At 42.4% G+C, this 126,313-nt stretch overlaps 16 protein-coding genes across 25 annotated transcripts in view; 7 read left to right on the top strand and 9 right to left on the bottom strand.

Annotated features, from left to right (window-relative positions):
- Positions 1-8,243: 8,243 nt before the first annotated feature.
- On the bottom strand, positions 8,244-13,817 carry LOC115661291 (GDT1-like protein 4). Of its 2 annotated transcripts, XM_056306309.1 has the most exons (13): positions 13,640-13,817; positions 13,471-13,539; positions 12,556-12,615; positions 12,413-12,460; positions 11,421-11,509; positions 11,240-11,276; positions 11,108-11,158; positions 10,503-10,571; positions 10,368-10,416; positions 10,220-10,277; positions 9,088-9,160; positions 8,913-9,000; positions 8,244-8,726 (listed from the first exon to the last, which is right to left on the bottom strand). In XM_056306309.1, the coding sequence occupies exons 1-12, from the start codon at positions 13,655-13,657 to the stop codon at positions 8,929-8,931; spliced, it is 693 nt and encodes a 230-aa protein (XP_056162284.1). In that variant the 5' UTR covers positions 13,658-13,817; the 3' UTR covers positions 8,244-8,726; positions 8,913-8,928. The 2 variants fall into 2 exon arrangements, with proteins under 2 accessions (XP_056162284.1, XP_056162282.1); XM_056306307.1 differs by lacking the exon at positions 8,244-8,726 and having other exon boundaries at positions 8,741-9,000.
- A 5,132-nt stretch (positions 13,818-18,949) lies between these two features.
- On the top strand, positions 18,950-23,373 carry LOC115677579 (transcription factor TGA2.3). Its single transcript, XM_030604248.2, has 11 exons — positions 18,950-19,448; positions 19,591-19,697; positions 19,847-19,923; positions 20,034-20,261; positions 20,491-20,568; positions 20,672-20,731; positions 21,379-21,456; positions 21,558-21,621; positions 22,305-22,576; positions 22,674-22,919; positions 23,074-23,373. Exons 1-11 carry the CDS (start codon positions 19,384-19,386, stop codon positions 23,245-23,247), a joined length of 1,449 nt encoding a protein of 482 aa, XP_030460108.1. The 5' UTR covers positions 18,950-19,383; the 3' UTR covers positions 23,248-23,373.
- Positions 23,374-23,521: 148 nt separating this feature from the next.
- Positions 23,522-24,325, bottom strand: LOC130136138 (uncharacterized). The gene is made up of 2 exons (XM_056306221.1): positions 23,812-24,325; positions 23,522-23,669 (listed from the first exon to the last, which is right to left on the bottom strand). The coding sequence occupies exons 1-2, from the start codon at positions 24,167-24,169 to the stop codon at positions 23,614-23,616; spliced, it is 414 nt and encodes a 137-aa protein (XP_056162196.1). The 5' UTR covers positions 24,170-24,325; the 3' UTR covers positions 23,522-23,613.
- Positions 24,326-28,232: 3,907 nt separating this feature from the next.
- Positions 28,233-29,195, bottom strand: LOC115669935 (uncharacterized). The gene is made up of 2 exons (XM_030591121.2): positions 28,790-29,195; positions 28,233-28,642 (listed from the first exon to the last, which is right to left on the bottom strand). The coding sequence occupies exons 1-2, from the start codon at positions 29,148-29,150 to the stop codon at positions 28,485-28,487; spliced, it is 519 nt and encodes a 172-aa protein (XP_030446981.1). The 5' UTR covers positions 29,151-29,195; the 3' UTR covers positions 28,233-28,484.
- A 5,467-nt stretch (positions 29,196-34,662) lies between these two features.
- LOC115670297 (cell number regulator 1-like) lies at positions 34,663-35,864 on the top strand. The gene is made up of 3 exons (XM_030591541.2): positions 34,663-35,233; positions 35,508-35,579; positions 35,680-35,864. The coding sequence occupies exons 1-3, from the start codon at positions 34,681-34,683 to the stop codon at positions 35,862-35,864; spliced, it is 810 nt and encodes a 269-aa protein (XP_030447401.1). The 5' UTR covers positions 34,663-34,680.
- Positions 35,865-38,582: 2,718 nt separating this feature from the next.
- LOC115670314 (cell number regulator 2) lies at positions 38,583-39,634 on the top strand. Its single transcript, XM_030591564.2, has 3 exons — positions 38,583-38,667; positions 38,967-39,179; positions 39,417-39,634. Exons 1-3 carry the CDS (start codon positions 38,583-38,585, stop codon positions 39,491-39,493), a joined length of 375 nt encoding a protein of 124 aa, XP_030447424.2. The 3' UTR covers positions 39,494-39,634.
- A 6,809-nt stretch (positions 39,635-46,443) lies between these two features.
- Positions 46,444-49,626, bottom strand: LOC115669911 (uncharacterized). Of its 4 annotated transcripts, none has more exons than XM_056308982.1 (6): positions 49,121-49,626; positions 48,928-49,021; positions 48,197-48,234; positions 47,947-48,082; positions 47,463-47,674; positions 46,444-46,698 (listed from the first exon to the last, which is right to left on the bottom strand). In XM_056308982.1, the coding sequence occupies exons 1-6, from the start codon at positions 49,499-49,501 to the stop codon at positions 46,675-46,677; spliced, it is 885 nt and encodes a 294-aa protein (XP_056164957.1). In that variant the 5' UTR covers positions 49,502-49,626; the 3' UTR covers positions 46,444-46,674. The 4 variants fall into 4 exon arrangements, with proteins under 4 accessions (XP_056164957.1, XP_056164958.1, XP_056164956.1 ...); XM_056308983.1 differs by having other exon boundaries at positions 46,444-46,655; XM_056308981.1 differs by having other exon boundaries at positions 46,444-46,583.
- A 1,549-nt stretch (positions 49,627-51,175) lies between these two features.
- Positions 51,176-53,227, top strand: LOC115669918 (homologous-pairing protein 2 homolog). 4 transcript variants are annotated; one of them, XM_030591107.2, is made up of 6 exons: positions 51,176-51,265; positions 51,530-51,555; positions 52,033-52,300; positions 52,487-52,557; positions 52,651-52,839; positions 52,924-53,227. In XM_030591107.2, the coding sequence occupies exons 1-6, from the start codon at positions 51,238-51,240 to the stop codon at positions 53,020-53,022; spliced, it is 681 nt and encodes a 226-aa protein (XP_030446967.1). In that variant the 5' UTR covers positions 51,176-51,237; the 3' UTR covers positions 53,023-53,227. The 4 variants fall into 4 exon arrangements, with proteins under 4 accessions (XP_030446967.1, XP_056161560.1, XP_056161550.1 ...); XM_056305585.1 differs by having other exon boundaries at positions 52,484-52,557; XM_056305575.1 differs by lacking the exons at positions 51,176-51,265; positions 51,530-51,555 and having other exon boundaries at positions 51,569-52,300; positions 52,484-52,557.
- Positions 53,228-54,833: 1,606 nt separating this feature from the next.
- On the bottom strand, positions 54,834-57,535 carry LOC115669903 (uncharacterized). The gene is made up of 5 exons (XM_030591074.2): positions 57,185-57,535; positions 56,967-57,070; positions 56,676-56,847; positions 55,906-56,028; positions 54,834-55,811 (listed from the first exon to the last, which is right to left on the bottom strand). Exons 1-5 carry the CDS (start codon positions 57,368-57,370, stop codon positions 55,080-55,082), a joined length of 1,317 nt encoding a protein of 438 aa, XP_030446934.1. The 5' UTR covers positions 57,371-57,535; the 3' UTR covers positions 54,834-55,079.
- A 1,992-nt stretch (positions 57,536-59,527) lies between these two features.
- LOC115672642 (uncharacterized) lies at positions 59,528-61,807 on the bottom strand. Its single transcript, XM_030594514.2, has 3 exons — positions 61,322-61,807; positions 61,101-61,182; positions 59,528-59,797 (listed from the first exon to the last, which is right to left on the bottom strand). The coding sequence occupies exons 1-3, from the start codon at positions 61,457-61,459 to the stop codon at positions 59,616-59,618; spliced, it is 402 nt and encodes a 133-aa protein (XP_030450374.1). The 5' UTR covers positions 61,460-61,807; the 3' UTR covers positions 59,528-59,615.
- Positions 61,808-66,644: 4,837 nt separating this feature from the next.
- On the top strand, positions 66,645-72,195 carry LOC115675863 (dihydrolipoyllysine-residue acetyltransferase component 4 of pyruvate dehydrogenase complex, chloroplastic). 2 transcript variants are annotated; one of them, XM_056308324.1, is made up of 8 exons: positions 66,645-67,445; positions 67,619-67,926; positions 68,155-68,346; positions 68,470-68,557; positions 68,684-68,754; positions 68,857-68,940; positions 70,787-70,895; positions 71,853-72,195. In XM_056308324.1, the coding sequence occupies exons 1-7, from the start codon at positions 66,806-66,808 to the stop codon at positions 70,889-70,891; spliced, it is 1,488 nt and encodes a 495-aa protein (XP_056164299.1). In that variant the 5' UTR covers positions 66,645-66,805; the 3' UTR covers positions 70,892-70,895; positions 71,853-72,195. The 2 variants fall into 2 exon arrangements, with proteins under 2 accessions (XP_056164299.1, XP_030454545.1); XM_030598685.2 differs by lacking the exon at positions 71,853-72,195 and having other exon boundaries at positions 70,787-71,195.
- Positions 71,686-75,421, bottom strand: LOC115675946 (ACD11 homolog protein-like). The gene is made up of 4 exons (XM_056308326.1): positions 74,885-75,421; positions 73,960-74,132; positions 72,887-73,032; positions 71,686-72,163 (listed from the first exon to the last, which is right to left on the bottom strand). Exons 1-4 carry the CDS (start codon positions 75,164-75,166, stop codon positions 72,057-72,059), a joined length of 708 nt encoding a protein of 235 aa, XP_056164301.1. The 5' UTR covers positions 75,167-75,421; the 3' UTR covers positions 71,686-72,056.
- A 1,099-nt stretch (positions 75,422-76,520) lies between these two features.
- On the bottom strand, positions 76,521-81,876 carry LOC115675777 (protein NRT1/ PTR FAMILY 3.1-like). 2 transcript variants are annotated; one of them, XM_030598578.2, is made up of 4 exons: positions 81,714-81,876; positions 81,396-81,613; positions 79,279-79,838; positions 76,521-77,634 (listed from the first exon to the last, which is right to left on the bottom strand). In XM_030598578.2, the coding sequence occupies exons 1-4, from the start codon at positions 81,781-81,783 to the stop codon at positions 76,746-76,748; spliced, it is 1,737 nt and encodes a 578-aa protein (XP_030454438.1). In that variant the 5' UTR covers positions 81,784-81,876; the 3' UTR covers positions 76,521-76,745. The 2 variants fall into 2 exon arrangements, with proteins under 2 accessions (XP_030454438.1, XP_056163009.1); XM_056307034.1 differs by having other exon boundaries at positions 81,690-81,837.
- A 21,328-nt stretch (positions 81,877-103,204) lies between these two features.
- LOC115670324 (protein NEGATIVE REGULATOR OF RESISTANCE-like) lies at positions 103,205-103,552 on the bottom strand. Its single transcript, XM_030591575.1, has one exon. The coding sequence runs from the start codon at positions 103,550-103,552 to the stop codon at positions 103,205-103,207; it is 348 nt and encodes a 115-aa protein (XP_030447435.1).
- A 7,005-nt stretch (positions 103,553-110,557) lies between these two features.
- Positions 110,558-115,746, top strand: LOC115678469 (alpha-xylosidase 1). Its single transcript, XM_030601897.2, has 3 exons — positions 110,558-110,918; positions 111,053-111,738; positions 113,681-115,746. The coding sequence occupies exons 1-3, from the start codon at positions 110,677-110,679 to the stop codon at positions 115,546-115,548; spliced, it is 2,796 nt and encodes a 931-aa protein (XP_030457757.1). The 5' UTR covers positions 110,558-110,676; the 3' UTR covers positions 115,549-115,746.
- A 9,258-nt stretch (positions 115,747-125,004) lies between these two features.
- LOC115671583 (ethylene-responsive transcription factor ERF119-like) overlaps positions 125,005-126,313 on the top strand; it is a 2,108-nt gene continuing 799 nt past the window's right edge. Inside the window, exons 1-2 of the mRNA XM_056308608.1 lie at positions 125,005-125,371; positions 125,507-126,313. The exon at positions 125,507-126,313 is cut by the window's right edge and continues 799 nt beyond it. Of these exons, the coding sequence (XP_056164583.1) occupies positions 125,737-126,313 (577 nt within the window). The 5' untranslated portion in view covers positions 125,005-125,371; positions 125,507-125,736. The remainder of the gene's footprint in view (positions 125,372-125,506) is intronic.

Below are 126,313 nucleotides of genomic sequence, written 5' to 3'. Positions count from 1 at the left end.
AAGGAAAATATTTTCCCACGGAAAACGTTTTCCGCCCCCCGAACATCGGAAAATCGGGAAAATATTTTCCGGGAGAATATTTTCCGCCAAACGAACGGAGACGTTGAATGGAACAAACAAAGAGAAATTTCGTGTCGCAGAAATAGATAAATAGATAAATCTTGATTCGAAACGAAAAAATAAATAAAATAAAATCTCGTTTAGATGATTTCATGTAAGAGCTAGTCATTTAAAGATTGTATATGGCCAAATACATGGCATTTGATGAGAGAGAAAACTAATGTTAATTGTTAACAAGGTGAACCTCTTAGAAGATGGTATTACGGAAATTTAATTTATTTTTGGTAATTTCTTCTGTGTAATTAAGCTTAAAATTGAATCATGTTTTTATTTAAAGGCTAATTTTATCTTTTTTACAGAGATGCAGAACTTATCTAATCCAATTGGTCAAGACTTGAACATTTAATGTTGTGCTAAAGTATGATCAGAGTCTGAATTTACTATTAACATCGAAGTACGAAGAAATTTCATTTAAATTTTTCTAAGTTTTTTTTTTTTATTTGGGATTCTAAGTTAGATATTTCCGGAGAAATAAAGTACGAAGAGAATCTGAATTTCGGATGTCAGTTCCTAACGCTATCAAACCTAGTGATAAGTCCCATATTTAAATTTATAGTTGCTATGTAATATCAACACTTAATTTCGGTGTCACACCTAAATAATAATGATGATGATAATAACGATACTGTCGTCCTCAAAAATTAATCCACATTTATTCGCTATTGAATTCAAAGCTCGTTTTTCTACCGACTCGGATTAAACATTTCAGTCGGATGGTGCGTTTCGTTTCGTTCGTCGCGATCCGATGAGTGTGTAACGCATGATTTATTGTCTAGTTATCAAGTTTCTTTTAAAACGATCGTATAGTTAATTAATGAAAGAAAGTGGAAAAATTTTAACGCGTTTAACCAAACGATAGAAAATGGAAGGGAACCTTCCTCTCATACTTTTCTTCCGAAGAAGAGTGTCGAGAAAGTTATTGATAGGTCCACCATCTCCACCTGCAACAATCAATGCCTTATCGAATAATCTTGAGCCCCCGTGGGAACTTACAATTCAAGATATATATATTTGTTGATCGCAATTCATATCTTGAAACGTATACCTATCTCTATGCGAATCTCGAGAAATTGCCATCGACTTGTAAATGAAAATGTGATTTAATGTTGAAATATTCTAATAAAGGATTTATAAATATTTAAATTCGGGATCTTTTTTTCTGATATTATATAAATTTCATTGGAGTCAGGCCGGGATCTTATAAAGGTCTAAACTTTTTGGTGAACTCGTGATCAGATAAAAATCATATGGAATGGTAGGACAAGAAAGTAATACGTGGGTTGCGTGGAGATCACTTCTTTCCTCATCCTACACCATGAAAAGTTGTGCCCTATCTACTCCCACCTTCATGAAAAGAAATCCTCTTACCATGGCCTTTGCATAATAAGCTCAAAGCGTCTAAATTCCTTCTCAATAAAGTAGTGAAAATCTCTCAATTCGACTTTCGCTTTAGAACTTAGTCTCACCCAATCTCGCTTTCCGCCGTAGAGGTATTGGGACGTGGTTTATATTCCCTCACGACAGGATGGCATGACCGGGGGCGCCCTGACGGGAGTCGTGGCGGTAATGCCGCCGAGCCGCGCAGGAGTCGCGGCGGTAATGCTGCCACTATCTTGAGTTTATATAATCTCTTTTATCTTGTAATTAAGAGATGTAACATAGAGGTGCGAGGTGCTAATTACAGTGGAATCATCTGCTGGGCGCAATTCTAATTTAAGGGTGCATCAAGATAAAATTATTGTATTTCGATTTCTTTTATCTCACTTTTAATCTGCATTTCCTTATTATTGTGCACCGAATCCTAACAAGCGAATGCTGTAATTTCTGCGCCTCCTATGAATCGAGAAATTCACTTTGCAAACTAGCACCCCCAACTGCAGCTATTGTCGAGATTATCAAGTTCTAAGGGGGGGTGCATATTGCGAATCGAACCTTTTCCTAACATGATATGATACGAAACAAAAGAGTTTCGTGCTCTCAAGAGCAAAGGGCGGCAACATGCACGAGATTTTCTTTTAGCCGCGATTTTCTTCGTTAACTAAATGCAACAATGGACAAAACATAACAGATGATTACGTTTCAACAAATCAACAAAACTCACAATCACTCGAATCGCAAATAATGAAGACATCACGACACCCGGTATCATCAAGTTCAAGCTCCATCGTGGCTTAGATTAACCGCACCATATATATCAAGAAGAGTAGCCGCGCTTAGTTTCAATCGAGCGGGAATACAGGACGCGCGGCCTTACACAATGGTGCCGAGGGCGTTCGATTCGAACACAACATAAACGTTCGTTGCCGGTTTAGGTGCGAATCGAAAACCATTTCGTTCGGACCGCACCGGCGAAACGAGGGGGAGAAAAAAAAATCAATATTCAAAGTTCTTGGAAGGATGACCTGATCATATCGCCCCCCATGAATCGAGAAACGCCCGAGCCTATCATATGCCGGCGAAATTAGCTGGGAAGTTACTTTCGGCATGGGCAATACACTCCTGTCCAAAATCACAGCGTCATCGCGCATCGTATTTTTCTCTCTCTCTTTTTTTTCTTTATAATAATCAAACGAGCTTCGCATGCCGGTGCCAAATACGGAAATCATAGCGTCATCGCGCACCGTCCTTTCCTCTCTTTCTTATATAAATAAACGAGCTTCGCATGCCGGCGCCGCTAAATATAAAACGTGGCCATCGTCTCTTGGCGGCGTAGAATCTGAGTGAACCTCCCCGTCCAAAAAAAAAGAAGAAAAAGCTACCTAAGTAGCCTTATTAAGGTAAGGGGCGAGATAAAAATAACACTCCAATTGAGAAGATGTGTTTGTGCCTGTATTTCACAGCGGTCAAGCTTCGGCATTATCTGTTACCGAGGCAAAGGTCATGTGAGGGATAGAACCGATTTGATCAAACACATGTTATCGATACCATCCATTTCTCAAAGGTCGGATTGGAAAATGGGTTTTTGCCTTGTCAGAGTTTTCATTCCATTATTTACCACAACAATCGGTCAAAGGACGATTCCAACAGCATTCCAGAAAACTTTTGGAGGGAGGTCCAATTCCGCGCTCTTCTAATTGCTTAGAAGGGTTCAAAAACTCCTTTACATCTAGGGCTCATCGAAGCCCTATAAGTTCTGTAAATTTAGGAACAGGGCTATCAAATGGTCCCCGGGGACCCACCCCCCGCACGAATTTATGTACATGTATTGTTTTTGTGAGGGGGGGGGATGCTGTCGACAAGTGCTGGAATTTGAGGTACCATCCGGATGCTTCGTCTTGGATTTTCTTCGGAGGGGATGCGAATCGGGCGGGGACAAGAACAGGTTCCGATCGTGCCACTTCCATCCAAACGCCAAAATTTCGAATTTGAGAGAGAGAGAGAGAGAGAGAGAGAGAGAGAGAGAGAGAGAGAGCGAGCTTATGCTTTATGCCGGAGGGAATATTCCGGATAATGATGCAATGAATTAAACGAGGAGAAAAAGTTCAGCGCGCCTATAAAATAAAAGGAGGGGCTTCCGCCGTTGTCGCGTGGTTCCATCTCTCGTTTTCGATGCGACGGGGATAGTTGAATCGCGCGGTTCATCTGGACAGGGTTAAACTTTGAAGCCCGGAGTGATTCCCCGGAATCCCCGTGGACCGGGTTTAAGTCCCGGCGACGCGAGGATGTCGCGAGCGCGCGCGCCGCAGGAGCCCGACGATACCTTTAGACCAGCTACTGTCCGTGGTTTCTTTTTGCCGAAAGAAGCGTACTTATGGACCACCAATCAATCAGTCAATCAATCATCGACTCTGATACACGGAAGCTTAGTATCTTCACCAAGAGGGAGCCCAAAGAGTTATGAGCCAATTAGGATATAGCAACTGCTCGACACCATATCAATTTCTCGAGCACAGCTCACCACACGTATCCTAAACAGAGGAGCACCGCCTTCGAATCAATTTGGAAGGGATCGATTTCCATCCGGGGCCCCGCCGAGAGACCAAGTCTAAGGAGGGCAGCGACGCGTCGCTGTATGAATAATGATTCGAGCGCCGATATCGCTATCATCATTATTGCGGTCGAATTGATCATTCGCCGTTCTAACGCGGGTTCGATGCGGATTGGCGGCTCGAGACGCGGGGAGCGATCGTTTCGAAATAGGACGGAGATAAGACTTAAGACATTGAATTTCCTCCTTCTTTTTCCGCCCCCACCTTGGAAGAAGACATTTCATCGGTTCTTTTTATTTTTTTTTCCTTCTTTATTTTTGGCAAACCTTAGTGGATTTATTTAAGCCCGAAGAAGATAGGGCATTGGATCCACGGGATGAGGGACGCTGACGTTAGGGGTACCGGGGGGAACAAATCAATTTCCTTATAAAACAAAAAAAGTTAAATTAAATTAAATCCGAGAGATGAGATTGATTAGGTGGCCCTTGGGCGAATCTATGGGCCGAGTTGATTGCCCTTGGCTGTCCCCAAGGGACCACGCGCGGCGAAACGGTGCATTATAAAAAATAAATAAATAAAAAAAAAAACGAGAGGGACATAAAGGGACTTCTCGGTCTATCCGGGGGGCAAAAGCGTCAATTCGGAAGGGGGATCCTCGGAATATTCGGGTGAATCGCACGAAATTTCACCTTAATAATTGCTTCTTTCTCTTTTTTTTTTTTATAAAATTAGAGGGATCTCTGTCTGTCGCGACTTTTGGTCAAATCCTTAAAGGAAGTCCCTTATTTAAGGAGCAATAGCGTGAACCATGCTCCCCCTCTCCCTCGCTTTCTCTCTCTCTCTCTCTATCATTATTTTGTTATGGTGACGTCTAACTAAAATTGACTGCAATTGGTGAAAGTCAGTATCCGAAAACAAAAAAAAAATATTTAATCGAATTTTTGAATGTTGCCACGATATTTATTTATATATATTCATTTGTGTGTATGCATTTTTCTTTTTGAAAAAGGAAATTTCCTTTTCTCCTCTTCTTATTTGGATGGAATTTTTGGGGGGGGCAATCAGATTACGGGAAAAAAAAAGAAAAAAAAGTTGACCCCCTTTTGAAAAGTCAGCCATCTTTCCCTCCCTTTTATTTTTTATAGCAACGAAAATACGACTATTGCATGGCTCGAGAGTCGGGAGAGAGAGAGAGAGAGAGAGTGGCTGCTTGGGCCAATAGAAGAGCCACGAGGCCTTGGATTGTGGAGGAAACTTCAATTCTTGAATATTCAAGAAAAGAAAATAATTAATCCCGCTTTGAGTATGGCCCGTGTACCGAGGTGTGATTCATACTCCCCATCGATAGGGAGGCACGAGGACCCCGTTTCTCGGTAAGCGGGCGGGAGTTCGGGAGAGCGCCCCGGCGGGGGTCGCGGGAACCGCGCTCCCGAGCCGACAGAGGGCGGGAGTTCGGGAGAGCGCCCCGGCGGGGGTCGCAGGAACAGCGCTCCCGAGCCGGCAGAGGGCTTTTATAGTTTGGGCTCGTATTTTATTGATAATTTCGATTTGGGGCCACGAATAGATATCGTGTCAGTTATATATAATCCGTTTCTCTTGTAATTGAGAGTTATAATTAAGAGGTGAGAGAGGTACTGATTATAGTGACATTCTCTGCTGGATGTAATTATAGTTTAAATGTGTTGATTTTTCGCTCTCTTTTACTCTCTATTTCGTTATGTTTGTGCGCCTAATCCTAATACCATGATCAATCTATCTAGCTTTCGATGCAGCACGCATCATGTAGTTTTCTTCACTTGCTAAGCGAGCGAGTTTATTCTACGTAAGAGTCCCTTCGGCGAGAGAAACTCCAAAACTTCGAAGGAAAGCTAGCAAAAGAGTGTTGGATGAGTAGACCCCTTGATGCATAAAAGCTAGCAAAAGAGTGTCGGACGAGCAACGCTTGCGTGCTTTTTGGCTCCTTCATCAACCTATAGCAACCCTAGAAACCAGAAGAGTTTAAAAAGAAGAAGAAAAATGTACGCTTTAGGCTCCGTTTGATTCGCGAAAAATATAACATCTGTGAAAAATGTTTTTTAGGAAGTGGAAAATGATAATATTTTCTGGTGTTTGGCTTAATCTTGAAAATGAACTAAAAAATATTTTCTGTTATTTAGTATGGAAAATATTGTTTAATTTTCTTAAATAGATATACATTATTCAGGCGTTAGTAACTTGCGCATGGACAACCGGAGAACCGAGTATGGGCACTGAAGTCATGGGTCCGGCCTCGATAGACCCCGACTAGGGCACCGGAGATTGGGGCACGGGCACCTAGGTCCTAGGCCCGACCTAGATGGACCAGAGCATAGCCTGTGTAGACCTGGGCGCGGGTGTGTAGGATCCGAACTTGGGTACCAAGATCCCACGCTTAGCCTTTATGGACCCGGGCCTAGATGCCAAGGCATCGGGCACGGGCATCGAGACCGGCTTCAATGGACCAAAGCGTGGGCTCAGTTTCGATGGACCCGGGCACAAGCACCGGGGTCACAAGCCTGGCCTCGATGGACCTCGGTCTGGGCGCCAGAGACCTGGATCTGGACGTCGGGAACTAGCGTTAGGGTTTTCGTGCCCAAGGGTAGAATTTCGAGTCAAGCGTCGATACCTACTAATATTATGGAAAATGATTTCCAATTTTTTTTTTAGAGAGGAAATCATTTTTCTAAATTTAAGCATAGGCTTTTCATTGACTAGGAAAACATGTTCTGTTGACTCATTTCCCTAAGCGAACCGAAGGCCGAAAAAATGAGGAAAATATTTTCAGCGAAGCAAACGGAGCCTAAATGCTTGAAAATGTACTCGACCACTTGTTACCAAAAGCAGCTTCCGGATTCAGATCCTGAAGTTATTATAATAATTGGCATGGCAAAGTGAAGGATCATTCGAGTCTAAGGGATCAACACGGTGCAGGCCACGTTCGGGTGTTTTAATGGGTAGCATGGAGAGATAATGCATTGGGCTTTAGTTTTTTATTGGACAATTGCGCTTTGCTTTCCTGAGATTTGTCTCTTACATCGGCTTAATCGCCGGAAGACTGAAACCTGTTCTTGTCACTTTGCCACATATTTCCACAAGGCCTCTCAATTTGCCCGAAATCGTACATTGTTGTTGGTGCATTTTTCGCGCATGATTGACGAATGAACGCATCATAACTATCCAAAGACATTGTTTATGCTAATCTCCGTCTGCCCTCCTTCTATTCATTTTGGTCGTGAGTCATCATGACTAGAGAGAGAGAGAGAGAGAGAGAGAGAGAGAGAGAGAGAGAGAGAGAGAGAGGCCTCTACCGCCAAGGAAACGGTCACTCACTTATCCTTTCTTAAAGGTCCCCGGGTGCTGCCGTGCAGGAGCATTCAAGGAAGCTTGAAGCACGGCCTAACAATAAAGCCCGCCCCTCTTTGTCCGGGGAAAATAGATGTTTCACCTATGAAGTCGGTGTTTATGTCCGCGCAAACAATGTTGAATTGCCCCTCTTCCGAGAGGCAATCCCCGACATAGAAGGTTCGAGCATATTCCTTAACAGTTCCTTCACACGCGATCAAGCATCACACGTTTGGAAACTGGAAAAATGATACTATAAAGAAGTTGAAGCGACAATCGAGAAGCACTAGCATGATACTAGGCAAAACAAGGCAGAATTACAAGAAGAGTATGATGTGATAAATCCGGTCTTACGGGGCATGCCACAATATAGCATCCCTTTATTTCTCCAATGCATGCTTTAGCTGGACCATTTTACTAAAGATTGGTTCACATTCATGGCAAATTTTATTAGGTGTGAAGCCAGGGTCGTGCCACATGGTATATGTTCATCTGTGTATATATAAAGCAAATAGAACGCAGGCAAATAAGCCGCTTGCGTTGGCCTGCCATATAGTGAGATATCGTGCTCGTTACTATTGCTTAGCAAAACCTGCTATTGGTTGCATCGTGATCATTCTAGGTTAGCATGTGGAAATATCGTCTCGGAAATGAATTGACAATGGTGAAATCCAATTACTAGCATGCGGTAGTCCAAAAGCTTTCAGCTGAGATATGAAGTTCACTAGTCATAAAGTGGACACGTGAATGAGTGCATCAGCTTTTCCTGGGAACACTTGTGCTCTCAGACTCACCTTCTCACTAAGCAAATCCAAGAACTAGGACATTCACAAATAGTATCAAGTGAATAGATTTGTTAAGAACTAAATCTGCAGTCCAAGCATAATAACTGTATAAACAGTCTAGCATTCTTAGGTATGCTGTGTACTTGTACGGTACATATGTGAGAGAGAGAGAGAGAGGACATAGGATCCTCTTCACAAATGGATCATCTATGTAGGTTAATTACAACAGAAGAACCAATTTATTCATGCACAGGAGGACTATATGATGTTTACTTGTACTGCACATATGGGTGTGAGAAAGGGAGGACGCACTATCCTCTTCACAAATGGATCGTCTATGTAGGTTACAACAAAAGAACCAATTTATTCATGCACAAGAGGACCACAGGTTAAGCCAAGCCTTGCCTTTATCGGTAGCCTTCTGCATGAATTTTCGTGAATAAAAACAATGTTGTTTTCTCGCTGTGAGTAATCAAGCCTCAAAAGGGACATTCATAACTATATCAAGGTCCCAGAGCCATCATGGTCTGATCTGCAAGCAACATGTAAGACAGAGTTGAGTTCATACATGTAAGAAGGAGCCTTATGTACAACAGCACATTGTTCCAAATCACATGACGAGTTGTCCTGATCCTCGTTAAAAAAACTATTTACGGCATGCTTGAGTCAAGTGGTAGTTGGAATTTTACAGGTAGATTTATAAAAGATAACAGCTTACCACTGGGAGGCATGCATCACGGTTCCACAGAAGAAAGGAAAGACTGAATCCCAAAAATGATGAACAGAACTCCACCCGAGAGGGCAACCTGAAGAAAAGAAAGATAAATGTTGGAGTCACACATTTGTCCATAGAAGTGAAGATACATATGCAGACAAGACTCGGCACTTCTTACAAATTTTTCAGATATCTGAGCTGCTAAGCTTTTCCCTCCAACAACAGCTACAGTAGTGCATAATGCTTGTCCACTGAGAAACGACAACACGATGCCATTCACAAATTACAGTTAACTGATGTATGGAAATAACTTATTATCTCTTGCAAAAAGAAAGGCTGAATGGAATATGAATGGGGGAAACATATGATGAGCAAGCCATACAAATACTGCCTTGATACAAGGATGCGCGTTTAGTGGGGAACACGAGTTTTGACATGGAGTACGGCAGAGGATATGTGACATAAGAGCAAATGGAAGCCAATAAAAGTTCTTGAATACTGGAACCAGAACTCCTTAGAGAAGTCTGGCACCATGTTAACAGGCCCATTTTCATTTCTACTCCAATGCCCCAACATGCATCTGAGAAATGACCTAGCTCCACTAGAATCTTAGAACACAAGTACAATGACATGACATGGCCCATCCATTTTCCCCGCGCATTGATCTGGAAAATAAAGAACAGCAGCTCCTTACTCCAAAGCTCTATAAAGAATCTCAAACTGGTCCAACTTCACGCAGCGTACAATCTTTCTGAAAAACATACTAAATTTCCAATTCTCCATGATCATAGTGCTTTCTTCCAAAAATCATCCCATCACAGTTAAAACAGAAGATTTTTACAAACAAAAGTCTAAAGGAAAGGCTGGCCTGGCAGTGCTTAAGTGTAGACAAGCATGATGGGCCATTGAGAAATAGTTGGACCACACTTATATGCATAAAAACTCCATCAAAAAGTAACCCCTTAGCAAACAAAAACATATTAATGTCAGCCCAACTTATGTGCCCAAAAACTCCACCAAATATAATCCTCCACCAAATATGTCACATATTAATGTCACAGATCGCATGACTGCGATTCAGGAGGTTATGACATTTGTTGCTAGGCCATACTAGTACCTAAGCAATCTATTCACTGACTTTCTTTAAAATGTTTGCGTGTGGTCTGGGAAGATAGGAGGAGGGGTGAGGGGGTGTGTGTGGAACCTATGGCTGCTAGATATACAAGAAAAGCACAAAGCCTGCCCAATAGTCAATAAAGTACAGGCAATTCCCCTGATGTAATAGCTAGATAGATAAAGATGAATCTTACAGTATTCCACCAAGAACGACACCAAATGGATTCTCATCTGCAGCCAAACCAATGGTTGCTAGCTGAAAAGGAATTTTATCAACACAATCACCGAAATGTCCATTTGATCAGGGAATAAGATAAATTATCAGCTTCCTCAGGGAGACACTTGCCTGGCTCTTGTCACCCCATTCACCAAAGAATGTGAGAGAAAAAGCCTGCAGCAAGGGAAGGAACTACTTCATCAGGAAAAGGTTCAACTTTTTTAAACTTTACATGCACTGTAGTTGGAAAAGTCAAAAACCTTCAAAAATATTGGAGAGAAGAACTGTGAGAGAAATGGTCTTCTCTGCTTCTTCACTGCATCATCAACCTGGGAAAGTGGGAATCCTCAGTATACTCGAAGGATTTATGGGTGGAACAAGTACTACTATGCGGTAGAAACAATGGAATTGTATCGCTACAGTGAAAGGATGAAATCATATGCAAATTAATTCCCAAATGACTTCATTTTGTACAGACAAGGAAACGCTAGCAGTTTCTTGGTCAAACACAGTTTCTGCTGCTGGGGTGGTTGCTGCTTGGGTTTGATTATAATTGTCCAAAGTAATGAAGACCTTGGTTGGTGTCTTTGTTTTTTCTTTCCCCGTCCTGTTGTTTTAGAAAAAAAGCAATCCTGGAGTTGTTCAGGGCATAGAAGTACCCATCCACATCAGTGAGCAAAGATGACTTCTTTTCTTCCCTTTGCCTTGCATATGGAGGCATTGTCAATGGATTCTTACAGTTTGATGGAGTTGTCGGCATTGTTCACATATTAACATTGAAAAGGTCATGGAACCAATGAATAGTCACCTAGTTTGAGTTAAGCAAGTTACGACTTCAATCTAATAAGGCAATTTTGTTGATCACCTTGTCACTCTCCTTATTTGCTCCTGCATTGGCCTTCTTTATGTCAGCATCCTAAGAAACGTACAAGGTGAAGTCAAAAGGGACTGATTGAACTTTTAAGTATGGGCAAACTTATATTAGTGTTAAACTAACCAGTTCCGCTTCAACTTCATCCAATTCTTCAGCGTCTCTGTTGAATGAAACAGAAATTACGTTCAGCATTAAAAGCTACTTGATCAAACTACTCCTTTCCTTATAAAGAATGGCAGCCATATAGGTTTCAGCAACACATGAAATATCAAAAAGTAAAAAAGGAAAGAAAAGAGATGTATACCCTCCATCATGGAATCCCTCCCACAGAGACCAGAAGCCAAACCCAAAGAACAACAACGTTGTAACATGATGTGCCCACTTCCGAGAAATCTGCAAGGTAAAGGCTGCATGATCACAGCATGCTCCATTCAAAGAAGATAAGCAGAACCAAACGAGACTGTCTCTTGAAACATCTATGGCAGTGAATGAACAGGAGAACCTATAGGATACAAGTAGTTGACCCAACAAATTGATCCAAGCTCATAAGCTCCATGGAATGATGTGGAAAAAAATTAAGAAGATAATCATACAATCAAGATAATCAGAAGAAGTGTAGACTACTTTGTTACTTTGTCTTGCTAGCTTCCCTCTACTCTTGACTGTTAGCTATTTAAGGGTCTTGACAGAGCCAAAGACCACAAAACTTACATCCAGTGCCATGGAGCCCATAACACTCTGAATCAGAAAATGCTGAAAGAGAAAATGTGGATTTAAACCTTAAAAGACCTGTAGCTTAGATTGTAAGAGTGATCTTGGACACAACTGGCTTGGCCCCTGTCTGACCCAGGTGCCTCATCAAATAGAACAGAAGCTAGACTATATGGATAATCAAATTTGAGGTAATAGTCTGATGCACTCTAAAATATTCTGTGTTGGATTTCACAACAGAACCTAACACACGAGATGATGCAAAGTGCTTGGGTGTAAATGGTTAGAAAGGAGTCAAGGAGCTCGATTTTTTCACATTTAATTAAGATAAAGAGATGCAAGAAAGATTGGATAAATGCAGAATCAAAAGAAAAACAGCTTGAATACTACAATACAAGTCATTTAGGCATTACAACTGTATTCCTGCACAATATCCAAGTCTTCAGTAAAATATTTACTCATTTAAGCAAGATTCCGGTCTCTCGAAAGGTCAGAAGTCCGAATGATCACTACATTCACTTAGAAGACAGTATGATAACCTTTGAAGAGAATATAGAAAGAAGAACGAGCAAATGAAGTTCATACCAAATTGGGAGCAGCCCAACCAACGAGAACAGATAGAACAGTCATTACCTACACATCAATGAAAACCCCAGCACTTATCAATCAAAGATTGCCAAAAAGAGTGTGCAAAACTACATATGCAACAGGTAATAAAAAACACTTACGATCAAAGCCGCCAAACAACCTGACAAAACAAGTCTTCTCGGATGGCGCATTGCCAAGATCTAGGAATGCACATATGAAGCATTTTAGAATGGACGGATGCATCTATATAATCCAATGTACTTCAAGATTCACTAGGAAGATAGAAAGTTCGACGCATTTCTAATACACCAATGATATAGAGAAAAGAACACTCAAGGACAGAGAATTTCCATTTTCCATTGTTGACATGGGTAAGGGGGAAAAAGGATTTACCAGAAGATAAAGATAACGTCGAAATTTATTACAAAAAATTACACGAAGCACCCAGTTGCCAGGAGGTGGCAGCCACTGCCAATGCCAGGCCCCTAGGTTCACCCCTACTGCTCTCGGGAATCACACCTTCGTAGGTGGAGGCAATTCTAAATTCTCGACACAAACCATGCCATGGAGAAATTGGCACCAGAGTCTTTCCTGACATATTCATCACATAAATTCAATTCGCCATTTTGAGAGCCTAGCAAGCCCTCCACGTCTTTAGCTCTAAGCACCTCTGTCGGGGTTATGGACATGTGGTAGGAAAGAGCACTTTGTGGAGTTAAGATTTGAGTTGACATCATATTTTGCCAAAGCTAAAACTATTGGAGCTTTTTATGTTTGAGGAACAATAAGCATTGCAACCAGCGAACACAGTGCTCCATTTAAATTCGTAAAGTTGTAGGAATCGAGTCCTTTCCAATAATTTCTCTTAACACAAACAAGCAGACACCAAGCTAAGAGTCAACCCCCTCCTTCACATGAGCAGGCGAATCGTTACCGCCTCTCAAATCAATCTCATTCCGCCTACACAGACTCCCCACAGACCCCACGACTCGAGAAAAACAAGAGCGAGCAAACAGTCAACAGAAGAGAAGCGAAGCACGACGACGGGGACTCACCGCGGCAACGAAAAACGTCTTGTCCCCGATCTCAGAGAGCACCGTCATGGCGAGGGACTTGGAGAACCCCTGAACGCGCAACGCACGAAACACGATCCAGCTCGTCAGCCACGGCCAAGCCAAACGCGATCAGAGAACCGAAGGATGCGAGCGGAACGAACGGGATTACCTGCAAGATGGAGCTCATCTTCGCGGAGCTCCGGAGCGAAAGAAGCGGCGAGCGACGGGGAGGAGAAGACGACGGAGAAGAAATGCGAGATGGGTCGTCGTCGGGTCCGGGTCACGCCGAGGATGAGAAGAGTCGCATCACTGCATGTCTTCTTCTTCGGCGCCACGGAAGTACCAGCTGAGCTATATGACTTGTGAACCGGGACAAGAATCGGGAGAAATTTGTTTTTGAAGTTGCCTGCCCGCACAGCACGACGTCGTTTTACGTCCGAGTCCGACGATCACGTGTTAGATTTTTAGGAACTCTTTTTCTGTTCTTTAAAAAGCTTTACTCTTTCCTTTATATGAGGAAATCGATTTAACTGGGCGATACATCGATATCAGCCTGTCATAACATATCATCATTAATAAATAAAATTGATTTTGGAACAAGCCAATGAGTACTTGGTTTTTTCCCTTTTTTGTTTTTTCTCACTAGACTTCGTAATTACGAAGAGGGGAAATAGCACAAACTGTCCATGAACTTTAACCTAATGTGTAATATGATCCCTAAACTTTTAATTTGTTCAACGTAATCACTGAACTTCAATCCAATGTATAATGTGGTCCCTGAACTTTTAATTTGTTCAATGTCATCCCTAAACTTTTGTTACATGTTCAATGTGGTCCCTGAATTATATGAACATGTTTAATGTAGTCCTTTAATTAGTTCAAGTTCAGGGACTACATTGAATATTTTCATATAATCTAAGGAATGCATTGAACATATGTCAAAAGTCCAATGACCGTATTGAATAAATTAAAAATTCAGAGACCGCATTGAATATTAGGCTAAATTTCAGTGATTATACTGAATAAATTAAAAGTTAAATGCACATTAGGTCAAAATTTATGAATTATTTGTGTTATTATTCCTTACGAGAAAGAAAAGGAAAGGAAAGAATCGATATGAGATGAAAGAATTGCCCCCAAAATTAATGTCATGGATGTAACTTGTCGTGGGCTAAGAACTCGGGCGATTGCTTGTCGGGAACGATTGGGAACGCAGAAGATAAAGGGTGCACGCAAAAGACGTTTGTTGTCCTTTTTCTAGCAACTTCGAATAAACTTCATTTAAATTGGGACGTCCGATCACGTAAGCGAATAAAAGAATCTCGGTGCGTCGCCACCGTAATTTATTTCAAGCTCACGTCATTGGAGAGAAAAATAAAATAATAAAACAAATATCTCTTCAGGACATAGTCAAAGCTCGATTGCATCATCATCATTATTGGTGTGACTTGGTAATCTACAGTTTCGAGGGGCGGAGACGGCGACGTATTTAATGGACGAGTATAATGTTCTTTCCTTAGGTGTTTCGACGTTTGTTATCCCAAATATTCAAACATTTGAGATTAGGAGTGGCAGTCCCAAGATTCAAACGTGGGAAGCTCTGGATGGGTGAGCGGTAGGTCTCTACAGGTTCCACCTGGATCCGGCCCGTTGGAATAGATTTCTCATTTTTTGAAATCTAGAATCTACCATGCATATTTTAGAACCTGAAACCTACCTTGTCACGGGTTCTAGTATCAGTTTCAGAGTCTCCCAAGGTTCCACTTTTATTATTTGCAGTTAAACATCACCTTTTATGACAACCATTTGCCGCTACAATCCACCGACTACAACTGATAGTTAAACACTCAACAAATATAAAACATTAACAAAGTAAAAGTCTCGATCATAATATGGAAATTCAGATAAGTGGTTCTAGATTATACACTCGTTATCGGACACTATGAAATATTGCAAGATTACGCAAAGACATAGACTAAGAAAAACACAAAAACTCATTCCAGGTTCCACCTACTTAAAACCTAGAATCTACCTGTCGAAATAAGTTTCCCAATTTTTAGAACCTGAAATCTATCCTTCATACCTAGGAACTTGGAACCGGACAGGTTCCCATCGGTCCGGTTCTCAGGTACCTGTCCAGTTCCAGGTTCTATCCTGAAACCATATTTACCCCTAAAGCCTTGTACCGAGAAATAGGGTTATCATAGTTGAAGATTGGAAGCCGGTACCCCACATATATACATTTTATCCAAGACTGATTTTCGTCTCACGGAAAACCCAGACTGATATCCGAGCCTTGATCTACTCTCCGTCGGCATCTAATGTCTCGTTACGTGTTAAACACGCGCGGCAAACGATTGAAAGACGAATTTGATGAGGAGAATGACAAGTGCGACGTGGAAGATCCACGCGTGTTGACATGTGTTGATTCGATGAGGGCATTGGACAGAATATTAATATTGAGGGTAGATTTGGGCTGTGAATACCGATTTGAGATTTTTTGTGAGGTGAAAATTTGATTAGGGTCAATGTATCATGGGATACCAGTTTTGGATCTTTAAAGGTACTATTCTAAAAATATCATGCTCGAGAAAAGAACGGTTTGCCTGCGAATTGCCATTTCCGATAACGCAAATAATAGCCAAAATCGATTCAAGCTCAACATCGAATAAATTAAGTCTGGTCTATGTTGAGTTAAGCATCTAAGCCTTTTCTTTTATCATTGATTTGAGTTTGGAAAATCGCAAACAAAGATGCAAGTAACTCGTTATTGCAATACTTATATCGTAATTTTAATGCAATTATTTAGAGAAAGGAAAATGACACAAATGATCCACGAACTTTAGCTCAATATGCAATATCGTTCATGTACTTTTAACTTGTTCAATGTTGTCCATTAACTTTTGATACATATTCAATTTAGCCCACGAACTAGATGAAAATTTCCAATGTTGTCCATACCTTAGATATTTTCATATAATTTAGGGACAAGATTGAACATTTATTAAAAGTTCAGGGACCACATTGAACATGCTAAAAGTTAAGGGATGACATTGTACATAAGGTTAAAGTTTAAGAATTACGCTGAACAAGTTAGAAATTCAAGGATGATATTACATATTGGATAAAATTTTAGGAACCATTTGTGTTATTATCGATATAAAGAACTGTTTTTTTTAATTTCAAATAAGGGTATGAAGTATCCTCATTTTTTTTAAATAAGAGCTTCAAATAGATATTGTTTTAAAGATGCGCTTGCAGCGCCATCATTTTCTCAAATAAGAATTTGTAGTGGTTGTGTCAGTTTCAAAAAATGGCTCGACTTTCCGAATGGTCAAGGCCATTTTCGTCCTTTACAGTTTGAATTTTTTTTTCTTTGTTACCTTTTCTGGTTTTTTCTTTCTTCCCCGCCGGCCGCTGGCAAGGCAATCCTCACCCTGGGCGAGGCCGCCCTCGAAAGCCACGGGAAAGAAAAAAAAAGAAACGAGAAAAAAGTAAAAAGTAATTTAAAAATAAAATTATCTCGGGACGAAAATGCCCGCGATCGGTCGGGATATTTAGCTGGTCGACGACCTGCGAGGTCAGACCCTTATTTGAAATAGCCATAATCGTTTCAGATTTTCGTTTGACATAAAAGTTCATTTCATGCTGTTATTTAAGAAAATGAAGACGGTTGATATCTTTATTCAGGATTTTCTCTCTTTTTTTTTCCCGAGAACAGTTGTTAGGGGCGGGTTTGGAATGACTTTTGGGATATTGGGGGGGGGGGGGGGTGACATAAATGTCGGGAGACAGTCCCTGCGATCCGATGAAGGCCCTCACCTCAGCGTCGCTGCATAATGAAGAGGTTTCGTTCAAGCAATGCCTTGGCCTTTATTAACGACCCACCCCAGCGTAATAAATAACGACCACATCGAGATCGTACTGTTCTTGTTTTCTTTTGTCTCGTTTGCTATCCCGTACTTATTACCAAGTCTCCCTCTGAGATCTCTCTCTCTCTCTCTCTCTCTCTCTGAGATCGCATCCCATCACCATCCCATCATCCTTTTCCTCTGACATTTAGCTCGGACCTGGAGACTTACGTGCACTGTACACTAACTATTCCTGGAGAGGGAGAGGGAGAGGGAGAGGGATGGGGGAATCAAAAGGGAGAGCATCGCTAGGCTCTATAGAGAGAGAGGGAGACTGGAGAGACGGAAACAAACAAAAGAATCAAACCCAGCACAGAGAGAGAATCAGGGCGATCAGAGGAGGAGGTCCTCTGCGTCTTGGGTTTTGGTCTCTCTCTGTGTTTTTTTTTTTTTTTCCTTCCTCGCTCTCCTCTTGCGGGTGCGTGGCCTGGCCAAACTCGTGAAAACTGTAAAAGAAAGAGAAGAAATTTCTAACGTACTTACTGCAAGATCAATGCAATGAAGCTGAAAGATGCTTGCGGCAGTAATGCGACTTTATGATTCATCGACATGTTTATGTGTTGGCACTTGGCAGGTGTCCTTCTAGTTCTTGCTTTCGATGATCCAAGAAAGATTTGACTTTCGAAGTAGAAAGTAAAAATTTACATAGTAAGAAGTAAACGTCCGAAAATTGAAAGATATTTCCTCGACGGTCGCTGGGGTTAGTGGGGTTTAACTTCGAAACTAACGTCACTGAAATGACTTCCATCACCGATTTCAATTCCTCGCGCTTACAACATGTGAATAAATTTTGTGTTTGACCCCTGGACGCTAGTTTTGGCCTGCATAATTACCTAATCTATGAGGTTGGATCAGGTGACTTCCTCGTCGTACAAGAAAATGTAGTAGTAAGTTATAATTTCTTTACAATTCGATGCACTTTGAATAGGGTCCGCTCGATTTTTTCAATGATCTGCTCACGTGTGCCTGAGTTCGCGAACCCAATTTGGCCTCCACATGACCCTAAAGTAGCCGGCACTTTGCTGGAAAATTAGCCTAATTCGAGTTAAAGTGCATCACTTATTCAAAACATGGCACAAGTGGCGATTATAATTAAAGCTTAGGGATCTGATGATAGAATCGACTAAAGCGTGATGACTAATGAATGAGTTTTACCCCAGATAATGCCTTCTCATGCAGTTACTCAAAAAAGTCTTCTAGATCGCTCGTTCGCGTGTTGCTTTCAGCAGAACAGAAGACACTAAGGTGATTACTGCAGTTTTCCTTCGCCTTCCTCGCCTTTAATAACTGGGAAATAGAATCTTGTTTGACTGGTGGCGACCGGTGGCGAGTTGACACGCGTGTGGAATAAAGTTTGGTCACTGAAAGTTTCACTTTTTTTAGCTCATGTGGGCTTAATTTAAATCGCGAATTGACCACCATTCTCCACCACTGGGCTCCATTATTATCTGAAACTTTAGCTTGCATTAGCCTTTGGAATAAGGCTGGTGGTATTCCAATGGACTTCTATTCGCGGATGGTGCATGGCCAAATCATATCATCATATATACCTCAAGGAGAACTTTTCCTTCCATCATCATGCAAATGGGAGGAAGGAGGGAGAGGGAAGAGAGGCGAGGGAGGTTCAATGGGGAAGCACTAGGATAAAAAAGGAAAAAGGGAGAAATTTTTTAGGGGTGCGCATCGGGAAACGGAAATCCCGAGTCAGAAAGCAATAATAAAGGGGGCCTGGCCTCGTAAATTTTTTAAGTGTTATTCAAGAAACGAAGCCGTACTGATGCGCGATCCTGTTGTTAAAGATACAGCCAGAAGATTTCGTTTTTTCTGCTTCTTGGGCTCCTCTGATTCTGTTCTTTCTCTGCTTTCTTTCTTCTCGAACATGATTTCGTGATTTCACCCCATACCCGTTTTCTCTCTCTGTCCCTGCTCGTGTCTCTGTTGTTAGAGCGCGAGAGAGAGAGAGAGAGAGAGAGAGAGAGTGACACTGTAGAGCGAAAGAAACATGCAGAGCTTCAAAGCAGCTCCAACGAACACCGACATATATTGCCAAGCTTCCTTCTTTCTCAGGTTCTGCCATCTCCCTTCGTCTCTCTCTTCTTTTTCGGCTGAATTCGAGCGATGGTCGCTTTTCGAAGGTTTTGGGTTTTGGGAGGTGATACGTTAGTGAATGCAAGTGTGTCTCTCTGTTTTTTTTCGAGGGATGAAACAGAGGTGACGATGTGATGAGCCGGAACCAGACCCGGTTCGCGGATTTCGGCGAGCTCCAACAGTCCGTTGCTGCATTTCATCATGAAGATACTGTTGATTTAAGCCCAAGTATTCTCTCTCTCTCTCTCTCTCTGTTTTTGGGAAATTCATATGTTCGTTGAGGGTTTCTTTTTAAAATGCAGTAGCTTGGCCTTTTGGTCTCTTTCTTGGCTGGCTTTCTGTTGCTCTAACCGATTCCTAATATTAAATACACGTAGGTTCTGCCTTCAGCCTTAAACCGAACAACAGCATCGCTTTTGTTGCAAACAATCTGAGCTATGGAGGCTTGAACACGGTGCCTCCTAAACTCCACCCACCTCTTCTCTCTCTCTCTCTCTGTGATATGCAACTTTTAGGCATTGTGAAGAAGAACGAGCTCTGAGCTTGTTGTGATTTTTTGCACAGTGCATGAGCTCTTCGGGAGTAGTGACAGTGTCTTCAGGAGGAGGAGGAGGAGGAGGAGGAGGAGGGTGTGTGGAAATGGGTGAGATTTATGAGAAAGGAGGAGGAAACGGTGGGTCATTAGGGAATGTGCAGGGAATTGAGAACTGGGCTGACTCGGGCATGGCAGCTCCAGACAACAGCCAACAGACTGATACATCTACAGATGTTGACACTGATGACAAACGCCATGTAAACAATGTTTCTCCGCTTATTCTCTTGCAAGTTTTGCTATCTTATGATCCTTTCTTTTTGTCTGTTTTTCAAGTTATGACGGCAGATGGGTGTAGTTTTGGCTTATCCCCTGATCAACTTGGGTACACGAAATGTATCAATTTTCATGGGGAGTTGTAAACATATTAAAGCGGAAGAGGTTTCAATGTTCTTGAGATAATGCTTGTCTGCATATTTATGTGTGCAGTTGTATAGGGTTCAGCGAGGAGCGCTCGTGGCTGTTGACTCTGCGGATCAACCTAAAATGAGAATGAGTGATGTTAAGGTGGTCTCCGTTTTGTATGTTTTCACTGTGTTCTGGTTGCTAGAGCGGGTGCTATGTGTGGATTTAGAGTGTTAGTAAACCTCTCGTGCCTCTTTTGCTTCAGACGCTCCGCAGACTGGCCCAAAATAGAGAAGCTGCGAGGAAGAGTCGACTTAGAAAGAAGGTACTTTCATGGTTCTTTTATATTCGTGTCGTGATCGTGTCTCCATCAGCTCTCTATCTTCCAAATTGGAAGAGCAAAGTGTCAAGCAAATGATGGATAACTTAGATTTCAGTGGAATCTTTTTTGGTCGCAATTTTTCAGTGGAATTTGAATGGCCTTGCTGTGAGGGAGGGGAGGTTTTATTCACTACGTGTCCTTTTTTTTTTTTTTTTGGTCGAACCACTGTGTGTCCTTGTGCTTTCATCTTTTGGAAGCTTTGTTTATATAAAAACCACCAAGTGATTTTTGGCACCTACAAGCTTCTCCATCTTAGCATTTTTTCTTATCTGTAAAACCAATGTCTACTTTATTCGAAGGCTGATAATCTGTATAGTTTCAATATTCTATTATTCAATGTTTAAAAATTTCAATTTTTATAAGTATTCTGAACTTGGGTAGATGGTAGAATAGCTGCCGAGGTGTCAGCTCAAGTCAGAATTCTGAATGATCTGGGCATCTCTCTCTCAAAGAGGATTTCTAAGAACAGTATCACAACTTGATCTGTTTGTCGAGCTTTCGAATTTTAGGAATATGCATATAATTCATCTGATAGGGAACGTATTGGAAGTTTGGTACTAGGATTAATTTTGCCTTTTGATTTCTTGTAGGCATATGTTCTGCAACTGGAAAATAGTAGGCTCAGGCTTATGCAACTGGAACAGGAGCTTCAACGAGCCCGCCAGCAGGTGAGATGAGTTTCAATATTTGCACGTGAAAAGTTTATTCATTCTCAGCTTGTGAAGTTCAAGAACTCATTTTCTTTTTTCGGATTTTGTTTTCCATGCAGGGTATGTTAGTTGCTTCTGGAATTCCTGGGGATCTCAGTCATAACATGGCTGCCACTGGCAATGGTGAGGATGACAAGCAAAGGTTTTAGTCCCTTGTTTTTTGAGTTTCTTTCCCAGGGTTTAAGCTGCTGCGGTCCATCTATTTGGTGCAGTTCATGTCTGTCTCCACATGCACTTCTCTTTTCAGATCAGCGTGGTCTTTTCTGTCCATTTCTGATCAATAAACAGTTGCTAATTAATATTGAAAGATCAAAGTACTGCTATACATTTAACTCGAAGTATGTGTTCCTGTTGCCTGCATTGAGAAGTCGACTAACACTGGTCTTCTCATAGTATGGAAGAGATAATATTGGCTCCTGATAGTTATTCCGATTACTGGTAAATGACTCAATTGATGTTATGTAGTTAATACAAAAATGAAGAGAAAAGGAGAAATTTCTTTAGCTTAGGTTGAGCGAATTCCGGTGGTAAATGATGTCATCTGGCGCATCTGGAAATGGAAACATGTTGCAGATTTTGCCTGTGGACTATGCGTTCATCTATGCATATGGTTACCGGTCATGGTGGTTCTATTGGCTCATTTTGTGGGAAGTATTGCATGTTAGGGGATCTTCTTGTTTTTCTCATTACATTGACCTTACGGGATGCTCTCCGAAGAAGGATTTTACTGATGGGATTACTCGATATTTCAAATTGATTTACTTGAAAGTTTGACCAAGTGGTTTCTCACATTTTTAGTCTTGCAGGGGCCATGGCCTTTGACACCGACTATGCTCGGTGGCTTGATGAGCATCAACGGCTGATCAATGACCTAAGATCCGGAGTGAACTCCCAATTGAACGATAATGAACTCCAGATACTCGTGGATGCTGTGATGGTTCACTACGATGAGATATTCAGACTGAAGAACATAGGTGCAAAGGCTGATGTGTTCCACATACTCTCCGGCATGTGGAAGACGCCCACTGAGAGGTGTTTCATGTGGTTGGGCGGTTTCCGATCGTCTGAACTTCTCAAGGTGATCGATTTCTTTACAAGCTCCTCTGCCGTTGACTAAGATAGAAGGGTGTTCTGGGAATTAATCTTTTGCTGTCCGCATAATTTTGGACCTTCAGATACTCGGGAACCACCTTGAGCCTTTGACGGAACAACAGTTGATGGGCATATGTAATCTGCAGCAATCTTCGCAACAGGCTGAAGATGCTTTATCTCAGGGAATGGAAGCTCTGCAGCAATCTCTCGTGGAGACACTTTCTTCTACCACACTGAGTCCTACTGCTTCGGGAAATGTCGCAGAATACATGGGCCAAATGGCTATTGCGATGGGCAAATTGGCCACTCTTGAAAACTTCGTTCACCAGGTGCTACTTTAATCACAGAAGTCATGTCTTTCGAAACATCTGAAGTTTTGCTTATTGTATTTGATATTATCTATATCTTTTAGAAGAAAACCTTGCATATGCGAGGAAGATTTATTCGCGTGAAACTCATTTCTTTTTGTTCCTTCTCAAACAGGCTGACCTCTTGAGACAGCAAACGCTCCAACAGATGCATCGCATATTAACGACCCGTCAAGCAGCCCGCGCTCTTCTCGTTATCAACGACTACATCTCGCGTCTCCGAGCTCTAAGTTCGTTATGGTTAGCTCGTCCTAGGACCGAAAACATCTGTTCTGCTAAACTCTTCTGATCGTAATTATTAGTTTTGATTGAAATTAACGTTTCTAGTGGGGATCCACTTATGACCACTGACTGCAACTAAAGCGATCCGGGCCGCATTTATATGAAAGCTATATTAGTCGAAAAAAGTTCCACATGGTTTACGGCTTCGAGAATAATCTTGAGAAAAGAGAAGCACTGGAAGCACATTTTGCATTTGCACTCTTATCTCTTTAGGCAAAAGTAGGTGATTGGTTGTCAAATATCTCATGTTTCTTTCCCTTATCAACCATGTTCCAGAGTAAGAAAACAGCTTATTCCCTATTTATTAAACTGCCATAATAGTTGCCATGATATCTTTGCGGCGATCCGCGCGGATTGCCGCGGCGGCTCGAGTTCACTTGTTCTCTACTTGCTTCTTGGCCTTCTTCTTCTTCTTCTTGGCCCCTATTCCTGCATACCAAGGAAGAGAAATGATATCACAGCAGTCAGAGCAGGATCAAATGCTTGTGTCACGTTGAAGTTCCTATCTAGCCAGAGTAGAACCAATCAATCCATTTCCATCAGAAAAGGAAGAAGCGGCCTAGAGACACACCTCGATTATGCCCCCTTCCCGTTGCGGCAGCGCTCGGAATGAACACTCCCGTACCACTCGCGCTCCTCGGCGGGCTGAGCAGCCAAGCTGGTGGCGACAGCTCGACGTTCATGTTGATCATCCGCCAATCGAAACAGCTCACGGGAGGAGGCGGCGCAGCAGCGACCGGGCACGGGCCTTGATTCTTCGAGCCGGCTGGGTTGTCGTCCTCGTCCGAAGTCAGCTGCAGGATCTGTTGCCACAGCTCAGCATAGAGATCGACGTCGTCCTCCTCCCTCTTCTCCAAGCCGAGGAGATGTGGGGCGGGGTCCTTGGCCGCCGAGATGCCGGGATGATGGAAAAAAGGTGGGTAGTCCATGGAGCAAGATCACGAAACGAACGAACGGGTATCTATCTGGTCAGGTGAAGATGATGAACATACGCACACAGCGCACGCACGTATATATAGAGGCACAAGAGGTAGGGGGCACGAAATAGGTTGCCGTGTTTGGGGTCAATGATATTTGAATCCCACACAGGTCTGCAAGAGAAATGGGTCGGTGAAATGTCTCCAAATGGAAAGCAGTCCAAGGAATCTCGCCTGTTCTTTGGACATTAGTGCGCGTCCCTTTATTAAGCGTTGGCATTGAATTCGTGCTCACTTTGACTGGGTTGGCTAGTTAGGAAGAATCGATGGGATTGAGGGGCAACAACTTTTGATTCTCGAGTCCTGTCATTACACACGCGTAATCTGCTAGAATCACGACATGTTAATCTCGCGATAAAACGGCGCGTGCTTCGGGGCGAACGGACACGGCGCGTGTGTTTCGCGGCGTACAAGTTTTAAAGTACCGTTACCGAATCTAATACCCGACAATGCATATCGATCATCTAACTGTGAACACGTGCGCGCGGAACTATGTTCTTATGCCGGGGTTGGCGAACCTAATGATTGGAGCTCGGGTTTTGCTCTTTTACACATTTTGCATATTTGGATGAGACGATTAAACGGTAACCCAAAATCCAATTTGCTGCGAAGAAATGGTAATAGCTGGGGATGGAGCAATTGTTGTCAGGTCCATAAATGTTGTGATATGGTGGAGGGCTGTGTACAAGCAACGATGAGGTTGCGGTTTTGGTCGCTACGGTGAAGATTCTTGATGACGCTTCCCGGGGGACAGCGTGCGCTCACGAATGTTCAATCGATGCGAACGATGTCGGTGGCCCCAGAAGGAAGGAGAATAAGAAGGGAAAGATATCTTGAACCGTGAACCCTTCTGTTTGTCGCTTGCAAATGTTCATATTTCGTTTCTGAGGGGCTAATTTCCCGATTGATCTTGAACTTATCATATGGATGTCAATTCGATTTAAAGCCTTTCAATTTCGTCAATACAATCTTAAGACCCTTGCATGGAAATTCCAATATAATCCTTCAAAAGGCCGACATGGATCTCAATCATCATCAGCCGCGCTGGTATGAACAACCTTGTGTATTGCCACGTCAGCGATTTTAGGTGGCAATTGGCCGAAAGGACTACGTTGGGGGTTTCGTGCAAAATTTTAGGACTACATTTGCGAAATCGGAATATTTAAGATCGAATTGGCATCCGTACAATAGGTTAAGGGTAGTTTTTCTATGCTTTTGAACGCGGGCATACGATAAGGGTAAGCTTTGGGAAGGGAAACATTGAACTTTGACTCAATATGTGATGTGATTCCTAAACTATTAATTAGTTCAATGTGGTCTTTCAACTTTAGCCCAATGTGCAATGCTGTCTCTTTTAACTTTTGGAAAGATAATATTGAGTATTTTCATATAGTTCGGGGACTAACTTGAACTTGAACTAAAAGTGTAGGGGCTATATGAATAAATTAAGAGTTTAGATATTACATTGTACATTAGGCCAAAGTTCAAGGATCATAATTAAAAATTCAGAGATCACATTATATATTAAGTTAAGATTTATAGATTATTTGTGTCATTATCCCTTTTGGGAAAGCAATTCAGAGGGCGTCGGAAGCCACGGAGACCTTTGGGCTAAAATGAAGGGGTGTTTTGGTAAATGCTGGTGCAGAGCTCGAAAGTCAAAGCTAATCTCCTACTGTTTACTCACTTTTTTTTAATTAGTGTCCCCGTAAGAAGAATTTAATTCTTATGATCAATCATAAATTACACGAGTAACTATTTTTTTTTTTAATTTTTTTTATAAGATGAAGTTCTTAAGTGACGTACCGATGCGATAATTATTTTTTATTGCGTCTTTAGAAAAAAAATAAAAATAAAGTAAACTTCAAATACTTCGGTAACTAAGGGCCCGTTTGGTAACGTGCCAAATAGTGAAAATTTCTGTTCTTTTGTTCCCAGAAATAGTTTGGGAACAGAAATGCGTTTGGTAAACTTTTTGTTCCTCGGCACATTTTTGCAAAAATTTGTGCCGAGAAACGGTTTTGGAAGAGAAACAAGAAGTAAAAAAAAGTTGCTTTTTGTTTCTCGGCACAATTTTGAGAATCAGTTTTTTTTTTCTTTTTCTTTTTTTTCTTTTCTTATTTTGTGGTGTTGTTCTTGGCTGAGCCGGCCGCCGGCCACAGCCCAGGGCCGGCGAGGGCGTCACGGCCCTCGCCCGCCGCCGGCGGAGGCGAGGGTCGCCCTCGCCGGCGAGGGCGAGGGCCGGACCCTCGCCGCCCGGGCGAGGCGGCCTCGCCCGAGATCGAGCGAGGCCGAGCCTCGCCGTCGGTTGCGACGGCGAGGTCGGCCTCGCCCAGAGACGGCGAGGGTCCAGCCCTCGCCCTCGCCCTCGCCGGCGAGGGCGACCTTCGCCTCCGCCGGCGGCCGGCGAGGTCCATGACGCCCTCGCCGGCCATGGCCAAAGAAGAATGTAAAAAGAAAAAAAAAATTTAAACAATTCAAAATATTATTAAAATATTATTTAGGAACAGAAATTTTGTGTAGTTACCAAACGCATTTCTGTTCTTTTCTACTCTAGGAATAGAAATTTTGGACATTTATCAAACGCCTTCAAATACTCAGAAATTGTTTCCGGGCACAGAATAAAAAAAAATCATTTCTGTTCAGAAATAGCGCCCGGGCACAGAATGGTATTCATGCGCACCCTAAGGGCCCGTTTGGTAACGTGCCAAATAGTGAAAATTTCTGTTCTTTTGTTCCCAGAAATAGTTTGGGAACAGAAATGCGTTTGGTAAACTTTTTGTTCCTCGGCACATTTTTGCAAAAATTTGTGCCGAGAAACAGTTTTGGAAGAGAAACAAGAAGTAAAAAAAAGTTGCTTCTTGTTTCTCGGCACAATTTTGAGAATCAGTTTTTTTTCTTTTTTTTCATTTCTTATTTTGTGTGTTGTTCTTCCTGGCTGAGCCGGCCACAGCCCAGGGCCGGCGAGGGCGTCACGGCCCTTCTTGGCGAGGGCGAGGGCGGACCCTCGCCGCTGGGCGAGGCGGCCTCGCCCGAGATCGAGCGAGGCCGAGCCTCGCCGTCCGTCGCGACGGCGAGGTCGGCCTCGCCCGCAGACGGCGAGGCTCGGCCTCGCCCGGATCCGGCGAGGCCGCCTCGCCCAGGCGGCGAGGGTCCAGCCCTCGCCCTCGCCGGCCCTGGGCTGTGGCCGGTCGCCGGCGACCGGCCATGGCCAAAGAAGAAAGTAGAAAAAAAAAATTAAACAATTCAAAATATTATTAAAATATTATTTGGGAACAGAAATTTTGTGTAGTTACCAAACGCATTTCTGTTCTTTTCTACTCTAGGAATAGAAATTTTGGACATTTATCAAACGCCTTTAAATACTCAGAAATTGTTTCCGGGCACAGAATAAAAAAAAATCATTTCTGTTCAGAAATAGCGCCCGGGCACATAATGGTATTCGTGCGCACCCTAAGGTGCATTGTTCTCTCTGTAAGAAACCAAGCTACCGTTCATTAGATCCCAACCTCAGATCTGCTGCCGCCAATGCCTCGAATGTTAGATCCCAACGTCGGATCCGAGGTCCCAAAGCCTTTGGGCCACTTTAGGCTTGAGGGGGCTATCCGTGCAATGGGTTGTCACCTCTGCTGTCGCGACGATCGCATGCGTGATGATGGCGACGGCGACGGGATGTGATGGTGGGCATGTCGGCATGGGGCCGAGGCAGATGCGACGGTGGCGGAGGGTGGGGGGAGGGAGGGGGGGAAAGCGGGCGCCTGGCGGAGATGAGGAAGAGAAGGCATGTTAGAAGTTTTTAGGTCTCGGGTTATTTCCTCGTTAAGACTACAATTATTTTGGTTAACTAGGGTATCTACGTGGATCAGATCATATGTCGCATATTAGGCGAAACAAATGGTTTCATATGCTTAATACATCTCTTCATTTCCATGCGACCGTGTATTTGGCTAATGATACCATTTGATTGTTTGCAGAAAGAACATTATTTATGAACGGGCTATGTGATTAGGCTCCACTGCATGGAGACAGCGCCAACAGCAAGCAACACATAGATTTGCCCTAGCTTTCCGAACATCTGATCAAACGAAAGCAAAATCGATACTGCTCGAGTACATCTGCATCGTCATCTAAGAGCTTCATCTTCCATGTTGCAGATCAGATGTTGGGCGCGGATCCCACTTACCCCATCGTTTGATTATTCTACGGCCAAACTTGAATTTGCAGAAAGTAGATTCATATCACACAACCTTGGTCTGTATTCTACAGTTCATTCCATGGACCTTGATCCTCCTTCGATCATGATTTGACTGGACAACCTCATCTCTCGTTTAGACCTCCAAGTAGTCATCGACGCCAAGTACTTGCTGTTCTCGCTCTGATCCACCTGCCTGTAAATTCTTTTCCTCCCATAGTTTGCGCTCTGATCTGCAATCACACCTGCCATTCACAATATCAATCTATATCCTCACAAGATCACCCAAAAATATCAGAAGAGATCGATGAAAACTTGAGGAAGACAAAGTTAAGTACACTCCCAAGAGCAAGAAACCACGACAAATCGCTCAATCTTACCTGACGCATGCCGTGTTCTTGATTTGACGATGTTAGGAATGAAAACACCGGTTCCGTTGCTCTTTTGCCATGAGCTCGAAATGCAATCCGGTACGGAAGAATTGGTGCTCTTCTTCTCCCACGAATTAAAATGGCCCAAACCCTTCGCACAAGCCAAAGAATTAGCCTTCATTGCATCATTATAAGCTCTAGCGACGTTGCCCCGATGCTTGGTTTCGAGAAAACCACCGTCCTCATCTTCCTCGGCCGTTAATTCTAGGATCTGCCTCTCGAGCTCGGCATAGTAAACATCGTCGTCCTCACTTCGATCAAGGTCGAAAGTGGCCATGCTGGATTGAAGAGAAGTGTGGTGGAAGACCATTTTTCCTTCGTATCTCGAATCTAATTCAGATTGGTGGAGATGGGAAAAGATATGGGCTGCTTATTTTTGTTGAGAAATTTAGATGGAGGATATATAGAGGGAGTTGTTGAAGAAGGTACAGTGTTTGAGGTCAACCAAACACACATTAGATTAACATAAGCAGCAACTAATTAGGTGAACTCGAACCAATATAGATCCAAGTCCGAAGAATATTTTCCACTTTGTTGTAGGTTAATGCATGTCTCGCGTACTTCGGTGTCCCATTTAGTAGTTAGTCGTCCATTGACTGCTCTTTTTCTCACTTATATAATTCAATAGGATAATCGATCGCGACGTGCTAATGCACATACCCAGGAGAAAACCAGAAGTTTTAGGGGCTGGAAATGCAGAGTTAACAAAGACAAAAGGAGAACATAAGCACAAAATATGCTCGCGAGTTGTCGCTTTCGAAGGATAAGAAGAAAGCTCTCTTGAAACGTCAGTGCTGTCAACCAAACCATGTTGATGTTTGCGTATCTGGCTGCGTCGCCATCTTTGACAATAGCAGCAACAGTGATGATAATGACGTGATAATAATAATAGTAAAAAAAGCCCACACAAATCGTGACATCTGTTATCGTTTTCGGCAGAAAAGATAGGTTAACGTTAGTTAAGAGCATCAGTATTGCAGGTGTACCACCGCAACTGTAAAGCCAAGAAAGACTATGTTATGGTCCATTCGAACTTCGAAGAAAAACATAGAAATACCTAAGCTAGTCAACATACGGTTTATCGGCCAACATCATGTGCTGTTCCTCTTTCATTTGTTAATTCTTTTTTTAAGTTGCAATGATCAATTAACTTCGATGTATTATCCATTTGCATGTCTATGTCGCACGTATCCCGTTAACTACAACTAATAGAATCGATAATGAAGATTAATTTGCTAAGTACTTTGGATTGGAATATGTTTTCGCCAAGTGCCCCGCTTATGTACGCACAGCTGATTAAATAAATATAATTAGTTTACTAGACTTTTCCCCACTGCATTTCCCAGTATTTGACTCGTCAAACGAGTGGGTCGGGTTGGAAATGGATTGACTTAAATTGACCAATTTAACTCGTTTGGATATATTTCTATGCAATATAAACCTAATGACTCATAGCCGATTTTTTTTTTGGTCGAAACTCATACCAACTTGACTAATTGTTAATTATGAACCCATTTAACACACATATTATTTTTTGCTTTACCATTGTAATTCCATTTATGACTTATTTACTGAATATAACTGACCTATATAACAACTCAACCCATTAAATATGGGTTAAGAAATGAATTTATGATCCATTTTGATAGGTCTACCTAATATTTGGGCAAATATGAACGAAAGAACTGTCAATGTGTCACCCCCTTTCAAATCTTAGCCTATTGAGAATATCACACCCAATAAAGATATGTCTGTCAGGGGATGGTGACCCAAACGATCTCGGTAGTAATAAAGCATTGAGAAATTTTTTTTAACAGCATCACCGTTGCTCTTTAAGATAATACTCTTCGGAAACGTTAGCCCTTATACTTTGGTCGTGTTTGTTTGGACGATTCTAAAAGTAAAAGGCGGTTCTTTTTTCCATTGTAATTTAGAATATTGTTCAAATTAGAAAAAATAATATAAAGAATTATACATGAATTTACGTGACAACATATATATACTGTGAAACTTCATGGTGGTTCGGGTTAAAAAATTAATACGCTTCCGTTACAAGATTTAAGCGAAGAAATAAAAAGTAGAAGTCCATACGGGTACGCCCTTGACCATCATGTACCTCATGACCTTGCCCCGTTGTCCTTTATTTTGTAGTTTCCTTGTTCTATTTTTTTTTATTGAAATAAAGCCGCCGAGTTCTGAACTTTTTTCCAAATGTGCAATTAGACGATTAAATCCATAAATTATACATTAATTTGTTCAAAATTTGTCATTTGTCTGTTAGAAAAACATACTAAAATGCTTTTGTGGCTATTAAGTGGGGGATTAGTGCCGCGCTGGCTCCCGTGTGGCTGCCACATTGCTCTTACACACTAATTGAATTCTTGCCCAAAAAAAATTAAAATGAGCAAAAGTTAAATTTTCTTCATAAAGGAAAATGGGGAAAATAAAAATAACAGAACGAATTCGATTTGGACCGTCGACAGTGTCCCAAAATGCGATTTTTGGAAACCCAAAATCTTGGCCATCTGAAATTTTCGGGGAAAGCTTCATGCTTGGAGATGGACCAACGTATGAATTTTTGCCTTGACCTTATTTTATTCCAGTTGGGAGAATGATTGAGTTGAATTGGGGGAATTGGGAGAGTTGAGATTTGTTGTAAATTAGAGAAAAATGTAATATTGTGTACATTACCGGAACAAGAGTACAAGACCCCTATATACAGGGAGGGAAAACAATTAGAATTAATTACAAGTAAGGTTAACCACAATTAACATAATACTAAATTGTACTTCTAAATATCTTTCTAAGACCCCCTCAAACTCAAGGTGACTTAAAGGAAGTCAACTGGAGTTTGGAGGAAAGATCCAGCAAACGCTTAGATGGATGTGTGTTGGTGAAAATATACGTAGTTTGATAAGCAGATGTAGTGGATACAAATCAAACAATGCCACAAAATCAGATGAAACAATTTATTTCAATGTTCTCGATGCGTTCATAAAAAAATCATTATGTGCTATCTGGATAGCACTACAATTGTTGCAATTGATGACTGTACCGCTATAATGACACACTCCCATATCTTCTACTTCTAGTAGCCATCACAACCATAATAATTCTGATATCGTATCAGCAAGAGCTCGATTTTCTACTTTCGTACTAAAGCAAGTGACAATAGTCTTTTTTTTGCTACGCCATAAGATAAGTGAGTTGCCCAAAAAGAAATAGTAGCCCGCAGTGAGCGACGATCTTGATAGTCACCAGTGTAGTTAGCATTTAAATACTTGAGAAAGATAATAACCATAGAAATATGAACTAACCTCCAAACCTAAAAAGTAGCCGAGTCATCCAAGATTTTTCATTTGAAACTGTTAATTGAGATAGTGTTGGAGTTTTAAAATGCCAGTACAATAATCACCAGTAATAACCATATCGTTCACATATTAGAGCAGCATAATGGACCTACAAGATGAGTGTTTAATAAAAAGAGCATGGTCCTAGGGACAAGATTCAAGACCAATGGATTCTATTGTTGAGCTAAACTTGGAATACCATGCATGGGGAGCCTATTTCATTCCATAAAGCGCTCGATGTAATTGATACATATACGCTCCGTCAAGGTTTCATTAGAGAATTTTCAGTCAAACAACGTCTTTTTTATTTCACTTAAGCAACGTGGATACCATGTCAACGTTGTTTGCTTTCTAGCGTTCATGTAGGTAGATTTTTAACGATTCTCAATGACAATTTTGACGGAGGGTGAATGTGTTACACAGGTATAAGTCTGGGAATTTTTGTGTCACTGAAAAAAGTTTAGGGTAAATGTGTCATAGTGGGCATAGTTTAGGGTTTTTGGTAGTTCTTTCCCCAAGAAAAAGTAATAGATTGAGAGCCGCCTGAAAAAGAAAATTTTTGAGTTGTTTTTGGAGTTGCGGAAATAAGTGAGGGTAGTTATTCTTTGAGTGAAGCAAGATGGGTGTGTGCGTTGTAGCCTTGTAGGTAGAACTTAATTGTTCAATTTTTCTTACTATTTTATTGATAGTAGTTTTGGAAGGAATAAACAGTGAGTTAATTGAGTGTTTTGCCTTAATATACAGACCATATAAATTAGATCATCTGGTTAGCTTGTGGACCTTCGGCTTTTTGGGCCTTTTGGCGAGTTGGTGGACTTCTCTGGACCGATTGATGCAGTAAGTCATCGAGAAAAATAATACCCAAAAAAGAAAATTTGCATAGGAAGGTCCGACGCCATCTCTAAAAGCATTTGTAAGCGTTCATATCTGCAAAGTCTAAGGTTAATTTTGAGCTAAGATTGATTATTGACATTAGGGTTGACTTTGTCTTCTACAGTGATGCCGGTTAAGTAAGAACAATGACATTGTCTTGTCTAATTTACATTTTTTAGGAGAAATTCTTAATGAAACGATTGGCTCGAATTAGGTGTCATTTGGATGATTATTTTCATTTCCATTATAAACGATGGCATCATCTTGTCTAAAATTTTTTTAGTTTAACTAAAAGTTTCTTGATTAAGAACAATGTTTGTTTACACCTAATAATATATGTTTATTTAACATAATTTAACAAAGCAGTGTTGGTCATGTCTTATAGCTTTTTTATCTTTATTTAATCGCTCTGTTATACTTTTCAATGATAGAATGAGTACAAGAAACACATTTTAAATTAATATTCAATATTTTTTTTTGTTCAGAATTTAATATTCAATATTAAAAATGCAATGAATATACGATACACTATTCATCATGTACATATTTGGACAAGAAAAAAAGGAAAAAAAAACTAAAGGAAATAGTATAGTAGTATGAACTTTAGTGTGACACATATTAAAACCTACATAGATACATATACTTTGGTAATTGCGTAAATTAATTAATTACAAGACGAGCTTTAGATATATAAAAAAAATTCAACTTTGAATTAACTTTTTGGTTATTCTGAGTGATCTTGAAATAGTTTTGAGAAATCTCGCTCAATTTTTGGTGAGAAGAAAAAGAAAACGCACGTTCTCTAAAAAAGAAGAGATTTGCCATGCATCGTTGCCAACATTTCCTTCCATTAATTTAAATAAGACATGGATAGAATCATTCTTTTACTTTCGAAATAACCGGTTTCGTGTTTTTTCGTGGAAAAATATATAAAAAAAAAGTGTCAACACATTTTCTTTTGGTTGGAATTGTCAATATAAATACGTTAACAAAATGGCCGCATGGAGTAGCTCCAATCGTTGACCACATACCGAGAGTGGGCTTTAGCCTTTAGAAAAAGTCAAAGTCTACCCCATCATTCGTCATATGCCAAAGTCAACTCCAGCTAGAGCGGCGAGGACAAACATAGAGAAAATAAACGGCTGACACAATATCTTAATCAGACCATATTCTATCATTCTAATTTAATTACACTCGAAGCAAGCTCAGCAACGTGTCCTTGAGCCTGCCGAAAATAGGACCCCGAAGTCAACAATAGAAGCAAGACAATATAACATTCACATAACATGCTTATAACTTCTCTTCTTTTTTATTCTTTTTTTAAATAAATATATAAAATCTCCATTTATTTAGTTTGGAAATCGAGGACGTGCATCGTTATAATTAATTAAAGATAATATGAGTTTGATTCCATGTTATCGCGCTTTCTTAGATCTCACTTGATGTACGGTGACGGGAGATTTGCTTGACAGGACGAAATGTGCACATCAAATTGGATTCCTCTAGGTAATTCGTGAATGGAAAAGACATTGCAACAAGACCTCCTTATATAAATGCTTTTGAAAGGAAAAGAATATAGGGGGGAGGAGACTTTGAAGAGAGAGAGAGAGAGGAAAAATGGCCAGACTCCCATCTGAAGCACCTCCTCCTCCTCCCTCACCTGGCCACCATGTCCCAAGCCAAAACCATCCTTATCCACTGCCGCCACCGTCGTCGCCACAGCCTCCGCCGGCGGCATTGCAAGTGCCGTATGCACCGCCATCGCCGGACACCGTCCACCAGACTGGCCACCAGGAGGTGAATGTGCCCACATTCACCCCGCCCCAGCAAGGCAATGCTAATATCGGAGCAGCCATGGCCTATCCTCAGTTCAACCAGCCACAAGCAAACAAAATCGGCGGCAATTTTGCGGCCGTGCAATATCATCACGATCAGTTCCGGCAACAAACGAGCCACGTGGTGGCTCCGCAGAGTTACAATTTTGCTCCTGCTTCGGTGTATCCCTCCTCAGCAATGGCCCAAAATGTCGCTCCAGCAAGTGCAGCATCCCCCTACGGGAATAATGCTCCTAACAATATGATCAATCTTAATAACGGGTCTGCGAATAATTACATGAACATGGAGCAGTGGACCACCGGCCTCTTTGACTGCATGCAAGATTCCTCCAACGGTATGTTGTTCTTGCGTTTTTTCTCTTGAAACATGAAAGCCAAAGTCTTGATCTGTTCACTTTTATAGATTCAACCTTTGAAGAAGTAAAGAGTTTTCATTTGCGTTCTGTCCGTGTTTAGGGCGAAGGAAAGCGAGAGAGTATGTTTACTCAGAATCCAGTTCTTGTTTCTTTTTTCTTTTGGGTTACATAATTATAGCAAGTGTTCCTTAACTCAGTGTAGAACTCTAGACTTTCCATTCTCTATATCTAGTTCAAATATTTTATTTCGCAGCCTTCATCACGGCACTGTTTCCATGCATAACTTTCGGGCAGATCGCAGATGTGCTCGACAATGGCCACACGAGTAAGCTTACTGGTTTACAAAGTATATGCCATTCGTTACTTATAATAAGCTCTAAACCAGAGGTTGTCGGCTCTTCTGATTTGTTGACATGAAAATGCAGCTTGCATCATCAGCGGAATCATCTATGCCTTCTCGCATTGTATATTGTCGCGGCCATACCGCGCGAAACTGAGGTGGAGATTCCGGTTGCCAGAGATCCCAACCTCGGATTACATCGTCCATTCATTGTTTGAGCCTTGTGCTCTCTGTCAAGAATACCGCGAGCTTCAAAAACCGCGGCATTGACCCTGTGCTCGGTATGTAGCACTGTAATGGTGAACTTAATTATTGCAGACATATTTAGTTCAACTGTTACGCAATGCTTAGATTTTTTTGTAAAATCTTTAGGATATATATGGCATTCAGGGTAATGAGTAATCATATATTGCTGGGTTCATGGCAGGATATCATGGTAATCTAGAGAAACTCCAAAACCAACAAGGTGGTTCTACGACGATGATGCCGCCCAAGAACCAGGCGATGACCACCTAATTAGGAGTTTTCGTGGATTGAAGGTCTTGTATACAAATTTATCATGTCCAAGGCAATCTGCTCCGGTTCTTGTGCTAATCGTTCCAGCTTTTTTTTTTTTTTTTCGGTTATTCAGAAATTTATGCAGAAACAAACCAGAAATAAGGGAGCAATCCTGCTCCATGCTCATGAGTTACACAAGTTATCATTCCATAGTTTGATTGTGTTTGAAACAATCTATAATTTAGTCTGTGAAAAGTTGAAAACCAGCTGATGCTTTATTGAGAAGCACGAATCAGTCAGATTGTTGCTTAGTTTGACTCGGGCTGAGTCAAGCTCATGATAGAATTGAACACCGTGAAGGGCGCCTTTAGTTCTGCCAATTGTATTGTATGGGACCATGGGAATATAGCTTAATGTAGTTAAACTTGAAATTAATTGCAGGACGTAATATCACGATGGTTGAGATGGCTCTCCATTTCCTAGGGCCCAGCAGCCCAAACTAGTTTTGGATTATCAGCTCTAATTTGAATTAATTATCAACTTATAATTGTTTTGTTTTTAAATTTACCAACTTTCCTTCAAAGTTGTCAGTTTTTAGTTGGGGATATAAACCTATTGTGATTGTGCCAATTCAGTTATAAAACTTTTCTTTGCCAATTATGTTCTAAATCTTTTGTATTTATGCCAATTCAGTCCATCCGGCTAATTTTGATTGGAAATTACTGACATAGACGCCGGCGTTTCTACGTGGCCCAGACATGGACATATTTTAAATAATATTTTGAAATCTTTTTGAAATTTTTTGTTTTTTTATATTTCTTTTCTTTCTCTTTTCATTTGCATTCTTAGTAACACCTTCAGTTAACCAACTTTTTTAGAAATTACCAAACTTAATTAGGATGTTTTACAAACTTTTCTCCAATTAAATTATTCACTAGTTTTGAGTAACCCACTCTCATTTGAGTTACTCAGCAAGTTTTTTTTTTTTTTTCCGGTTACCAACTTTTCTTTACCTTTGTTAACTATGCCTTAGTTTACAAACTCTTATCTGAGATTACTGACTTTAGTTCAGGTGATTTATCAATTTTCTCCTATTTAGTTATCATTTATTTTTAGACTATCAACTCTCGTTTGAGTTATAAAATTTTCAATTGTGTTACTTGATTGGAAAACGGTTGGTTAGTCACTCAAATAATAGTCGGTAAATTTAAGGCGTCAGTAAGAAAGGTAGATAAAATTTGGTAAAACAATAAGAGAAGTTGGTTGATGACCGATTCAAATTAGAGTTTGTAATGCAAAACCAGTTGGTATGTTAGAGTAGGTAAGTAACACGACTAAAAGTGGTAACTCAATAAAAAAAAAGTCAGTAAATTTTCTTAAAAATAAATAATTAAAGGTTAGTAAGTCAAACTTAGTTGACAACTTAATCGGAGAAAAATCGATAAGTCGTGCTCAAATAAAACTCCGTAGGAAGTCCATAACCTTTTTGAGTGATAAAATAAGAAACAAAATAAAGACAAAGAGAAGACACATAGCCCTACGATTGTAGCCAGATTGTTTTTGTAATTACCAAAAAATAATAATGAAAAACAACCCCACTCAAACAAATCAGGTCCCGCCACGTCAGTCAATGGCGGTTCTTCTTTTTTGCCTTCGCTGTTTTTTCTAGTTATATCCGCAAAGAGACACGATCCTTCGCAAGACACGTATATTGCTCCTCTCTACTTTCAAACTTTTCACGTTAAACTTTTCAGTTTAGGCACCGAACCATGTATAATCGCCATCCACAGGAGCAGGAGATGGATTCGCCGTCTCCCACACCATCGGCGCCGTCGGAACCGCCGACCCCACCTTCACCCTGTCGCCGGCGGATGTCGCACTATGGCGAATCGGCCGGCGATTATTTCGCCGATGGCACCGACCCATACATGGAGTTATATGAGATGAAGAAGGCGCGCGACGACCCGGAGGAAGAACCGGCCCCGATCAGTTCCGGCGGTGGCGGCGGGGGCGGCTTTTCCGCCAGTTCTTCAATATCTCCAGTCCCTTGGTCCACCGGTCTTTGCAACTGTTGCGACGACTTCAGCACTTGTACGTACTTATTCAACGCCAATAATCTGAAGTTTTGAACGCCTGCATTTGGTGTTCGTGAGTCAGTGAAACATTTCTTTACTTCAGAAGAGACTGCTATTTTTTTTTTCCGAACAAATCACGATAAATCTCACGTTAAGCAGTCAAATGCATTCTTCCCTTCCATTTTGCCCGAGGGCTGTAGTTTAATATATATGAATTCAAGCCGATTTTTCGAATTTGCATATGTCGGAAGTACATAAGCGGACTTTCAACTTTTTGGGGTACGTTACCGTCAAAATATAACTTGCATTTGATACCAATTATCATGCCTTTGTCTACAATACGGTCCATGGATGTGTCAAGGCAAGGAAGTAGCTTGTTTGCAATTGACGAGTGGATTAATACTATGCAAATTCAATGTCTGATGCAGGTTGCTTAACATGCTGGTGTCCGTGCATTACATTTGGGCGAATCGCAGAAATGGTCGATAGGGGGTCAACTTGTAAGTCCCCGAAAACACAGATTTTCCTTTTGCACTCTGCCTAAATATCATGTTTTGGTCACCCAAAGCTTTCTCTGGACAGTGACATCTATATGTTTGATTGATTTTGCTACAAAAAAATATCCTTCAAAATACGAATGGCATTCGTCGATGCGAACTTAATTAATACGCAGGCTGCGCTATGCATATTAAATAAAGCATTAAAAGGAAAGGGTGTGATTTGTAAGCTTTAAGATCATTATGGTAATATGTTGTAATCTAAATTAATATAATATATGTTCCTTGCAAATGGCATGCAGCATGCGGGGTGAGCAGCGCGCTGTATGCGCTGATAATGTGCGTGACGGGGTGTCCGTGCTTGTATTCGTGCTTCTATCGTTCGAAGTTGAGAGGGCAATACTTCTTGCAAGAGAGGCCGTGCACCGATTGCTGCGTCCACTGTTGCTGCGAGGAATGTGCCCTTTGCCAAGAATACAGACAGCTCAAGAGCCTTGGCTTTGATCCTTCCATAGGTCCTCTCTCTCTCGTTTTGATTATTGTAATTCATGCAAAAGATTTTGATGAAATCCATATTTCCACGAGCAACAGTTTTGGAGGAAAAATTGGTAGGTGTGTGAAGTGTGTACATTTTGATATATGGAACATGGCATGACGGTACTGCTCGTTTTGGAAATTTTAAATTTTGTTGTGAAAATGTAATGTTCTCGTACCTCCAAACTAATCCTGCGACGGGTTTGGAATCGAAACAGGTTGGCACGGTAACATGGAAAGGCAGAGACGGCTCGCTGCGACGCCTCCCAGCATGAAGAAGAGTATGAAGCGGTAAGACGACATGTTAGAAATATAGGGACCGAGAGTTGGCTTTGGATTATTTCGTGATCACGGTGCGTTAAGTTTTGTTTTGTGAAAAGATGACGAGTTTTGTTAATTGCTCGACCATCACAATTATCGGGAGCTATGTTTTTTTAATTAACAATGTTTTGGTTTCTTATTACGGTTTTAAAACGTATAAAAGATTATCGGATTCTTCAAATTTATAAAATAATCAATCCTAAAATTGTATGATTCAGTGGCAAAATTACAATGAAATACTTTTTGCCGATATAGGAAGTTACTTTCTTTTACATGAAATCTAATGTACAAAAATCACCTATTGAACAATCATTGTAACAAGGAAGCAATCATAACCATACCATATATTGGCTACGGCTTTAGGAGCTCGTTTCTTCACATTCTAACGTGGCTGCTTTTCAATGAAAAGCAACTGTGATTCATCAAGATGCCACTTGAGATCCACCAACCCTTTTGGGCAACATGAAGGTCCAAGGTCGAGGTCCTTCATGAGATAATTTTTTTGGTCCATTAATTCCCAAAATGGCTATGTATTTCTTACTCAAATGAGTATTCCAGATGCTGGGGCAAAGTCGCTCCTGCAAATTTAAGAAGACTTAAGTAAAACAAGTGTATTTCTATTATACGTCGTGTGGTTATGCACTCGACCAAAAAAAAAATGTGGTTATGCACACTAAGTACTTTCATCTACTCGTGGACCGGGAAGGCAGCGAATAAGAATCGGTAAAGGTCTAATCACGTGCTTGGATATGAATAAAGAGCAAAAACAAATTCTCTTTTTTAGAAGGACGTTTCCATGCATGTAGTATAAAGAATATGATGCCGCATCTTTAGTTCCTTTCTTTTTAACTAGTAATATACACAATAATCTTTGTCTTCCAACTGAAAAATCATCACTTAAACATAACCACATATCATAACCACACGAATCATATAAAACACGAGAGGCAATCCGAGGACTACACTGTGCCTAAGTTGTGTTTGCTTCATCAAGGATTAATTATCTCTGCACCTAGGTAACGAGCTTACTTCCTCCTCCATGATTATCTCAAGTGAGGTTCAATGACGTTTCTAATACATTAGGGTTGCTCATACTCGATATCATTTCAAGTTTTTCTTTCTACTATTCAGTTCTCTCCCGCAAACCTAAAAATCAAGTTACATATGCTGGTGAAAAATAAAAAAAGATATCTGCAAAACCTACAGTTACAAAAGATTAAGAATCCCATTACCTCGACTAGGAGTGGGGGATAGGTTTGGTTCCTTTTCTTCCCCGGGCGAAGACTCCATATCTTCTTGGGGATCAAGACCTTTTCACTATATGAAAGGGAAGGAAAAGTAAGGGTTTCGAACGGAGAAGATGGTGAACACGGGAGAGCGTTTTGGTGTGTAGGGTTTGTGAAGAGAGAGTCCGTATATATAGGCGTTGGAGGGCGATACGAACCTCCATCGCCGTGCATGCAAGTTCCCCCCGCCCCAAAAAAAGAGAGAACGGTGGTTAAGTCGCGGTGGTTGAGAGTCTGTGAGCGCGAGCGACCAGTCCGACGTAAGAATGCCTCAACCCCCGTTTTTATCAACTTACCCCAATTCCCGCCCGTCCCATAGACATTGTCCATACGATACAAGCACATACTCATCATCACATGGATGCATCTACATTGGATTCTGCAAAAAGGCATTTATATGTATGTATGTATGTATGACAGAGAGAGAGAGAGAGAGAGAGAGAGAGAGAGAGAGAGAGAGAGAGAGAGAGAGAGAGAGAGAGAGAGAGAGAGAGAGAGAGAGAGAGAGAGAGAGAGAGAGAGAGAGAGAGAGAGAGAGAGTCTTCAGTCGATACAATTTGGCCTTATTTGTCAACAAGTTTGGTGGCCAAATTTGTGCAGACTGGAGTGGAGTTGGAGTTTGCTTCCTACTTTCTACTAATTTGGCTACTTCTCCGAAAATACATGCAGAAATGGGATCCAAATATTTCGGTTGTGGCACTTTACCATGTACATTCTAGTATAGGCGTGCAATGCCACATTAATTAGACAAAAGGGGTGTTCATAACAAGTGTCATCAATTTTTATGATATCGACTATATAAAGTTCGGATTGAAAACTGTAATAATTTCTTAATTAGTCACTTTAACAAGTGATCAACGAATTGTTATCAAATAAATTAAACAACGTATAATTGAGATTTTTTTAAAGAAGTCATTGATATCCGCGTCTAGAAAAATCTAACAATAACCCAAAATTTGGCCATATCACCATGCTCTCATCACCACATACATATATGAGAAATTAGCCAACTGGTCACTGATCCTTGTGAGCAAACATCCCCCCCCCCCCCAAAAGAAGTTGAAAGTTGTCGACCTTAGGTCCGTTTGTTTGAAGTAAAATCATTTCTCAAAAATTATTTTTCGACTTGCCGGTATTTAGATAACGGAAAACTAGTCGATCTCCAAAAAACATTTTGCGTGAACTGCAAACAAAAAGCTTCTTTTATTAAAAAAAAAAGTTTTCAGTGAAACAAACGCACTCTTATATAAGAGGATAATAAATGTCGGATTTCTCACCTCCGGGTGGCCAAGATATAAGTTCACCATCCCTGTCCGGTTCGTCGTTGTCAACCTCTTAAAAGAGGATGGTAGGGAGGGAGGAAGGCGGAGAGAGAAAGGTGTTGAACTGGCAATAACCGGAGGTGAGTGGTTCTTGTGGCATATAAGTACGTCAATTTTCGACAAGATACATATCTGGCTTGTGTACATTATTAGTACATGCAAAATATGTCCGCGTATAAACATATGATTTGGAATATATGCACGTAACAGCCATTAAAATTAGGAAGATAATAAACAATTCAAGGGAATGGAGACGCAAATTTTTTCTGGATCTTCGTCCGCGGTTACCATCAAACTGATGCTCACACGGTTAACTCGTACGTATAATTAAAGAATCTTAGTTCCTTCTCATCGTCTTTTCTCTCTATCTCCGCCTAGCTTAGCTCATCCACTGCTGCTGTCGTCGGCCCCCCAAACCACCACCACCATCAGCAGCGCCTTTGCCCCTAACCCACCCCCCCCTCTCTCTCTCTCTCTCTCTCTCTCTCTCTCTCTGAGCGAGTCACACAAGAATGACGGTTTCCAAGACAACAATGGTGCTGTTGAACAGTAGGCAGGAAGAGAGAGAGAGAGATTGGGCCGATGTATTATGTTGTACGATCCAAGGGCATGAGTACAACCTGGGACCCTAGGGAACACTTACAAGTTCCACAAGCCGATTAAGTTTAAACCTTCGATCAGTGCATGTAGTCCTAACTCATAACAATTTTCCTTTTATTTGTGGGATTTGACCTTGTGACCTTTAGTTCCCGAGCTGGAAATTCTCCTGAACTCTAACCTACCACGCCAATCCAGGGGGTTATGATCGGGGGCAATACATTCAGGTCGATAGATCCCGTTTGGTACGACCTCCTATTGCTGATTGGTGACATTCATGAATTATTGACACATACCCTAACATAAGGAAAATGTGGTCCGAAAGAGACCACCAAAGTCCAAAAGAATTCGACCTTACGACCTCCAGTTCCAGAGCTGGAAATTCTCCCGGACTCTAACCAGCCACGTCAATCCAGAGGTTATGATTGGGGCAATACATTCACGACGATAGATCCCGTTAGCTATGACCTCTTGTTGCCTTATTGGTAACACTCATGAATGATCGACACATACCCTAACATAAGGAAAACATGGTCAGAAAGAGAACACCCAAGGCATTACATGAGAGGGGTTTCTGGTCCCCGCTTGGCTTTTCGGGCGTGATGGGTAAGTTCGCAGGTAACTCGAGAAGGCCACGTCCCAACAGAAGAGGAACTGTGATGAGTTCTGTTCCTGTATGGTGACCGATGAGAGGAGACGAGCATTGTGACCTTTCACTAGCTTTGTCGATCGAGCTTTGGATGAGGGAGAGAGGGGGTTGGGGCTTGTGATCTGAGGCACTGTCTTTTGCACATGTTTCCTCATATCTCTCTTTCAAACCCCACTGACCGACAAATCGAAAGCAATTTCACGTGAAAGGTGGGCAGCTCATGCACTGAACGACTTTCCATCGTCATAATTGTCCCTTTGCTTTCCCCCTTTTCCTTGCTCCATACGACCGTACACGTACTATTTTTGTAGTTTTGGAAGGGAAAAGGATGAAAAGTGAGTGGGAGAAGTCAGAATTAAGGAAATGAAGCTCCATCATGCAGTGATTAGATTGGCATTTACAGAAAAAAAAAACAATACCTTTGATAATGTTTTTCAATCCAAAAAGTTATGATTATAGTTTGCAATATATAATTAGTGAGGTTGATCATTGTTTTTTTTTGTAGATAAATAGTTATATTAACTATCCTAAATGCATATAAGGATATCATGATCATAAATCCTACTTTTCAAAATTAAGCTCTCTATAAATTAGAGTAATAATAACGGATTGAGCTTAGATTATGATTAGAGTACTTAGATTTGATTTGTTTTATATTATTAACCATAAGTTACATTTTTTTGGTTTAACATCTGACATGAACTAATAAGCCGTTATATAGATATATGATTAATGTAAATATTAATTATAATGAGTTCAACCCATTTTATCTATATCTTTGGTAGTTTATTTGTCTTCTTAAGATATGAAATCAATGATTTATGTGATTAGCTAATTTAACCTACTAATTGATTGCTTAAATTAACTATTGATAAAGTTTATATTTCGATTTCTAATCTATTATAAATGTGGAAAAATGAAATATAATTTATGTAATATAAAAACTAAGGGTGTGTTCGTTTAACTGATACAAGAAAATATGTTCCAGAATAATCATTTCCAAGGAAAATGGTTAGTTTTCATTTGTTTGGTGGTTTAGGAAAAGTGAATTCCTTATTGCTAGAAGGAGAAGTCGTTTTTCCCCAATCTAAACATGTTGTTTTTATTTTATGGAAAAGGTTTTTCGTAGATTGATTAGTTTTCTATCATCTAAACACTGAAAATTCAGAAAACAATATCTCAAAAGCAATTTTTCTTCAAACAAACGAACCTTAAAGCTTTCTCAATTGCATGAAATAGTTGTTCCTTAATAACCCCACAAGGAATGGTAATTCCTTCAATTCGGTTGGGAATCAAACGAAAAAAATAACCCTTTCATTAAGAATGGACTTAAAATGGAACAACTACTACCACTACCCGTGAACTAACCATGCAGGAGATGTTTTTGTGGTGGGTTGAGTTTGTCCACACAATGCAACAACTCAAGCCATATTGACCACTGAGTCTGTTCGGTGAATCACGTAGCACAGATCCGCATACATGCGCCCAACATTGACGCCCATATATCATTGTTTCTCCACCACCAGGTCGCCGCCGCTGCAGCCATTGGCCCGGTTGTCAAAACTTACATGGTTTGGGTTCGCTCGAGAGGGTTGTCTATCAGAGAACCCTTGTTCTCGTAATCTCCGATCAGTTCTAGGGTTGTTAGCTGGTCTAATCCCACCAACTGCAGCTAGCAACAGTAAACTCAGGTTCTCATCAGTACAATTGTTAGATCTACTATTGTTCCTATGGATGTGTTTGTTTTTGGACCGAACGTTTGGGGCGCAAGTGCTAAAATATGGGCATGATCATTCCTTCTGACAACGTCAATTTGGTATCTTTCATGCGGCTGTGCTGTCCTGACTTGCTGCACGGCAATCGTTCATGATTTTGCTCATTGTCGATGAGGTGGTTGGGAAATTTAATAACAAGAAGTTGCACGCCACAGGATCATATGACTCGGACATACAGATTTTATCGTTCAATTGCCAATGCAAATCTGCATTGGCAATGAAAAACCATGGCGATCTCCCCATATATCAACTCATACTCTGCAAATACGTCGATCTATCAATTGCCTTTCTCGACTTCTTACATCTACCAAGATGCCTATGCCCTGTATACTGATTGTACCGCTGAGTTTTGAAGACAATCATTGGTAATTTACTGTTTTGGGTCGTGAAAAAATCAAACTATGCTTTCTTACCTTGGACTAGGATTACAAAGAACATAATTGTCTTCCATCACAAGGACACTAAATCGACGGGAGGTTAAAATGCATGATTCAGGCTCCTAATAGATTCTCTGGCCGAAGAAGAAATCATATTAAAAGATGCTCAACTCTATTATAATATGAAAATTTACACCCAAAATCAGGCTACTAATAGTTCAGGGGTGTCAGGATTTACTTAATCCAAATCTTACAACTAACGCATTTTAACTTTTTTTACCCTGTAACATCTAAAATTTTCACAATATACAAATTTTGACACCTAGATTCACATACAGTTTTTCGTAATCTTTTGAAACTTGGCTACTATTTCAAATTTTGACGGGTTGCTTTTGCTAAAGCATAAACACACGTGCCCTCGATCTCTATATCACTTTCTGGATGTTTACTCCAGACGACCTTCCCCATCGAATCAACAGTATGAAACTAGAAAGAAGCATTCAAGCTGCATTTCTCCGTAAGCAACCTTCTTACTTCAAATTAAAGGAGAAGAAAGATGAGCAGAAGGGCTGGGCTCGTATGATGAAATTCATTAGTCATTTGTATCTGGAACAATATTGACCTAATAATCAAAAAGCTTATAAGTGCCATATCAGAGGAGCTATGAGAAGAAAAAAAAAGTGACCAAAGGGCGTCTTGTCTCCATCATGGACAAATGGTTTATATAGCAATGGAGTCGTCCTGAATTGGATTAGCACCTCTTAGTCTTGCCTGGAGAGGCGATCACGAGTACTCAAATTGAAGAAGATTACGGTCCAGGGGTTCCTAGGTAGCTCAGATTTTAATATAAAAGAAAGCTTCCTTTCGGCTTGCATGACCAAGAGCTCATCCCGCTTCTTTAAAGCAAACATTTAGGAATTGTAAAATAGGAGGAATCAAGCTATTAGAGCGTGTAGTGATTTGTCCTGTTACAAGAAGTTTGAGAAGGCAAAACTTCCGGAGCGTGTATCTCCTCGCTCCGACAATTAATCCAGAATGGCGCAAGTCTCTGTCAAATTCTGTTGTAAAGTGCCTGTGAACATCAGAAATCTCCTGCCTAGCCCCACAACTCGCTATATAAAGTTTGGATGCTGACGGTCAAAAAGAAATTCAGAGCATTATGAAGGTTTTTTCCTGCTTAGACCAGAAATTGTGAAAGGCTAGTTCATGAATTCAACAACATACAAAAAGAAGAGTCCATTGGTATGATGCTTCATGAAATGCTACATCATTTGTGTGCTTAGATGTCGGAGAAACACGATGATAATTTCGTGACTCATCTGAGAACTCCAAGAAAGAAAAGCGAGGCTCTATGAAGAGTGAAAAAAAATTCATAAGCAGATGTTATGACTTTTACCACTACTGGTGAGGTTCATTTTACTGCCAATGTATTACTCATAGGAATGAAGAATAGACGAGGTAAAAGTTTCCTGCTCTTGTAAATACTACTGGAAGATGGACTTGAAGGGACTTCATGGAAAAGAAAGTGTGCAAAAAATTCAATAGTAAGAACAGGGCAATGTAGGTATCTCCAACACCAGACAGTAAGCCACTGGATAAGCAGTGTTTAGTCATCATGATTGAGAATGTAAGATGTTGAATCAACTTGAAAGAAACTTTCCAAAAGGTCTTGACAACAACACTGTGAACTACAGGTGGACTCATTGATGTGTACATCCAGTGCAGTACAGTTAGGCATAATTCTTGTCTTGATCCAAACAGAGAAGGTAGGCAATCAAACCAACAACCGGAATGAATCTAAGACAATTCACAATTCCAATCTTGCTATCCTGAATGTTTTGTAGGTTGTCACCTATTACCCAAGGCTGGAAGACCGTGTAAAGAACTATATCCCATATGAAGGCATATGCCAGCCTCTCAGAACCAAGGTAGCTTACTAAGAAGTCCAATCTGTCTGCTATGCTACTGAAATCGCTATCACTTCTGCCAAAGAGGGCCCACAATACCGAAATCAGACAAACTCCTCCACCTATCAGTCCCACAACGGGTGCACCATTCGTCATTACCGAGCCTAGCTGAGAGAGCATGCCTGGAGTTTCGTCCCGCTCAGCCTCATTTAGTCGGATTGCCATATAAGGAATTAGGAAAGCTGCATCATGATAAGGGAAAGAATTACTTGAAGGGAAGTGTAACCACCAGTGATAATATCAAAAGAATCATTGGTAACAAAAAGGAGAAAAAAAGTGGCAAGTGAGAGATATTGTGGTTCCTCCTCTTGATTTGTTTAATCATAGAACTTGCAATTCCCTACGAAAAATTACGAGAATCAGTCTCAGATAATGATTGGCCCAAAGAAAAGATCTTAAATTTCAAGCCGACACTTGTATTGCTCATTCAATTAAATTTAATAGAGAAGCATACTGTTTGTGAGGAACATCTGCAGGCCCCATAAAATGTCCAGGGAGCCTTTGTATCTGTCCTTTCTGAGGTCGGTGAATAGCAGAGGAGCAAACATGAAGGTCCAACCGATGACGAAATTAAAGAGGCCTTCGGACATCTGATGGGGAGCAAATGGCCGAAAAAAACAACAAGGGAGACTACATCAGCTAGCATCGAAAAAGATATCTAGAGATGACGATGTAATGTAAACCGTTCCTACAAGAATCCTTACCGGGTGGAGGACCGGGGCATCAATCACATTAATCCCGACTACCCTGCCAAAAATTTTACTGCACAAATCAAGTTCACTTTACCAGGAGGAATATATAATTGTGAACATGTTGCCAGTGACAAAAGTAGGTTTGTTCCCTCAGTCAGCAATTAAAATGCAGAGAGGGCAAAGGAGGAGCATATAGAGTCGACAGTATCTAAAATTCGAAAGCCCGTGTTTCACATTGCGTGTATCCATTAATGCAACTAGCACAGACCGAAATCACAGCAACTCTAGATATTAAAGTCCAAATGGGGTTCCAGCTACGCACTATGCATGCGTCCCGAATATCCACTCGCATTACGAGGAAAATTCTATCTTTCACGCAAAGAGACAGTGAATAAACCTTTCACCTCATTAAGTCATAACTTATAAGAATGTCCCCCAAAGGCGGCTATGCCCACAATGTGAACTAAAACAATCATGTCAACTATCAAGCATCAACCAAACTCGTTGATATGCCCTCTTATTTGCCCAGGAATAGAAACATAATCTAACCAATCAAGAACTCGTGCCGAACTGCAGATAACCAAATAAGCATCTAATCCCTCCAAAAGTTGCTCGGACCAACGGACCACGAATACGAACAGCACAATTGGGGTTACCCAAGACATATCACATACCTTGGACATTGGAAGAGCTCAACATGAAAACCATTATGAATTGAATCCACCAAGTAAAGCTGAGCTTACCAGAGTTCATCAGGGGCAGTATGAAGAAGAAATTCAGAGAGAGCCCAACAAGGGAATTCACTGTCTCTGCACTGATCGCCCACACCGGATCTCCCTATACACATATTTCCCCAGGAGAAAAATCTTACTCCACGGGTCAAATGCACACCATGAATTTGATATGAGCTCAAAACTCGAAATGACATCAATTTACAGAAGCATAAGGGAGGAGAAAGAGCCACAGGATGTAGACCGCCTCGGCCACCCACAGGGCAATCTGAAGCGCTCGCCGCGAACTGCCGCCGTCGCCGCCCTCCACGGCGTCGGGAACCGCGTCGGCTTTCCGGCGGGAAGCGCGGCGGACGGGAGCGAGAGAGCGGGAGGGAGGGAGAGGGTCGGACGCGGCCGGTGGTGGTTTCGGAAGCCACGTGTTGGTGGTCAGGCGCGGCAGGACTCGTTCTCTGCTTGGTGGGTGCCGGCGGTCACGAGCGGCCGACGCTGAAGGTCCGCACACGGCGGACGGAGAGTTTGGAAGGCGAGAGACATTTCGCGCGAACGGCGGAGGCGCGCGGTGTGTTGCCGCCACCGGAGTCATCCACGCTCCTGCGTCTGTTGCTCGGCGGGATATGCTCGGAGGCGCTTAGACCACCGAACCATTACCACGTAGCTGAACTTGGGAGTTGCCATTGACGTGGACAAGTTGTGATCGCTATATTTTCCATTGGCTAGGATTTGTATATATATATATATATATGTAATCAACTAATCATTCCATTGGTTAAGACTGTCATATATCATCGGTGTTTTTTTTTTTGGGCCAGATCCTATTGATTTGTTGAATTCGCTCAAAACATTCACTTTTTTGTAAAACAAAAAAATGTATTTTTGCATATTTTCATGATAATACTGTAGAGATCCGAGCACTTTTGCCATGATCGCTCTAATTGAGATTGTTTGAGGTGGTCAATTTTATATCAATTTAGGAGCTAAGTTGTGAGGTTTCGGTGATAATTTGCGTCACAGAGCATGAGGCAGTGCAAGCAGGTGGAGAGTTAGAGATCGGTTATCAATTGTAATCAACTAATTGAAATCGATAAAAAATCAGGCAGCTGTAACAAGCAATTTGTGCCCTAGTTCAAAAGCAATGGCGCTAGTCAAGGCGATATCGCTAGCCAAGCAATGGCTGTAAATGCGCACTTGCGATGGCGCAATGTAGTTGTGCATGGCTGAGACTTTTAGCGTTGGTGATGGATGATAGCGAAAGCAACTCGTTAGCAAAATGACAATGATTGCCAGTTTGCCACGACGATCTCAACGTTGATGAGGGGGCTCTATGGCCGTTGGGTATTTTGATGAATGGGATTTGCTCGTGTGGAAAGTGGACTAGAAGATAATCCAGATTTTCAAAAGATAGTTCTTGAAGGGGACTGTAAAGTTTCCTGGTGGATCTAAGATGAACAGAAGGAATAGTAATAGTAACTCTTGCACATAGTTATCCTTGAAAAGATTTAAAACGATTCACGCACTTTGGTCGTCATTAGTTCAAAGTCTACTTAGAATAAGAAACGACATAAAGCATGTGCCAAAGCCAAAAATAGCAAATAATATGTACGAACATTTGCCAAAAAAAAAAAAAAACCCACCCATGGGTAGCGCAGTTGGTTAGGGCGTACTTGGGATTGTGTGGTTAGGCGCATTGGTCAGGGTTCGATTCCAGTGAGCACTTGTGATTTAAGTGGGGGATTATGACGGTGAAATTTCTTTGTCTTGTCTCCCAGGAATAGTCGAGGTGCGCGCAAGCTAGCCCGGATACCTAAGTTACCAAAAAAAAAAAAAACATTTACCAAAAAAAAAACTGAATGGAGGGAAAAGCTAAAGAAGAAAGAAAGAAAGATGAACGGTATGAATGCGTGACTATTTTTGTCGTTCTACTTCATTAGGATATGGATGGAGCCGATATAAGGGTGGAATTAGCGCGGCCCCCCAGAAAAAAAGTAATAACTTTTTTTTTTAGTATAAAGATTGCTGGAACCTAAGAAGGCTTAGAAAGGTCGGGTCTAAAACGGTTTGCCCAGGCTTGGCCCATTTTGTCCTCGACGGCAACCGGGCTTCGGAGGGGGGCCCTATTGGGCCGAAGCCCAATGTCGAGGACCGAGATTCAGGCCCGGTGGGCCTGAACCGGATCCGAACCGTCTGACGCAAGCTTCGGCTAATCGGCTCCCATCATCACCGCCATAAAAATCAACTCTCTCTCTCTCTCTCTCTCTCTCTCTCTGTCCCGCTGTGACTGTGAGAGGACTTCTCTTTCCCGCCCATTCTGCGCCGGCGGCAATGGCTCCCAAGTCTAACAGCACCGAAGGTAAATCTGTCCATCGATCGAACTCAGAATCACGTCTCTGCACGCAGATGGATCTCTCTCTCTCTCTCTCTCTCTCTCGTGTTCTTGAACCGTCGATTCCGTCGTCTTTTTGGTGTCCGACTCCGAGCTGTATTCGCCATTTCCCGTCTGCCTCCTCGGGCGTTGTTGATTTCATTAGAATCGCGATCCTTGTTTTGTCACCTGCGATTGATTACTGATGTAATAATCCCTCGCTCTTCGATGCGTTCCTTTCTTGTTTTGCAGAGATCGTTCTCAGCTTCGTCAATGAGGTAATCTCCGCTTTTCCCTCCTTCGGCCGTGCTTGAATCCTTCCTTAATCGATGACGTCTTCGCTGAAAACAGCGTCCGGGTATGGTAAGGTTATTGCATGGAGGTGGTTAGGTTTAGCTTCGAATCGTAGGAGATTGGGAGTTTTCTGATTTGGTTGCGTGGAGGTAGAGTGCGCTTGTGCTCTATGTTAGGTCGGGACTGGACTGTGAATGCTGTTTTTCTTTTCTTGAATTAGCACGGGCTCGGTTCAGCTTCAGAGGTCATCTTCCCTTTTTGTTCCGTTCTCTAGCTTAATTGTTCTCGATTTCTCGACACGATGTGGATTTTTGAAGCGGAAACTGTTAAATGCTTATCGAAAGTTTCCGATGAAAGTATGGATCGAAAAGGTCTTATCGGGGTATGCTGTGTTCTACGTCGATTTGACTCGTTGTCTTGCTGATGAGGATACATCATCCTTTTTTCCCTGCCGAACCCAGCAAAACAGGCCACTGAATTCCCAAAATGTGGCTGATTCTCTGCAAAAGTTTAACCTGAAGAAGGCGGCTGTCCAAAAGGCATTGGATACTCTTGCTGATAACGGGCGAATATCTTCTAAGGAGTATGGTAAGCAGAAGATATACCTCGCTCGGCAGGACCAGTTTGATATTCCAAACAGCGAGGAGCTCAATCGGATGAAGGAGGAAAATGCCCAGTTGCAGCAACAACTTGAAGAATATAGGAAGGCAATCAGTGAGCATGATGGAGGTGTCCACCTCTATTCCACTTGCTAGTCTTTGCTCAGCAGCATCAATTTGTTGGTCTTTCCTTTTGTTGGTCGTTTCAAAGGACTTGTTCGATGGTAGTGGTTTGCCTAACATGGAACAATGGTAAAGGTGGTCTGCAAAAAGCCCTGGCGTACTGGATCTCACATGAATTATGTTCTTGTTGCAGAAATACGAGCTTTGCAGTCAAATCTTACTCTGGAACAGATACGTGACAAGGAATCTACTCTCAGATCAGAAGTGAGACATTTGGAAGCACTCTTCTATCAAATTCTTTCACATAGGGATTCTTTCAGTAGAAATTGGGATTTTGTCTGAATAATCCCATTCCAGGTGAAGCTAATGGAGGAAAAATTGGAGAAATTGCGTGGAGGAGTCACCCTTGTGAAACCGGAAGAGCGGAAGGCTGTACAGGATATGTTTGCGGAAAAGATAAGACAGTGGAGAAGGCGTAAGAGGATGTTCAAAGATCTATGGGACACAATAACTGAGAACTCACCCAAGGATCTGAAAGAATTTAAGGTTCTCTGCTTTAATTTAACCTCTAGAACATACTTCTGAGGGTGTAATCAAGTCTGCAGTCTAAACATGCTAGTGTTCTTACAGGAGGAACTTGGACTTGAGTATGATGAAGATGTCGGTGTCTGTTTGCAGTCTCTCTGCAACTTACAGCAAAACGGCAAGAAGCGGCCTAGAAGCGAGTAACCGGTTGGCGTCTCTCTCTGATGGCAACTTGGGGTATACATTGCTCTGCATCCTCAGAGAAATACCGATGCCGATATGTGTAAACTATTCCATGCTTTGACCATCCGAAGCTATTCTCTTCTATGTTCAATTAATGAGTGTACATATATATATGACGCTTTGGAAAATACTTCATTGAGCCTGTGACAGTATAATCAGGGGAGCATCAATGACTTAGAAAGACCAGGATTTTAGGTCTATATCATGTTTTAATCATGAGAAAATAGTCGATGGCCCTGTTCTGCGTTATTGATGTATGCAGTAATAGCTATTAAGGCGTAAATCCCTATAACAGCTTGCAGCCAAAGCTGTAATAGCTATAACATAGCCTCTCCCGTCTCCCCGGGTGTAAATAAGTAAATAATCCACGAAATAATAATTTGCTTACATAATTATTTATTATATAAAAAATTATTCATGATATGGTTATAGTATTAGTTTCATAAATTTTTTAAAATGACATACCATAGATAATGACTATCTTAATGACTAATTATATTGATCAATGCACAAAATGTTCTACAATTATTATTTGAATCATACTACTAATTATGTTATAAATTATAATTATTTTAATATAGTCACGTAGTATATGATTAAATTCAAACCTTAATTAAATTAAATAATAGATAAAAACTCATATATTGAACATCTTGATCATATATGTGTGATATTGGACTCGTGATTAGCTATTAAAGTTACTATTATTATAATTTAATAATTTATTTCGATACAATCACATGTAATTTGCCTAACTTTTAATTGTAATAATAAATAAACAATTAAAATAAATTAAATATATAATAAATTAAATTATATATTTAACAGTAAATGTGGGGTTTTAAACTCATGAATAATCGCAATTAACTATAAAATGATTATTATTATATTTCCTGTAATTCTTGATTTTTAGGGTATTTTGGGAATTCTTATCTTGGTCATTCATAAAATCAAATCGTTGTAATATTTACTATATTACTTAAACCAGATAGTGTAATAGTTATTACAATCTATCACATTATAGCGTAACAGTTAGTATATTACAACCCTAATTATCATATTAGGGCCTTATTCCAATTCTGCAGCCAGATGAGCTGTTTAGTGCAGGAAACTCTGGCTTGGAAGTTGGCCCGAGCATCTATGAATTATTAGGGGTGAGCAACTTGGACCGCCCAAACCGGGACCGGACCGGACCGACGGGTTTGGTCCGGTTCTTGGGACTATCGGTCCGGTTCCCGGTTCCTAAAAGCGGAACCGGTTTCCGGGCGGTCCGGTTCCCAGTTCTAAGGGGGAACCAGACTGGACAGGACCGACCGGACCGTACCGACTATTTAATATATATTTTTGTTATTTTTTTTTAATAAATTAATAAAATGTGAATTAAACTCTAAGTGAACTTCATTATCATAAATTCATTGATAAAAATCAGTAAAATCTGAATTAAACCCAAAGTGAACTTCATTAACATAAATTCATTGACAAAAATTAGTAAAATGTAAACCAAACCTTAAGTGTTTAACCAAAAAAAAAAAAACTAAACTCTAAATGACCGGTTCCATTGGATCGGACCAGACCGGCGATCCGGTCCGGTTCCCGGTCCTAGAACCAACCGGTCCGGTCCGCGGTTCCCAAAATTGGGAACCGGTTCTCTCGGTCCAGTTCCCGGTTCCACCTTGAAATCGGACCGGACCGAGAACCGATCACCCCTATGAATTATGACAGAGCCCTCTTTTTGTGCAGAAGGAAAAGGAAAATTTACTAAAGCGGAATGCTACGAGATCACAGAAACATACTCACAATAAGATCACAAGAATTGTTTAAAGCGTTGGCTTATTTTTACGACAAGAGCCAATACATTTCAAAACTTTCAAAACTCAAATAGCATGTAGAGCAAAAAAAATTGCTTTACATCAACTGCAATTTATAATGGAAAAAACGGGCAGAAAGAGAAGAAAACAAAAGAAAAGAATGGTCTCGTCATGGCTACACATACTCGCAACACGGCGCGCCCAATCTTCTCAGTAGCCACGGACTTGTCTGCTCCTGACTGAGAATGGTCTCCCTTCCAAGTTCAATCGTGCAGTTCGCATCTTAGATGCTTCGGCAGCATGTACCGTGGCGAGACCAGGGTCCATATCCACCTTCGTACCACCCTGGAACCTCGAACGGATTTGCTTCTGAGATGAGAGACGGGGAGTAGCTTCAACTTTACCGCCGTCTTTGGACTTGCCATCGTCCTGGTTTGGCAGTCCAGCATAAGCGCGTCCTTCATCTTCTCTCTCATCTTCGCTCTCATCAAAGATCACCACCTTCGCGTGGCTCGTCTCTTCCACGGAAGTCGCATCAATTTCCTCCAACTTTGAACTCGAAGAAGAAATCGATCGCTTCAATTCTCCTGCATTTACGCTGAGAGGCAGCGTGTCTGGAACTGGGTGCTCATCGTCCACTGCTCCTCCTTGCGCTTCCGATTTATTCGTGGACTCGACCTTGTGGAATGATTTTGCCTTTTGGGTATCGGGACCGTCGTGATCGTCTGGATCGTGGGATCCAGACCGAGAGAGTTCAACCGCTGCTCTTGCAGCAGCCGCTGCGTGAGCAGCTGATTCAAAAGCAGCCTGAGCTGCATCAGCCACATCCTTGTACTTCTTCTTCATCTGGAAGGAATCAGAAGACGAGCCTTCTTTCCCTCCTGGAGATGAACTCTGCGATCCCTCCGCAAGCTCTGGCTTCTTGTCGAGAGGTGTTTTATCCTGCATTGATCATGGAAACACGTCAGCTACTTAGGAATCGTATTTTGCGTCGACTCTTTGAATGAGAGAGCACGTTCTCTTGAACACGTCGTACCTCGGAAGTACCGGAAGGATCATCCTCCAGATGCAGCGTGATGCCATTCTCAGCTGCGATTTCTTTCAGCGCCTTCACTTTGCTCTCTAAGTTTGGCTGCCTTGTCGACAGCTTCGTTATCATCTGCAGGAACCCCATGTTTTTGTTATTCACGAATGTAATAGATGACGGGGTGTCGAAAATCACAAAGACTTTTAATGTAGCACACGATCCAACTTGAAAAGTGAAGACAACACCAGCTAAGCTCACACTAAACCACTAAAAAGGAACTTGCTATAGTACTAGTGTTTCTAGTGAAGATCAATTCACTGACTCAATTGAAAACAAACTGCAATTTTAAAAGCGATAAATGCACTGGAAGTCTTAAAACTTGTCGCGAAAGTGCAGTTGAGGCTAAAACTTTTAAAAAGTGCTGTCAAATTCTTCCATAAACTCCGCTCAACTTAATAAACAAAAAATAAATGTAAATTTTAGGACTTCGATTGCACAAACTTGACAAATTTAGAACTTGATTGTACTTTTTTAAAGTTTTAGGCCTCAATATAAGTTTTAGGACTTTCGATGGCACTTGTTCCATTTCAAAATCGAATGAAGCTCCTAGTATTTGCTATTGAATAGAAAAATTATACATTTGGCCAAAGAAAACAGCAAAATTACATAAGGCGAACATGAACTTCTGGCCAATCTTAACTCTTCGGTGTCTATCATTTCCTACCATGATCAGATCATTAATGTGCAGTAGATTCAGAGTAGAAAACCAAGCGATGTACCTTAAGATTCACGGCACAATGGTTCCGCAGTTCGACCGCACGAGCCACGAACTCCCTGCCGAAGTGCGAAGCGAAAACGGTGCGAATCTCTTGGAGCTCCGGAAAGTCTCCGCACCTCGAAGATGCGTAGATCAAGCTCGATATCGCCTCCTTCAACTCCTCAGGACATTCTCTGCGCAGTTCCGGTCAATGTCGAAAAGGGGTAAGAAATCGCCAAGAGCTTGGTCGCCCATAAAAACAAGGGAAAAGGCACGGAGGAGGGAAAACAAAGAAACGAATCGAGACGCGTACTTCTCTTGTTCGATGAGGTCGGCCCTCTCCATCAAGAGATTGCAGTAGCTCTCCATCATGTCGTAGGCGTCCAACATGTTCTGCTCCTTGATCACTTGCTCCACCTGTTATATGTAAAAAAAAAAAAACAAAAGGGGTGCAATGAACTTCTAGACGATGCACGAAGAACCGAACACACGGACCCACGATCGGATCACAGGAGGGGTCGTCGACGTTACCCGAAGGAGAGCACGCTCGTGGCGGCCGAGCTGGAGGAGCTGGAGGACGTCGTGGCGGGACTGGGAGAGGCGAGACTGGCGCTGGGTCCTGAGGACGGCGAGGCGGGAGACGGCGAGGCTGACGAGGGGCTTGAACTTGGGCGCCCGGTGGGCTCGACCCAGGAACCGATCCAGCTTCCTCCCCATCTGTCGTCGGCTCCCGGGGGTGACGTAACGCGCTCGAGAGCAGGCAGGCAGGCAGGCAGACAGAGAAGAGAGAGAAAGGGGGGGAGAGAGAGAGAGAGAGAGAGTATGTACGTGAATGCGCCGGTTCTTTTATGCACAAGAGAACGAGCAAGCGAAGGCTTGGTTTCGCCTTTTTTATGTGATGACGAAGGCGAAGGCAGAGAGCGTCTTTTCGGGGGTGGAGATGGATTGTTTTTCCTTAGGAGCTAAGTGTTTGGCTGGGCCAAAGAAGGGAAAAAAAAAAACTGTGCTTTACGCGGTTGGAGTTTGACCCCGCCATCCTCCACCTCCTCCTTCGACGAAGCGAGGTCTTCGTTTCCTTTTAGTCCCACAATCTTGCAAGCACGTCCCTGTCGCGCGCCTTAATTGCCCTAGAGGTACAGTACAGGCGCTATCTAATTTTCGTCCTGTCCTTCCCTATTTTGGTACGCGCGCTCTCCTTCTTTTTTTTTTTGTTTTTTTTTTCTATATTAATACCGTCGGGAAAACTCAAACCGATACAATCGCGTCACGCCCGAATCGATTTTCGACTCACAGAAAACCCCGAACGGATACGCCCCGTGCAGCATTATTTACCCTCAAACTGATTTTCGTGTCACAGAAAGATCATATTTAAAATTGGGAAAAAAAATAGGATTTTCAGCGGAATTTAGAAACGAGAGGACGCTTTTAAGTCAAAATTAGTGGATTTTTCGATGTTTATTCATTTTCTTCATACCTGTCTTCGCCAAAATGATATCTTTTAGGATATCTTTTTTTTTTTAATTTGCCACGTCAGATACACGTCGGACGCCCATCATCCGAGATGTTTGTCACATGTTTTCCATATTAGCAATTTAATGGGGAAATTGGACATAAGCTAATAAAGGTATCATTGTCACGGATTTTTGTGACGGGAAAATTAATTTGGGATAAGTGTTACACGAATTTGTTAATTTGGGATTTTCTGTGATATTAGCCTGTGCCTTTAAAGTGGTGGTCGTCGAATTTGTGGATGGACTCAGTAAAATTTGGATATGCACATGTTTCCTGTAAGTTGTTAAGACCAAGGTCATTGCAGACTCTTTCAAATATAGATTGTGATTAATCCACACCGGCATTTTCAAGCCTTGCCCCACTTGGGCTAGAACACAGACAGGAAATCAATGTAAGCAGTTCATTGACTTTTTCAGAACCCGACAATTTCCAGCGCAAGGTTGCGAAGTAGATCGTAAACGTATGGGGCCTTATTGTAATTCGGCTGAAGCTCAAATTGCAGCAAATTAATTATCTCGAATATTTATGGTTGTCATGGTTTATGGTTAATAAACATAATTGGCATCAGTTCCATGACACCCAATTCCGTTTGTTTCGCGAAAAACATGAATGGTTTGGAAAACATTTTTCAAAACTGAACCATAATTTTCCAACACTTTAGAGTTTCATTTCTTACTGAAGTTAAGTGCCTAATCATATATTTCGAAAGCTTAAACTTCCAGATTAATAATGGAGCGGCGTATGATGATTGGCCCTCACTCTTGGCGACGTCGGTCTAAACCGACCATCCATGTGCGTTGGGTTTCGGCTCAACTCGGGCCGGTGCTGTTTGCTTGCTGTAGAGAGAACGTTCTGAAGTGAAAAGAAGAAAAAGAAGCGTTGCAAGAAGATGACGACTCGTTCAGAGTTGGACGTTTGATGCCGTTGAAACGCCATGTCCAGGAAGTTTCGTGAGGGCTTCCATTAATCTTTCCTAATGCCGGGATTGTTGAAAATGGAGGGCAGAGCTCAAAGACCTCCTCCAAGTTTCGTCGATTGGGACTGCGATTCAGCTTATTGGACGGGGACAGTTTTGATGTTTGACAGCACCAGGCTAATGCATTCTCTAGATGTGAAAGAGAAATCATCTCTCCGTCGCGCTCGGCCGATGGGGCTGGTTCGAGCTGACCGGGGCCGAGAGCTTACCCCGTTCCGGTTTTTCTTTCAGTCGAACCGCCTTCTCCTGCGCCCTGTCTGAAAAGTATTCATGCTCGAACTTGGTCATGTCTATAGGGGATCGAATGGCTATGTGTCAAACTTGCATTTCCACACTCAAAAATTTACAGAAGGCGAAACTTGACTCACAAGAACAACACCGTGATCTCTCAAACAAAATTGACCCTGTGATTCATGCATCTGTGTTTAATTCGACAACTCAGGACATGGTGACCAATGATCTCGATCTGTACATTCAGCTGGAGGAGAAACGAAAGAGCCGTTTGATCGTGGCGACCTTGTTGAGCCTGAGAGGGTTTCGGTAAACGACGGGGACCTGCGGCCGTCGGGGACCGTTGACGCCATTTTGGTTGTTGGGATATTTACAGGAGAGGGTCACCTTCTTCTCCAGCACATTCACCACGACGGACTCTGTTTCTGCAGACACCATGAATTGACAAAACCTCAACATTGTCATACCATCTGGGGCCGACGAGACAGCACTGCATACGACAACGCAAATGATGCGAACGAAGAGATCCGAGGAGTATAACAGTCAAAAGATTAAAAGGTAATGCGGTCGATGATTTCAAATGGGAACTTTTTTGCCAAAGCGCACGGCACTGAAACTCTAATCGATGCCCCTTGAGGACCGCAAAAGATGCGGACTTGGGGGAGCCTGTTGCGTGGAATTCATCATTGAAGATTAAGCAAAACGGTGGTCTAATAATCATGAGCAAGATCACGAACAGGGAAAGATAAAGTACGCACTCAAGATCTGAAGGATATTAATGTTAGGTGTAATCAAAATAATCCATAAAATTGATATAATATGCGGCAAGCCGGACCACAAAATAAGAATTTGAATAAGCAAATCATATTCAACATCCAATAAGAGTTTATCGCATTATGTAATATGTAAAGGAGTGGCCTATCTATACCCTACGGCAATATACTCTTATGCAGCAAAGAAAATGATTTTCTATTTTTGACCCGAATGATTTCGATAATTAAACAAGGGTGCTTGTTCTATCTCAGCTTATCTTAATATGTAATAACAGATTGATAAAAAGGAAAACTCACATGGCTGAGGCAAGTACTTGCCTGGACCATGTCCATCCGGGTCCATGTTGGCAAAAGAAAAAACCAAAAGGTATATGCGGACAATAGCACTTTGGCCGTACTGGATTATAGTGCTTCCACGTTCTAGCAGTATTTTGAGCAGAGCTCTTCTGCAAATTTAGGGGTCGAGCAGGAGTTTGGTATCGGAAACTAAGGAAATAAGGTTAAAGCATATCCTTCCCAAACTGTTTGCGCCATCAGCGTTTGCTGAAGTTTGATAAACAATACAAGGTTCGCAGGTATATTTGCCAGGTCAATGAAGAATATCTGCTTGTAATCTCAGAAAATCATTCCTGAGACTTTCCATGTGAAAGAAGCTTTCTTGAAAGTAACATTGTTTTATTTCATGGAGTCAATTGCTTCGGTTAGACTGATTCTACTAGATCGTAAAGGATCACGCAACAAGTCCAAGTTCCCACCTTGAACGAGTCAATATATGTAGTGATGGGCCGTAGGATTTGTATCCTAAGACAAGTACCTTAATTTAGTTCATCAAATAACCAGAGACAGGAAAAATTCTGAACTCAACTCCAAAAGGAACTGGAAAAGGAACTCGTTCGGGTACAAGAAAACAGAGAACAAGATGGTTCAAGGTAAAAGAAAGGATCTTTGTTGTTACCAGTCATGCGAGACATAACATCGGCAACTCGCTTTTGGCACTCTACACATCGTATATCAGCTGACAGAACCACCTCCTGCATCTGCAGTCCCCCAAACATTCACCCCATTTCTGTAATTAGTCCTCTTCGTCTGAACAGGATCGCCTAATAACCAAACACACCCCAACCGAGAGAGAGAGAGAGAGAGAGAGAGAGAGAGAGAGAGAGAGAGAGTACAGACAAGAGGCATGGTCAAGGACTCGATGGAGGCCAGGCTGGTCTTGGTGACGTTGGGTGAGCCGATGCTCTGCTTTGAATGGTCGGCCCTCCTTATTTGTACCGCCTCGTTAGGCAGATCATCGTCGTCCCCAAAAGCCATGCTTTTCGGCTTCGGCTATTTTAAACGGGCTTCGTACAATTAACACCGAAAGGCCATCTTATTCTGCTTCAGAAAAAGAGAAAGGAGGAAGGTGAAGAGTTCATGACGGCATGACAGAGAGAGAAGCAAGTGAGCAGGGCTTTTCTGAGCAGGGGAGTGAGGAGCAAGTGAAAACGATTCGGGACCAGGCGTACCCTCCTGCTCTGATGGAACTCTTATCTTCTTCTTCTTCCTCCTTATTTTAGATGCTTCCCAATGTTGGAGAACAGGGAGGAAGGAGAGAGACGGACAGAGGGACAGAGGGATTACGACATGCTTCGGAGCCGGAGTACAGCATGGTAGTAAAGTGAAAAAGGCTTTTTTGTGCTGAGGTTGACAAAGATGTTTGCTGCTCTTACCTTTCTTAGCCCCCCCCCCCCCCCCACCAAACCCCTTTTCTTGCCACGATGTTTACCTAATTAGAATTAGATTTATATAACGGAGTGTTGTTAACAAAGGAAACATGATACAAACAGTCGTTGAATTTTAGCTCAATGTGCAATATAGCACCCGAACTTTTAATATGTTCATTGTGGTCCTCGAACTTTAACCCAATATGCAATGTGGTACCTGAACTTTTAATTTATTCAATGTTCTCCCTTAACTTTTGGTACGTGTTCAATTTAATCCATGAACTATATGAAAATATTCAATACAGTCATTGAATTAATTCAAGTCCAGGGACTACAGCGAACATTTTCATACAGTTTAAGGACTACATTAAATATATACCAAAATTCCAGGAACCACATTGAACAAATTAAAAGTTCATAGACCACATTGAACATTAGCCTAAAGTTCAGGGACAACATTGAACAAATTAAAAGTTTATGGACCACATTGCATATTAGGCCAAAGTTCAGGACTGTTTGTTTCATTATTCCTCAACAAATGTCAATTACCTAAATGGAAAAAATACAATATATGTGTCATAATAGGTGTACTTAATATTATAATAATCAAGTATTTTTCTATTAAGCATGCTTAATAAATCTCCCTGCGCACATGAGTCCCCCGCAATAAAAAGAAACACAGCAAGCAATGTGATATGATTTTTATTTAGGTGTCTCCATGCGGTTCACTTATTTAAGGGGATAATGACAATATCAATGCAAAAAATTATGATATAGCGGTCATATTGGTGCCAAACCGTTCAAGCAATCATTTAAGTACCACTATTTTTAAAAAGTAATTTATGATGTGATCCGGCAACCTAATTTGTCGGAAAATCCAACTATCACTATGTTAATACAAGCTCATCGGAGTCATTTAAGTGAATGGTTTGAATAAAAAAATTAGCACCGAAGTGATCCTTCAAAAAAATTTGGCACTAAATTGATTGGTACCCAACGTCTTTGAATGCACCAATTTTCCACAAGTTGATAAAGTCAGGTTAAAATGGTTCTCAAAGATGCTCTAGCATTGCAATCTACCTTAACAAAGGCTTCGAACTTCTTTGTTTAATCTCAAATAGACCAAAATCAAAGAAGAGGCAAATGCAAAGTTAAGGTTGGTAGGTGAAAAAAATCGGAATGAATATTAAGTAGGCCAGTCTTGCCATATGTGTAATGGGATACTTAATTCAACGCTTGTCACGTGTCTAGGTAGGCTCCACTGGTGAGTCTCTTTGTCTTTCTTCATCGGTGATCGGCCACAGGCAAGGATCGTTGCCGAGCAAAAAATCAATGAGTGGACTGAAGATGGAGGAGGAGTCGCTAGTGAGAAAGCAATTGGACAGCAATGTGGTGTTGAAGGTGTTGGTGGAGTTGGTGGCAGAGCCGCAGTCGATGTGGAAGGGGACATTGCTTGCACGGAGAAGAAGAATAAGAAGCGGATAGGAGGACGAGGAGGCGAGTGGGAGAGAGAGGACGAGAGAGAGAGAGAGATGAAGAGACAAAATTTGAAATGTGGGGCCCTGCTCGGACACGTGGTGATTAATGAGTAGAGTGCCTTATCCCTATATGACAAGACTGACCTACCTAATATTTTTTTGATAAAGTTAGATCGTATGAGCCACTTAAATGATTGTTTCTTATAAGTGGCACTATTTACACAATCTTTTGAAAAGTTTGTGCATCAAAATAGACGCAATAATTAATTTCGACAGTGATACAACTCTTTGTTTAGGATTGGTTAATGATTTCTCATCATTTCGTAATCAGGTTCTTTTATATCCAACATTAAATCTCCACAATCACGGTTACATCTTTCCACAGTATCAGATTCCAAGCCCGAGGTTTTCGGTGCAATTCATGAAGCCACATAATCACCTCATCAAGGTTGCTGAAGACGCGGACTTTCAAGCAAACAAAGCCACCAACAACAAAAGCAAAGTGGTGAAATGATGGTCCATCTTTGTAGTTTTGTGGCAGATTTTCACTGTTGTTTCTTTGTCCTTTGTTGCTGCTATCTACTGAGCAGTGAGCAGGAGGTGATGGCCAGATGTGAAGCAAAATGGATTAAACCCATTAATCCGTGAATGGTTAGCAGCAAAGGGGAGGAATAAAACTCAACGACAAGTCGCATCGAGGCGAAAAGTCCTAAGGCCTACGCACCATCGGATCCTAAAAACACAAGGGTCCCGCTTTGAAACTCGAGTCGGGGATGAGCAGTAAGCAGGAGGAGATGGCCAGATGTGAAGCAAAATGGATTAAACCCATTAATCTGATTAGCAGCAAAGGGGAGGAATAAAACTCAACGATAAGTCGCATCGAGGCGAAAAGTCCCAAGGCCTACGCACCATCGGATCCTAAATACACAAGGGTCCCGCTTTGAAACTCGAGTCGAGGATGGTTGGTTCCTTGTACTTTTGCCTAATTTTTCTACCTCGGCAACATAGGATTCATATCCATACACATCAGTAGTACATCACCCACGACACAGAAACCCATGATCTATCCATTCACCTGCAACACTCAGAGCCGAAGATGCTCAGCCCAGGATGCTCGAAACTGGAAACAGACAAGTTCTTTTTTAACGTGGTTGGCCGGTCCGAACCCCCACCTTCTCCCCAAAAAAAAAAAAAAAAAAAAAAAAAAAAAAAAAAGAACTTGTTTAACGTGGTTGGCCGGTCCGAACCCCCACCTTCTCCCCACACCTCCCCCCCCCCCCCCGCCCCCCCCACATGACCCTTGAAAATGCTTAATTAACTAATTAAAGCTGACCAAAAAAAAAAAAAAAACTAATTAATTAGTTAGTTAATACATCTTCTGGATAAATTTTTAGTGCGCGATGTTAGTTGATGACAAACCTGATCACCATAAAGTGGGAGATGATGTGTTTTTTTACTTCTCTGAAATTTTGCTTTAGACACGCCATGGAAGGTAGAGCCAAGTGCCACATGCAATTGCAAGTGACCCCCAATTGTATGCGTGACAGGCCGAGACAGATCATGAGGGGCGTTTCCAATTAGAGCCCAAGGCCAGGACATGAGGTAACAGATAGATAATGGTAGTATACGATGAGCAAGTTATAAAAAATCGAAACTCGAGCTATTAGATGAATTAAACTATATATGAACACGTTATATGGTGATTAGTTTAAAATTTGGATCATGCAATTATGTATTCAATTTCAGGTTGGTATCAGAGCCAAAAATTCGAGCTCGATTTTTTGCACCCTTTTCGTCCATTTGTGATGTTTACATATAAGGGGATCCATGCATGCTCAAGACCTTCATCATCAAATTGGCTGATGCGTGAAGTGAAAAATTTGTCCAACGTTACACTCTAGCTCAAGCTTTTGCAGTAAATAGTTAAGCACTCAATATCAAGTTATACGCATCACCGTAATATAAACCCTCCAGAATTGTAAGCAAGCCATACAAGTTTTTCGCTGTCAACAAAGCCCTCGACGATGGAGGGCATAATGTCAATTCTTATTGTGCGCAATGCAGCCAGGTTGAGGAAGACATTTTGCGTATCCTGAGAGTGTAGTGAGGCCAAAAAGATTACGGAGCAGCCTTTAGATTCCACCAGAACATCGCGCTACTTTCTCCAATGGATCTGGAAAGTTGGGTGCGTCGCTATGGAACTTACAAGGGAGGGGAATATTAATGGAGATGTTCCCTAAAATTCTGTGTTCCTCATGACTCTTTGGGGCCTTTGGATCCTACTTAACGGAGCTGTTCGTGATCCTGTATCTTTGCCTTTAAATCTTGCGAACTTCTGTTTTGTTAAAGCTACAGAATTTACAGCTATTTGCGCAGGGAATAAACATCCAAAGAAGGGCGCTAATTATAGCCTATCTCGGCAAGAACCTGAAGATGGATGGCACAAGTTGAATAGAGATGGAGCTGTGGATGAGAAGCAAGAAACTGTTGGAATAGGAGGAGTGGTCCGCGACTGTGGCAGAAACTAGGTGAAGGGTTTTCCCTCAAGACATTGGAAAAGCTTCGAGATTGCTACTAGCTAAAACTTACGCGTCACGAGATGGAATTAGAGTAGCATTAGAGTGTTATATCAATTGTTTAAACTTTGAAACAAGACTCATTTACCTAGTAATATAGTCCATTGTGTTCACCCTATCGAGGCGATCGGCCTAGTGGTATTGATTAGTCGTCTTCTATGAGGGGACAAATTCGACTTGCGCAGCGAAAGAACCTCTGAGTTGCTCGTGTAGTGTCGTGTGGTTGCGGTACGTCTCGTGTAGAGAGACTTTCTAGCTGTTAGCATCTCGATAGAGTTTTGGCGATGAGCTCGCCAATCTCAAGACTTTTGCACTTTCGGAGGTACTAGGTAGCTATGTCACACTCCGCCTATTTTCTAGTGGGTGTGAAGCCCTTATAGCAACGTTCGGAGTAGCGCTTTGTCGCCGTTCGCTCCTTCCCGCCTCATTAGAAAAAAAATCGGGAGAGTCTTTTGGGAGGGAAAAATGTGGCCGGATAGAGAGGCTCGCTAGAGGGTATTTCTAGCGGGTTCGGGCTTGGCCCAGACCAGCCCAGAACGAGACGACGCCTCATCAGGTATGGGCCTCATAAGGCCGGGCCGAGAGATCACCGATCCGGACATTTCGATCCGGCCCATGTAACATCCCTAGCCTCAAGCAATGGCAAAACATGGGCCTGGCCCAAGTCAGCCCGAACTGAAATTTCCAAGCTTCGCTCTGTGCGTCCCCTCCCCCCCCCCCCCCCCCTGCGCATGATGTTTCGTTAATGGCGATGGAAACAGAGAGTGATGTAGCTCCAATTTGCCTCTGCCCAATTCCCAAAGTTCCAACCAACCTCCTCCTCGTCTTCTCCGCCCCTTCCCTCTCTACATATATCTCCCCCTCCGCTTCACCTCCATTCCTCTCTCTCTTCCCACAACAATGGCGTCTTCCTCCCTTCTCTCTCCCTCCTCCTCCACCGCCGCCAATCCCGCCGCCTCCATCTCCTTCTCCTCCTCCCTCTCCGCCGCCCCTCTCCCCCGGCGCCCCTCCTCCGCGTTCCCCCGCGGCGGCCGGCGGGGGCGGAGATCCCTCTCCGTGCAGTCCAAGATCCGGGAGATCTTCATGCCCGCCCTCAGCTCCACCATGACCGAGGGCAAGATCGTCTCCTGGGTCAAGTCCGAGGGCGACGTCCTGTCCAAGGGCGAGAGCGTGGTGGTCGTCGAGTCCGACAAGGCCGACATGGACGTCGAGACCTTCTACGACGGCATCCTCGCCGCCATCGTCGTCCCCGAGGGCGAGAGCGCCCCCGTGGGGTCCCCCATTGGCCTCTTGGCCGAGACCGAGGACGAGGTCGCCGAGGCCAAGGCCAAGGCCGCCGCCAAGTCGGGCTCTCCTTCGTCTCCTCCTCCCGCCCCCCCGGCGGCTGAGACCCCCGCCGTCACCTCGAATCCTGCCCCGGCGATTGCTCAGCCCCCGCCGCAGCCGGCTGCTCCGGTGGGTGTGCCAGGGCAGATCGTGGCGACTCCCTCTGCGAAGAAGCTCGCCAAGCAGCACAAGGTGGACATTAACAAGGTGACAGGTAAGAATTCTGTTGAATTCCACGTTGTCGCATAATCATAAAACCATAGAATGTGCTGCATGGCATCATTAAGCAGAGTGAGCCGATATTGGCTAGATCATCGATTGAATTGTCAATTGTCATTGGCACGGTAATTGGCACGATTGAGTGTGGCTGATCATGTGCGGCGGCAGGTACCGGTCCGTACGGGAGGATTACGCCGGCAGACGTGGAAGCGGCTGCCGGAATCCAGCCGTCTTTCAAGCCGGCTGTTGCGGTTACTGCCTCTCCAGCGGTTGCAGCAGAGCCAGCTCCAGCTGCTGCTGCTGCTCCACCAAAATCTGCTGCCCCGGCTCCGCCTCCACTTCCGGGATCTACAGTGGTGCCATTCACCACAATGCAGGCTGCGGTGTCGAAGAACATGCTGGAGAGTCTCTCGGTACCGACTTTTAGAGTCGGATACCCAGTGACGACTGATGCGCTCGATGCTCTCTATTTGAAGGTAGATTCTGCGCTCAATCCGCAGCCTTCAGTATGCTATTTCTGGTTCATGATTTGATGAGGAATATAGTTGCAGAGATTGTTAACGAAGTGTATAAGTATGTATTCTTCTGTTAGGGTGTGTCAATCTTGATCTAATTTTATACCCATTGACATTTGGTAAGATAGTCCACCCGCTCGATAGTTGCTTTTTATGGGTATAAATCCGTTGTTCCATCTAAATATTTAGGTGAAACCAAAGGGTGTGACCATGACCGCTATATTGGCAAAGGCTGCCGCAATGGCACTTGTTCAGCATCCAGTTGTGAATGCCAGTTGCAAAGACGGGAAGAGCTTTACTTACAATAGCAACGTTAACATTGCTGTTGCAGTGGCCATTAACGGTGGGTTGATCACACCTGTGCTTCAGGATGCAGATAAGGTTTGATTTCTCGAGCGTGCTGTGCCTTTGTTCCTCTTAATAAAATGAAAAGCAAATGGATTGATTTGATGTGTTCAATTTTCACATAATAATTTTGGTTTTATTTTGTAATATCTGGTACAGTTGGATCTTTACTTGCTGTCTCAAAAATGGAAAGAGCTGGTGGAGAAAGCCCGCTCAAAGCAACTTCAGCCACATGAATATAACTCAGGTTTCACCATTCAATCTGTCTTTTGTTTCTCAGTTCTATACATGCAACTCTGATACTTGGGTTTGTTTAAGTCGTTATTCTTCAAGAATCAGGACTATGGTTTTTCTGTTTGGTCGAATGTTTTAGGCACATTTACTCTTTCCAACCTGGGCATGTTTGGAGTGGACAGATTTGATGCAATTCTTCCTCCAGGCCAGGTGAGTCACATGGTCACGATTTCCAACTTTACTGAGCCGAGGATTTTATTGAAGTTGTGAGAAGCTTCTTAGCTGTCTGGTGAAATTTTTCCTTATATTTAGGGGGCCATCATGGCTGTGGGAGCATCAAAGCCAACTGTTGTAGCTGATGCAGATGGATTCTTCAGTGTCAAAAGTAAAATGCTGGTGAGTTTTCGCATCTTCCCTGCAATCTTCCAAACTATCCAGTGTATTATGTAATGAAGGCTCGGTATCCCTACTAGAGCGAGCATATTTGTGATTAATAAGCATTCCTATACGGCATGAGGCATGATTATACATCAAGCATTGAAAATTAGTTTTCAAATGATATAGAATTGGAATCCTCATTGACTCGCTAATACACCTGCTATAGTTGCCTTTGTAAGACTATTGGGAGTTGAGGATTTCTCATCTCCATTTTTCAATTTTTACTCTGAAATTGAAAATTTTGAGAAAATCTTCGTTAGCAAATACCAGGATGATAACTTAGTTGGAAGCAAATAGGAATGGATCTAAAATGCCAATCTCTTTTTGGAGCCACATACCATCTCAATATGTCAGAGAGAAAAGAAAGGTATAATTCAATGGATGATATCGATAAATAGACATGGCTTGCTTCTTGTCTCCAAAAAAATTTGTTCCTACTGCCTGTTGTAATCCCGTATGTAAAGTTGATCCATAATTTATCTTCTGCATTATTCTTTCCAAATTTTATATTTGTCTAGGATGTCCCACATTATAGACTGGATATGGGTGCTGTCCTAATTTGTCATGTACAAACAGATTAAGATTCACAGTTCGAGTTTCAATATAATAACTGCTTGTGTTATGTCTATATGATCACTATAATGATCAGCACTTAAATGTCCTTACTCTTAGAACCTGTTTGGTAAAATTGAAAATTGTGTTGAAAATATATGAACTGAATTCTGTGTTGATTACCTTTAGTGCTGAAAATAGAATTAAAAAGTTGTTTGATGATAATTAAAAATAGATAGCTGAATTTTATTAATCTCTTATCAGGAAAAAAAACCATCATTGAAAGGTTTTGTCAATATATTTGGCAAGATTATAATTATCATCAATTATCTTAATTAAATGAACTAAGTAACCCCCCCTTACTTACTAGATTAAGTGGATATTTGACTTAATTGAATCATTTTGTCAATTTTATTAAAGGTTATCAAACAAACTTAATCTTATTGTGCTCCTTGCTATGCTCTGTAAGGCTCGATTTGAGTTCCATAGAGCTTCACCCTAGAGAGAGAGGGAGGGAGGGAGGAGGGAGAGAGAGAGAGAGAGAGAGAGAGAGAGAGAGAGAGAGAGAGAGAGAGAGATTTTGAGTCCAGAATGAAGCTCTTTGCCAAGCTCTGTAAGGCCCGATTGGAGATCATGGTGTACATTTTAGTGTTTTCTGGCTCCTCTGTTTATAAGGTTTTTGGTCAAGATAGCCTATGTTGATCCGATAAGTTCTTCCCTTTTTCGGTGTGGGACGTCATTGAAGAAATTTATTGTGTGAAGAGGATGATTTTGACTTCAGAATGAAAATTGTGTCTTCTCGAGGACTAAAAATTGTTAAAGCACAAAAAAGGGTGTTTCCACATCTTCAGTGTTAAAAAGAGGAAGAAAAAGAAACAGATTCAGTGTAACCATTTAGAGTTCTTCCAAAGACCGTGCAAGACTGGCTGTAAAATCTGTGAGAGATTTTAAGTTTCTTGATTCTGTTTCACCTACTGCATTGCTGACACTTATATCTGAAAAGCTGCATTTGTGTTTTTATAATCCTAATTATGCTACCATCACAGAACTTTTTTTTATGGCAAATTGTTATTTAACTTTGCATTTCATCATGATCTCAGCTTGCCATTTTGGCATTTCGAGTTTTTTTTCATGATCTTGATCGTGCTAACACGTAATTTTCATTAAATTGACTGGTGAGAAAGCTACCTTTGCGGAGCTTAACTAATTTAATCTAGCGCAGAAACTTCTAACTGTGGGAAACAAATTTCAGGTGAATGTTACGGCAGATCACAGGATCGTCTATGGTGCTGACTTGGCCGCCTTCCTCCAGACCTTCTCAAAGATTGTCGAGAATCCCGAAAGCCTTACATTGTAATGAGGTTTGTTTCAGTTGGGACAGGATTGTCCAAGCCATATTCTTTGGATGCAGCTCTTGCTTGCGCTGTCACTTTTTGTCATGTATTTTCATTTTTTTTCTCTAATTTGTGAGGAACTCATACCGAACTGTGATAGATTTTGAAAGAGGGTAATAAACTTCGCTGAAGTTTTGAGCTGAGTGTTGCATATCCTCTCCTCGTTGTTTCGAAAATGTATATGACTATTTCTCGTATGGTCGCAGCTGAGTGCTGCAGCCTAATGACCATTTGCATATGGATAAGGGTCTATCTGTATGGCTTAAATTGAGTCTACTTTTGATGTTCTGACTGAAGATTGTTCATTAAGCCAGAGAAGAAAATGGCCAAAGAGGCCATTTAACAGTTAACATTAGTATCGCAGCTGGAATTTTTGCAATTCGAGTAGATCGATGAAGTTAGAGAGTTCTAAACAAAAGTGTGCATCACTTGTCGGTTTGTACAAACCCTTCAAACCAGCGGAAACCTCAAGCAGAATTTTGGTTAGCAAAACACAAAGTATAAGGCAATATGTTTGTCTTTCGTCCTTAAGTATACGGAAGAATGAAGAATGCAAACTCCAATTCCTTTTATTGATCTGGTATAATGGCAACACTTCTTGTGTTAAGACTCTGCAGTTTTTAAAAGATCCAACGTAGTTGTGTAAAACAAAATTTGCAAGCACTAACGGATTGGTAACATTGATGAAGATTTGTTTTGTAATAACTCAAATGGGCGTATCATCCATCACAGTGCTAGTACTACAACAATAATGGAGTAATTGAATGATTCACAGCTTTCTATAACTTTTTATTTCCTTTTGGTCTCTTTGGCGGTACATGTATTTTATCAATCATCCCTTCCTTCATCAAGTGTTTGTAACTACTTCGTACTTTGTCCGAGAATCCCTTGACTATCCTTCTACATAATAGCTTCGTGTCACAGTGCATCCTAACGGAAGCAGAAGCTGCGGAACAATTGCGGTATTCACTCCTAGATAAGGTTTTCCCACCGTAAGCTGGGGGTGCATGAAGGAAGGGAGTGAAGGGAGACAGAGATGTAGACAACAAAATTGCCTGAAAAGTCTTGTTCTGTACAAGGAGAGATTGGTCAAAGCTATCGACATGAATGAAAGCGAGGCGTATCAGTTCACCAGTCCAAGCTAATATTCCTGGATATGTATAACTTATCAATGTACTGTATAACTGGGATCGAGGCCTTGATATACCTTCTCATCTTCTTCTCGGCCGTCTTATCTGCAATGAGATTATTGGACGTTTGAGATCTCTATAGGACAAAATTAGGAGGATCATTTATGACCGATCGACCCAATTAAATAGTAGATCCCTGACAGAAACTGCAAATGTTCCCCATGTATAATTTGCCTCATAATGTCGTTTTACGAAAGCACCAGAAAAGGTTTAAAGCTTTCGAATTGCTTACAGAAGAACCTTGTCGCGAGACACTACTTGCTGCATCTGCTAAAAGGATTGACGCCATCGTTTCGTGCAATTATCTCATGTAACACGAACACATGAAAGGTTTCCAGCAAATATCTACGTAGTTTACGAGGTCTAATGACATCCTACAGTTAATGGATGTATAATGATATTCTGTAGTTTCTTATAATTCTATATAACCAATTCAATCCCCACCTTCTCGTTTTTGGGTTAACATTCTAAAGTTATGATTTTTAACATACTAGAAGTTAATCAAGCGATGCAGTTTTTCTAACTTGTAAACTAGCAATCATCAGCTTTCCAGAGAATACTTGAAAATCATACATAGAAGTTATAAAAGCTATCAGAATAGAAAATGGTTTTTACAGTCGATTGGAAAACTCCCCAAAACTTTGGCATTTTGGCAATCTTACAGTTTATCAAACTAAAAGATAGCTCGCCAGCGTTTGAAAATAACACGGAAAAGTTGCTGAAAGTCAGAAGGATGACTGACATGCATGCAGTATCATCCGGACTCACCAGTTTCATTGAGCTTTAGCAGAAGTTGATCCCTGTATGGAAGAGCATACATTCCAGCATAAACAGCTGTCCTGATTGCCCACGTGTGGAACGGCGCACAAACTTGTGTATAGGCTGTGGTAGCCGCATCCTTTAATGAGTAATCGCTAGGACAAGAAAAAGAGAGGAAGCTATTACTATGGAACAAAACCAATCTTATATATCAGATTACAACTGCAGGAGATAGTAACATTGGACAAGTTGACTTTAGGGCAATGGACTCTCTTAACTCAGATCACAGGTTATTATTATCTACTTATCATCTTATACTCGTTCATTGTGAAAATCATAGCTCAATTTGGAAGAATCTGTGCAACCGCTACCAGCAAATGACTTCAACCCCAGTCTACTAAGTAGACATACATACAATTTATAGTAAAAACAGACCAGCAGGACATTTAGAACTTCATCATTAGCAGATAAATCATCCATGCTAACTCCTCTACGTTGTGGAACCAAGAAACATCAGAGCTACTGCACTCCAAAGCTTTTGTAAGAAAATCATGTGTGTGTGCAAAATTTCCCATTAACAAGCCTATATACAGAGAAATATAGATGACTGCCCACAAGAGTTCTGTGATGAAAGAAGCAGCTACCGACCAGAAGAATTCGAGCTCATTTGTGAATTTATTTTGGAAACTCCTACGCTAAATAGTCTAGGTTAAACTATGACGACATCCTTGCTCAATGCTCATAAAAAGGAGGAAGAAAATTTTGTCTGACTTTTTCTTGAGATCAACCTAAAGGCTCTGTGCCACAAACCTATCGCGAGAACTCAGGATAATCCTGTTTAAGGGATAAAGAACCTCTTCCCAGTTGACTAGTACATAAAAGGTTTATAGAATCCTCCAACTTCAAACTCTAAGTACGTGATGCTGAGACATAACAAACATACAATCAAAAACAGGTCTTCAAATTAAACAATTCCCTGGTAGAAATGGAATTTGCTTCCACAAATTAAACAATAAAATGCAATTAAACAGAGAGAGAGAGAGAGAGAGAGAGAGAGAGAGAGAGAGAGAGAGAGAACATACTCAGAAGACAAGAACTGCTCAAATAGAGCTCTGATGAGATCAAGACCCTGCCTAACTCGGCGTAAATTACGTGTATGACTTCCTGGAGTTCTCACTGAATTATTTGCAACGTCGAGATCCAGTATGTTTTGTAATGTGCGATGTGTCTTTGATGCCTCCACAAGATCACGTACCTTGGAGAGCCAATTACTAGGTCAGTGGAAGGAAGGTCACAAGAATAGTACATGGCAAGGATAATTCATTCCATGATAGCACAGACACTCCGTAGGTTGAGAAGCAGCCCCTCCGAATACATCATTTCCAACTCACACGACTTTTAAAATCCTATCTGCAAATTCTAGCTCTATGAAACATGTCGACAACGGTTATCAAAAAGTCATGTCTTTGAAATACCACACCAATCCCTGGCAATCCTAATTATAGCATTTCAACTGGTAAGACATTTCCCATTTCACCTAGAAGACCTTAAGTTTGACTCATGGGTCGACGATCAACGAGAATCTACTCCGTAACGCAGTAAACTCATGCAGATTGTTGAATTATGTAAAATGCCGACATATCACCCGAGCAACCAAGCATGATCCTGCATCAGCAACAGAGTATCCTAAGCCATTTTGAGAATTCGTCCCAAGCCAACAACAAATGACAAAGCTGTAGATGTTCCGTGATACTCTCCGTGCATTTCACTAGTTACGTATATTCCATCACATACACACATTAGTCTACGGAAACAACTGAAGCGGAGCAAATGAAGAGTTGGAACAATCGGAGATGCAACGCAACAGAATCACCAAATTTCCGTCCCCAACCATGCTCTAGCAATTTATAATCGAAACAGAACAGAGTTGAATTCAAAAGCTCGCGAAACAAGAATCGCAACAACGAAGGGGTGGGGGGGACACGCGGGAATCACAAACAAACAGACCTTGGCGATGTACTCCATCTCGGCGAACTTGAAGGCGAGGCCGAGGCAACCGAAGAGAACAGAGACCAGAGAGCAGGCGTCGCAGAATTTGTCCAAGCGGAGCTCCACGCCCCCGCCCTTGTCGGACCGCAGGAGGCCGGCCATCTCCTCGAACGCCTCCGCGATCCCGGAGAGGGGCGTGGTGGCGGCGGCCTGCGCGGCCCCCGGCGGGCGGTGGTGGGGGGAGGCGCCGCCGCCGCTGCTCTGGCGGCTCCCTCCCTCTGCTTTTTCTCCCATCATCATCGCGAGCTATATTGCGTTCGCGTTCGCATTCGTATCTCTGCGTGGTTGACTGGTAATGGGAAGGAGATTGCGGAGACGGTGGGAAGAGGGGGGTTGCGTGCGTTGGATCAATGGAGCTTTCCTTCCTAAATATGAGCAGGGAAGGGAGGTCGAAACGGGAGGTGATGGACACGGAGGGTCGCTACTCGTGCGGGTTGCCGAAGGCCAAGACTTTTCGTCTGTCTGCATGGACTTTTCTCTCTCTCTCTCTCTCTCTCTCTCTCTCTCTCTCTCTATATCCAAAGTCTTGCACGAAAGCTCTTTCTCTTCCATCTGTGATTACGTCGCGAGTTCGGTCCCTTCCCTTCGATGAAATGCATCTGCATCGTTAAATTACAGGGATAATGACACAGATAATTCATGAACTTTTGCCCAATATATAATATAGTCTATAAATTTTAGCTCAATATACAACGTAGTCTATGAATTTTTAATTTATTTTTTATACATGTTCAAATTAGTCATTGGATTATATAAAAATGTTGAATATTGTCCTTGAACTTAAATAAATGGAATGACAACATTGGATGTTTTCATATAGTTTAGGGACTAGTTTGAACATGTATCAAAAGTTCAGGGACCATATTAAATGAATTAAAAGTTCAGGGACGGCATTGAACATTTTCATATAGTCCAAAGACTAGTTTGAACATGTATCAAAAGTTCGGAGATCACATTGAATAAATTAAAAATTCAGAGATCACGTTGCACATTCGATCAAAGTTCATGGACCATTTATGTCATTTTCCCTGTATTATACGTATTCAAGTTATTTGGTTAAATCTATGTGGATTTTACTAATATTATAGGTAGTTTACGACGCAATTAAATGATTTATTATTGATGATGATTTTCGCTTTATTCATTTTTTTTTAAAAAGAGATACAAGCGGGTACTTTTGAGAAAATATTTTTGCGAATTTTTCATTTTCCACGAAACAATGGAGTATGGAATAAAATGGCCTATTTGGAGTCTGTATGGAATGGAGTCGGGTGGATTTCACCTTGAGTCCAAGCAGTGCGCCGGGCCGGAGGAAGGCGAGCGGTGGCTATTGTTCTCTAGCCGCTAATATGCATTAAAATTCGCTCGATATAATTATTTTTGTATATTTTTTTCCTCGCCCGATGATTGAAATTTTCAACCAAACCCAATTCACTAAGTTCCAGCTAATGAAGATAAAATTAGTCCAAATTTTCAACCAAACCCGATTCCTATTAGATCGCAGAGAAACTATGTATGTGTCTTCTTTTCTGCGTGAAGTTTCTTTTATATGCTTGAGAGAGTAGTCAAGGGGATGAAGGTTGCAGCAAGGAGACACAAGAAAATATGGAGGCTATTATCTTTCTACTTCCCTTATGTGTCAAGGTCTTTACAGGATCATAAATTGCACCGAGCGGGCAGAGGATCCTTGACCTTCTACCGTTGCTAATACGATCCTAAAAGACAATTTACAGTCACATGAGACCCGAGGTCACATCATTATACGACCCAAATAGAGAACTGTGCCTACCCAATAACCTCCTCCTATAACGAGTATCAACTAGACTTTCGCAAGCTCAACCGCGGCTTTATCTTCTGTTCCATTCACAGCCACCGCACTGTGGATCTGGACTGGCTTGAACGTGTAGAACTTGGCCACACAAACGTAGTACACCAGATTCAGAGCCTGCAACAAGGTCAGCAGCCAATAGAAGTACTCGAGCTTCCCTCGGTTCAGGTTCCTGTCGGGAAGCCAATTGGACCCATCAGGCTTGGCACTGTACTTGTGCACGAACGTGACCATGAACGTGCTCAAGTAGTTCCCGGCCGAGATGGATGTCCAGAGCAGCGCGGTCGCGCTGCTCCTCATGCTCTCCGGGGCCTGGTCGTAGAAGAACTCGAGGTGCCCGATTGAGATGAAGGCCTCTGCGATCCCGTGGAGTGCGTACTGGGGCATGAGCCAGAACACCGACATGGGTATCATGGCATGGGGCGAGTCCAACAGCCCATGGGCCTTTGCATAGTGCTTTCGCTTGACCTCGACGAAGCCTGCGACGAGGGTGGCCAGGATGGAAATGAAGTATCCGATCCCCATGCGCTCGAGGAAGCTGATCCCCCGGTCGAGGCCCGTGAATCGGCGGGACACCGGGACTAGGAGGCGGTCGTAGGCAGCTATAGTGAACAGCATGGCGGTCATCGTGAAGACTCCCATGGAGGCCGCGGGGATCTGGAAGGAGCGGCCAAGGTGACGGTCCACGGTCTTGGCCTGCTGGAGGGAGAAAGTGCTCTGCTGTGCGTAGGCAGTGTAGAGGAGGATGCCGGAGGCCCATATCGGGCCCATCCGGAGTACCGTCTTGAGTTCCTCCACACGATGGACAGTGTTCAACCTCCACAAGTTAGGCGATTTCACATCATCCTCCGGTGTGACGACGGCCGCTTTGTCAAGGAACCTGGAAGTTTGATCAACCAAATTAGTGAAGGATATAGCCATGGTTTGAGATAGAATAGAATTCAGGAACTAAAACGAGTTACGAACATGTAAGAACAATATCATATATTGTGTATTTGATGGTGTATAGGGGCTTAGTACTTTAATTAATGATGCTGTATTTAGGGCAAACACAACATACATGTGCCAAAATTCGGAGATCTACCCTTATCTGTCTGTCTTGCCTTTGAGAGCTACCGAACATTAGTCAAAAAAGATGAAGGAGCAAGAGTCCAGAACTCGTGCCGGTTCTAGCCACAAGCACACTTCTATATCAGGACAAACGATGATGCATCATCTTTGTACACGCCACACCGCCATCCATGCAAATGCAAAATGACAAGCGACAACCCAAGAGACAGAGACCCTTCAGAAGAAAAGGAAGAAAAGACCATGTGCTCTGGACCATCTCACGTACATGTCCCCAGAGGCCACATGCACATGCATGCGTGTGCGCGAACGATTCGAGATTCGGTTCTTTCAGAGACCTCTACTCGAAGCATGCGCACTTCCCAGAGGGATTTTCATTACGTGTGGTCGTGGAGGAACACAGTAAATGCCAAATGGTCTGGCGGACCTAGTGCGACGAGAGCCGGAAGCTTCATCGTCACACCATGCACGACTCATCAGAAGCTTAAACCAGGACCATCGAAATGAAACGCAGCGCGCATACGGCCAACATAATTTCGCGCGGGTTCATGTCTCGATGCATGAATTTGTCCGGATTTCTTTGTTTCGAAATGAAGTGAAATGAATTCGGACGTCCGTCTTCCTTCAGAAGAGAACATCTTTTTTTCTGCACAGTCGTGATAAACTTGACATTGTATATCACATGATAATCGACTGTGTCGAGACTCAAGACATATCACCAGTGATTTACTTCGTTCTTTTTCCTTTTCTGGGCTAATAATCTGATTGTCTTCGTTCAATAAGAGAGATTAGATAACCTAGTAGTTTCACTGAGACGCAATCATTCGGCCATTGAGACTTCCACATCATGAACAAAGGATTTCTCTATTTTGCATGCCCACACATGAGACCCACAGCTGTTATCACCTTGAATTCAACATGGAATCAATCTCATCAATCATTGCTTGAGGTTACTGTGCGGTCCGTGCGAGCCTTCAACGTGACGCTTCTCGCACTCCACGAGCAAAAAAAATGACAAAAAGCACATGTCGTCAATTGTACGACAGTTGGACTTTCAAGTTCTCTGTCTAATTTAGTAGGGCTCGACAACTCGTGCTTCGAAACGACTAGGTTGGCTTACAAAATCAATATAATTATTGGTTTTGCGTAAGGAAGATTACAAAACCCGTTTGAGCGTTGTATCAAAGTAGAATAATTCTTTCTGTAACATATTTAGATACTTAAGAATTCGATGATTTGCTTCCCTCTTAGTAAGCACAAACATTTACATAGACGTAAGCCGGACATGATGACACATTAAATGATTTGGGCTCCTAAAATAAAGTGAGTTCGAATTAGGTGCACCTTATGAACTTTTAAAATGAATAGGAGTTTTTGATTTAATCGATTACTTACGTTTGTCCAATGGGCTTCATTATGCTTTAATTTTTGTTTTCATAAGAGAGAGAGCACTTACGTGACATGGTTGGTGTGGACAAGCTTCCCATCGAGCGAAATCAAGGCATCGAGCTCTTCGTTCTCGTATAACAATCTCGAATCCGTCACCATCGCTAACCTCCTCTTCCTGAACGAAGCTACACAAACCTGCAACAACCGGGTAAACGGGCTGCCCGCCGGATCCATCATCCGGTACAGCCGGTACCCGCCGATTAAGGTGATGACCGAGAAGAACATCAAGATGGTTGGGATCCCGAGACCCAAGCCCCATCCGATGTTGTCCTGAATATAAACGAGCACCGTCACCGCCAGCAGTATAGACACCCCCATCACAAAGTAGTACCAATTGAAGTACTTCCATGTCCTGGTGGACTGTTTCGGGTCGTTAGCATCGAATTGGTCCGCCCCGAAGGCGACCACGCAGGGGCGGATCCCGCCAGACCCGAGGGCTCCAAGCAGGAGGGCCGTGTAGAGGACGGCGAGCTGGCCGGCGCTGGCTTCTTGGCACACTTGGTCGCCCTTGCATGGGGGTGGCGTCAGCTGGGGGAGTATGGCGGATAGGGTCAAAAGGGTCATTCCCTGTCAACAAAATAAGGACAAATCAGTGCTCAATAATGGAATGGGTGGGGTCCTACGGGATTATAAAATGTTTATTCGGTGATTGCGTGCGTTTAATGAGTAGTTTTCGCATAATCAATCCAGTAGAATATCAATTTTATAGTATCCTAGGACTCACGCTTTCATTAAGTAAGAACTTTGCGATTCAAATGTTGGGAAAGCGAGGATATACATGGACACAGATGTACAGCCAAGATCGGTGGGTGGCTTGACAGCGTGGTGGCCAGCCCAAACATGGCGACGGCAATAGGCGGGGCCGCCGTTCATGAAATGGCTGTGGAGAAGTGGAGGAGAAGGAGAGATAAAATAGATTTTCTTTATGTGCTAGATTCGTAGGATTTAAATCACGTTTAGTGAGTTTTATAATTGAATTGATAAATGTCACGTTCTTATGATGGAAACAACAGATTGATTCATATTAAATGATAACTCATCCATTCGTAATAAAGGCTCGCGTACGTAATTTCTAACTAGCTAGTAATACTTATATCTAATCTAAGCACTGGATTTAACTATATTTGTGTAAAGTGTACTTCCTTGTGATTAAAACAGAAAAAGTAACCGTGTAAACAATCTGAAGTGGGTTAAGTCACCTATCTAGGTAGCTCCTCTAGATCGTAGCTACGCGTATTGTTCCTCTTATGATCCTTGGCCGTTCACTGTCGAGCTTTGACATTGATGATATCTTACCACAGCAAGAAACCTACGACGACTCCACTCAGCTGAAGTTTAATTAACACCGAATGACGGTAAACCTCATGTTTATCTACTCATGGAAACCATGAGGACTCCTCCATCTACCCAGAAGTGAGCAATACCCATGGACTCCAATCATTGAGAAATCAAATCGACAGTGCCTCCATTTTTTGTAAACATATGGTCAGAATCTTTTCAGTTTTCCCCTTTTTTTTCCCAGAGGCCATGGTCAGAGTTTGTACATCGAGAGCTATCTTAAGGGGTAATCCTATGCGGATCTCTTTTCCGCGAGTCACTTTCATAAGTAGTGTGTGTACAGTAGAAAATGCAAACAAATTAAGTGCAGAGCCACTTGAATAATTGCATATTTTGCAACAGATGAAATATATATATACAGAATACGAAACTCGACCATAAATTATCAAATATCAAGAAGTGAGTTTTGCTCACACCATCCGGAATTCGATTGTAGCAAACTTAAGGATTTGTAAGGTTGATTAGAGTTTACAGAAATTTTATATGCACGAACTTTTAACATCAGGTGAAATTTTGTAAAACGACCAACAGGTTAAGTTAAAGAGCAGTTTTGCATACGGTGTGAGGCTACCACAAGAAAAGGTCAATCCTCGAATCATCTTGTTTGTATCACCACTACCATACCATTTCCTAAGAAAACAAAGTCATTCCCGATCTTGTTGATATCACCATTATCATACCATCTCCTACAAGAAAAAGAAATGACAATCCTCGAACAACTTCCACTTCTTCTCCAACTTTGTCTGAAGACACGTACGCACAGAAACAAAGAGCAGTCAAACTTACAACTACATAGATAATGGAGGCGACGGTGATGGTCCAGAAGCGCCCGGCATAGGCGTCGGCGACAAAAGCGCCGAGCAGTGGCGTGAGGCCGGCGGTGCCACCGAAGTTGGTGACGGTGTTGGCTGCTTTCGTTAATGGCATGTGGAGTTGGGTCGTCAAGTAGCTTATCATGTTCGCGTTGAAACCCACCACCGCCAGTTTATCGCATACCTCATTTGCTGCACCGATACAATTAACGTAATCAAAGAAACATTCAAGAAGATTAACAAGAAGTAAGAACAAGATGATGATTACGACGAGAGAGCTTGATTGACTTACAGAAAATGAAGGGCATAGTGACCATCCCTCCCTTTTTCCTTCCACTTCCATGGCTTCCTTCCTCCTCCATATCTCTATCTCTTTTGCCTCTTTTTTAATCTCTATCCTCCGTTTTTCTATTGTTCTTTCAGTGCGAAAAGTGACTCAGATTTCATTCTATTTATAGTGCTCTTGATGAAGACTTGAGATGCAGTAATTCGATACCTACGTCTGGACGTGCCTCGATTCTAACGGCGTGATTTCCTTTTTCTTTTACCCCTTTTCGAGATGGTGGAGACGCAGCCACAAGAGTATTCCAGCACGGTGATAATAATGGCTTTCATATTTTTATGTTTCAATTTCTTTTTGGCGGGGGTGTTTTGGCCAAGCATCATCGAGACAATGATGTTTTGTCGTGTGAAAGTGATATATGACCATGCAAATGTGAGCATACGACCATTGCCTCAATAATTGACATCAGCCGCAGCCTGAACAAAACAAAGATGTTAGGACATTGGGTTAAAATTTGTTATATAAAATATATCCATCACTTGGTAAACAAATATTTGGGAAAAACTTAGAACGTCTAAGGTCATTTTTAATAGAATCGGGGACGAAATAAATTTTTTGTCAACTTGGAAAACTTTTTTCAAGCAATGGGATTTTGTTCATTTGGAAATTAAATCTCGTCCATCAAATAGAAAATTTAGTGGAACGTAATTGGAAAGTTTTGGCATCGCGGCACAATCCAAGTATATAAATCGACAAGAATTAATGAACCCAAAAAAAAGAACCTAGATTAGAAAGAGGAGGAAACTTTAGTAATGATATATTTGGGGGCGGGACATAATAGGTTCACAAGACATGTTTTGGTTTTGCCAAATTTTGGTTTTTGGGAAAATTACCAAAAATATCCTAAACCTGTTACATTTGTGACAATTTAGTGCTAAATCTTTTATTGTGCCAATCGAATTCTAAATTTTTTCATGATTTGCTAATCTAGTCCATTCAGTCAATTTTGGCCAAAAATTACTGATATGGATGCCAGCCGACCTACGTGGCACGGCCGATACTGATGTGAATAATTTTTGCATTTTTTAAAAAAATTCGATATTTTAATAATTTTTTATTTTTTTCTTTCTTGCGCAGTCGGCCCACGCCAGATCCGGCAAAAGTGACCCTCATTGGCCCTCACCTCTAGCCTGTCGCTAGGCCATGGCGATTGGCGGAGGAAGAAGAAAAAAATTATTAAAAATTTGAATTTTAAAAAAAAATTGTAAAAATAATCCACATCAGTGCCGACCTTGCCACATAGGACAGTTGGCAATTTCTGGCCAAAATTGGCCGGATAGACTCAATTAGCAAAACGTGAAAAGGTTTATGACTCAATGGTCACAATTATTTGACTAAAAAAATTTGTCACGATTAAAAAATTCAAGATTGAATTAACACGAGTACTATAGATTCGAGACTTTTTTTTTGGTAATTTTCCCTTTTTGCTTTTAAATGGTCATTGAGAAACACGGATTGAGAAAGAGGCCGATCGGAGGGGGAGAGTTTGAGCCCCACACGTCATTATCTTTCAGTGTTGGGAGGGTAAATGAGGAATTAAAACTAATTAGTCAAAAAAAAAGAGTATGTTCTGATGCCAAATGATATAAATTCAAGAAATATTTTTTCCTTTCTTTAAAATAATCGACATCATGACCAACCCGTATGGTTATCGCATCATTTTTTTGGCAATGCTTGTTGAGGAATCCACTTGTTATTTGCCATCAATTCTTCTTACTCTATTTTTTCATAAATTATGCTAGTTTTGCAGAACAAGTAAACCCCACCTGAACACGTAAACTCAGATCTATCAAATAGGCCCATAATTTGTCAAGACGCATGTGACACAAGCCAAACCTGAAAGCCAATACTCCACAGATGAGATTGTTTTTACCCGATGACGGTAGGTAGGTATGGAAAATCTAACCGCCATCAGGCATCTGTGCGAATGGTAACCATTCTGCTCCAGAAATCAAATTCTTGCAAGAAATTGATTTCTGGAATTCTTGTCAGAAATTGATTTCTGGAGGAGAAATCTGTTTGGTAAAACATGACTAATTCTGCTCCAGAAATTGATTTCTGGAACAGAAATCTGTTTTGATTTGTTGATTTTTTTTTCACCTAAAAAAATTTAAATTTTACTCAAAGTGGGTGGCCACATGTATTATAAGCCATTCTGTAAAGTTTTGAAATTTTTGATTTTTTTTAATTTTTTTTGGGCACCTAAAAAAATTTAAATTTCACTCAAAGTGGGTGGCCACATGTATTCTAAGCCATTTTGTGAAGTTTTGAATTTTTTTATTTTTTTGGGCACCACAAAAAATTTAAATTTTACTCAAAGTGGATGGCTACAGATATTCTAAGCCATTCTGTGAAGTTTTGAAATTATTTATTTATTTTTTATTTTTTTGGGCACCTCAAAAAATTTAAATTTCACTCAAAGTGGGTGGCCACAGGTATTTTAAGCCATTTTGTGAAGTTTTGAAAATTTTTATTTTTTTATTATTTTTCATTTTTTTGGGCACCTCAAAAAATTTAAATTTCACTCAAAGTAGGTGGCCACAGGTATTTTAAGCCATTTTATGAAGTTTTGAAATTTTTGATTTTTTTTTTGGCACCTCAAAAAATTTAAATTTCACTCAAAGTGGGTGGCCACATGTGTTTTAAGCTATTCTGTGAAGTTTTGAAATTTTTTATTTTTTTTATTTTTAAAAAAAAAATTCACCAAATTTCATATTTTCCCGAAATCTGACTTTTTTTTATTTTCTGGAAATTTTTATGAATTTTTCTAGAATATTTCAATTTTTATGCATTTTCTGAAAAAAAAATTGTGAGAAAATAGGGAGAATGCATTCCGGAATCAAGAAGCTACAAAAAGTAGCTTCTCTTTTTCTTGCCAAAAACTCATTCCGGAATCAAGAATGCATTCTGGAATCAAGTTGTTTTAACAAACGCATTTTTATTCCAGAATGTAAAAATCGCTCCAGAATGCATTCCGGAAATTTTTTGACAAACGCCATTCTGTTCCGGAATGCATTCCGGAACAAAATTTTTATTCCGGAATGCATTCCATGCGCAAGCCACCCTAACAAGCTTGTTCCTGAATCACCGAGCAAAACCCTAGTTATGCGATGTAGGCTCAAAAACTTTGTAGAGGTAAACGGGTATAATGAAATGAATCGTCGAGATGTATTCGGCAACTCTAAGTAAACAATAGGTCACCGAAAAGACGCAAACTCGCTCGAGGTACTTCTCACGTCAAAATCATTCATTGGACCATGGTTGTGTGTAGGAGAACACTAGGTTGAAATTTTCAACTTCTCTTTTTTGTTGGGTTTACAGAATCTCCCAACTTCATACATCACGGTTTCAATCTAACTGCGACCGTCGTTCGCCCTCTCATTTAATGTTCTGTGTCGGCACAAGTTCACACACAGCCCACAGATTTTTCCGATACCCTTGCTGGACAACACTTTCGCTTTGTTGATCGGCAAAGGGCAGAAGCTCTTCATGACAGATTTCTGGGAAGGACGAAAAAGGGATCATTCCCGACAGATTTAAGTTCCGAGTGGACAACTTTTTGCTAATTGTATGTTCATATGATTATTTATAGCGTTATACAGCAAAAACGTGTGGGGTCGAAGGAGAAAAAAAAGAGAGAGAATTTGCCGAGTGCCCAAATGCTCTGAAATTAAGAAAAGATGAGACATGAACGCCTGGTTTACGTGTTTGCCGTATCAATGTAGACAAAGATGAGAAGATGGAGTCCTGACTGAACCCAAGAGACTGAAAAATGGACGGTGAGATTTCATGGGAGCACTGTAAATTGTTTTAAATATTTTATCTAATATTTTTGTCTAGTACTAAACGTTGATATATTTAATTTGAGAGACAAATAGAGTTTGAAAAGATTTAAACTCGGGACTTTCTACTCTGATACCATGTGAAATTTTGTGAAATCACTGCTAATTGTTCTAAAATCTTAAACTGTTAGATGAAGGCGTGGTTTAGTATCTAAATATTCTATCATGCACGTACTTGAGATAAGAGTAAATTGGTTGTCTTAGAAAACTCGAAACTTGTTCGGGAATACATTATGGAAAGTGGGTAGAAGGTGCGCTTGTGCGGTAAAAGCGCGTACATTGAGCATAATCGCAATTTTCTTTCGAATAGAAATTGAAAAAGGTTAAAGGATAGAAGAAATGCTAATTAGACACGATGGTTCACTTGTCATACTCCACACTCCCAACACTAACTGTCCCAAAAAGGTTGGAAATTCCTATGTCACTTGTATAAAATGTGCTACTTCTAGTTCAACTTCTAGAATTGCTTCTACAAACTCGAGCCCTTCTCACAACACTATAACTCTCTCTTCCCAGATTACAAGAGATTTACAATAAAAAAATCACTCAACTTTTTAACAAGGAAAGCACAAGAATTCAATGCAACAGAGAAGGAGTTGCTTGTGAGCTTCTCAGATGCCACCAGCTACTTTGATCTGTTTTTGAGGACTGTGTTAAGCTCCACAATAACCATTGGTCTGACCTTATTTGATCATTAGAATGTCCTTCGCGAAGCATTATGAACCCTTTCCCGAAGTAAAGCACTCTGCTTCTCAAGTTTGTCTGACGTCTCTTGTGCTCATCACAAAAAGGTAAAAACTAGGTCTAATTTACTCTAGGTTGCTTTCGACGGATTCCAACATTTGAAAATAGCAGTTAAACACCAACTTAAGTCCAATTCATATTGATAAAGAGCCGGGTCTTCCCACTAGGATCATAGAGGCTAGTATGTAAAAACATCCACTTCATCTGTAGCATGTTCTGCTTTTGCAAAGTTATACTTCCACACTTTTCATGAATTTTTGTTCTATGGTCAATTAACTTTTTGCAAATAGCTTTTTTCAAGCGAATTGACGTCTATCATGTTATATAAATTTGTTCACCTTCTATTGGTCTATGTAAGCTTTAACGAACGCTCAGTTTACAACTTGTTCTCCTTCTACAAAGTTCATTCCAGAATTGCATACATTTCCCATCCGATAGCTTAATCTCCTTGTGCAGAACCAAAGCCTTTCCCTGCTTTAGACGTCTGGTTGTTAACACTATATGCATACGGCTTGTGTGTATACAACTTGTTTGTTCTACACGTTCAAATACACGTACCAGGGAACTTGGAGTATTTTGTCATCTTTGAATTATTACAAGGGATGTTCTCAGCAATATGTGCACACGCAATGTCCGGATGATTTCTTCCAGTCTCAACTTGTTTTCTAGCAATATTCCAGCACAAGTCATTTCCCATTGTAGGTGAATGCGTTGCTCAATAGTCATTTATCGCTTCTCGTGGCAAAGTTATCCTTCGTTGCTTCTTATCTGTTCACACAGGAAGCATTGTCTGGCATCTTGTTTGTCTTCTTTTTCTGGCGAACTCCTTTCCCATTACGTATTATGATGGTAGGGTCAATTCTCATTATTTATATTGAAGATCATTCATACTGATCTACACCTGTTTTTGAAATCAATCGAGCCTTTTTGGTAAGGTTTTTTAATCTCGATAACTTACATGGCTCAGCTTTTCCCCCTGTATTTTCGTTGTCTGATGCCAGAACAAGTGGACACGTGGAACCGTCATCCTATATATTGTCCAGATTCCAAACTAGAGAGAACATAACATCATCGTCCCGACCCACCTATCGGTGGCCGCGTTGGTTTGCGCTCAGTTCCTTTCACGAGAGGTCCTGGGTTCAAACTCGCCCATCGGTGATTTAAGTGGGGGGTCGTGGCGGTGGGATGCTGCGCTAGCCCCCCTCGAGGACTAGTCGGGCATCACCGCTGGTTTGAGCCCTAACTCGCCGGCCGCGCGGACACCTCGGTTATCAAAAAAAAAAAACATCATCGTCCCGTTCATACATATATGCTTTTCTAGAATTCCATGAACTGTAAGCCTGCAAATTTTGTCTGTTCAGCGACAGGTCGCCGTTCTTGAACAAACAGAAGATAACGAAAAGAGAAGCACGAGGAGTTGATCTTACTGTTCGAAAGGAATCAAAACAGTCAGTCTAGGCCTCGCTCTCCATCACCGAGAAATCTTTCACCGTCCAATAATTAACCAGTGACAACGGATTGCGCTTGTTGAGCATAAACATAACGCAAGAGAATAGTTCCGTGGGTCCATTGAGTTCTGAACATCGATCTTTGTAAGGCATGACGGAGGAGATGATGCAAGCCCAAAAGGCGCTTTGTCTCCACCCCCGTGTATTCATATACAAGCGCCGTCTTCTATTGTCATCTATCTTTGGCTGGTGCGAGATCTTCAAATCACGTGTCCTACATCTTTGATTTATATGACGTCCTGAATGATGAGATCCTGGTCAATGTGATATCGACCAGTTTTCGGATAGCCCACCTTGAATGTGGACCTCAGTCTCCGCTAGTCTATCTCCATCTCTGGGGGTCCCTTCTTTTGTCATTTGAAAGCAAGGGCAAGTTGGCTTCGTTTGGCTTTTATGGAGCATCTAGCGGAGTAATCACTCCCAAGTCCAATCAAAGCGCGAATTGAGATGCGCGAATATCTAACTATCGACAGAAGAATCGCACCCCACATTATTAGAGAGATTTTTCTTCGTAGTTTTTGGCAGGACAGTAGACAACTCATACGATAGAGACAGAGAGACGTACCACCACTATTGAGGTGGCTATACTGTGCCTCCCCACGTCATTCTAATTTAAGCAGTATTAGGGACATTGAAACTTTGAAGTTCGAAGAATATTAGGTGGACTAGAATTGATCTATAAATTGGTGTATTAAATAACGGCATAAATTGAAAGGAGAGCTTCTAAATAAGTGGGTCATCTTCGACACATTATCTAACGCACTGGAAATAAGTACATGAGCCGTAACTTGCAACACGGGCGAAGCACAAATCTTAATGTGTCGTTAATTCAACATGAGCTGTCATACAAATGAGAAAATAGCGAATTTAAGCACCCTAGTTCACTTAAATAAAAATTGTCTAATTAAATGGCTTCTAATTAAATCTCTTTGTCCAATTTCCCCTCACGACCAATTCGAGGGACTTTAGTTTTGGTGGCATGTTTTCAACTGAAGCCACGACCAACGAACCACATCTCAAATTCATTGTTGTGATCATGCAACAAATCGGTTCCACGGTGGCACGGACGCCACTTCATGCTTGATTTCTAAGAGGGATTGGTTGATTGGAAGAACTGCAATAATTACATAAATCTTGATTTTTTGGCATAATTTCTGATGAAGAGTTTAGTCAAAGGCAATAATTGATGGGAGAGACACGGCTGTCGGGACGAAAAAAAGTTGTGTTTCTTAAAATTGTAATTGCGATGAAAGAATAAAAATTTGAGGCATACGACATTATTTAGTCTTTTGTTTTCCTATTACATAATGGAGATATCGATTTTAGCCTCTGAAATTGAGGGTAGTATAGTCCGTTCAAACCAAAAAAATAAATGTGTATCTAGCCATTTAGGATATGAAAATAGCACCAGCCCAAAACGTTATGAGCTGAGATTGGTGAACCTAGTGGTGCCAAAATCCTTATATTAAGGATACCGGATTAAACGGGTCAATCTAAATATAATCAGATCGGAAATCTCGATCCAAACACGATCAGTATAATAAATATGTAACCCCAACATGATTCACAATAGGTCAAATTAAGTTAGTCCAACCCGAAACATAATAACTTGAATAATTTTTTGAGGACAAATTTCGTTCATAGTTATGAGACAATGTCACTTAATTTAGAAGAGTACCAGCAAGATTATGAAATCTGTCACACTACAAAAAAACATGTTCTTTGCGACGGATTTTGCGACGAAAAAATCGCAAAAATCCGTCACAAATCAATTTTGCGACGAATTTAGCGACGGAAAAAATTCCGTCGCTACTAGGACGTCGCAAATTTTTGCGACGGAAAAAAAAATTCGTCGCAAATAATTCGTCGCAAAATTCGTGGTAAAATTCGTCGCAAAATTCGTTGCAAATTTCGTCGCAAAATTCGTCGCAAAATGTATTGGACGGAAATTAGGCACAAACTTGATTCGTCGCTACTTATTCGTCGCAAATTAGCCACGAACTGTAATGGTCGCAAAATTCGTATGTAAATATTCGTCGCAAATTTTACAGCATTTCGGCCATCAAATCTTGTCCATATCAATTGCTACGCATTATTGAACATCATGTAATACATTGAAAACAGTCAAAGGACACGAGAAAATCGTAGATTTCGCTTCAGAAACAGAAAACGAACAAACCAGACACAAAGCCATATAATTGAAAAATGTAACTGAAGGAAAGATGCTAGTCCGCAAAAAATAATGATATATGTCAAGTTGCAAAGCCTGACACGATGATATTTGATATCCAATCTTATAATACATTCAAAACATTCATAGGAGGCGGGACAACCATAGAGATGCTTAGAAAACAAAAAATCGACAAACCAGACACAAGATTGGGCAGCTGTGGTACTTGGCAGAACACCAAAAGCAGTCACTTTTGTGGACACCTGATGAAATGTGGATACATAAATAAAGATATTCAGTTAGTACAAAATATAAAAGAAGTACTTATGCATGGATGTGGAACTAGGTATAAAAAAACAAGTAAGAGGGTTAACAAAAAAACGTTTCAGGACGAACATCAATGTTCTTACATATGAGTATGAGTCAACTTTGACATCCACTGTAGTTTTTTCACCATTGTAAACCGTATTTCTGTCACATAGGAAAAATTAGATCCTTGAACCTAGTTGTGAGAAAGTTGTGCACAAAAAGTAATTGTAAGGCAGGAACAAATTGGGTGAAACTGCACTTATGTCATAAAAGAGTGTGAAGCAAGCTTACCCCTAATTTTGGCAATTTCAACTAGAAAGGACCGAGAAAATCATCAGCATCATCATCAATGTCAGCATCATTATGTCGCTCATCATTGTACTCATCACCTATTGGATTGGCAGGAGGTACAGGAGGAACCTGACCGCGATTGATGTTGAGGTGTTGCATAACGATTTGCATTTGCTGTTTCAAGTCATTTATTTCTTCGTCCCTCTCTACAATTATATTTTTCAGGTGGTTCACTTCTTGGGTCAATTGCTCGTCATGTCGTGTCCTCCTTCGACCAGTCGCATTGGATGATGAAGTTCCAGCTTGATTCGGCATGAACATCCTTGACAAGGATCCCATCCCAAATATTTTTCCTTTTTTCACCCCACCCGTTGCCTCCACCCATAATGCCATACTGTCAGCTGATGGCTCAGACGCACTTGCAGAACCATCACTACCACTAGCATTGCCCATTAAAAGTTCATCATATTTTTCCTACATTAACAATATAGATGAAAATAAAATAACTTCATATATATCTCTACCATAAATATTAAAAGCATTCACGGTTTTCATTCTAGTTTCCATAAAGCCCAAAGTATAACCTTACATACCTTAATAGCTTTTGCTCAATCGCCAATCCATGTCTTATCTTTCTTTTGAAATGTGCGTTCAAATGTAGCTGCAAATGTCGGTTCTGTCCCCAATTCTTGTGCCTACAAAATGTAAACATGAGTAATTGAATTAAATTAACTTATAACTTATTTAACAGACTTACCAGTCGTTTGCGATGCTCCCCAATGTTGATACAGCCCCCAGCATATGTGGCAGACCCTTCACTAGAACTAGAAGATCGATTCTTTTTATTCTGCTCACTGATTTGCTGACTCTTTTCAGTTTCCCAAATTCTGTTAATTTCCGCTCAATTGTCAGCTGTAATGAAAGCCGGCTTCACTCTCCTGCTCTACGCTCTATTCATCACATTTCGTATGTGATCACTGACTTTCTTCTGAAAAATTCTTCTAACTTCATTCTCGAGCTGGTCATCCCACCTAAACTTCCGCTGCAATCAATACAAGCAAAACTGAAAGTTATTATGATGGTCACATATCCATTACCATGCACCAGATAATTCGGCGATAGACTTTGTTAAGTTCATCTCGGGGAAAATATTCTTTCCCCTTTAGTACCGAAAGCTAAAGAGTTGTTCTGGTCCCTTTACATCATTCTTGACCATCAATATACTACACCGAACTTAGTTGGTAAGAAAATAGAATATCTAAAACTTACCTTGAACTCATTCCACCACAAATCTTTCACCTCTTGTGGAGCACATCTGTAATTAACATACTCCCCCATCCAATAGTTTTTGATTATTTTATTCAGTTCCCTCACAACAAACGTAGCATCCGTGAATCTGCAAACATACGGATATTGTGCAACATCGACAATTCAGTTGACATCCATATCGAAAGCCATAAATATTACATATACTAAAAAAAATTGAAGTACTTACGAATCTCCAAATGGGCATATCAGGATTCGGTTATCTTCTTGACCTTCGTTTCCGTCATTATGCGAATGTTGCGCTGAATAATAAGGTGGAACGGAAGGAGAGGGAGCCAAAGGTGATTGAACTGGAGGAGATTGAGTTGGCATGTGGCCAAGTCCCATAACATGTTCTTGAGCGTTGGAGGAAGGACCAACGTGTCCATATTGTCCATCAGCATATCGTGGTTGCGGATTAGATGAAAGGACAGGAGACGAGGAAAGGGCGGGGGACGAGGACATTGAAGAGGCTGGTCTTCTATGCACATGACCTCCATGTTTAAACTGACAAGTAGGAAGATTAAACAAATATGTAAAAAAATATGAACACGTATTACGGAGACATAATGACGTACATGATGAAGCTTACTATTTTGATAGGCTGCAGAAAATGTTCCCTCTTAATTAGCCAATGCCGAGTATTTATGACGTGCAATTTTCTACGAACAAATATACTATAAATCGCACTCATTTTGATATCAAACATCAATATATGAGCACGATATGCCATGCTAAGCCGACATTAGCCATAATTAACCACACGATCCACTTTCAAACCACACGATAATTCATCAAGTACAAGAACAACCATGAAACATCAATTTCAACCACATGATCTTCGTTCTCGGCCACACGATCATCAATCAAAGTGGCTGGCCACAGGCATTATAAGCCTTTAATTTTTTGGGCATCTAAAAAAATTTAAATTTCACTCAAAGTGGGTGGCTACAGGTATTCTAAGCCATTATGTAAAGTTTTGAAATTTTGTGGCTTTTATTATTTTTTAATTTTTTTGGGCATCTAAAAAAATGTAAATTTTACTAAAAGTGGGTGGCCACATGTATTATAAGCCATTCTGTGAAGTTTTCAAATTTTTTATTTTTTATATTTTTTTTGGGCACCTACAGAAATTTAAATTTCACTCAAAGTGGCTGACCACAAGTATTTTAAGTCATTCTGTGAAGTTTTGTAATAAAATAAATTTTATTAGTTTTGCAATTTTTTGGGCAACTAAAAAAATTTAAATGTCACTAAAAGTGGGTGGCCACGGGTATTCTAAGCTATTCTGTAAAGTTTTGAAATATTTTTTTTGTAATTTTTACTTTTTGTGGCCACGTAAAAAAATTTAAATTTCACTCAAAGTGGGTGGGCACAGGTATTATAAGCAATTTTGAGAAGTTTTCAAATTTTTTACATATTTAATTTTTTTTTGGCCACCTAAAAAAAATTATTTTTCACTTAAAGTCGATGGCCACATGTATTCTAAGCCATTCTGTGAAGTTTTGAAATTTTTTATTTTATTATTATTTTTACATTTTTCGTGCACCTAAAAAATTTACAATTTCTCTAAAAATGGTTGGCCACAAGTATTTTAAGCCATTTTATAATATTTTGAAAATTTTGAATTTTTTATTATTATTGTTTTTCGGGCACGTAAAAAAAATTAAATTTCACTCAAAGTGGGTGGCTACAGTTATTTTTTGCCATTTTGTGATATTTTGAAATTTTGGTTTTTTTAATTTAAAAAAAACATTCACCAAATTTAATATTTTCCCAAAATATGACTTTTTTAAATTTTCACGAAATTTTTCGGAATTTTTCTAGAATTGTTCAATTTTAATGCATTTTCTGAATAAACGCTTAATCAATCACCCGATGATCATTAAACGGTTAATCGGCGATATAATGAACAAATTAACCAGTCGAACATCGATCAAAGCCACATGCAATCCTCAAATCGACTCCTAACTTAACCAACCAATCAGACACTAAACAATCCTTAAACAATAATTAGAGAGTTGCTTATTTGGTTCAAGGACAAGAAAAACCCAACAATAATTAGATTTTGCGACGGTTAATAGTGGCGGGCTCGGCACGGGCGGCGGCGGCTAGGCGGCGGCTGGGTGGCGGCGACGGCGGCGGCGGCGGCGGCGGGCTGGATGGCGGCAAGGCCCGGGTGGCGGGGACGGCGGCGACGGTTGGGCGGTGGGCAGGCGGCGCGGCAATGGCCTCGGGGACGGTGGTGGGCGGCGGCGGCTAGGCGGCGGCGGGCGGCGGCGGCGGCCTTGGGAGCGGCTGGGCGGCGACGGCGAGCTCGGCGAGCCAGGGCGAGCTGGCCCAGTCGGCGACAGGCCCAGAGCGCGGCCGGGCGGGACAGCGAGCCTCGGCGGGGCCGAGGTCTGCGGTGCGGCGCGGCAACGCTCGAGCTCGCCAGCGGGCGCTGGCAACACGACGGTTGGGCGGCGACAGGGGAGCTCGGCGAGGCCGGGCGGCGACGGTTGGCGGCGGGCCGGGCGGCGCGACGGCGAGCTCGACGAGGCCGGTCGACGACGGCCAGCGGCGCGAGGCGGGCCGGCGAGGCGCGCGGGCGAGCGAGGAGGCGGCGAGCGGCGACCCCACGCGCGGCGTACGACAACGAGGACGGCGGCGACGGATCAAAGAGACGAAGAAGACGGCGAGCTCGGCCAGCCGGGCTGCCGGCGGCAGACGAGAGCTCGGCGAGGCCGGGCCGCCACCGGGCGGCGACGGGGAGCTCGGCGAGGCCGGGCGGCGATGGTTGGGTGGCGGCGACGGCGAGCTTGGCGAGGCCGGTCGACGACGGCTTCAGCCGCCGCGAGGCGGGCCGGCGAGGTGCGCGGGCGAGCGACGAGGCGGCGAGCGGCGACCCCACGCGCGGGCAGACGATGACGGGGACGGCGGCAATGACGACGGGGGTGACGGTGACGGCGGCGACGGCGACGGTAGTGCACTCGGCGAAGAAGACGAAGAAGAAGAAGAAGAAGAATAAGAGGCGAAAAACAATAAAAAATGTCAGAGAGGAAAAGCTGACCGGGGCACGTGCGTGTGCAGGCGGGAGAGAGAGATTGCGACGGACGGGAGTTGTCCGTCGCAAATTTGGGAGGGAATTTTTTTTCCCGTCCCAAATTTGCGACGGACGAAACCTTGTCCGTCGCAAATTTGCAACCGACGCAAATTTTCAGCCAGTCCGTCGCAAATTTGCGACGGACAACTCTCGTTCGTAGCAAATTTGCGACGGACGACTCTCGTCCGTAGCAAATTTGCGACGGACCAAACAGTCCGTCGCAAATTTGCCACTGACGCAAATTTCCTTTGAGTCGGTCGCAAATTTGCGACGGACTGTTTTTTCGGTCGCAAATTTGCGAGGGAATTTTTTTGCGTCCTAAATTTGCGATGGACATGTTTTGGTCCGTCGCAAATTTGCGACGGACATTTTTATCCGTCGCAAATTCTTTTTCTCCGTCGCAAATTTGCGACGGACTTTTTTTATCCGTCGCAAATTTGGGAGGGAATTTTTTTTTGCCGTCCCAAATTTGCGACAGACTTGTTTTTGTCCGTCGCAAATTTGCGACGGACATGTTTTGGTCCGTCGCAAATTTGTGACGGAATTTGTTGTGTCTATCGCAAATTTGCGACGGAAGAAATAGTCCGTCGCAAATTTGGGAGGGAATTTTTCCCGTCCCAAATTTGCGACGGACCAACATAATGTCCGTCGCAAATTTGCGACGAACATTATGTATGCCGTCGCAAATTTGCGACGGACATTATTTTGGTCTGTCGCAAATTTGCGACGGACATTATTTTGGTCCGTCGCAAATTTGCGACGGACTTTGTTAAGTCCGTCGCAAATTTGCGACGTATTTTTTTTCATCCACAATTTTGCGACAGACAATATTTTTCCGTCGCAAATTTCGACGGATTTATTTCGGATTCCAAAAATAAAGGACATTTTCGAATCCATCGCAAATTTTGCGACGAATTCGAACAATTGCCGTGAATTTACAAATCCGTCAATAATTATTCGATGAACAGTAGCCACGAATAAGTTGTTGTCGTAAAATGAGCAACGAATTTAGCGACGATCCAAATCCATTGGAAAATATAGTATCGCAAATGTCATCGCACGAATAATATTTGACTTGTCATCATTTAGCGACAAATTTTTCGACGATCAATTAAATTAAGAAGAATAAGCGACAACAACAGTAATAACAACAACAATAATGTTAATAACAATATCAATAATAACAAGAACAATAATAATAATTATGACAACCAAAATAACACTTGTCGCAATAATAATTACACATCATTAGTGTTTTGTCACAAAAATTTTAATCTTCGTCTTCGTCTTCGTCTTCGTCTTGCTCTCCGTCTTCATCATCTGTCTCAAAACCAGATTCTGAACAGTCTTGTACATTTAATTCGCAAATTTCTGTTGGATCCACATCTATCATAGCTTCACATGGATCTCGTAAAGTTGGAATGTTATATTCCTCAGTTTCAACCATGTTAGAAACTTCCTCTTGTTGATAGGCTCTGTCCTTCCAGTGTTCCTTGATTTTTCTCCGTGCTTTGATTTTACATACAGCCCACCAATCATCTTTATCACGTTTCAAACTAGGATATGATGCATAACATACTTGAATTGCTTGTTGTGCCAAGACAAATGGTTCATATTTCATATACATTTTCTTGTGATTTATTTCAACCAAATTAAACTTCGTATGCACCTTCATTCCTTTGACGGGGTCGAACCACTTGCACTTAAATAACACAACCCGCATCATTAATAGTCCAGGCTACTCTATCTCTATGATTTCATCCAATAAGCCATAAAAATCATCTTTTGAACTGCCACCATTGGATGACCGAACAGACACACCACTATTCATTGTGGCTTTTCCCATTCCATATTCTTGAGTGTGAAAATTATATCCATTTATGAAATATGTTGGCCAACTCCGCACTCTTAACTGTAGACCCCATGACAGATAATATAGCAATCCTTGCTCTCCAAGTTCATCATGATTATTGTGAACCTAAGGTTACACACGCAAAATCAATAATATATATTTCAATAAATGATGTATAAAATTTTAATAAGGCAAGTGAACGGTCCATAGGCAACTTACATATGTTTTGAACCATGATGCAAATTGTTCGTCGCACATACGGTCAAACTCATTTTGTGGTAGTCCATACATTGAAGTTTGGAAAATCCTAGTAATAAATACCATTTATATATTAGCAAATATTTGACACACAATACATATATTTGTAAATTTACACTTACTCGAAGTATGGCTCGACTTACGGGCGTTCAATAAAATATATGTATGGGCTGCATGCAATTCTTCGCCTGTTAGGCAACGAGACCGACATGCGCCGCTTGGTCGACCCAGATAATTGAAAATAGAGAATGGGCGGCGACTGGGATCAATGGGGCCATCATCATTTCTGTCTGCTCTCCGCCTCTTGCACTGTACGTGCGGCTCAAAATAGTATGATGCAAATGTTGTCACTTCTTCCACAATATATGAATTACAAATTGAAGCTTCAACACGTGCCTTATTCTTCACTTTTTTCTTCAAATGATATAAGAATCTAGTTGCAATAGAAAGAAGTTTATCGGAACATAATATATAATAAAGTAATTTGAACTTTATTTAAGAAAAAAAAAATTTACCTCTCAAATGGATACATCCATCGAAATTGGACGGGACCTGCAACTTTGGCCTCATAAGGCAAGTGAACTAAGATATTCTCCATCGAATCAAAAAACGATGGAGGAAATATCCTTTCTAAGTTGCAAAGAATAATTGGAATATCTCTCTCCAGTTTCTCCATGTGTGATGCGTTTAACACTGTCGAGCAAATATCATGCACGAAATTGCTTAACTCTGTAATGGAGCCCCATACAAAGTTCGGTAGAACTTCCTTGAAAGTTATTGGAATTAGTCTTTCCATCAATATGTGACAATCATGACTCTTCAAACCTGTCAACTTGCATTCATTCAAATCAACACATCTTCCGAGGTTCGAAGCATATCCATCAGGAAACCGCACAGATTTCAACCATTGACAAACAACTCGCCTCTGCTCCTTATCCAATGTATAAACTGCTTTTGGTTTTGGTCCCCTGCTGCTTACATCCACATCTAGTGTTGGTCGATCACAAATATCTCTCATATCTTTTCTTGCGTTCAAGTTGTCTTTTGTTTTTCCGGTGACATCCATCACAGTATTTATGACATTGTCGAAAACATTCTTTTCTATGTGCATGACGTCAAGATTATGATGAATAAGATGGGCCTTCCAATACGGTAGAACCCAAAATATACTGTGTTTTGTCCACTTATGTCTACTTTTGTACGCAAAAGTTGAACCGTGAGGGTTCTGAACAACAGTTGGAAAGTCCTGCACCCGCTCCTAAATTTGTTCGCCGGTCAACCTCAATGGTGGACGTGTTCTTTCAGTCCTATTCTTGATGAACTCTTTTTTATTCCTTATGAAGGTATGATTTATCGGTAAAAATTGTCTGTGACAGTCAAAATAGCTGGGCTTCTTTCCATGTTTTAATCTAAATGACTTTGATCTCTCCAAACATATCGGACATCCTAAGATCCCAGCTGTACTCCATCCAGATAACATTCCGTAAGCTGGAAAGTCATTTATCGTCCAAAGAAGAGTAGCCTTCATTACAAATGTTTGATCGGTAAAAACATCATATGTAAGGACACCTTCCTCCCATAGCCGTTGTAACTCTTCAATCAATGGTTGCATATAAACATCTATTAACTTTTTCGGATTTTGCGGGCCAGGCACGATCAATGTCAAAAACATATAAGGTGTCTTCATGCACATACCAGGTGGAAGATTGTACGGCGTTAAGATAACTGGCCAACATGAATAACTTTTTCCTGATTTCCCAAATGGGGCAAATCCATCAGAGCAGAGACCTAACATGATGTTTCAAGGCTCTATCGCAAACTCAGGGTACGTTCTATCAAAATGCTTCCATGCCTCTGCATCTGAAGGATAACACATTAGATCCTCTTCTGTTTCATGATTTGCGTGCCAAGTCATGTGTTCAACTGTGGCTTGAGACGCATAAAGCCTTTGCAATCTGGGGATTAAGGGCAGATAAAACATTTGCTTGCATGGTCTACGCTTCTGATTACGACCATGCCTCCTGTTAATCTTGTACCTAGGTTGGCTACAGAATTTGCAAGATTCTGCATTTTCATCATCTCTCCAATATAACATACAACCCCTACTACATACATCAATCCTTACAACCGGAAAACCTAAGTTATCCACTAACTTTTTCATATCGTAACAATCACTTGGCATGCTGTTATCACGAGGCATTGTTTCCCGCATTACTTCAACAAAAGAGTTGAAGTAATCTTGCGACACATTATGCTCTGCCTTGATATTTAACAATCTTGCTGTCACAGATAACTTAGTGTGGTTGTCACAACCTGGCCATAAAGGTTCATCTGCTGCTTTCAACACTTCCCAGAATTGATTATATGAAAAAGCTCAATTACACACATTCTCAACAAACCCGTTACTCCCATGTTTTCCAATTGTGATGCATGACTAGTACCCACTTGTTCATGTGTAGGAGTAAAACTAGTACTTGCATGGTTCGAATCTGAAACAAAATTCTGACCAGCTGCATCAATCACCATCCTCTTGTATGGGTTCAATTAGTCATAATAGCTACATTCTTCCCCTCCTAAAAATTGGTCACTTCTTCGATATCCTTCATCAGCTATAAAATGGTTCACCATGGCAAGTCCAATTATAATAATTCGGAGTAAACCCAAATCTACAAAGATGTTCTCTAACTGTATCACACACATGAAATTTACCATTACTGCACTTTCTACACGGACGCCTTAACTTATTTCTATCCATGAACTCATATTTACTACTAGAAAGTCTAAAAATAGTTCCAACCCAGTCCGAAACTCATCGGTCAATCCTTGACGTCCAGGTAAGTTCTTATTATACATCCAAGCCCTGTTTCTTTGCATTGTGTCTGTATTAAAATAAAAAAATATCGTAAAATATTTAAAATATCATATATACCGTTGTTAATTAAAAAAAATTATGAAAATTAAAATTTTGTTTTTCACGCAACAATAACTACGAAATTTTAAAATATGAAAAAATTACCATGTAAAGAAGACTTACCCAGATATTTGACTGAAATTTTGGTAGCAGAAAGTGGTCAATTTGAAGAGAATTGCAAAGTTCACTTGGATTGCGAGATCTTCAATTGGACACGTACCTAAATAAAAGCAAAATCACTTAACATTCATTTTTTAAAATTTTTTTATTTTTTCCGAATTTTTAAAAAAAAATTTCTTATAATTTTCTCCAGTCGCCGGTCCGGCGACCGGCTAACGCCGGCGAGGCCGCTCAGCCTCGCCATGGCAGCCGGCCCGGCTGATCTGGGCAAGGCCGAGCGGGGTCGCCATAGCCGCGGGTCGACCTTGCAGTCGCCCAGTGGGCGACGGCGAGGTCGGCCCAGCGACCCCGGCCGAGGCCGCTCGGCCTTGCCCGGATCGGGGGAGGCCGCAAAGCTCGCCGGGGCCGCGGGTCGACCTCGTCGTCGCCCAACGGGCGACGGCGAGGTCGACCCGCGGCCATGGCCACCCCGCGCGGCCTTGCCGGCCATGGGTCGACGCCGGTCGGCCTCGCCCAGATCCGGGGGAGGCCGCCACGGCGGCGAGGTCGACCGGCACCTCGCCCTTTCGTCCGTCGCAAATTTGCGACGGAGAGTCTTTGTCCGTCGCAAATTTGTGACAGACGGTCTTTGTCCGTCGCAAATTTGCGACGAACGGTCTATGTCAAATTTGCGACGGACAAAGACCGTCCGTCGCAAATTGGTGGCCGGTCGCCGGTCGGCGACCGGCGACTAATTTACAACAAAAACAGAAAATAATGTCAATAAAAAAAAAATTTCGCATCTGACGATGAATCAGAAGGACAGGACCATATTAGTTGCATGTTTAAACGGACTTAATTAGCTACGATACTTACCTATGGAAAAGCTTTACCGAGATTGATTTCTGTGCGCACGGATTATTGAGAGAAATGATAGAAGGAGAAGGTGAGCGAAAAGCGGGCGACCTGACGAATCACTACTGAAAGAGAGAGAGAAATTGACGGGTGGGGTGGGGTGCATATCACAAAATTAATTTTCCGGTACAAATTTGCGACGAATCCAATTTCGTCGCAAAATCCGTCGCAATTTGCGACGGATAAAATATTCGTTGCGACGAAAAATCAATCGGTCGCAAAATTCGTCGCAAATTTGCGACGGAAAATTAGTCGTTGCAAATTAGTGACGGAACTGGCGACGACCAACTTTCCGTCGCAAATTTGCGACGAATTTTGCGACGGAAAATTAGTCGTCGCAAATTAGCAACGGAACTGGCGACGACCAAATTTCCTTCGCAAAAAACATGTTTTTTTTGTAGTGTCACTTTTCTCCTTTAGTTTGTGAGAAAACTCAAGTTTTATTAAGATTAAATTAAAAGTATAGACTAATACCACATAATGATGATTTTATACCAATACTTACTTATCATATAGTCATCGGTAAAGGATAAATCCAATTCATTTTAAATTAATAGGTGAATACAAGTCAGGTCATTACTCAAGTCAACACAATACATTTAGCTAAACGGGTCAATTTTTGGGTTACACGGGTTGAATTCACAAACAATCCGTTTGATAACCGTGTCAAGCGGGTCGACACGACCACAACACGAACGCGACTAGCTATAAACTCAAAACTTGCAAATTCGGTATCGTGTTGGAGTTGTGTGACCTTGTCGTGCTAGAAATTGTCACCCCTAAATGGACCCAAGATTCGAGATTTGGGCGACGAATGTGGTACAGAGATCGAAATTATGGGCCTATGACGAAAACAGTCGGATCGGGCTTGCCTCAAACTTCAAGTACTGCGGGCCTATCGCTGCTAATTGCAATGGGCCATTCCAGCCTGCCAATTTGATTGGATCATGAGCCTGGCAAAGGTACTGACCCGCTCAGGCCCAAATCAATTCGATTTGGTCTTGGATCAGGCCCTCCCAAGCCCAAAAATCACTATAAGTTTTTGTTCACGGGTGGGCCCTAAACAACAAATGAGGCCCAATCCGGAAACGCTCGTTGATCACCTCCGTGGAGAATTAATTTTAAAAAAAATTTGGGTTGATTCGAACCTACCCGACTCCAAATAAGCCCTCTATTTAGATCTCGACACGAGCTCATCAACCCAACACTCTCGCAAATCACCGGTTGTCGGTGCCTTCGCCTTAGCTAGATCCTCTCTCTCTCACTCTCTCCTCTTTCTGCGTGGTGAATGCGCTTGTTTGTGCGTTTACGCACGCGCGCACGCAAGATGGGTTGCTTGTCTCATATCTCTCCCTCTCCCTCCCATCTCTCGCCCATTCGGACCCGACACAATCGCTCAGGCTTATGGATCCAAATCTAATTCGTTGCGAGCGCTATATGACGTCACTGTCGACCTTGATCGGAAAAAGCCCCGAGTGGAGGTTGACGGCAGCATCAAGAGACAAATCAGCTACTTAAATTTGCCGGGATGAGGATTGGTGGGTCTTTGAGAGATGGAGGAGATGCGCGCGCCGGCCACCGGGCAAAAGTGGTGGTCGTGGGTGTGGCGATCGTGGTGACAACATGGATCGCAAAAATCGGAGGCGACTTCAACGGCAGCACCGATGGATGATCTATCTACCCTTATGTTTATTCCTCACTCGGTTATCATAATAACATAAGCTATTCTTGTTGAAAGTTACATAAATTTGTGTTTCATACGTAGTAGGAATACGAATGTCTTACTAATAAACATTTCGTTCACACAAAACCGTCCTTGAAGGATTACATACGCACCTTGGAATTTCAAAAGGAATTGACCATTAGTATCCCTAAACTTATCTCAACCGTTCATCTTATCCTCTAGAACGATGTCTCGTGGCTTAATTTCAACATTAGTCGTAAGTACGAAAATTTACAGGAACACAGACAGACCCAGCAGAACTTCCCCGACAACATCCTAGAAATAATGCTCGAAGGGCTTCACACACGTAACTATGTAGAGTCTGCGTAACATCGTCTCCCTTGAGTTCCATTAAGGTCAGCTCAATTATCTTCACCTATCCACGCTACAACAGCCTCAGGATTTATTGTGTTTTGCTCATCTGTGCTCTACAAACCGGAAGCGGCGTTGGCTTCGGATGACGGCTCGCAGTTAAGATCCAGACCCGGGTCGTCGCTCCTCCGCGGAGCTCCGTCGTCGTCCTCCTCCTCCTCCTCCTCCGGAAGAGCCTCCAGCTCGGAGAGCGTCAACCTGCGCGACCCTTCCCCTCTCTTGCCCTTCTCGAAGTACCTGACCGCCGCGTGTATCCTCCTCAGGATGGTGAAGAACTCCTCCACCTCCTCATCCGTCGCCGCCACCTCCGCCTGCTCTCCCTCGGCAGAACTCTCCGGTCCCTTCGGTCGCTTCTTTCCGACGCTCGCTCCGCCGTCGTCTTCTCGCTTCCTCCTCCTGTCCATGTCCGAGCCTGAAGCGCGCGACGAGTCGCCAGAAAAGGAAGAGGAAATGGAGTCGATAGTGGGGAAGGCTATCGTGCCCATTGAAAAACATTGGCGAGGATGGGACGCTTTTAAGGCGACGCGTCGGTCAGGTTGACCATATCGCAGCGCGGGCGTCGTGCGTGGACGGTCGCGATTTTCCCGAGCAGTGACGTCATTTGACCTTCGCGAGGGGGGTGGTTGCGGATTACGTAACGAGGGTGAAGCAAGCGGTGACGCAGGAGAACTGGAAAAGCGTGGGCGAGGCTTTAGGCACCGTTGAAAAGTCAAAGTCTATTGCCCTTCGCTCTGCAAGTTCCACGCGGGATTTGGACTATCAGCCGCCGCCGGCCAATGGGGCGGGGGGAAAACAAGGAAAAAGCAATGACAGGTGCTGCGAGTCCCGGGTGGCCCGCCGTGGCCGGCAGCGCTTCGAGAAAAACGGCCTTCTCCGTTCCATCTTAAGCTACCGGTACCCACGATCGGCCGGGTTGGTTAAGATTTACTTTCATGTAATGGCGACACCGTCTAGTTACGGAATTGAATTTCTCAATCTCTTTTCGATCTTATTTGAAATCATTGTTCGTCCGTGACACTCATTTAGTCTGTTTCGGCGTAGTTAGGAATTGCTATTGCTTCACTCGAATTTACATCTGGTTGTGCGACAGAAACCTGCCTACACAAGATGACCGGCTAGTACGGATCTTTCTACGGTCATACTTAAAGAGGATTGCTAGCATCGATCGCTCCTTACCACTCTTTTTAGGGACGGGATGCATTACAACATGTGGGCGTGTGGTAATTTCATTTTTTTTTTTTCCGAACGAAAATTAATCGTCTATCAACAAATGTAATTAGGCGCTTTATAAGTGTGATTACCACCACCCAAGGAAGGAGGCTGGGAAAAGCGCAGAGATGCTTCCGTCTCGAATATGGAAAATTTGTATGCGCTCTCCGAAGATCACGTGGTTGACCATCAACAAATCATATGGTAATATTGATTGTCGTGGAATTCCTAACTTAAAGAAGTACAGTTTGCTAGAGTTTGGCACCCCGCAATTTGTGTTAGGTACGTGCACGTCACTTCCCCTTGCTAGAGCATCCAATAATTTGTCGATGAATAGGATTTGGCTACGCTGGATAAAAGACACTCTTAATTACAATTAGAAAACGAATAAGATTAGCTTGTATCAAGACATTTCAATGTAGCAAGTCCTCATCGGATGCTACAGTGCGTTCGTTTCGTGGGGGATCAAGTATTTGAAGAAAAAAATCATTTCTTAAAAGCAATCGTTCGTATCACTTACAAAAAACGAATGAAAAGAAATATTCAGATATAATTTATTGTCAATGATAAGATAACTTCAATCGACTCATTTCCCTAAGAGATACAAACGGCAATTTACAGGGGATAATATCTAATGACCCGATTCGACGAGGGCGAGGCCAAAGGGCCTGGACAAGAAGCAGTTCAAGGCAGGCTTGTAAGATTGCGAAGGGAACAGGAATGAATCGAACTGTGCACTGTACAAGGAGAGAGTACGATTCTAATATATATGCATTTGTGTGTGTGTGAAAAGTTAGAATTAACTCACGGAATTGCCTTTTTACGCAACAGCAATGCTTAACTTTAGAACTCCAAAGTCAAGCGTGCTCAGGTAGAAGCACTTCCAAGATGGGTGATCTCCTAGAAAGTGCCAACCTATATGCCAAATGACAAAATCGTGAAACTTAAAATGGGACAGATCAAAGCGAACAATACCTCAATGAGTTAATCCATGACGTTTAACATACGGACTCAGAGACACGAACCTTTTCGATCTTCATTTACAGATCATCCCACGATTTGAATACGGTTGGCAAGGCGGTCTCCCTCGACAGGTCTAGCCTTACAGCCCATGTTATTACGGACCATTTCTATGGGGGCGATAAAGCGGGCGGCTTTCCAGGGGCGTTGGGAGCTGGATGAATTTTGTGGACAAGAACCATGGAAACGGCGTGTCGTTCTTCTTCCAGTGCGCTCATTCGAATGGGGCTCTACTCGGGAGTGGATTGTCGATCCGAAGACGAAAGATCGGGCTCAGAGCTTCGAGCCTTCAAACTCCAATCCAAGCCTCTGCCATGAGTGATAAAATCTGACCCGGGCATAAATTGGGCCCGTCGGTCCGGGCTTTCTCGTCATCGGATTCCGACCCGGCGGCAATGTTTAGCTTCGCGACGACTCGACCGGAGGTAGGGACCAACAATCCGTGCCGTGTATGTGTTCCAGTTACTTACCGGTGAAGCCTGAACATCCCCGACATGTGCTCGTGATCGGCCCATCTCTATCTCCCGTAGAACCCCATCGAGCGATTCGTATGTTGGATTGGACCTCCTCCGTCTTCTTCTGCTTCATCGTGCACTCGAATAATTCACTCGGTCCCCCCCCCACTTTCCACAATAATGTCTGTCCGTCGCGGGCAGGACACGCCTCTGCAAAAGTACTTCTTCGTTGTTCATTAGCTTCTTCGCACTGTTTTTTGCCCCCTTCTTCTTCCTTTAATTTTTGGAACAGACCTTTTGGCAGAAACCGCAGTGGAACCGGTCCCTAGGAGTGTGCAACCGGACCGGATTTACCCGGAAACCGGACCGGCCCACTCGAAAAACAGGGCCGGAAACCGGTTCTAATAAGAACCGGGCCGGGAACCGGTTCCATTTTTTAGGAACCAGTTAGAACCGGTCCGGTTTCCAGTTCCTAGTACAAACCGACCCAAACCGGTTTTGAGATAATGTAAAAAAAAAGTAAAAATCCTAGATCACGTTACCCTACTTCACTGGTTTTAGAACCGGTTTCCGGTTTATTTTTGGGATTTGTTTCACAACCATGAGCGAAACAGCACGGCCCTTAAAATCATCTAAATATTGTGTGATTCAGATGAGATATATAGACATTTCTCTAGTGAGAGCAGATGCTTTACTGCTAAGTCTCTTGATTTTCCTTTCAGGATATTTCATTCGGAAACAAAAGTGAGGAGTTCTCTCATCATGGCGCAAAATAAAGTGCTAAACATGTTGAACAGATCCCCTGGAAATGTGACTTTTAAAGATTTATGCGATTGGACTATGTATGGCCACATAGTGCTTTTGGATTATTGATTTCGATGGATTGTAATTTCAATTGCTCATTTTGGGGATTGTTACTTTTGACGAATAGTTGTTTTTGTTATTCATCTTTTACTTTTAATTGTTTCATTGCTACCTATATTATTTTGCTGGAAAAAAAATGAAACCAGAAAAAGAAAAAGTAAAAGAACAGGTCTTCGGGTAGACCCTGAAACCGGACCGAAAAAACATGATCCAGGGAAAACAGGGTAGGTTTCAGGTTTCAAAAATTGGAAACCGATTATAACAGGATTGATTTCAGGTTCCAGGTCTGGACCCAACCCACCCTGGAACCGATCACCCCTACCGGTCCCATGTTTTTGTGTGCGAATAGTATCGTTTTACAATTTTTTATTTGATAAATTTATCTCAAATTAATTTTTTAATCACCAAAAACCTCAAATCGATATACTCATAAATTGCCACGTATCATTCAACTCAGCTGTTTAACGGTAAAATTTAACGGAAACTAATAAAGGATAAATTTATCGCAGATGTAATAGTTTTGAATATTTTATTATCAAAAAAGTTAATTTATGATTAATTTATTATTTATGTGACAGTTTAGACTTTTTTTTTTTTTTAGTATTAACCCTACAAAAGATAAGTCCGTTCTATAGATCACATCACCAAAAAAAGTGCTCTTTAAATATGAACAGTTTCTTGTCAAATCATAAAAAATGCCAACGATAAGATGATTGATGGCATTTCCTTTTTGGTTTTTGGTACGACGAGGCCAGCTTAAAAGGACCAGCTTTAGACTTGCGTGTCCCCCCACCTACATCGGCTGCCTCGTATTCGCATCAAGCGGATTCCAATTGAAATTCGATCCGATTTAGAAAAAATCACGAGTTCGCAATCTCAAGAATTTCTTTCCCTCGCTCCAAAAGCGAAGTCATGCATCGGCCGGTAGTGGCATGCGAACTAAAAGCCAACTTCGGACCACCCCAATCAACACGATCTTAGCATCGCCATCGCGTAGCTCAAAGATCGCCCCGACACACGGAGTCGACGGAATTCCCGGATTCGCACATGGCACGGGGACCGAGCTCTGGAGGCTCGAATCATAATCGACGAGTTCGATTAATTAAGCCAAGATTGAACGGATATCGACACGAGCCAATCCCGTCGCGCCACGGGGTGAGGACCAAGAGATGCGCCACGTACGCTTTGCGTTTTTATTCTATGTTATCTTTCGCGAGGACCCATGAAAGCAAAGTGGACATCTCGGCACTCTACCGCCTCTTTCTCCCCCTAGTGTCACTCCAGACCGGTGTGTACATCGGAGTCTATCGAGAACGTAAAGGACGATGCATGTGCCTTGGGATCCAAATGGTCTTTATCTCAATTACTCATTCCGACGAAAAGAGAATTTATAAGGTTTTTCTTCATTCGCCGAGGAACAGAGCACCTCCTGCTGCCCCCACCTGAGCTCTGTTGCTCTGAATTTGTGCAGCGATTGGGCTTTTTTTTTTCTATTCGACTCGGATGTCGTTTGTTGAAATTGAAAAGGGTACCATTGGCGTCGGAGGTTGGCAAATCGAGGCATAATATTGTGTCTTTCTTGTGGCGGAGAGAGTTCCTTCTTCTTTGCTCCTTTTCTTCCCGTTTCTCAGTTTTGATTCTCTGCGCTAGGTGCATCGGCGGAGTTCTGTTGCTGTGGACAGATTTTGCCGAGAAAAAGATTTGGTAAGCGCCCCACGTGATTGGCTGTACAATCCGAGTCTTCAAATTTGTTCAATGTCCATGATCGAATTTAACTGATCCGATTTTATGTTAGTAAGCATATGCTGGCATGGAATTTCAGCGTTTAAGTAACTGAAAATTAGAATGGGAAAAAAGTATAAAAGTTGTTGAGAAAACAGATTTTGAAGTGTCGAAAATTGGAAAAAGCATAGTTAAGAAATGGAACATTCAAAACACATTCAATGTACCAAAATGCAATTTTTCACAAAAAAGAAGAAGAAGAGATAACGCCCCATTACCAAGCAACTATGTTCTCTCCCCTCTTGCCCTTTCGCCACACCGCTGCACCATCCCAGCTCTGTCGCCATCTCGTTGCTTGTCGTCGACTCGATACTCGACGCAAGTGCCGCCCCTCTGATGACCGCCCTCACAACGGTCACAAAGATTCTGTTCTCTCTCTCTCTGTGTGGGACATGCGAGCCTAGCTCTGCCCTTGCCATTGCGGTCTCGGAGGAATTGTTGTCGAGCACGTCTCATTAAGTTTAATTTTGGATTATGCTCACCGCTCACCACATGGAACCAAATCCTTCCTTTCGACTAGAACAATGCTAGTGATTTAGTACTCGGCAGTGTCCAAGATCGTAAAGATCTTCCTTTTTTTGGGTGGAATCCAAAATCATAAGATAATAGTAGGGAAATGCTGGCCACCGCGTATCCTAAGCAAGGTCAAGAGACCCGTGTTCTATGCGACAAATGCCATGCTACCTGCTCCTCTCTCTCTCTCTCTCTCTCTCTCGTACGTGACAAAAATGAATTAAAGTTATCGCAGTACATCTCTCGGAGGTCGGGATTGGCACGTCTCTGCCAATTTGACAGAGAGATACGCATAGCGTTCATAATGCGTTCTCAAAGGCTTCTTCGTTCTTGGGTTTCTCGGGCATCCACGCAGGTCCCCTGTTTCTGCGTTATCTGATCTCGGGCTCTCATTGCCTCTCTTTTTGCTTCCTTCTTCCGCTCCGGTTGAGATAAAGACCAAGATCCCAAGTTGTTCCGGTATTCGTATGGGGACTGGCTCTTTGTGGAGGCAACCTGCTGAACTATGATTTTTCTTGTTTTTAGGTTTGCAAGCTCCGTTCTTTTTCGCTGGGTTTTTGATGAGGACCGAGACAGAGTACCACCGGGCAACGCGGCATCTTTGCAGAAACCCAATGGGATTTGCAAGGCAGGACGTGGGACGACGACGTTTTCGACTTTTCACTGTTTCAGTGGGCGTGAGAGCTAACGAGAGATGTCCGAAGAGGACGACCGTCCCGTAGACTTGACCTGAGTAAGAAGGTCGATATGGAGGAAGACGCGATTTGGACCGAGACTCCTTGAATCACGGTCCGACTTTGGTCACTTGACCTAACATCACGCTAACACACCCGCACATGTCCACTGAATTCGGCGGGGGACAGACAATCTACTGAAATTTGCCTTCAAATTCTCATTAACGTTAAAAAAAGAGTAACTCTTACACAGAAACTTTTGCACGAGTGATGATAGCTTATCTCTATCGACACGTTCATGTCGGCGCGAGATCTGCTGAAACAAGCTCGATTGCTAATTTGCCAGTAAGGCATCTTCTGCTCGAAATTAGTTAAGTTTCCATTGAAAATGACAGTCAGAGATGGAAAAAAAAAGGACAATCTTTTTGACTCCCAAACCACCCCCTCAACCAGGCAAAAGAAAGAACAGTGGGAGATGAACTTTGCGATCCTCATCCATGAAAAATTGGATAACTTTCCTAAGTTACGGACTTTATACATGAAAACATAAAATCCTCTCCACAAAGAAAGATAGGATAAGTTTGTCAACTTTGGAAACTCTCGAACACATTTGCCAAGAGTACAAGAATTGCTTACTTGGTGTTGATCTGAATGACAGATAGGATGAGACTATAAAAAGATAAGATAAATTCGTCTGGCTTTGGAAACTCTTGAAATTTGCTTAGATAGTTTCTGCAATAATCCATTGGTGGAAAGGGCAGAAAGAGAAAGATCAGAGACGGGTCCCTCGAGGACCCGGATACGTCCACCATCATTGTGGCAAAGAATGGGACTCACCCACCTCACCATGTGTCTCGCCTTGACCCCTTCAAGCTCCTATTAAAACCAATCCCTCTCTTCAGAGTTCTAAGTTCCAACAAACCCCCCCGGTCGAAACCCTTGTCTAGCCTTCTTCCCACTAACCAAAAAAGCTCACTCTTCCCAGTTCAGTCTCGAAGCAGGAGCACCCAAATGTCGCCTTCTCTCCGGCTACCCCTTCCGTTCCCGACCCCCCTCCTCCTCCTCCTCCTCCTCCTTTGCATTGCCCCCGCGCACTGCGCTCGCTCCGCCTCCGCCGCGGCCAAGATCGGCAATGGCTACCGCCTCGTCTCCGTCGAAGAAACCCCCAACGGTGGCCTCCTCGGCCACCTCCAGCTCAACCAGAAGTCCTCCATCTACGGCCCCGACATTCCCCACTTGCAGCTCTTCGTCAAGTACGCCATCAAAAAGTCTTCATTTTTTTAGCTTCGCCTCACCATCAAGAAACGACCCGTTTCTAGTACTGAACTGAGCTCCCGTGTCTGAGCATGTGTGATTGAATTTTTTTTTTTTTTTGTGGCTTTCGCAGGCACGAGACGGAGGACCGGCTGAGGGTGCACATCACGGACGCCGAGAAGCAGAGGTGGGAGGTCCCCTACAACCTCCTTCCCCGGGAGGCGCCGCCGCCCCCGTCGGCCGTCGCGTGGTCCCGGAAGACGAGCCCCCCGGTCGCCGCCTCCGAGTACTCCGGCACCCAGTTCATCTTCAGCTACACTTCCAACCCCTTCACCTTCGCCGTCAAGAGGAAGTCCGACGGGCAGACCCTCTTCAACTCCGCCTCCGGCGACTACGACCCGTACAGCGCCCTCGTCTTCAAGGACCAGTACCTCGAAATATCCACGAAGCTGCCCACGGACGCCTCCTTGTACGGCCTGGGAGAGAACACGCAGCCCCACGGGATCAAGCTGTATCCGAACGACCCGTACACGCTGTACACGACGGACGTGTCGGCGATCAACCTGAACACGGACCTGTACGGCTCTCACCCGGTGTACATGGACCTGAGGAACGTGGGCGGGAAGGCCTCCGCGCACGGCGTGCTGTTGCTCAACAGCAACGGCATGGACGTGTTCTACAGAGGGAGCTCGCTGACATACAAGGTGATCGGAGGGGTGTTCGACTTCTACTTCTTCGCCGGCCCGACGCCTCTCGCCGTCGTCGACCAGTACACGCAGTTCATCGGCCGGCCGGCTCCGATGCCCTACTGGGCTTTTGGTATGAATCGCTTACTTGCTCTGTGTTCTTTTTTCACCAGGAAAGGAGTCGCTTTTACTTTTTTACCATTTCGAAGGTTACTCAATAGCACTGGACACTTGTTAAGTAATTAAATAGAGATATCTTGAATATATTAAACTTGTAGTGTCTTATGTCTAATGGATGTTTTAGGAATCGGACATTTCATATTCATCATGCTTAATAATTCATTCTAATCGCTCTATCTGTGTCTTATTTTAGGGGAGATGTTGTCTTGACTCGATTAGACTAAGATAATCACCTATTAAAAAAGGTTGTAAAAGAAGCGAATGTACTCGTTGCATCGGGATTGGTTTGTTGGTGTGGCGGATCATTAATTCGCTGTTGTGGGGTATGTATTGTATGAATTGTTCTGTGTTGCCCCACCATCAGTTTCTTGCTATTCACCTCATGAGGACCTCGGTTTCACGTCACTGTATTGTTTCTTTTATTGGTCTTGGAATGTGGAACCATCGACTACTTTACTTGCATGATTGATGGGTTTATTAAGAAAGTTTAGGTGTGATATTTGTTACTCACAGGGTGATAGGAATTATTTTAATTGGGCGTGTTGATGTTTTTTTTTTGCATTCGGCTTTTAGTCTGTAGTTCGTTTAGTGCCGGCATGCGTTCTTTCGGTATAATTTCGGCACCCTCGTTGTCGACATGTATAGTTGGACCTATCACATTTCACTAGCATATGGTGGAACCCTCAAAAGAGTATACAAGACAGGTGTGATGGTCGGGATAAAAGGATTTGTGATTATCGCATCCATCCTAGAGTAAGATCATACTGGTGCAGGAACTTGTACATTTCGGTCCACAGAGTCGAATTGACTAAGTTCAGAACTGGTGCAAGCTGCAAATGGTTTATGGGTCCTTCCTGAAGGATTTATGTGGAGGTACCTTATTTTCATTAAAGAGATGGTTTTTAATGACCACCTGAGTTGCACGTTACGACGCCCGAGTGCTGCTCCTGGTTGATAATTCAATTACAACTTGTCTGAAGTGGAGCTATCTTTTGTTCATTTTCGAGTGTAGGTTGGTCTGGTTGGTCCATTGTCCTCTTTCCACTTCACTGTCCTTTATGTGTCTCATCTGTTCTATTCATTGCACAAATGTTGGTAAACAATCACCAGGCAATGCTCGATCTTTTAATCAGATCAGTACTCGAAATGAACAGTAGGTCCGCATAAAAGATGAGGCGACGCTCGAAAAAGATGAAGGATCTTATGATGACTTGCTGGTTTGGGCACTTGTTTTCATTTGTTTACTTTATGATAGCCTAAAATCTTGACCTTTGCATAGACAACTTTGGAAACGTAGGCCAACTGGTGGACCCCTGAAAGCAATCATGGCCTGAATTTGTGCTTCTCTTGTCCTTTTCTCACGTGGCCCTTCCAACAAGACGTGAAGACTGGACCATGGCCATCAGATTCTTATCACAATGCTCTACTAGCGCATGTTATTTGATCAGATTTTAAATATCTTGGGGGAAATTACGGATGTGATATCAAAATTATATTTCTAGATTGTTGTTCAACATAACGACTGAGGAATTTAGTGCAAAATGTTATGGGCAAACACCTTATTACTTCGTTGAAATCTTAGTTCATAATGTAGAGGGAAAGCACACGACGAAAAGTTCCCCTTGGATCGAAATGAGTCGTTCGTGATTTATTTTTTTTGCTTATTGGCGATCTGTTGCGTTTGGTTTAGGAGATGATTTCTTCTTGATCAATGCAACACTTCAAGTTTAGATTTAGTTTCTAGTGCAGGAGATGGCGTTGATGCTCCTTCCTAATTGCTTATACTCTCAGTTACCTGTACAAAATGTTGTGCTTTCAGATAATATCCATAGATGATCTGGAAATACGTGTGTAAAGCTATATAATTACCGTCTCTCTGCTTTTGGTTTCTACAGGGTTTCATCAGTGTAGATGGGGCTATCATAACCTTTCTGTTGTTGAAGATGTGGTTGCGAACTACCAGAAAGCTAAAATCCCGCTCGATGTGATTTGGAACGACGATGATCACATGGACGGCAAGAAGGATTTCACCTTGCACCCTGTCAATTATCCCCGTCCAAAGCTTCTGGCTTTCCTGGAGAAGATCCACAGTATGGGCATGAAGTACGTTGTCATGACTGATCCGGGAATCGGCATCAACTCCACCTACGGTGTATACCAAAGAGGTTTGGCCAATGATGTCTTCATCAAACATGACGGCGAGCCCTATATCGCTCAAGTTTGGCCAGGTGCTGTTAACTTCCCCGACTTTCTTAACCCAAAAACTGTAGAGTGGTGGGGTGATGAAATCCGACGCTTTCACGAGCTTGTCCCTGTCGATGGCTTGTGGATCGACATGAATGAAGTTTCCAATTTCTGCTCGGGGAAGTGCAAGATCCCCAAGGACACGATATGCCCCAATGGGACTGGGCCGGGCTGGATCTGTTGCTTGGACTGCAAGAATATTACCGATACCAGATGGGACGATCCGCCTTACAAGATAAATGCTTCGGGATTGCAAGTACCAATAGGTTTTAAAACCATAGCTACAAGTGCTGTCCATTACAATGGTGTATTGGAGTATGATGCTCACAGTATATATGGCTTCTCACAATCAATTGCAACTCACAAAGCACTCGAAGGGCTTGAGGGAAAGAGACCCTTCATATTGTCGCGCTCAACTTTCGTGGGCTCCGGGAAGTATGTCGCTCACTGGACTGGAGATAACCAAGGCACTTGGGAGAATCTGAAGTATTCCATCTCCACTATGCTGAATTTTGGCATATTCGGAGTGCCGATGGTCGGTTCGGACATATGCGGCTTCTACCCTGCCCCAACTGAGGAGCTTTGCAACCGGTGGATCGAAGTTGGTGCCTTTTACCCATTCTCAAGGGACCATGCGAATTTCTATTCCCCGAGACAGGAGCTTTATCAATGGGAATCGGTAGCCGAATCTGCTAGGAATGCTCTTGGCATGAGATATAGGCTCCTACCTTACTTGTACACTCTCAGTTATGAAGCTCATGTGACGGGAGCCCCGATCACACGGCCTCTTTTCTTTTCATTCCCCAATTTTGTGGAGACTTACGGTTTGAGCACCCAGTTTTTGATCGGTAGTGGAGTCATGGTATCTCCCGTGCTTGAGCAGGGCAAGACAGAGGTCAAGGCGCTCTTTCCTCCTGGTACATGGTTCAGCTTGTTTGATATGACGCAGGCCATATTGTCAAAAGAGGGGCAGTATGTCACCCTCGATACGCCATTGCACGCGGTGAATGTTCACGTGTATCAGAACATGATCCTCCCAATGCAGCAAGGTGGGACGATATCCAAGGAAGCGAGAAGAACGCCGTTTAGCCTTGTGGTGACTTTCCCAGCTGGAGCCCAGGAGGCGGACGCGAAAGGCCAATTGTTTCTCGATGATGATGAGCTTCCAGAGATGAAACTAGGGGGTGGGTCTTCCACATATGTCGATTTTTACGCGACTATTAGTAAGGGGAAGGTCAAGGTGTGGTCGGAAGTGAAGGAGGGCCAGTTCGCATTGCAGAATGGTTGGATCATGCAGAAGGTGTCCGTGTTAGGATTGGACGGGATTGGGGCATCCGACCTTGAGATCGACGGTGACAGCGCCACAGAGAATGCGGAAATGAGCGTCTCGCCACAGAACTTCTTGGTGCCGGTCTCTGGTGTTGAAGAAACGAAGAGCATGATGGTTGAGATCAGCGGGCTCAAGCTGCCTCTGGGGAAGAACTTTGCCATGTCATGGAAGATGGGAACCAAAGGTTAAGAGATTTCAGAATAACCCTGTATTCGTGATCGATTAGTCTACTTTTACTTTGTTGTTGGTTGTTCATGGAAAGGAGATGAGTTCAAAGAGAGATTGCCCATCCTTTTCCACTCGAGTTAAAAAAAGAAATGTGACCAAAGAGCGGGGTCTTAGCTTTTCCATTGTTTGCTTGAAATAAAAGTTGCACCGTTTTCACGATGTATTCTGCTTCCAATTTTGCTCTCTGCAATCGCTTTTCAGATGGGTTAAGCTGATGATGATGTTGCTGAGTAGTGGATGCACATATACTTGACAACTCTGGCTAGAGCAAGTGCACACTGATACCCTGCATGCCTTTTCGACACTGATTGATCCTACTACTGTGTGCTGCGAAACGAGCTTTCTTTTGCCAATACAGTCCTCGAGCGGCTTTTCTTTCGCCGGCTGCGAGGTTTCGATGAACCAACAAGGATCTGAGGATAATTTCTGGGATGGATTCATCCCCAAAGCGCCCAAAATGAGTCTGCCATCCATCAGGTCAAGGCATTGAAACTAAATCAACGATCATCCGGGACCTCATTCTCGGCTGAAGACTCTATGGCTCGTGTTTCTCCGGCGCATGAACTGTGCAAGAGATATTGCCTAGACTAGACTTTTCAATACACACGGGACCTCAATAAACACAAACATAGTGAAATCTTATAGTCTATGTAATACTTTTTCCCAATTTAATCATGGAAGAAATGGTTTGCAATAGGGCACCGATATACCGACATGAAAATAAGTTACCAACTCATATTTGATTTGAACACGAACGTGACTCAACAGTGCAATCTAGTAAGATATCAATCTTCATAGTTCTAATTTGCCCCTAAAAACTGAACCTTATCTGCTTAATCTTTATAGTGCTGGAACAAGTCAATCTACTGCTCTGATCACTCAGCCGAACTAAAAGAAACAAAGAATAGATACTTCCCAGTTATTTACCTTTCAATTTGACAAATTATTACCTTATAGTTTTCAATCCAATCGATAAAACAAATGTACGGTGAAAGCGTAAAGTCGTGCGTGTAACTAATGGAATCCCCACCAACGCCATCATCGCCCTTGCACCGACGATCTTCCACAGATATCGTTCTTGATAACAGTTTCACCGACCGTCGTCACGATCGCTACTAGTTAGAATCAAACCACCTTTGCTCGAAAAACACATGTTCTTTTCATATCGAGCGCTCGAGTAGGTAATTTCCATGCCCCAAGAAAGATCTGCTAAAGCATTGTTGCGCTTTTATCAGCGTAGGTGCTGCTACACGGTAGTTCCCGAAGCCGCTCAAACGTGTCCTAGATCGGTTGGTCGGCTATCATTGTCTGGGAATTGACTAGGTTAGATAAATCACCACCAGGTCCACCACCACAGGTTGGGCTCTTTCTTTCACGCACAAGGAATTCTCCACGCAGACCCGCGGAGGTTTGATTTGCGAACCATTCAGATCCACAAGAACCGCATCTTTTCTCTCCTTTTCCCATATCTCTCTCTCTCTCAGTCGACAGAGAGACTCCGGAAGCAAACAAAATGCAGAAGCGAATCCTTCTCGATCTCTTCTGCTAATTCTCGGACAAAGAGATCGATGAGAAGTCAAATGAAAAAGCAGAGGGGAGAGGGTCCCAACCGGACTAAACTATAGGACTAATTCCCTCCGCATTTCCGTGTCGGAAGGAAATCCCCAACTACCTACTCACCAACCCATTAACTACCCCTCCACCAAATCTCAGATCATCATAACCCATGTTCGTCCACTTTTTTGCTTCGGAAACGGACCTCGGTCGAAACGGATCCCGGGTTTGGACACGGGCCCCGATGCTCCCGGGACTCTTCCGGGTCGGCTTCGTTGTTTCGCGGGTAGATACTCTCGACTATTCCGTTAAACTCGAATGCTATCGGTCCAAATTCGACATCATATTGGATCTTAGTTCGCTCCCACAAGAGCCAAGATGATGCGAGAAACATGCCCGATAGCATGTAATTATTGCACCATCGTTCATAGGGCAGGACGACAGCATAAAATGTTCACCCTACGAAACCTCAGGGTTGGGTGAGCGAGGGGGAAGGGCAAAGGTGGAGGACATCATCAATGCCCGAAGGAGCTAGATGCGAACGGAGCGAGAGAGATCGAATTGGGAGCCAGCGAGCCGAGCAAAGGTACCGACACAAACTCCTCGTCCCATCCATCGTCCCGAAAGAGCTGGGCTCTTACAGCCCGCGCGCGTACTGGGCTCGATGCGCTGTCCACAGTACACTCCCTGCACGGTCCACCTCATCTGACGCAGCGCACTGCAAATTTCCGGAAAAAATTTTAGATACCGTAAATGAAACTTCCTATAGGGCGTATAGGGTTTTATATGGGTCTCAGTGATGATGAGTCTGACTATCATCGTTTTTTTTTTTTTAAAGTGGATAGTTTAATTATTTTCTAAATTATAATAATTTACTCCTTAAATACCTGTTATTTGTGTTAAGATTCGGCGCATAATCGCAAAAAAATAAAAAAATAAGAGCGAGAAAGAGAAATCGGCACACAATGTTTTATCCCTAATTCACCCTTAATAGCACATCGCAGCTTCCTATTACATCTCCCAATTATAAGAGAAAACAGTTATATATAACAATAGTTAGTCGTGGATCTAAACCCAAACTGAAAAAGCCTTTTCACTTCACGGGGCCGCTGCCCCCTCCAACCCTTGCAGGGCTGGCCTCTCGGGTCCCTGCCCGTTCACCGGAGAGCGATATCCCTGTGCCTTTATGTCACGGGTAGACATATCAAAATAGGTCATAAACCTATTTCTTAACCCATGTATTAGTAAATAGGTTAATTATATTTAGTAGATGAGTCATAAATAGGTATAAGTATAATATGGATGTTAAATGGGTCATAAATGGATTTATAATTTATTTAAACTCAATTCACCTCTTTTCTCCTCACTCAATCTCGCCCTCACTCACTCCGCACTCTCATCTCAATTTGGGTACGAGTTTTCCTAGATTTAATTAAATGTAGAAGTGTTTTTAGCATTATGGATCGAGTATGGATCAATAAAATTGCATTGCCTCATAAACGGGTTAATTGATCAATTTGGGCCGGACCATTTATGACCTGACTCAAATCTGACCTGATCCACCCATTTGATCGGTGTAGTTGCGGGAGAGTACGAACCACACCCAATTAATTTGCTGAAATTTATCCAAGGTCTGCGATGGGCGATTCTGTCAAAAAGGCAAAAACAAAAAATGTCGCTGCCCCCAACCCAGCCCCAACGGTCGTTGTCAGGCCGGCACTTTCGCTGCAATTACCTAACCACCACCGGGCTCCAACAACGCCGATCCTCGAATCGTTTCGCGCATGGTCCCCCCCCCCACACTCCTCGTCATCATCGAGTGATCGACCCCCCAACGGGCGCCGTACACGTGTCGCCGAGGCGGGCCGCTTGTCGTCCCTCGCCCCCCTTCGAGTTCACCGAGGAGGCGGGGGGGCCCCACGCCCCCCTCCCTCCCTCCGTCCTTTTTGACGCCAAGACGACAGGAGGGGGGGCGAGGTGGGCCCCCACGCCGGCGTCATTGGCGGGAAACCGAAGCGATCTTTGGCGGTCCTCCTCCTCCTCCGCTGCATACATCACGAGATTGCGTAACGAACTTGGCCTCCCACCCTTTTTTCCCATCTGGAGTCAAACCGAGCATGGAGCGAGCAGGCCTGTGCCTTTTTCCCTTTTTTTTTGGGATGGCTATGGCTATGGCTATGGCATGTATTTCTCCGGGCAAAAAAAGTAGGAAAAAAAAAGGGGCTTGTCTTAATCCTCCACGAATGCGTAATTTCCCTAAAATCGATAGAAATTCACGTTTGCTTTTCGATTAATTGTATCGGACATGGTCATTCGTATTGAGCCGAGCGATTGATTAGCTTTGTAGGCGCCCGTGTCGGGCTCGAACGGAAAATTTGGTCGAATTTGTGTAAGCTACGTCTTCTAATCAGTCAAATCGAGTCGGTTTTCGAAAAACTGTAAAATGTTAGTAAGATGCTTCTTTGATTGCGCACAGGCCGGCAAGAGAATCTAGGCTTTGACAGCTCGCCATCGTCAAATACGATTCGAATTAGTTTAGTCAAAGGGGGGAGGCAATAAAGACAAACGCCGACGTGACCCGAAATGGTCCACGTGATCCATGCATGGCATCATGATGATTCATTCCATGTATGGATGGGATGGATGGGATGGATGTGGATGTACGGACGAGGGACCATGTCACGGGCGTCACGTGACGGGCTTTAAATACTTTGGGGGGACAGAATGGCGTAATTCCCAAAAAAAATCTTAAATTTTAGGCCAAGCCTTAAATCCATCTCGAATTTTTTTTATCTCAGAAAGAATACCAAAATTTAGATTCAGTCTCAAATTTACCTTAAACTTTTTTTTTGTCTAAAAAAAAACCCCAAACTATGAGTCCAGTCCCAAATCTGCTTCGAATTTTGTTTTATGTAAAAGAAATCACCAAAATTCAATTTATTTTCGAAAATATATATCGGTGATCCAGTCTCAACTTGACGTGGCACTTTCACATCGATAATAAATCCACATCAATAAAGTAATGGGGCTTTTTTTAGACAAAGAAAAGTTCTGAGCAAATTTGGACTGATACTAAAAATTAGGTTTTTTTTAAATTAAAAAAAAATTTGGGGTGGATTTATTATCGTCCCTAACTTTCATATTCTATTTTATTTTGGAAAATGTCAACAATTTTTATTTGGTTTGATTTATTATCGAAGTGGAAATGCGACGTCGGTCCGTACCTATCGCCCCATTACTTTGTTGATGTGGATTTGTTACGACGTGAAAGTGCCACATTAAGTTGGTATTGGATCACGGGGGTATATTTTTTAAAATAAATTGAAATTAGCTGATTTTCTTTTATATAAAATAAAATTCGGGGTAAATTTAGGACTGAACGTAAAGTTTGAAGATTTTTTCTGAGATAAAAAAAAGTTTATGATGGATTTAAAACTTGACCTAATGTTTGGGGTTTATCAGGGAATTCATCCCAAAATATTTAAATCGGACAGGAATCCGTGAGAGGAGGCGTGGCTCGACATGGTGGACTTTTCCCGTGTGCGAAAGCGCGAGTGGGTACGGTCGGGACGAGGTTGGCAGGGGTGGGGATCGAGTGTTGCGGACCGTCGGATCTCCGGATTTTGCCCATCCCCATGCAGACACGGTCACGTGCCGCAGGCTTTTGTCCCGACGGAGGAAAAAAAGAAAAGAAAAGCCCCATTTTTTCGAGTCCAATTCCCTAAAAAACTCCCAATTTTAGCCTTTATCCCAATTATATCTCAAACTTTTTTTGTCTCATAAAAAACTCCAAACTTTTACTTTTGTCTCAAATCTACCCAGTTAACTTTTCGTCCAATTTTTTATTTTTATTTTTTCTTTTCTTTTCTTTTCTTTTTCCTTTCCTTTTCTTTTCTTTTCTTTTTCCTTTCCTTTTCTTTTTTTTTTGTTTCACCTTCTGGCCGGTCGGGCGACCGGCCAGAAGCGGGGGCCGGCGTGGCCGAGTTCTCGCCCGCATCCGGCGAGGCTCGGCCCCCGCCTAAGAATAGCTAGCAGTCGGCCTCGCCCGGCAACGGCGAGGTTCGGCCTCGGCCGACCTTCTTTGTTGTTGGGCGAGGCCGACCTCGCCCGATTCTTAGGCGGGAGCCGAGCCTCGCGGTCTGGCGAGAACTCGGCCACGCCGGCTGTGGCGAGGTCGGCCCCGCCGGCAACTGGCGAGGTCGGCCTCGCCGGCTATTGGCGAGGTCGGCCTCGCCAGCGGCCGGCGTGGCCGAGCCATGGCGAGGCTCGGCCCTGCCGGCCAGAAGGTGAAAGAAAAAAAAAAAAGGAAAGAAAAAATAAAAAGTAATATTAAAAAATTGGACGAAAAGTTAACTGGGTAGATTTGGGACAGAGTTAAAAGTTTGGGGTTTTTTATGAGACAAAAAAAAGTTTGGGCTATAATTGGGACAAAGGCTAAAGTTGGGTTTTTTTTAGGGAATTGGGCCCATTTTTTCGTGTATTATAATGAAGGAATTAATAAATAGGAAAGTATTAGGAAAAATGGTGAAGTAAATTATATAAGGCCAGCAACGAGTATTATAATGCGATAAGCGGCGGTATCTTTGGAACGAAGCGAGCGTAGATGGATGTCTACCGAAAGGCAAAATTATATACCCCTCTCGATTCTACACAATTTAAAATAAAAAAATTCAACACGATTTCTTTAGGGACATATTAAATGGTAATTTCCTTGAAATACCCTCCAAAAAAAAAGAAGTACCAGATTCCGAACCGACCCCTCCACGGACGAGCTCCAACCTTCGGGTTTGGGCAAGGGCAATTTTGGCTCGAAATAATCGTTTCCTCCGGACAAAATCGCCCTTGGCTATCGGCCGGGAATCGGCGTGTGGCAATCACGTACGCCTCGGACTGTGGGTTTTCGCCGCCGGTAGCGAGCCGGGGGTTAAGTGGCACGCGGCGATTTGCTTAGCGGGTGTTTTGAGAAAAATTTCTACTCCGACAAGGCTTTTGGAAAAAGGGCGTCCTGTAAAGCGTCTTTCGCAATTTTTCCTCCTACGGAAAAGAACTTTAGAACCTTGAATGATTGTTTCGAAAAAAAAAAAAAAAACTTTGAATAACTGGCAAAAGGCTTGTGTAATGCTGTCAAATTTAATTCGCTTTTCACTATGGCGGGAAGCGAGTAGGTATGCATTTGACGGGATCACAATCGTGCCATCTTTTCTCCAAGCGAGAGTGACGAAGGTTTTAAATTCTTGCATCAGGATAAGGCGTGACTTGATGGCTAAACGTGCTTGAAAGAAAACTTAAAATTTCAAGACTTTGATTAAATGCGTATGTTGATAAATAAAATTTATGCATTTTATTGTAATTGTCCATCTTTTACATGAATACTATCCGTATCTTTTTTTATTTTTATTTTTAGATATAGAAGAAAAAGTTATAATCCACAAGAATAAGTCAAAAGTAATCGATAACCGCAAGAGGATTGAGCTTACCTTGCCGGCGTGTTGCGTTGAATTTAATTGGAACTTTGCTCAATTTCATGACGAGGTTTATCATGGACCAAGCGAGTAATTTAAATACGGTGCAATTTGCTTCGTCGATATACCTCCGTGCTTAAATTTTTTTTATTTATTTATGATAAGGAAGCCTAGCCAGTGGGTGAACTTCGGATACGATATAAGACAAGAGCTAAAATTTGCAATTGATAACCCAAACAAAAGAAATCAACACGTTGCGATATGGGAAATCCTATGTTCGCCGTGCAAGTTGGCAACTTTGCATCGTTCCATCTGGCACCTTGTTTTGTGGATACACCAACAAACATTATCAATTTCTCGGTAGGATAAAACAAACTCGAAAGATACTTTGCCAATTTGAAGATTTTCTAATAAATTTTACAAGAGCTCTGGGGATTATATATCACGGCGTAACATCAAAATGAGATATGGAATCGCAATTCAAAAAAAAGAAATGAATCTCTAACACTAAAAGGATGGCCATGAATATTTTAAAATCAAAGGGGCTTAGATAATTCATTCTCCAACTTTTCCATTCGGGCGCATCTTTGCTAATGGTAGACTAGGAGTTATAGAATTGTCCCCTCAATTGCTCTGAGTGCCTTGATCTAAACTCTAACTATGCCATAAGTCATGACTCCGTGTATACTCTACTTTTGACCGTACCACTACTTGTAGGTTATGTGCGCACGTGTACAATCAATCCGAACATGCTTTTAAGGTAATCATTGCCAGTGTTTTAGGTGATGTATAATAATAAAGTAAATCGAGTTTACAGACGACAATTAACTTTTCCATGCGACGAAGGCATAATTTCTCAATTCGATTCATGGTTCTCGAATCCAATCGGTAATTATTATTCATCCGGTCACGCTTCCAATACTTTGATTAAAAAAAGAAACCCTGAAAATTTGCTAAATACGGCAACTGATATCAAGTCGAGGGGCAATAACATTATTGACCTTCCTTAATAGGTAGATGCATCAGTACAGGAAAAATAAAGAAACAAATCGAACAATACCAAGAAAAAAAGAAGAAATAAATCGAAACTGCATATGCTAGCTTTGGAATTAAATTTGTGACGCCCCACCATCGCTATCGCCATTTTTTGGAATTCGGGAAAATGTGGAAAATATAATCAATCTCTCCCTTTTTTAGCCAGATAGCAAATAAATAATATCTCTGTTTTTTCTTTTTTTTTTGTCGAAATAATAATAATATCTTTGTTCGGTTGTGAAGATTTTAAATGATATCTATTTAGCCGGTAAAAAAAAAAAACAAAATTAGAAAGCGGTACACGTCACTAGTCACTCAAGGGCAATTTCCTTTTCGAGAGAGAGAGAGGGAGAGCACGAGCATCAGTGGCACGACCGTAAATAGCGCGCAAGACGGGTCCCACTTTCGTAGGGGCCGCAGCCGTAATAATGCCCTTCTCGCCCAATCGGGCCCGTCCCGCGGCGACCGCCTCCCTCGGATCTCCTCGCGGGGCGCGTGCCGGCCCCGCGCCGCACCGGAGCGGCTCGGCCCGACCGGACCGCGGCCGGTGGGACGGCGGGGGGGGGCCTCGGCCGCATCTGGTCCGCACGCGCCCCCGCTCGCGCGCGTCGCGCGAATTCGGCATCCGCAATGCGCATGATGTCGTGCCGCCGGGGGCATGATGAGTCATGCGCATCTGGGGAAGGGGATGCGGGCGTACTTTTTGTCCCCACATGGCAATGAATTTCGACAGCTAGTAGTGGATTTTTCTTGCCAAATATTGAAAAGAAATACAAAAAGGGTCAATTAATTAATTGGCCCCGGCCATATATTCTGTTTTCGGAAAAAAAATATATATATATATATTATAAAAGGGCCTTATTTAATAACTTAATATGGCATTTTGACCGCCCGGCGAAAGTTGAAATTGGAGGAGGAGGAGGAGGACTTTCGGGAAGAGCGGCCGCAGCGACGATAGAGACGCGAGAGAGAGAGAGAGAGACACCTTCTCGGTGGGAGGTATTAATTTTTTAATATTTAATATTTACTTTTTTAGTGACGATTTCGAGGTTTATCTAGTTGATAATTTTTTTTGTGCTTGCTGAGATTGTTTGTTATGGAGATTTGTGGTTTCTTCTTTTTTGAATTTTGGGTTGCGACATTTTCTGGTAAAAAGGTGAAAAACAGAGGGAGAAAAGGGGCAAGGAGAAAAACAAAATCAAAGGCCGGTCGTTTTTACTCTCTGTTCCGAGGGCCTATATAGCCGGCCCTGGGAAGCCGATGTGCACTCTTGAACCGATCTCGTTTTCCCGTCGAATTCGAAAGAGAAAATCTCGGCCGTAGATTCCTCATCTTCCGGGGGGACTTCCTCTGGCCTCTTTTTTCTCCCTCTTACCCCTTTTGCTATATATCTCAGTAGCTGCATCTGCTACGATCTTCTTGATTTTTAGCCCCGTCTCTCTCTTTGCTTGAGGAACAGTGAGCCACTGCGAGAGAGAGAGAGAGAGAGAGAGAGAGAGAGAGAGGAGGAGCGGTGAGGCCGAGCGAAGAGGAGGATTTATGTTGGTGGGTTTTGGATTGGCAGTGATTGGGTCTCTGTTGCGGCTCTGGGTCGCGTCCGTTTCGTCTTCTCTTTCGCAATCACCGTCTTCTCTGGCATCTGCTCCTTGCTCTTCCGCGTCCGGTGCTCTCTGCTTCATGCTGAGGTCAAATCTGGGTTCTTCGTCTGCTTCGATGCGTTTGAGGCCAAAAAGGTCAGTGGGTTTGCGCCCCCCCCCTTTTTCTTTTTCTTCCTCGTATCGCTCTGTCGGGTGTTTTTCTGTGGATTTCGTGCTCAATCGCATCGAATCTGAAATTTATGTGTTGGGTTTTTGGTGGGGTTTTTGCAGGACTTGTTCTGGCGTCGAGTGCTTTGGGGGTTTTCACATAAAGCGATTTTCCAATCTCTTCCTGTTCTTGAGAGGGGGTCTTACCTGAAATCGTCTCTTGCTCTCGCACCGATTTGCCCACTTCTTGGCCCTTTTCAGTTCTTTATAATTTTCTCTTGAGGATATTTAATTTGCGTTTGAGGGCATCGTTGAGGGGGGGTTTTTGGTGAGGGTTTTGCGGTCACAGAAGAATGCCAGAGCCTGTGATTCAGCCTCTAGACCACAAGAGTCTCTTCAAGAAACCGAAGAAGACGATGCCAAGGTTCAGCGCAGACTCCAAGATGGTGAGGAAGGTCCGGGTTTTCTGTAAAGATCCTGAAGCGACGGACGATTCGTCAAGCGAAGACGAATCGAACTACCAGAAAGGTGATGCCAAGCTTTTCGTTCGAGAAATCAATCTCCCCATCTTCTCTTCCCACCGTGCCGGTGACCTTCAAACTGAGAGCTCTTGCCAGGACAGCAACAACGGCTTCAAAAACCCCGAAAAGAGGAAGAGGGTCTCGCCGACAGCCGAGGCGGGCACGAAGAGAAGGCCATCTAATTCGCCTTACAAGGGCGTCCGGCAGAGAAAGTGGGGGAGCTGGGCTGCCGAGATTCGTGACCCGTTTCACCGGGGGTCCCGGATTTGGCTTGGAACATACAAGACGCCCGAGGAAGCTGCGGAGGCCTACGAGAACAAGAGGCTTGAATTCGAGGCTCTGGCAGCAGCTGGTTCGGCTGCTAAGGTGGAAGACGCATCCTTCTCGCACTCGCACAACAGGCCATCCA

The sequence above is a fragment of the Syzygium oleosum genome, unplaced genomic scaffold (genome assembly GCF_021117445.2).
Source record: "Syzygium oleosum isolate NSW1041296 unplaced genomic scaffold, Sole_v2.1 Sole_v2.02, whole genome shotgun sequence".
Lineage (NCBI taxonomy): Eukaryota > Viridiplantae > Streptophyta > Magnoliopsida > Myrtales > Myrtaceae > Syzygium > Syzygium oleosum.
This window is presented reverse-complemented; position numbering and strand designations above follow the sequence as displayed.

Bases quoted from the DNA above. Each gene is read 5' to 3' on its own strand.
- LOC115669903 (XM_030591074.2), bottom strand. From the start codon at position 57,370: ATGGGGAGGAAGCTGGATCGGTTCCTGGGTCGAGCCCACCGGGCGCCC. The intron at 57,071-57,184 runs GTAACGTCGACG...TACATATAACAG, and splicing joins ACGAGCGTGCTCTCCTTCGG to GTGGAGCAAGTGATCAAGGA. The intron at 56,848-56,966 runs GTACGCGTCTCG...GGAACTGCGCAG, and splicing joins GACCTCATCGAACAAGAGAA to AGAATGTCCTGAGGAGTTGA.
- LOC115675777 (XM_056307034.1), bottom strand. From the start codon at position 81,783: ATGGAGGAGGAAGGAAGCCATGGAAGTGGAAGGAAAAAGGGAGGGATG. The intron at 81,614-81,689 runs GTAATCATCATC...GTATCGGTGCAG, and splicing joins GTCAATCAAGCTCTCTCGTC to CAAATGAGGTATGCGATAAA. The intron at 77,635-79,278 runs GTAAGTGCTCTC...TCAAACTTCCAG, and splicing joins GTCCACACCAACCATGTCAC to GTTCCTTGACAAAGCGGCCG.
- LOC115678469 (XM_030601897.2), top strand. From the start codon at position 110,677: ATGTCGCCTTCTCTCCGGCTACCCCTTCCGTTCCCGACCCCCCTCCTC. The intron at 110,919-111,052 runs GTACGCCATCAA...TGGCTTTCGCAG, and splicing joins CACTTGCAGCTCTTCGTCAA to GCACGAGACGGAGGACCGGC. The intron at 111,739-113,680 runs GTATGAATCGCT...TGGTTTCTACAG, and splicing joins GATGCCCTACTGGGCTTTTG to GGTTTCATCAGTGTAGATGG.
- LOC115670297 (XM_030591541.2), top strand. From the start codon at position 34,681: ATGGCCAGACTCCCATCTGAAGCACCTCCTCCTCCTCCCTCACCTGGC. The intron at 35,234-35,507 runs GTATGTTGTTCT...TTTATTTCGCAG, and splicing joins CATGCAAGATTCCTCCAACG to CCTTCATCACGGCACTGTTT. The intron at 35,580-35,679 runs GTAAGCTTACTG...ATGAAAATGCAG, and splicing joins GCTCGACAATGGCCACACGA to CTTGCATCATCAGCGGAATC.
- LOC115675863 (XM_056308324.1), top strand. From the start codon at position 66,806: ATGGCGTCTTCCTCCCTTCTCTCTCCCTCCTCCTCCACCGCCGCCAAT. The intron at 67,927-68,154 runs GTAGATTCTGCG...CTAAATATTTAG, and splicing joins TCGATGCTCTCTATTTGAAG to GTGAAACCAAAGGGTGTGAC. The intron at 68,347-68,469 runs GTTTGATTTCTC...TATCTGGTACAG, and splicing joins TGCTTCAGGATGCAGATAAG to TTGGATCTTTACTTGCTGTC.
- LOC115670324 (XM_030591575.1), bottom strand. From the start codon at position 103,552: ATGGACAGGAGGAGGAAGCGAGAAGACGACGGCGGAGCGAGCGTCGGA.
- LOC115669918 (XM_056305575.1), top strand. From the start codon at position 51,922: ATGAAAGTATGGATCGAAAAGGTCTTATCGGGGTATGCTGTGTTCTAC. The intron at 52,301-52,483 runs GTGTCCACCTCT...ATGTTCTTGTTG, and splicing joins AATCAGTGAGCATGATGGAG to CAGAAATACGAGCTTTGCAG. The intron at 52,840-52,923 runs GTTCTCTGCTTT...GTGTTCTTACAG, and splicing joins AGGATCTGAAAGAATTTAAG to GAGGAACTTGGACTTGAGTA.
- LOC115675946 (XM_056308326.1), bottom strand. From the start codon at position 75,166: ATGATGATGGGAGAAAAAGCAGAGGGAGGGAGCCGCCAGAGCAGCGGC. The intron at 74,133-74,884 runs GTCTGTTTGTTT...TGGCTCTCCAAG, and splicing joins AGATGGAGTACATCGCCAAG to GTACGTGATCTTGTGGAGGC. The intron at 72,164-72,886 runs GTGAGTCCGGAT...ATCTCATTGCAG, and splicing joins GCTAAAGCTCAATGAAACTG to ATAAGACGGCCGAGAAGAAG.
- LOC130136138 (XM_056306221.1), bottom strand. From the start codon at position 24,169: ATGGACTACCCACCTTTTTTCCATCATCCCGGCATCTCGGCGGCCAAG. The intron at 23,670-23,811 runs GTGTGTCTCTAG...CTTGGTATGCAG, and splicing joins GGGAAGGGGGCATAATCGAG to GAATAGGGGCCAAGAAGAAG.
- LOC115661291 (XM_056306309.1), bottom strand. The intron at 12,616-13,470 runs GTGAGTCCCCGT...GTGCATTCCTAG, and splicing joins AGACGTTTTTCGTTGCCGCG to ATCTTGGCAATGCGCCATCC. The intron at 10,278-10,367 runs GTGTCTCCCTGA...CTTTTCAGCTAG, and splicing joins GGGTGACAAGAGCCAGGCAA to CAACCATTGGTTTGGCTGCA.
- LOC115670314 (XM_030591564.2), top strand. From the start codon at position 38,583: ATGTCTGATGCAGGTTGCTTAACATGCTGGTGTCCGTGCATTACATTT. The intron at 38,668-38,966 runs GTAAGTCCCCGA...AATGGCATGCAG, and splicing joins GGTCGATAGGGGGTCAACTT to CATGCGGGGTGAGCAGCGCG. The intron at 39,180-39,416 runs GTCCTCTCTCTC...GAATCGAAACAG, and splicing joins TGGCTTTGATCCTTCCATAG to GTTGGCACGGTAACATGGAA.
- LOC115672642 (XM_030594514.2), bottom strand. From the start codon at position 61,459: ATGGCTTTTGGGGACGACGATGATCTGCCTAACGAGGCGGTACAAATA. The intron at 61,183-61,321 runs GTCTGTACTCTC...GGGGGACTGCAG, and splicing joins AGTCCTTGACCATGCCTCTT to ATGCAGGAGGTGGTTCTGTC. The intron at 59,798-61,100 runs GTAACAACAAAG...TGGTGTCTGCAG, and splicing joins TGTTATGTCTCGCATGACTG to AAACAGAGTCCGTCGTGGTG.
- LOC115669911 (XM_030591086.2), bottom strand. From the start codon at position 49,501: ATGACTCCGGTGGCGGCAACACACCGCGCGCCTCCGCCGTTCGCGCGA. The intron at 49,022-49,120 runs GTAAATTGATGT...ATATGTGTATAG, and splicing joins TTCTCCTCCCTTATGCTTCT to GGAGATCCGGTGTGGGCGAT. The intron at 48,083-48,196 runs GTAAGGATTCTT...GCTCCCCATCAG, and splicing joins ATGCCCCGGTCCTCCACCCG to ATGTCCGAAGGCCTCTTTAA.
- LOC115677579 (XM_030604248.2), top strand. From the start codon at position 19,384: ATGCAGAGCTTCAAAGCAGCTCCAACGAACACCGACATATATTGCCAA. The intron at 20,262-20,490 runs GTAAACAATGTT...TTATGTGTGCAG, and splicing joins ACACTGATGACAAACGCCAT to TTGTATAGGGTTCAGCGAGG. The intron at 21,622-22,304 runs GTGAGGATGACA...TTAGTCTTGCAG, and splicing joins CATGGCTGCCACTGGCAATG to GGGCCATGGCCTTTGACACC.
- LOC115669935 (XM_030591121.2), bottom strand. From the start codon at position 29,150: ATGGTCTTCCACCACACTTCTCTTCAATCCAGCATGGCCACTTTCGAC. The intron at 28,643-28,789 runs GTAAGATTGAGC...GTGTGATTGCAG, and splicing joins AAGAACACGGCATGCGTCAG to ATCAGAGCGCAAACTATGGG.